Here is a 126,174-nt window from a genome sequence, read left to right as displayed (position 1 = left end):
CGTGCACATTTTGGGTAGGCTGCACTAAATTTTCCAATCGAACAAAAATTTTTATTTTATGGGTGTATCGAAATGCAAGAATAACAAGAAAAAGCAGTATAAGATTTTCGATATTATTAAAAGAATCGTAAATTTGTTAAAACTCAAATTTAAAATAGACTTGTGTGTTAAAGGTATCCTTACTTCAATCAATACCAAAATCGTTAGTGTTAGTCTTTGGAACCAGGCACCCATTTTTTCAGTGTATAGATAAACTAACATTTATATTTGCATGCAAGAAATGCAAGAATAACAAGAAAAAGCAATAGAAGATTTTCGATATTATTAAAAGAATCGTAAATTCGAATTATGCAAAATAAATTTCCGGGATCATATAAAATAACTTTGGCAATTTTATGGGTCTATAAATTCGAAAGCAAGTTTTGCAACATTCTACGAATATATTGCATGAATATTTACTTAATAATTTTGATCAAAAACATATTTCAGATCGTATCAAACTTCTTGGCAATCCTTTAAAATGAAAGATTTCGAAAGTAATCTTCTAACATTTAGAAGTACAAGAAACTCACTTGCTTTTTAACCCACACAATTATTTGATTTTTAGTTTAGTTTGATATACGAGCACCTCTCCAGCTGAGTTATCGAAAATATAAATAACACAATTTAATGATCACTATTTGCAAATTAATATGCTCATTCTTGTTATAATAATGAAAGCATTTGTTTATTTTAATCTCCAATAATATTCAAATCATAAATTTTTTATGCACATATTTTACGAGTTGACAAAATAACTTAGACTATATCTGACATGTGATCAGAAAATTTGTGACTTTTGTTTCAAATAATTCCATGAGGAAATTTGTTTTTATGTTTGAGTTTGAGCATCGTTACGAATTTTGTATACTGGCAAAATATTATACACCGAAAGAAAAAGCTTTCGTCACCTTGACGATTGAGTTTCATCAATGCGTTTTCGTCTATGCGATGAAAAGTTTCGTCCATGGGAGTATTTCGGTAGTCCACGTGACGAAATCAATCATCAAAGTCAATTTTTGTTCTTTTCATAGTTCGTCACATTGATGATCTAGTTTCGTCTATGAGACGAAATTATTTTCTTTCCGATTCAGCGAAAGTTAACCAAAATTAACATTTGATTTAAATTAATTTCGTTTATATGAAGTCCCAATATATGAATTACACATATTAATAGAAGTTGGACAAAAGTATTAAGTGTTTTATTTTCATGATGTATCAAGGATGCTGGTTTTCGTCAATGCGATGAAAGAATCTTCAAATTGATGAAACACACTTTTCTCTGAAATGTGTATCAAAAAATCTCAATGCTAACTAAAACATAAAACGATATACGGTGTATATAGTATATAGATGTTTGTAATTTACATTTTTCCATTAGTACTAATCTGACATACCTAAAAGTCGAATCAATAGTCAATGTGATGATAAAATTCATACGTTCTGTAGATGTGTGTTTATTTCTCTACCTAAAAAAACACACACACAACCAAATACGCTTGCTACATTTTGTTTACATCACATCTTTTATTAATGAGAGCTAAGTTATTTTTGTTGGGTATTTCATGGTCTCTCCACATTTAACTTAACTCAAACAAGTATTTGAGCAAACAATTGTTCACATGTTTGTTTTTAAATTGGCTTACAAGACATATGAGAACAATAAAAGTCGTCAAATTGACAAAAATAGTAATCAAATAGACGAAAAGTTTCATCTACTCCGTTGACATGTATTCAAATACTAATGTAATAACACATCCATACGTAGTTGTGTGCTAGAAATATTGTTTGTTTTTTTTCTGTGCGGTAAGAACATTTCAAATGGTTCCTCTCAGTTGTTGAGTTTAGTCCAAAGTGTAAAGGTGGTCGCGCGTGCCGAAAATAAAGAGCTAATGCTTAAAGATGTGAAAGTGAAAATAAAAACAAAATTGTGAGTAAAATAAAAAAAATATGAAGTGTTATATATGAAAAAAAAAAAATTTAACCAAAATGACGATTTTTTTTTATTTTTTGGTCAATTTATTTTTTTTTTAACATTTATATGTTTATGGAAGTATTTCTAAATTTACAGATAAATGAATACGGATAAAGAAATTAAAGAATAAAGATGAATTGGATGAGCAAACAATTCAAAACGAAAAGGAACAGTTGGGAACAAAAGGGAGAGTTAAATTTTGTTCTAAAAAGATCGAATATATTTTACAATAATTTAAAATTTCAATTTTTAAATTCTTCTTTATAATTTTTTTACTCCACAGGATGAACCCATAAAACTTTTCATCCTTGGTGATCTAAACACTAATTAAGGTAACAGAATGTTTGTGTGTCTAGATGGTCAATTTATCAAAATCAACAGCTTTGGTAGATGTGTATGAAAAATTTTGTTTACGTTTTTACTTTGTTAGTTGTACATATTTCAAATAAATAAAATTTAAATTTAATTAAAATAAAAAACAATATGGTTCTTTATTAAAAGTGTCGTAGAAAATATTTCTAATAATCAATTTATCAATTTGATGTTTACATCGTATTGATGAATCGATTACATCAAATTGATGAATCTATTTATCATATTGATGAATGGATTACGTCAAATTTAGGGAAAGAGTTCATCGCTATGACGAAGGCGTTTGTAGCGATGACGAGCGAGAATCGTACTTTTGAAGAATTGCATCATCGCATGGATGAAAGAGAATAATCGCAGATACGAAAAATATCATCACATAGATGAAATACATTCAGCGTTACCGTTGTGCCACTTTAGTGGCAAATTTGCCACTTTTCTTGGGCGGTGCCACTTTTGCGCCACTTTTTGTTTGTGCCACTAAATGTGATACTTTTTACGATTTTGTGCCACTTTTCCAATAATTCGTGCCACTTTTTCAAAAGTTTAAATATTATGGGTAGTTATCACCATAGATGTGTTATTAAGAAAATTTAATATTGTGCACCAACAGCCTTCGCTCATTAATTCTTATTACGTGAACAGTTAGGTTAGGTTAGGTTATGTGGCAGCCCGATGTATCAGGCTCACTTAGACTATTCAGTCCATTGTGATACCACAGTGGTGAACTTCTCTCTTATCACTGAGTGCTGCCCGATTCCATGTTAAGCTCAATGACAAGGGACCTCCTTTTTATAGCCGAGTCCGAACGGCGTTCCACATTGGAGTGAAACCACTTAGAGAAGCTTTGAAACCCTCAGAAATGTCACCAGCATTACTGAGGTGGGATAATCCACCGCTGAAAAACTTTTTGGTGTTCGGTCGCAGCAGGAATCGAACCCACGACCTTGTGTATGCAAGGCGGGCATGCTAACCATTGCACCACGGTGGCTCCCATACGTGAACAGTTACGATTCAACTTATTTGGTAAACCGTACTTTGAATATGCCAAATTTATTGTGGCATGAAATATCAGGATAAATATGAAAATGTTTAAGGTTTGTATTACGACCGCAGGAAATAATTGATGATGGATCCCATAAGGACCCAGTTAGAAAAAATTGCAATCGCCCTTTGAGACAGATTGTTCCAATTCTACTATATTCCTCAAAATGAATGCTGGAACAGTGGACAGTATTGAAGCATTACCTCATTAGAGAAAAATTGGAAGAAAAGTGTCCTAAGAAATTAGAGAAAGTATATGTTAAAGATCCAAAATGCACTTTCAAATACCACAGATTTATCTTACATTTTTAGTTTATATTATCAAAAGTATGAATACCGTTAACAAAATATTCCAAAGCGAATTCTCCTAAACGTGAGTACTATGTTCGGTTTTCGAGTTGAAAATCACTTTATTTTCGCGATTACTTTTCCTGAAATAATCAAAATTATAAATGATTGAGTTATTGAGTTAATTTATCTGCTTTATATTGAACTGTTTTAGTAAAGTAACCGCGAAAATTTCAACTCGAAAATCGAACATAGTGCTTACCTTAAATTGTTTATTAATTATATTTAACAAAAATATTCTATTACAAATATACATAAATTTTGTAAGAAAGTTTGTAAAAACGTGATTTAGCAGATATCGACTATAAAAATTCTTTGTATATTAAAAACATTAAAACAATATAGATAGGTCACAAAACGACATCACAATCCGAAAGTCGTGGACAAATTTTACCATGAATTGACATAAATGACAAAAAACTGAAGAAAAGGGGGTTCCGCATTACTTAAAAACCAATGATGATATAAATTATTTTGATATCGTAAATAAATTTAAAGATATAATTGAAAGGCCTGATTATTTTATAGACGCTTAAAAAATAATTTTAAATAGGATTTGTTCACCATTTTGTATGAATTCGCAAAATATATTTTAACTTGACCTCATAGCAGTATTTATTTCTTAAGTTTTTTTTGTATAAATTAATAAAAAGAATGTGCCACTTTTTGTGCCACTTTTCAAAAATAATTGTGCCCCTTTTTTCGACGTTTGCCACTTTTTGTGCCACTTTTTGAAAATTCCCAACGGTAACGCTGAATACATTCATCATCTGGACGTAACATAGTCGTATATGGGATGTAAATAAGTTCATCACAGGGATGAATTCAATTCATCGCTATGACGAAAAAATCATCAATGGGATAAAATGTTACGTTAGCTCATTTTTGACGAAAAATTCGTCACCGTGATGTAAAAATTCATCCTCATGACGTACTTTTTCCTTTCAGTGTACACTCTTCCAAAAATTGTATCTTTATATTAATTATATTTATTATTGATATTTAGGTTTTTCGTACTTCCGATAGTGGGAGAAAATTTTTATTTTTTTTCATTTTTTTATAATGTAACATAATGAAACTATTTCATTAAGACTATGAAACATTTTGTTATTTAATAAAAAAAATTATTATGATAATGAAGAGTTAAGTTTTGTTTATGAAATTGTTGCATTGGCTAAATCTATATGATAAATTTCCTAATTATTGCGAAGTTTTGATGCCAATATAGGTCAATTTTTTAGTATATACACTAGATAGGGTCACGAAAAAAAAATTGATGCGGTCACCCCCCAGTTTTGTAGCATATTCGAAGACAATTTCAGAACACCAAAAACTTTTTTTTTCGTGCACCCTACGACCCCCCGAAATACAATTTATTGTGATGTGTCGTCATTTGAAGTCCGATCGAAAAGAAACGCATATCGTTGTTCGTGGTTGATCAGGGGCATTGGTCATTTTTGACTCCGACGTCAAATTTGATTTTAAATTTTTATACCCACCACCATAAAATGGTGACGTGGATATAATAAGTTTGTCATTCCGTGTGTAACACATCGAAATATCGATTTCCGACTATATAATAAACTGTATTTATTACATGATTTTAAGATCACAAATATGTGAGTAGCAAATGGTGCCTATCGGTCCATGTTTTGGTATAGCCCTCATATACACCGATCTCGCGGTTTTATTTCTTGGGCTTCTAGAATCCGTAGTTTTTATCCGATTTGCTGGAAATTAGTAATCTATAATACAATTTTAGACAAACGAAATTTCTTTTTCTTATAAAGTGTTTTCGTTTATTCAACGATTGTCTCTAAAATTTTTGTCAAAAGAAAACTTTGCTTGGCTAAAATTACGTTTCTCAAAAAAGAAAACACTTCTTTCAGGGTATAGCAGGCGCACTGATCATGAAAATTGCTTCAAACTGAAAGTAAAAGTTCCAAATTTTACTCATCGTATTTAAATAAATGCGGAAAAATCTACAGATTTAAGATTTTAAATCAAAGCGTAATTTCAACATATACACGATATGTTTATATTTACTCTAAAACTCAAACAAAATTGGTTTTCATAAATCCAGAATCTTATCTGGTCTTCATAGGTAGAATCTTTAAAGTTTGTCTTCGGGAGCTGGCTCGTTTGGGAGAAGATTTGTCATCAAACCCCCTACACTTCTATATATTATCATGTAACCCACTACGACGAAGAGTTTTCATAGTAAACTATTATACTTGATTCATGGTGGTGGGTATTTAAAATTCGGCCCGGCCGAATTTACTGCTGTATATACTTGTTTTATTTCGCTTCGTATACCCCTATTGCGCCCATTTCTGATAACCATTATAAATATTTTAACAAAATATGAAACTTTTGCTTTTGAAGTATTTCCTTATATTCATAAACAAAAAAGTTACAGAGATTTTAAAAAGTCAATAGGTTTGGCTTGCAGAGCCTCTTGGAGGAGCAAAATTCATCCGATCTTGTTGAAATGTGGTACATGGTCTCTCGCAACCATGCAACAATTGGTCCAAATCGGTCCATAATTATATATAGCCAAATATAAACCGATCCCCAGATTTGGCTTGCGGAGCCTCTAAGTGAAACAAATTTTATCCGATACGGCTGAAATTTGGTACATAGTGCTAGTATTTTGTATTTAACAAACATGCAAAAATTGGTCCACATCGGTCCATAATTATATATAGTCCCCATATAAACCGATCCCCATATTTGGCTTGCGGAGCCTCTAAGAGAAGCAAATTTCATCCGATCCGGCTGAAATTTGGTACACGGTGTAGGTATATGGTATCTAGCAAACATGCGAAATTTGGTCCACAGCGGTCCATAATTATATATAGGCCCCATATAAACCGATCCCCAGATTTGTCCTCCGGAGCCTTTTGGAGGAGCAAAATTCATCCGATCCCGTTAAATTTTGGAACGTGGTGTAAGTATATGGCCTCTAATAACCATGCCAAAATTGGTCCATTTCGGTCTATAGTTATATATAGCCGATCCCCAATCACACAAAAACTGGTCCATATCGGTTCATAATCATGGTTGCCACTCGAGCTAAAAAAAATCTACCAAAATTTTATTTCTATAGAAAATTTTGTCAAAATTAAATTGCTATAGAAAATTTTGTCAAAATTTAATTCCTATAGAACATTTTTTGTCAAAATTTTATTTCTGTGAAAATTTTTTTAAAAATTTTATTTTATAGAAAATTTTGTCAAAATTAAATTTCTATAGAAAATTTTGCCAAATTTAATTTCTATAGAAAGTTTTGTCAAAATTTAATTTCTATAAAAAATTTTGTCAAAATTTTATTTCTATAGAATATTTTGTCAAAATTTTATTTCTATAGAATATTTTGTCAAAATTTAATTTCAATAGACAATTTTGTCAAAATTAAATTCCTATAGAAAGTTTTGTCAAAATTTTATTTCTGTGATTTTTTTTTTTTTCAAAATTGTATTTTTATAGAATATTTTGTCAAAATTTTATTTCTATAGAAAATTTTGTCAAAATTTTATTTCTATAGAAAATTTTGTCAAAATTTTATTTCTATAGAAAATTTTGTCAAAATTTTATTTCTATAGAAAATTTTATCAAAATTTTATTTCTATAGAAAAATTTGTCAAAATTTTATTTCTATAGAAAAATTTGTCAAAATTTTCTTTCTAGAGAAAATTTGTGAAGTTTGGGAGGAATATTTTGCAAAATCTACAAAAACACAAAGAATTCTACCAATCAACCAAACATTTTTGGGGTAGAATTCTATCAAATGTGGCAATCGTGGTTGCCACTCGTGGTTCTCCAGCCAAATATAAAGTAATTATATTATCAAGCTTGAATTCCATCACAAACTATATTTCTGAATACAAGAGATCAAAATATTTTTGCAAACTTGTAACAATAAAATAAACTGTCGCTGGAATAAATCTGACAGCTGTCAGGCGAGCGGTTTAGGTTTGTTAGAAAAATTCTGAAAAATTATCGTGACCATGTAACATGTTTGCCACTAAAATGTTAGTTTCTCGTCAAATATAACCTGCTTGCCGAAATCAGATACATGATTTCCGAGAAAATAACATGGTTGCGAAAACCATGTTACATGGTCACCACCCAAAAATAACATTTTGCTCGTAAAACATGTTTGAGGTGATCATATTCCTTCTCTGGGTGTATATACAGATTAATTTTGAAATAAAACACTCAATTTGTTTAGATCTTCCCAAATATTATTTTTATTTTTTTTTTTTTGTAACTTTTTTTTTGTTTCTTTTATTTCATATTGTTAATGACTTAATTAATCTAAAAATGGAGCTTGAGTTTTCTTTTTTGTTTCGTTTCCTGTTTAATAATATACACATAGACAAGATTAAAAGTATTTTATACATACAATAATGTTTGTTTCGATCATTAAGATTAGATTCGTTTTCTATTTGTTCATTGGAAAAAAACTCTATTTTTTATAAAGATTACATACATATAAATTTATTTATTTGTTGTTTGTTTTTTTTTTTATTTCATTATAAACATACCGATAATACATTTAGATATTGAGAAAATACATATTTCATTGTTATTATTTATGAAAGTTACATATTACATTTATTTTAATATTTAATACCGATGATACTATATATTTTCGTTAGTATTAGTGTTGTTCAGGAAAAGGAGTTTATTTGGGGGGGGTGAACGTGTTTGTTTTTGTTTTAATTTACAACAATACTACATTCTAAAATTAAAAACATAAATATAAAAACATTTATGAATTTGAGTAACATGTTCATATTAAAATCAAGCCAATTAGATTTTATATTAAGAGTTGATGTATTGGACAAACCAAATTTGATTTTGTTAAAAAAAAAAGAAAATCTTGCAACAAGTGATTCAAACTATTTGATTATTACTTGATTATTACAGTATTGATTTATGTTAGGTAAGGTTAAGTATGAGGGCAGTTTCTCATCCTCATTATCGGGAGGATAAACCACCAGTTATTAAAATTTTTCCATGAGGTCAGGTGATATTAAAGACCGTGTGAAAATGAACCCTAACTAATGGGAAAGTATGAAGTTTTGAAGCGAACATATGACCCACTTAAAAATGAAGCATAATCCCAAAAAGGAATGTGAGGTTAATTTTCATTTCAGACATAAGGTTAGGTTAGGTATTACGGCAGCTCGTTATTTCAGTCTCAATTAGACTTCAGTCCATTGTGGTATCACAATGCTACACCCAGAGAAGGAATGTTGTCACCTCAAAGATGTTTCAAGAGCAATATGTTATTTTTGGATGATGACCATGTTCCCCGCAACCATGTTATTTTCTCAGAAATTATGTATATGTTTTCGGAAAGCATATTATGTTTGCCGAGAAAATAACATTTTTGCGACAAACGTGTTACATGGTCACCATCCAAAAATAACATTTTGCTCTTGAAACATGTTTGAGTTGATCATATTCCTTCTCTGGCTGTATATTGCCCGATTCTATGTTTAGCTCAATCACAAGGGACCTTCCTTTTTATAGCCAAATCCGAAGGGCGTTTGACATTACATTGAAACCAATTAGAGAAGCTTTGAAACATTCAGAAATGTCACCAACATTACTGAGAGGAGATAATCCATCGCTGAAAACTTTTTCTCATTGAAACTGGGATTGTACCCACGACCACTTGTATGCATGGCGGGCATGCTAACCATTTGGTATTATTATTTTTCCATATAATTGTTTGAAGCCTAACCGAAAGGTTAGGTTTTGGGGCTAATTTTCATGGGGCCCATATTCATAGTAAAGGGTGGTTAAATTGTAAGGGCCGATGTTGAATGCGAACCACACCTAAACGCCAAGTTTTTTCCGAATTTTATTTGACATTTCTCTGTTTCAGACTTACTCAATTTGAACCATGGACGTGGTGAATGGGCAGAATGGTTCCATGAAATGGCAACAGTGGATGATCAATTTTCGAAGAAAATCATCTTCAGTGATGAGGCACATTTTCACCTCAGTGGATTCGTCAATAAACAGAATTGCCGCATTTGGGCGAATGAGAATCCAAGAGTGATTGTCGAAAACCAATGCACCCACAAAGAGGTACTGTTTGGTGCGGTTTATGGGCTGGCGGCATCATCGGGCCGTATTTTTTCCAAAATGAGGCCGGTCAGGCAGTTACTGTGAATGGTGTTCGCTATCGTGCGATGATAACGAACTTTTTATGGCCCGAATTGGAAGATATGGATGAGGACGATATGTGGTTTCAGCAGGACGGTGCCACTTGCCACACAGCTAACGAAACAATGGCTCTTTTGCGCAACAAATTCAATGGCCGTGTTATCTCACGTAATGGCGATGTCAATTGGCCGCCAAGATCATGTGATTTGACACCGTTGGACTTTTTTCTTTGGGGTTATTTGAAGGAAAAGGTGTACGTCGATAAGCCAGCAACAATTCAAGAGCTAAAGGATGAGATAATTCGGCACATTAACGGTATAGAACCTCCATTTGCCTCAGCGTCATCGAAAATTTGGACCATCGGATGAAGGTGTGCCACCGAGGTCGCGGCGCCCTGTTGGCCGATATTTTGTTCCATACATAATTGAGTAATACCAATATATCATAATAAAATAAAATTACAATAATTTCCTAAATATTTTGTGTTTTATTCAAAATCAACATCGGCCCTTGAAATTTTAACCACCCTTTAAATCATTTTCATAGCCTACTTTTAGGAGTTACTACAGTCAATTTATTTTTCCGATTTTTTTATGAATTTAAGTGTTTTTGTCACCCTAGTATAGTTAAACTATTCGTTTCGGATATGAGAAATTTGGCTGTTAGATATTACACTGAAACCACTTAGAGAAGCTTTGAAACACTCAGAAATGTCACCCACATTACTGAGAGGGGATAATCCATCGCTGAAAACTTTTTCTCATTGAAACTGGGATTTTACCCAAAACCATTTATATGCAAGGTGGGCATGCTAACCATTTCACAACGGTGGCATAAAATTTTTGGTATTATTATTTTTCCATATAATTTTTGGGGCTTGGTTCGGTTAGGTTTTGGGGCTAATTTTCATGGGGCCCATATTCATAGTGCCGGAAAAAAGTAAATCATTTTCGTAGCCTACTTTTAGGAGTTACTATAGTCAATTTATTTTTCCGATTTTTTTTTTATGAATTTAGGTGTTTTTGTCACCCTAATAGAGCTAAACTATTCGTTTCGGATATGAGAAATTTGGCTGTTAGATAAATAATCATTTAATCGACTCAATGAAATATTAATTAGGATTTAATTAAAATCTTCTCTTAATATACCACTAACAATGTTAATTTGATTTTAATATGAACATATAACCCTTATTCCATTGTATCATTTAAAATTTTTTTAATTCCTTATTTTTTCGTTATTTTATTGTTACATTTTGTTTATTTATTGATAAACTGTACATTTCACTATCACAGTCATCCAGTTTAAGATAAAATTCCATTTAATTTAAACTGTCCAAATAAATGGGGAGGATATCAAACTCAAGCCATATCTGGGAGGGGCTACATCATTTGAACACGCAGAGAAAAAATATGATCACCTCAAAAATGTTTCTAGAACATTTTGTTAACATTTTGAGCGGAAAATATGTCACATTTTTATGACAACCATGTTATTTTCTCGGATTATATATATATAAATTCGGCAAACATGTTTATGTTTGGCGAGAAAACAATATTCAAAAATAACATTATGCTCTTGGAACATTTTTGAGATGGTCATATTCCTTCTATGTATGTTTGTTTGAATAATACCAAAAACCTATGAAATGATTTGAATTCGATAAATGTCTCCATCATGAGTAAATAGTCTTAAATATTAAACAAAAGAGATTTTTTGTTATTTAAATTTAGTTTTGTTTTTCTTTTTTTAAAATTATTGCTACAAATACACGTTGCATATGAGAAAGTCATCTACATGTAGTATATATATCTAATATAATATTCATATCAATCATATGTCCTTTCCTATTTACAAAAGATGAATTAAATTTTACAAAAACAAAGAGAGAAAGGTTATGTTTATTTCTTAATAATTTCTATATATTAATTAGAGCTATAAATAGATTTAGTTATTTTAATAATTTTTTGTTTAGTTTAATCAGTTAAAAACAACATTTATGACTAGAAAAGAGCTTTGGTAAGAGCTGAAGAGAGGATAATTGTGATTTTTTTTCTCTCTCTCTCTTGCTCTTCCTCTCTAAATATACTCTGTGGTTTATAATTACTTATATAGAGAGAATATTTATTCTCACCATGTTATGCTCTCACCTCTCTCAAATACTTATCCATAACAACATTTAAAAATTCGTTAGTATTCTTGTAAACTTGGATGGGTAAGGAGTTTTTGATGTTGTGATGGGTTATTGGGAGAAAAGGATCTTTTATTTTCTTTGTGGTTTTAGGTTATTTCTTTGTTTTTGTTGTAAGGGGTATGGAGGGGGGATTGTACTTGTACACATGAAGTGATTTAGTGGCTTAAAATGTTAATCCTTGGGATTTTGTTTTCTTTCTTGGGGTTATTTGTTTTTTTTTTTTTAATAATTTGTATTGGATTTGCATTTATTTGGTGGTTTTATGTTTGTTTTTGTTGTTGTTGTTGTTCAATACAGCTGCTCACCTTTTATATGCCGATAAAATGTTGCCGTCTCCGGAAATGGTGGACTATATGTGGGTGTAGGTGTTAAAGGCTCCATTGCATTGATAACAGCGGCCGCTGCAGCTGCCGTTGCTGATGGCCGACTATCGTTGGCAGCTTGAGTCGTTGAACTTCCCAATGTTAGACCGTAGTCAGCCATATGTTATCATTTGAGTATAGTTGTAAGGCCGGAATTCATGAGACGATTACCAACAACCAAAGAATTCAGATTACCCCCACCCACTCCGACACCCAGACCAAAACCACTGCCCGCTCCCACACCCATGCCATGCGAGTGTGAAGCAGCTGTTAATGAGGCTGTTGCTAAATTCAGATGGTTGCCATTTATGAGACCATTACTGCCACCGCTGTTGCTGTTGTTACTAAGACTGAGGCTATTGTGGTTGAGACTGCTGCCCGTTTGAAGGCCGCTATTTAAGCCGCCGCTGGAATTGTTGGTCAAACCGCTTGACATATTTGTGCTGGAGCTAACAGCCGACTGGAGATTATGAAGTGTTGCTACATTAATGGCTGCTGCCGCCGCACTAGATGTTGTGCCTGCCGTTGAACCGACGCCACTCGTATGCATTGAATGTGCCCCACTGCTGCCAGCGATGGCGTTACTCTCATATTAGAAGCCACCACCGGACGATGATGGTCATGCGTAATGGGGATAGGAGCTCAAATGGGGCGCAACATGAGAGGGTGTTACATGACCCATCGAGTGGGGTTGATACAAATTCGAGTGATTACCCCAGTTACCCCATGATGCCGCCGATGGGAAGATGGAAGCTAAAATGACAATAGATAGAGACAACGGTAAGTAAATAACAAAATACACGAATAGAAAATTAAGAATTTTTTATACACCTAAGGGTAAAGATAAATAAAAAGAAAAATAAAAATAAACAAAGCTTCAATGTGGCATTGCAACTGGAACTTATTAGCATAGTCTTCGTTTTTTGTAAATAGAAATTTTGGAAGTCGAAAGCCAATAAATTTTTCAGTGAAGGTCATGCGCCAAACATAAACATGATTGCCGAATACGGATTCCAAATTTCCGAGGTAATAACATGGTGGCGACAAACATGTTACATGTTGTCCTTCCTAAAATAACCCAGCAAAAAAAAGCGTCGCCAAAAAAGTAGTGAAAATGTTCTTTTTGGAATCTGGAAGTGGTGCCAAAGTGGCGCAGAAGCAATGAATTTAACACGGGCTTAACACGGATGTCCAACATTTCAACAGCAGCTGCACTGAATTTGCATCACTTCTTAAGATGATTTTTAATGCATTATAATGCTTGTCTGGAACGTTTGTCATCAAATATTTTCAAAATATCGCAATTTTTCTAGAAAGGATTTAACATTTTTTTCGGCTAAATTTAAATAATTTGTACCATTTTATTAACTCCTAATATGTTTGGAACCTATTTGAAATAAATAAATATAAATTTCCCATTAAAAATATGAAAAAATCGAGTTATAAAAAATTGACTCAAATGAACTTCCTGTGCAGTTAAAACAAAGAACATCTTTGGGAGAGCATTTCTGGAAGTTCTTTTAAAGCTGTGCCTTGAGAAGAACTTCCAAATTTTTTTGCTGGGAACATTATGCTCTTGAAACATGTTTGAGATAATCATATTCCTTCTCTGCGTGTAATCTCCAAACAAGTTTCAATTCAGTTCGTCTATTCATATAACAATTGGATCTTAAAAATAACTCATGTTTATAATTGGATCAATTTCTGTAAAATTTACATTTTAAAATAAAATAATACAGATTACATGTTCGTTTATTGTTTTCCTAAAACAAAAAAGAAATACAAAAAGAAAAAAATTATAAAATATTCCCCTTATAAAGACATCTGCCGGAAGCTTAGATCTTAAGCTAAATCCTATTCTTGAAATAAGCATACAAATTTCAATCATCCAATCAATTCAATTCATTCACACAATGGCTAAGTCTTATCAACCTCACCCACCACAATTATAAACTAAAACTTAAAAATTTACGCATATTTTCAAAATACGGATTTTTATTAGTGAATACATTTATTAGTTTCTTTTAAATGTTAGTTGATCAGCATGTCTGTGCTAAACAATTCCGAAAATAAGAAAAGAAATTAAAATAAAACAAAAACACCGAATAAATGAAAACCTAATAAATTGATCAATAAATTATAACCAGTTCAGAGGTAATTTTAATAGCGCGTTATAAAATCGTAAAAACAATGGTAGCAGACATAAATCTGAATACATTTTAGACGGTCATAAAATTTGGACATCACCTATCCATCCGTCCATCTAAAATCAGCCCAGCCAGTTAGGCATCACGAAAAATTTGACGTCATCTTGATCATTAGCAGAGTATCAATGCTAACAAAGATCTAATTAAACTGATGTCAATCAATGCCTACAACATAGAAACCAAATAAAAGAAATTAATACAAAAATTGTATTTTTTCAAAAATTCAAAATTCATACATCCAAAGAATTTTGCTAAAGGCGGGATATTAGTTTCTAAATTGGTGTTGTGGACAGACAGCTATTTATTAATAATAATCTAAACCATACAATTAAATAACTTGTTTAATTGGATTGAGGGTTTATTTTGTGGGGATTAAGTATTCTAATTCAAATAAGATAGAGTACTCAATAATATTAGTCATTAAATTTATTGAAGTATACTTTTAGGCATAGAATGAAAGTCGTGAGGAACCTAGAATAATGACGTGGAAGAAACAACACAGAAAACAATTTTCCAACATTTGCTCAATTAAAATCTTAATTGAATTAAAAAAAAAATATTGATTTAAAAATTTAAAATCAATAAAATCGATTAATTTTTTAATTGAAACAATTAATTTTTATTGGCGTCGGTGATTGATGTCGTTGTGGTAATAGCGCTAGGATGCGTCCGGAGTGATCATGTGGTGAGCCGAGTAGGTTTGACTGGTCAAGCGAAACCCTTGGCCCTTTGTTGCAGTTGGGTCACACATCAGCTACGCTGCTTTCAATCACTTAAAAGTAGAAATTGAAACGGCTGCATTCATCTGATCTTAGTTTGAGTAAAACCGCTTCGACTACAATATCCTCGTGTAGCCTGTTCAGATATTCCTGGTACACTGCCTGATCTAGAGGATCCTATTTGTAACGCTGGACCTCGGGCTCTAAAAGATGAATATCAATCTTTACATTCCTGTGTTGTGGTTGCCTACACACAAAAAATTTTTTTTCAGATTCAATCACGAAATTCACTGATCCAATTAATTTTTAATTGAAATGTCTTCAATCACAGAAATGATAGTATCAATTAAAAATTAATTGAAGGTCAATTAAAAAGTTAATTGATCCAATTAAAAAATTAATTAAAATCAATCACAAAAAATTATTTTTGTTTCAATTAAAAAATTTGTTGAATCAATTAAATTTTTAATTGAATATTTTTTAAAAGTCAATTAAAATTTTAATTAGAAAAATGTTCGTGAAATTTTTTTGTCTGTATACACAAGGTGGTGATTTGGATTGTTACTGCGAAAACAAACCATGAGATACTGCTTTGACAACTTGTAATTGTGTCTACAGGCGCAGAGAGAGACATCCTGTTGCAGTTCTAAAGGCAGTATTATGATCGGTTTATATGTTATTCTGATGCGTGTCATCTGTCTGATGTGTCCAAACTGGCGTTGCGTAGTTTACCACTGACCGAGCAATTGTCTAGTATGTACACCCAGAGAAGGAATATGATCACCTCAAACATATTCCAAGAGCAAAATGTTATTTTTGGATGGTGAACATATAACATTTTTGTCGCAACCATGTTATTTTCTCGAAAATTATTTATCTGTTTTCGAAAACCATTTTATGTTTGGCGAGAACACAACATTTTTGCGATAAACATGTTACGTGGTCACCATCCAAAAATAACATTTTGCTCTCGAAACATGGTTGAGGTGATCATATTCCTTCTCTGCGTGTAGTCAATAGAGTTTCTTTGTCCGTATCCCAAGTGACTTGAGGAACTTGTTTTACCGCGTAGCTTATTACAAATTGAAGTGGCACGGGCAAACAAAACTTTCGAATACCACCCCTAGAATTTTGGGCTAGTTTCTAGTCGGTATTACAACGCCATGAACATTGAACTCCTTGTAAACTTCTGCTCTTTATGTTGTGTGAATGAGGATTTGGTGGCGGATATCCTCAAGTTTCTAGTAGTAAGTAACTGGTAATATCAGCATGGTAAATCGATCGTAGTGTTGGGCATTATAGTTCAGTGTAGTGATCGCTCACTTCAGCTCTTTTCCGATCAACGAACTAGTTCGGTCCGTTAGTTCATTAGTTCATTTACGGTCAGTGACCGGTTTATTTCAACGTATGTTGTTGCTTTCTTCCAGTTCATCATAAATGAAACCTATTAGCCTTGCGTTGATTTATTCATCCCAAAAACCACATGCGAAAATAATCCCGACCAACCTAAGTGCAAAAACGATCGATATTAGCGTAAAGGCAGAAAATTGTCCAATTATTACGAAAGCGAAAATAACTGAGCGATCAAACTGATAAAATGGTGAACTGAAAAGAACAATAGATGTGAACTAGTTCAGCTCGCTCATTTCAGTGAACCGTTCAATTGACCTAGTTCGTTCGCGAACTACCCAACTCTAATCGCAGATGTCACTAAGGTAGGTCCGGATGTCATGATTGTACAGTCGTCCGCATATGATACTATCTCAACGCCGCCAGGAGAGAGTAGAGGATAAGTGGCCGCTGAACAGTGCCGGATATATCAGCCCGCCTTAGGCAACTCCCGAGGTCTTGACTTTTTGTACCTGAATTCCACGTACTACTGGGCATCATATATTTAACCTTGGGAAGCTTCCTGTTTCACTCTATGAGGTCTGGACTTTCTGTGCCTAAATTCCACGTACGACTGAGCGCCATATATTTAAGAACTCAACGTTTGATTCCTGCCTGTAAGGACATATTTTCGATGTCCTCAAACCCTTGACCGTATCGAAAGGCTTCGATGGGCCAAGGACCACGAGGACAGTCCTGTTACATGGCTAGTGTTGTTTTTGAATGTTGTAATGTCTTGTAAATCTGTTGTCATACCATGAACTTTTCCCATGATTATCAGATGGAAAATTCTCCACAATGCTGGGGAGGAGTAGTGCCTCAATTATCTTGGCTACTGCATAAGCATAGTAAGGCTTCTGGAGGGACGGCTTAACCTCCTCCAGAAAAAACTTAGCCCCTCCCCTTAGAATGTGAAAATCTATATATGATTTTCCATTATATACTGTTACTGCCATATAGATAGGGGGGCTATAGCCCCCCCTGGTTAAAAATGTCTAGATACGGCAATGGGCTACCGGCAAGAGAGGGGAAATCGATCTGTATGATTCTCCCTTGCTCGAGCCTTTGCCTGGCTTTAGTGATAGGATCACCCTACGAGTTTTCTGGACATCGGCTGAGTTAGGTTAGGTTAGGTGGCAGCCCAATGTATCAGGCTCACTTAGACTATTCAGTCCATTGTGATACCACATTGGTGAACTTCTCTCTTATCACTGAGTGCTGCCCGATTCCATGTTAAGCTCAATGACAAGGGACCTCCTTTTTATAGCCGAGTCCGAACGGCGTTTCACCTTGCAGTGAAACCACTTAGAGAAGCTTTGAAACCCTCAGAAATGTCTCCACCATTACTGAGGTGGGATAATCCACCGTTGGAAAACTTTTTTGCTGTTCGGTCGAAGCAGGAATCGAACCCACGACCTTGTGTACGCAAGGCGGGCATGCTAACCATTGCACCACGGTGGCTCCCGACATCGGATGAGTGTTTCCAATGATAAATTCAGTAATCTGGTCATATACTAAACTCCGTTAAAATTCCTTCGGGGCCCTCGCTTTGGATGGTTTTCCCAGTCGGTAACTTCGTCTGAGATATATTATGGTGTGTGTCTGGCTCAGAGGCCACGAATGCCTCACATGGCTTTCGAATTTAAAATATTTCCAATTAAAAACTTCAAGCATATCTTCGAATCTGAGATCCCATCATTCCTTGCAGTGGTGTTCGAGAGGGCTTTTGCCATAGGTATGATTCTCTCTTGCACGAATCTTTCACTAACTTCAGAGAAGAAATCACCCTACCAATCTTCCGGACTTCTGGTATAATGAGTGACCCCAAGGACAAATTGAGTAGTGTGGTTAAGAACACAACTCCGTTGAAAATCCGTCGAGCTCTGGCGCTTTGAACGGTTTTCGCCATTGTTCCCAGCAAAAAATATTTCAGCAGTAAAATTTAGTTGCGCTTTTTGGTATACAATAAAGTAGGCAGTGCATCAACACTGCATGTATCGGCGGCAATAACGTAAACGACTAATCAAACTAGTTTATGATCATTCGTTTACGTTATTGCAACCAATTCATGCAGTATAGATGCGCGAAAGGTAGTGCTGTTTTCCTTCATACCAATAACAATATTGCTCACATCTGAGCAATATTGTTATTGAAATGAGCAATTATATCAGCGCAATGTTAAAGCTGCTATAAATCGGGATATCGCCCACAAAAATCAGCGCTGATTCGGTTGTTTTGTAAGCAGTTCGTACTGCCTCTCTCCCTTACAATCCTGCTGAAATAGTGCTCCATTTTTTGTTGGGTTCACATCGATAACTACGGTGTATCGCTGGTTCGGATTTGGTTCGTTTTATGAGAATGATAAATTGCGAATTTAAAATTCACGAGCTTCTCTTCGGATCTGTTGTGGGGTTCGAGAGGATTCTTACTGTAGGCCACAAGTTACCTGTCCTTTGCTTAAGTTACAATGGGCTCATAGGTCCGTTTGTCGTCTCCATATCTTTCCTCCACGTGTTATCAGTCTAATGTTCTTCTGAACACGCTTGTTTACCAAAGTGGCATCCTGCTCACTAAAAAAAGAACTAGTTGTCTAATGTTACGCAAAGAATCTTGCGAATTTAGGTCGTGGGAATTGTCTGATCAAGAATATGTATGGCGTGCGTCAGATTCCCATGGGTAACTGTTACGGACATGGGAATTACCTGATCACGAATGTGTACGCCGTGCTTATTAAGTCATCGATAAAGAAGTAACTAAGAGCCTACAGATAATCATTAATCCTTCCTGAAAGTCCTTCACATAATACACAACATAAAAAACATACCCGAATAACTATGAAACAAAATTTCTTTAAACTGATAGAGAAAAAATGTAAAAAGAGGCAGATAAAATCTAATCATTTAAATTACTCTTTTATTAGTTGCGAATGATCTTTAAAACGCCCGACATATCCAAAACAAGAAACTCAATAGAGGCATTTTTATTTTCCGAAATACACCACTAAAATTGTATTGTAAAATGAAATTTTCTTATTAACACCTACCTGATGACGATGTCATGCCATGATGCGGACTCATAAATGAGCTTAATTTGGCGCTATGATGATATGGTGTCATGAATAAATCACTTTGATACTTGTAGGTGGGATCACTGGCAGCCGGCTGGGTGGCAGCAGCTAGTCCTTGAAAATCGAATTTGTAAGCATAACGTTTACCATGGACCTTGGTCATTATATTCTTGTCGTAATAATATCTGCAAAAACAAAAAACAAGACAAGGGAAACCAATGAAAGAAGATATAAAGAAAATGTGTAAATAATTAAAAATCTCAACACATTACACTGACAGGCTATAATATAGCCCATTCCAAGGAACCATCCCCCCAATATAACACTCTCCTTGATTGTTTGTATTTCCCACACACCATACAGCACCATCATCACTACTGAGGATGATGATGATGTTGCTACTATTTTACTTTTAGGGCACTTTTCTTTATGTGCTTCTCCTTCCGAGTTTTAGACCCTTTGCACCATAGGATCTTTGGCGATTGTTTGCAGACAAATATAACACCCTCCCAACTAAAGAGAATGTCTATGACTTTTAATGAAAGGCAAGTCCACTATGATTTTGTGCAAATTTTTTTCAACTCTAGACTGACCAACAAAATTCTTTCTCCCTGCTTTCTACCTCCTCCTGAAATTCATCTTTAGTTATAGGCATTTGGGGGGTAATGCAATTAAAAGTGGTCATAAATCTTAAATAAATATACAGCCACACTGAATTTGGTGTGCCCTTTGTTGGTCGAAACCGTTGAAAAATGAGCATAACCTTTGAGTAAATTAGGGGGATGTTTTTATCCTCTTTCGTTTTGATTTCATTTCATTATCCCCCAAAAAAAAAAAAAAAAAAAAAAAAAATAACAAAACCAAATCAAAGACGAAACTAGGATATGCCATAAACCATGGCACAAATTAAAACTCATTTATGGCTTTGCGCTTATCAAAACGATAATTAGCGTTGGCTTATAATTATGGTTCAGACAAAAGTCAGAATAGAATATCATACCACCCTCCCATTTGAGACGGTCATTAAAACTTTGAATATTATTAAGCAGTATATTTGAATATATATATAAGCAAAAAAAAAAAAAACAAGTATGTACGGCTGTAAGTTCGGCCAGGCCGAATCTTATGTGCCCTCCACCATGGATTGTGTAGAAACTTCTACGAAAGACTGTCATCCACAAATTTCAACTCAATCGGATGAAATTTGCTCCTACAAGAGGCTACAAAACCAAATCTCGGGATCGGTTTATATGGGGGCTATAAATGATTATGGACTGATATGGACCACTTTTGGCATGGATGTTAAATATCATATACTACCACCACGTACCAAATTTCCACCAGATCGGATGAATTTTGCTTCTCCAAAAGGAACCGGAGGTCAAATCTGGCGATCGGTTTATATGGGAGCTATATATAATTATGGACTGATAGGAACCAATTCCTGCATGGTTGTTGAATACCATATACTAACATCACGTACCAAATTTCAACCGAATGGGAAGAATTTTGATCTTCCAAGGTGCTCCGGAGGTCAAATCTGGGGATCGGTTTATATGGGGCCTATATATAATTATGGACCGATATGGATCAATTTTTGCATGGGTGTTTGAGGCCATGTATTAACATCACGTACCAAATTTCAACTGAATCAGATGAATTTTGGTCTTCCAAGAGGCTCCGGAGGTCAAATCTGGTGATCGGTTTATATGGGGCCTATATATAATTATGGACCCATATGGACCAATTTTTGCATGGGTATTTGAGGCCATATATTAACATCACGTACCAAATTTCAACTGAATCAGATGAATTTTGGTCTTCCAAGAGGCTCCGGAGGTCAAATCTGGTGATCGGTTTATATGGGGGCTATATATAATTATGGACCGATATGGACCATTTTTGCATTAGAGACCATATACTAACATCATGTACCAAATTTCAGCCGGATCTGATAAAATATGTTTCTCTTAGAGGCTCTGGAAGCCAAATCGGGGGATAGGTTTATATGGCGGCTATATATAATTATGGACCTATGTGGACCAATTTTTGCATGGTTGTTAGAGACTATACACTAACACCATGTACCAAATTTCAACCGGATCGGATGAAATTTGCTTCTCTTAGAGGCCTCGCAAGCCAAATCGGGGGATCCGTTTATATGGGGGCTATATATAATTATGGACCGATGTGAACCAATTTTGGCATGGTTGTTAGAGACCATATACTAACACCATGTATCAAATTTCAGACGGATCGGATGAAATTTGCTTCTCTTAGAGGCTCCGAAAGCCAAATCGGGGAATCGGTTTATATGGGGGTTATATATAATTATGGACCGATGTGGACCAATTTTTGCATGATTGTTAGAGACTATATACTAACACCATTTATCAAATTTCAGCCGGATCTGATAAAATTTGTTTCTCTTAGAGGCTCTGCAAGCCAAATCGGGGGATCGGTTTATATGGGGGCTATACGGAAAAGTGGACCGATATGGCCCATGTGCAATACCATCCGACCTATATCAATAACAACTACTTGTGCCCAGCTTCAAGTCGATAGTTTGTTTCGTTCGGAAGTTAGCGTGATTTCAACAGACGGACGGACGGACGGACATGCTCAGATCGACTCAGAATTTCACCACGACCCAGAATATATATACTTTATGGGGTCTTAGAGCAGTATTTCGATGTGTTACAAACGGAATGATAAAGTTAATATACCCCCCCATCCTATGGTGGAGGGTATAAAAAATTTTAATCCAAAGATACAACATCCTCAAAATAATTCTTAGATATATTTGAAGCGTTTTTATCTTAAATCTTATGATTCAATATTTCAGTTAATTTAAGAATGATTTCTTTAAATCAAAACTGCGTTTCTTTACTTTACGGAAAAGTTGGCTTAGTTCAAAGACATAAGACTTTAACGGAGAGACGCAAATTTCCAAAATTTGTGTCCTAAATTTAATGCAAAAAATTTTTGAAGCAAATTTTACAAACTTTTTTTTATTTTTTTGGGAGTCACCGTGGTGCAATGGTTAGCATGCCGCCTTGCATACACAAGGTCGTGGGTTCGATTCCTGCTTCGACATTTGGTGACATTTCTGAGGGTTTCAAAGCTTCTCTAAGTGGTTTCACTGCAATGTGGAACGCTGTTCGGACTCGGCTATAAAAAGGAGGTCCCTTGTCATAGAGCTTAACACGGAATCGGGCAGCACTCAGTGATAAGAGAGAAGTTGGGAGCCACCATGGTGCAATGGTTAGCATGCCCGCCTTGCATACACAAGGTCGTGGGTTCGATTCCTGCTTCGACCGAACACCAACAAAATTTTCGGCGGTGATTATCCCACCTCAGTAATGCTGGTGACATTTCTGAGGGTTTCAAAGCTTCTGTAAGTGGTTTCACGGCAATGTGGAACGCCGTTCGGACTCGGCTATAAAAAGGAGGTCCCTTGTCATTGAGCCTAACATGGAATCGGGCAGCACTCAGTGATAAGAGAGAAGTTCACCAATGTGGTATCACAATGGACTGAATAGTCTAAGTGAGCCTGATACATCGGGCTGCCATCCAACCTACCCTACCTACCTAAAAGAGAAAAGTTCACCAATGTGGTATCACAATGGACTGAATAGTCTAAGCGAGTCTGTTACATCGGCCTGCCACCTAACCTATCCTATCCTATTTAGAATTTGTTTATTTTAAAGACATTTACCCTTAATATTGTGTAAATTGCGTATTCTAAAATTAAGGTTGCGTAATCTTTAATATAACGAAAATATATTTTTTCAGTATAGTGAAATAGAGGAATCACTTGTTTTTGAGTGTAACAAAACTATTCATGTTTAACCAAAGGTCAGTTCAAAAATCAAATTCATAATAGACAATGCAAAGTAAAAAATGTTCTCTTAATTCAAAAAAAAAAAAAAAAAAAAAAACTTTAAATCAAATATACAAAATCCTCTAAATAAGTCTTAGCTTATATTTGAAGTATTTTTATCTGAACTCTTGAGATTCAATATTTCAGTTAATTTAAAAATGATTTCTTTAATCAAAATTTACAAAATTTTCTCCTAATTTTAATAAAAAATGAATTTTAATTAATTTTTTGAAGCAAAGATTTTAAACATTCTTTTAATTAAAATTTCATTATTTTAAAGAAATTTGTCCTCTATATTGTGTAAATTACACATCTCCAAAATTTAGATTGTGTTATCTTTAATGCCACGTTAATAGTTTTTTTTTTTTTAGTGTATATAGAACAGTGTATATAGTTCTATTCAAAAAATAATATTTATTAAATTCAATTAAGGCGAAATCCTAACCTCTCTCTCCGAGGTGCAAATAAGCTAGGTGTATCGTCTACAACCGTGCATCGAGCCAAAAAACGAGCCGGACTATCGACTTACAAGAAGGAAGTGACTCCAAATCGCGATGATAAACAAAATACGACGGCCAAAGCGCGATCCCGGAGGCTGTACACGACAATGCTGACGAAGTTTGACTGCGTGGTAATGGACGACGAAACCTACTTCAAAGCCGACTACAAGCAGCTTCCGGGACAGGAGTTTTATACGACAAAAGGAAGGGGAAAGGTAGCAGATATTTTCAAGCTCATAAAACTGTCAAAGTTCGCAAAGAAATATCTGGTTTGGCAAGCCATCTGTACCTGTGGCTTGAAAAGCAGCATTTTCATAGCTTCCGGGACTGTCAACCAAGAAATTTACGTGAAAGAGTGTTTGAATAAACGTCTGCTGCCTTTCCTGAAGAAACACGGTTGTTCCGTACTGTTTTGGCCGGATTTGGCATCTTGCCATTACGGTAAAAAGACCATGGAGTGGTACGCCGCCAACAACGTGCAGGTGATTCCCAAGGACAAGAACCCTCCCAACACGCCAGAGCTCCGCCCAATTGAGAAATACTGGGCTATTGTCAAGCGGAACCTAAAGAAGACCAAAAAAAAAACTGCTAAGGACGAGCAGCAGTTCAAGGCAAACTGGCTTTCTGCGGCGAAGAAGGTGGACAAGGTGGCTGTACAAAATCTGATGGCAGGTGTCAAGCGTGAGGCAATTCGAATTTGGAAAAGCGAAAGCCTAACTGAATATTTTTCCTGAATTTTATACTAATTGAACTATAAAAATAAATTTAATTTGATTTTTTTAAATAAACGATTTCACCGATTTTCCCTTGACCAAATTTTGACCGTATCACCCTTTAATATTCGACTTTAACCCTTTATCATTTCTATGTTTTATTCATATTTATATTTCTCTGTTGACAAAAACTTCAATAATTTCTTATTGTCCTTGACCCCAGATCATAATCTCCAATAACTACAGTTCAATGTAATCCAAGACAGTAATGATAAGTCCTTTCGATAGCCTTTAGCTATCGTACAGATTTGTAAACATTTCATTCTCTTGTCCAGTGTATTTGATATCTTATGCATATTTACTCTAAACTAAGATATTGACCCAATCAATCATTGACAGAAATTCGTAAATAAAAACCCTTTTTTCTCTTCAAATTTAATCCCAATGCAAATCAAAACAACAAACAAACGATGAACTACTGATGATGGGTCGTTCAATAGAATTCCTACATTCATCCATCCATCCATTCAATCATGTACTGAAGGCAATCAGTGAGTATGGAAAAGACTTTAAATGGTGTACAATTGGCATTTATCGAAATTGAAGAGAGAAAGAAAGCCCTCAAAATGTGACGAAAAAAAAAAAACGCAGCAGCCAATCTTCATCAAAGGAAAGCTACACAAAACACCAAAAAGGATTAAAACAGAGGCATTTATGTGACACATACAAGTGTCCATCATCATCAACACCCAAGAAGAGCAACACACATATGTCTCTTTTTTTCTTGTACATAAATGTGGTGAGATATGTGTGATGTTTACCAATACCAAAGAAATGCCAAAAGCAACAAGGATAATAAAAACAAATGAAGCATTAAAGGACTTACGATGGTGTTAATGGCACAGACAATGAAGATGGTGATGACAGTGACAATTGGGCATAGCAATGTTTACGGTTGTGTTAGCCTCTTCAAAAAAAGAGCAACTCTTTCCTTTTATGTGGATTCAATAAAAGCTTTTCGGCCCCATCACCATTGTCATCTTCAACATCATCACGAAATAATTTCATTTCTTTATTTTTTTCTCTTTGATCCTTTATCCTTGAGTGAACTACATTAAGCTTGTAATTTTACAAGTGTTGTGAAAATGTTTACCCACTGCTAATGTTTCGGCAAAAATGAAACGAGGACATCAAAATCGGGTGAATTGGTTCTTTTGAATTTTCTTAACATTCTGTTTTCGTCATAGCACCAATTTACACGCTTGATTGGGAGTTTTGTATTCTGCTGCTGAGATGTTTTTCTATATTTCACCCAAGGATAAATGCAAATATGAGGAGATACAAGGATAAAGCCTTGTTATCTCTTGTATGATGTTGTTGGTTTTTTTTTTTTTTTGAATTTGGCTTATTTGTATATTGACAATGATGTTGTCAATTTGAGAGATGTTTGTATTTTGTATTTTTCGCTTTCTGCTAGAATTTCTCAAGACGAGTGGAAATGACAGATGTTAAAGGAATATAAGTGCTAATACGTGAGAAGAATTTACAAAGGCAAGAAAAGGGGTTACATGCGAGGAGAAAGTAAAACCGAAGATATGGGGAATAAATGATGTTGTCTTCATACCCCCAGCAAAAAAAGAGCTTCCAAAAAAGTAGTTTGGATCCCCAATCTGTGATCCGGAAGTAGTGCAAACTTGGATCATCTCCAATGAATTTTACATGTGCCCTGGAAGTTAATTTGAATGGAGAAATTTAAAAAGCGAAAAAAACAAATTTTTTTCAACCAATTTCATTTTTTTTTTAATCCATATGTTTTATTACACAATTATTTTCCTATTATCTAATTTTTACAATTTGAAAAACTTTTTCGTCCGACCAGGGGTTGAACCTGGGTTTGCTGGCACCATAACAGAACGCCTTAGCACACTCAGCCACAAGCGCCATTGAACATAAAGCGTCGAAAGGTCAATTCAAATGTTTGTGATATGATCGTAATACGCACCAAGGAATAACATTCTAATTGCTTCTCGATATGTTCATTATTAGTATGAACGAAAAAATAAGAAACGCAGGTTCAAATCTCACCAGCGGCAATTTTTTATCAAATATTTTTCTAAAAAATTATTTTTTATGCCAAGCATCGTTTTTATTTTTTATTTTCGGCATATATTTTCGTATAAATATATTTTTTCCATTAAAAATCAACAAAAAAATTAAAAATTCTCGTAATTTGCAAAACCTTCTCAAAAGAACTTCCATGGAAGCGAAAAAGTCAAACGGGACAGGTTCAAATCCCAGCGGGGATAACATTTTTTTTTTTTTAATTATTTTTTTACTTTTTTATTAATTTTCTATTTTTTTAGTTTTTTTATTAGTTTTCTATTTTTTGTAAAATTTAATTGTCCAAAATTTGCACTTAAAATAGCCTGATTGCGTTTTTTGTAATACTTGTCCACAAGGACTGCATCGGAAGTAGAACAAAATCATTGGGGGATCCCAAGATGCGCTTTAGAAGAAATGTTTGTGCACTTGTCTAAAAGGACTGCATCGGAAGTAGAAAAAAATCATTGGGGGATCCCACTATGCGCTTTAGAAGAAATGTTTGTGGACTTGTCCAAAAGAACTGCATCGGAAGTTGAAAAAACTCGATGGGGGATTCTGGGATGGGCTTTACAAGAAATGTTTGTGGAACAACTTCCAATTTTTTTTGCTGGGCCCTCAATAGTAATACAACCAAAATTTCTCCAGCCAATGTTTCTTTACTTCCAGAAAATTAGTCCATTTTAGTTTATTTAGTATTAGTATATCCTCAACCATAAGATAGAGGTATATTAACTTTGCCATTCCGTTTGTAACACATCGAAGAATTGCTCTAAGACCCCATAAAGTATATATTCTGGGTCGTGGTGAAATTCTGAGTCGATCTGAGCATGTCCGTCCGTCCGTCTGTCACGCTAACTTCCGAACGAAACAAGTTATCGACTTGAAACTTGGCACAAGTAGTTGAAATTGGTCCATATCGCTCCATAATTATATATAGCCCCCATATAAACCGATCCCCAGATTTGACCTCCGGAGCCTTTTGGAAGGGCAAATATCGTCCGATTCGGTTAAAATTTTCTAACTACCATGCAAAAATTGGTCCATATCGGTCCATAATTATATATAGCGCCCATATAAATCGATCCCCCGATTTGGCTTTCGGAGCCTCTTGGAGGAGCAAAATTTCATCCGATTCGGTTGAAATTTTCTATGTTGCGTAAGTATATGATCTCTAACAACCATACAAAAATTTATCCATATCGGTCCATAAATATATATAGCCCCCATATAAACCAATCCCCAGATTAGACCTCTGGAGCCTCTTGGAGGAGCAAATTTCGTCCTATTCGGTTAAAATTTTGTACATGATATAAGTATATGATCTCTATCAACCGTGCAAAAATTGGTTCATATCGGTTTATAATTATATATAGCTCCATATAAACCGATCCCCAGATTTAACCTTGGGAGCCTTTTGGAAGGACAAATTTCTTAGAGGCGCAAATTTCATCCGATTCGGCTGAAATTTGGTACGTTGTGTTTTTAATCTGCCTTTTTTTACCGTATGGATAAACTTCCAATTTAGAAGACGATGTTAACGAGTTTTAAGATACCTTTCCATCGGCAAGTATTACTATGTTATAACCCAAGTAATTCGATTGTGGATGACAGTCTTTAATAGAAGTTTCTACGCAATCCATGGTGGAGGCACATAAGATTCGGCGGACCATAGAATATGGAAGTTGTATGCACACACAGAAAAAAATTTCAGAAAAAATTTTCCAATTAAAATCTTGATTGAGTTTTAAAAAATATTCAATTAAAAATTTAATTGAGTCAACAAATTTTTAATTGAAACAAAATACAATCATAAAAATTAAGAGTATCAATTAATTTTTTAATTGACTTAAAATTTTTTAATTGACTTAATACTATCATTTCTGTGATTGAAGACATTTCAATTAAAAAAATTAATTGGATCAATTAATTTCGTGATTGAATCAGAAAAAAATTGTGTGCAAGGAACGCATACAGTCAAGCATTTCTATGTATAGATTGTGATGGTACACTAGCTTAAAAAAATGCAACAATTTTTTATGAAAGAGAAATACGAATTAAAAACAAAATTTATATGTTTCTTCTTCGTTGATTTTTTTTTTAAATTAGATCTAAATAAACCCAAGTACAATTGTGTGCCTATTTAAACGAAAAACTTTCCTTGAAATCAACAGTTCAAGTGAGAACCAAGTTTACCTACTACAGAAAATTTTCTTTGCATAATTTCAGGCGTCACAATTGTCCGCTTGATAACACTATAGTTTGAAGTGGAAAAATTGCTCAAAATTATAATATTGGCCACACTAGATCCTACAACACCGGCAAAATCCGCCCTCGTTGCAGTCGGGTCTACGGCCCGGGGCGGACACAGGACTGCAAACCCCCATTTGGAGTATGCTTATTTCCCGAAAAACTCGAAAATACCAACTCCAAAGGGCTACAACAACAACACCGACAAAATCGCGGCTTCAAAGGGATTCGGGATAAAAAAAATAAAAATATATTCCACTAGAAAAAAATTAATTAAAAAGTGACATGGCATACAAATACGAGTATTTGGCCAAAAAAAAGTGACACAAAAGGAACAACGCTTAAAAAAGTGGCAAATTTGAGAGAGTTACTTACATTCGTTTCGATTTTAGAAGAAACCTTTCAACAGTGTGGGAGCCATCGTGGTGCTATGGTTAGCATATCCGATTTCCAAAAAGTTTTTCATTGGTGTTTTATTCCCTCTCAGTAATGCTAGCGACATGTTTGAGAGTCTCAAAGCATCTCTAAGTGATTTCACTGCAATGTGAAACGTCGCTCGGACTCGGCTCTAAAAATTAGGTCCCTTTTAATTGTAATATGAAATCCGACAGCAGCCAGTGATAAGAGAGAAGTTCACCACTGTGGTACTTCACATTTCTCAACCCGGCAATTCCAGAGGACTTTAAAAAAGTGATCCTCAAATTTTTCCAACCCGCAGACCTAACAATGGCATTGCATTAAATAGTAGACAGCATATAGCGAAAAAAAATTGAGCACTTAAAGATACCCTAAAATGTCACCAGAGAATCTCGTAAAAATTTCTTTAAGGGAAATACAATTAAGTGTTTATGTACAATAACCCTACGTTTTTATTTCGCTATGAAAAAAATAACATATATTTAAAAACTTTCGAAAGTGCCTATCTCTCTCTCACTGTAGTCCATTGGCCTGTGTCAATGGTAATTAGCAATAATTTGTTGCTGTAAATGGTGACGATGCTGTGCTGTTGCATCAGCTATTATTGTCGCCAACGTTGTCCATCGTCGACAATGAAACAATACAAAACTTTTTTTTATCGAAATTAAACTCATTTTTTTTGCTTTTCTGATGGCTTTTTGTAAAAATAAAAATACAATAATTGTTCACCATGAATGTGATGTCAAATGAAATTCGGGCCAATTTCAGGGAACATCATTATTATGCAGTTGCATTGCCAATTGCCAGTCGTCATTCAAAAACTATGCAAGTAGGGACCAAATAAGATGGTGACAAAAAAAACAATGTTGCAAGACTATCAAACAAGAAAGGTTGCATAGCTCGGGAAAAACTGAAGTCCAGGAGGCCTTTCAAAATCATTTAACATGTAAGAGCAAGTTTTCCAAATATGAAATATTTTACTATTTTTATGTTAGCCTGATATCAACGCAGGCTGGTTTTTCGTCCAAATCAATTACTTTACATATTATTACAATTTTAATGCGAGCTAATTGGACACGAAAATTAAGGAATTGGTAATATTGAGCTATTGAAAAGGAAATTCCAGATACCCACCTTTCAGTGTCGACCAATCGACATTTCCATAGTCTCTAGTGAGATCTGGCTGGGTGAGATGATTCAATTTGGGTCTTATAACAGGCGTTATTGGAGCTTTTGAAGGTCGAAATCGCGGTAAAACGGCCCCATATGAAGAAGAAAAAGTGTTGTTCCTCCAAGACAACGCACCGTGCCACAAGTTAATTGGGCTTCGAATTGCTTCCCCACCCACCGTATTCACCAAATCTGGCCCCCAGCAACTTTTTCTTGTTCTCAGACCTCAAAAGGATGCTCGCAGGGAAAAAAAATTTGCGAGGTGATCGCCGAAACTGAGGCCTATTTTGAGGCAAAACCGAAGTAGTCCTACCAAAATGGTATCAAAAAATTGGAAGGTCGTTATAATCGTTGTATCGCTCTTACGGCGAACTATGTTGAATAATAAAACCGAATTTTGACAAAAAAATGTGTTTTTCCTTGTTAGACCGGGGACTTATCAGCCAACCTGTTATGTTAATTTTCCTATGAAAATTACATACGAGAATTATTTCTCCCAAGTTGAATTTTAACCACCACTTTGCAGAATTTAGAATTTTTTTGCAATGTGGTGCCACTTTCTATACCCACCACCATAGAATGGTGAGGGGGGTATAATTAGTTTGTCACTCCGTTTCTAACACATCGAAATATCGATTTCCGACTGTACGAGTATAAAGTATATATTCTTGATCAGGGAGAAATTCTAAGACGATATAACCATGTCCGTCTGCTGTCTGTTGTAATCACGCTACAGCCTTCAATAATGGTGCTATCGCCCTGAAATGTGGCAGAGATTCGTTTTTTGTTTGCTGGCAGGTCAAATTCGTAGATGGGCTATATCGATCCAGGTTTTGATATAGTCCCCATATGAACCGACCTGCCGATTTTGGGTCTTGAGCTGATAGAAGCCGTAGCTTTTTATCCGATTTGACTGAAATTCTATCGAATTTAATTTTTATCTGTCCATATAGATCGATTTCACTTCTTGAGGGTATCCGCCTATTGACTTATCATGAAACTTGCTTTAAACTGAAAGTAAAATTTCCAGATTTTACTTCCCGTAATCATTTAAATAATGGCGGTAAAAATTTACAGATTTTACATTTCAAATCAAGGCGTTATTTAATAATTTTCTTGCACACTCAAACAAAGTTGGTTCTTATGAATCCAGAATCTGATCTGGTCTTCATAGGTAGAGTCTTTAAGTTTTTCTTCGGGAAGCGTACTAACTAAGCTAATGTGCTTGGGATAATTGCTGTCATCAAATCCCCCTTAAATTCTATATATTATCAAGTAACCCGCTACCACGAAGAGTTTTCAACGGAAAATATTATATTTGATTCATGGTTGTGGTTATTTAAGATTCGGCCCGGCTGAACTTACTGCTGTATATACTTGATTATATTAAAAACAAACTAGAAGGAAGTAGGGCCATTTAACATGAAAACAAAAACAAGTATATACGGCCGTAAGTTCGGCCAGGCCGAAGCTTATGTACCCTCCACCATGGATTGCGTAGAAACTTCTACTGAAGCCGATGGCAAGGTATCTTAAAACTTCCTAACACCGTAATATATACCACATAGTCCATACGTGATATATATTAAACTAAAAAAGGCCGATTAAATACGTATATAATTAAGTTTAAAGTTTCTATAGAAATAAAATTTTGACAAAATAAAATTTTGACAACATTTTCTATAGAAGTAAAATTTTGTCAAAATTTTCTATAGAAATAAAATTTGGAAAAAATTTTCTATAGAAATAAAATTTTGGCAAAATTTTCTATAGAAATAAAATTTGGAAAAAAATTTCTGTAGAAATAACATTTTGACAATGTTTTCTATAAAAATAAAAATAAAATTTTTGTAGTTTGTTTTTGGCTTGAGTGGCAACCATGATTATGAACCGATATGGACCAATTTTTGTGTGATTGGGGATTGGCTATATATAACTATAGACCGATATGGACCAATTTTGGCATGGTTATTAGCGGCCTTATACTAACAGCACGTTGCAAATTTCAACCGGATCGGATGAATTTTGCTCCTCCAAGTGGCTCCGGAGATCAAATCTGGGGAAAGGTTTATATGGGGGCTATATATAATTATGGACCCATATAGACCAATTCTTTCGTGTTTGTTAGAGACCACATTCTAACACCATGTTCCAAATTTCAACCGGATCGGATAAATTTTACTCCTCCAAGAGGCTCCGGAGGACAAATCTGGGGATCGCTTTATATGGGGGCTATATATAATTATGGACCGTTATGGACCAATTCTTGCGTGGTTGTTAGAGACCATATACTAACACCACGTACCAAGTTTCAACCGGATCGGATGAATTTTGCTTCTCCAAGAGGCTCCGGAGGACAAATCTGGGGATCGATTTATATGGGGGCTATATATAATTATGGACCGATATGGACCAATTCTTGCGTGGTTGTTAGAGACCATATACTAACATCACGTACCAAATTTCAACCGGATCGGATGAATTTTGCTCTTCTAAGAGGCTCCGGAGGACAAATCTGGATATCGATTTATATGGGGGCTATATATAATTATGGACCGATATGGACCAATTCTTGCGTGGTTGTTAGAGACCATATACTAACACCACGTACCAAGTTTCAACCGGATCGGATGAAGTTTGCTCCTCCAAGAGGCTCCGGAGGACAAATCTGGGGATCGATTTATATTGGGGCTATATATAATTATGGACCGATATGGACCAATTCTTCGGGGTTGTTAGAGACCACATTCTAACAACATGTTCCAAATTTCAACCGGATCAGATTAATTTTACTCCTCCAAGAGGCTCCGGAGGACAAATCTGGGGATTGATTTATATTGGGGCTATATATAATTATGGACCGATATGGACCAATTCTTGCGTGGTTGTTAGAGACCATATATTAACACCACGTACCAAATTTCAACCGGATCGGATGAATTTTGCTCCTCTAAGAGGCTCCGGAGGTCAAATCTTTGGATCGGCTTATATGGGGGCTATATATAATTATTGACCGATGTAGACCTATTTTTGCATGGTTGTTAGAGACCATATACTAACACCATGTGCCAAATTTCAGCCGGATCGGATGCAATTTGCTTCTCTTAGAGCAATCGCAAGCCAAATTTGGGGGTCCGTTTATATGGGGGCTATACGTAAAAGTGGACCGATATGAACCAATTTTTGCATGGTTTTTAGAGACCATATACTTACACCATGTACCAAATTTCAACCGGATCGGATGAAATTTGCTTCTCTTAGAGCAATCGCAAGCCAAATTTGGGGGTCCGTTTATATGGGGGCTGTACGTAATAGTGGACCGATGTGGGCCATTTGCAATACCATCCGACCTACATCAATAACAACTACTTGTGCCAAGTTTCAAGTCGATAGCTTGTTTCGTTCGGAAGTTAGCGTGATTTCAACAGACGGACGGACGGACATGCTCAGATCGACTCAGAGTTTCGCCACGACCCAGAATATATATATATACTTTATGGGGTCTTAGATCAATATTTCGATGTGTTACAAACGGAAGGACAAAGTTAATATACCCCCATCCTATGGTGGAGGGTATAAAATAGCTTTACAGTTGAAATCTTAATTTGAATTTGGAAATATATTAAAAAAAAAACTTTTTTTTTTTCAATCAATTCATTCATTAATGAAATCAAGAATAAAAATAAAAATTTTTGATTGGATCAATTAATTATTTTAATTTTTGTCGGTTATCGATATTATAATTTTCATAATAGAAGCGACAAAATATTTGCTCTGACTTGGAATAGTAACATTTCGTGTCAGCTAACTTATGTTAACAACTACTGGCAAATCATTTTTGATGCCTTCTTTCTCGTGGCCCCAATGAGTTCATGCCTACTTTTTTCCATGATTACTACAGCTAGACTCTGCGAATGAATTGAATTGCATTCAGTCATTCATTCATTTGGACCGGAAGTGACCGCCAACAACTGAAACAATTTACTCATTCACGTACACCAAATCTTTCATCTCTGATTGTTCGATGATGTCGATGAGTTTTGTGTTTGTATTTTTTCACTCCTTGCCATTGGTATTGTTTCATCGAACAACACCAGGAGTACAAAAACGTTGACAAAAGAAAGTGGCGTTGTTGCTGCTGATGCAGCAGGGCAATTTTTGATTAAGTGAAATATTGAATTTTATGGAATTTAATAAAATACAATAAGAAAGCATTTTTGTTTTTTTTTTATTTATTCTACAAAATGCTTTAATACCATTTAAATATTAATTGGAAATGATGTGAACTCTGAACTCAATGGGACATAAATTGCACATTAAATGCTCGACAATGTTTAGGCAATGAAATCCAAAATCCATAAACAAACCCATGACCTGTAACCCTATATGGCTCAGTCATTCTATATTCGCTACCATTCCCTGTAACAAACGGGCGCAAACAGTTGTCATTTATGGTCACATTATTATTATTTAGTTTGTTTTGGGCAAATTTCATTAGATTTCCAATTTTATTGCAATGTGTAATCACAGCAGTGGGCTTAATTTGATTTTTATACAAACAGACATGAATGGAAACCACCACGTTTCATGGCTAGGGCTAGGGCTCGGCAACAGACAGAGACACAGCCATTTCAATCATTCATTCCAGGCTAAGGTATATAACATATAGACATAAATCCCAAACACGTAGTAAAAGAAAACATAGATTTATTATCATTAAGACAGTCAAGGATATTCTCAACTAAACTCCCTTTGCCCAACCAAGACACATGAGAAGGTTGGCAAAATTTGATTTTTCCATCTCTCCATCCTTCCTCCCACTGACCTTTGATGAAATCGCTTAGATTCTGTTTCTTAAAGTTACAAGCAATCAGGCTATTTTATTTTATTGATAAACGTTTGATTTTTTTGGGTAATTTTCTATGATTTTTTGTAGCAAAAATATTAGGGCATTTTCTCGTCCTTTATTTTTTGCTTTTTTGAGATAATAATCAATCAGTGGAACATCCACAATAAATTCATTCAATTGCATTGACCATGTGTTAGTATTTTTATCGATTTTCGTTTTTTGTTTGTTGCTCTATTATTTCATTTGACCTCCTGGTCTAATGAATTGTCTTACAAAGGGGGCGTTTAGGAGGGTTTGTTTGTGAGAAAAGGAAGGCGAAACTTTTCTAAGGATGCACTTGTTATGCCAATCACAAATATGCCGCAGTTTCTTTAGATGACTAATATGCGAACTAATGGCTAATGAATTATTCCTTGTGGTATACTAATTGTTATTGTTCTCGTTGTTCTTCTATTTTTTTTGGGGAGGATGTAATGTAAGTTATCAACCCTTATAGTTGATGTTATTATTTGAAATTTAATGATGAGCCATGGCCAATCGAATTATTCAAAAATATTTGTTTCATATTACGAAATTTCTTTAGACACTCAAACACTCAAAAAACTTGGAACCAAAAATGTTGACCTATCCTTAAGGATTTTGGTATTGATTACCAGCCAAAGATGTGGCTCCTTTAAAATAACTAAATTTTTTAGGGTCCTATGTAGCTGTAAATCTAAATAAATCAATAAAATCAAAATTAATATATAGATCTCATTCATGGAATATTTATTATCTTTTTACGATATATTCATAGCTTCACGTAGAAACAAATTCCAGAATAACAATCCAAATTATAACAGATACTTCAAAGTAAAAATGGGGTTTTTAATTTCGAAAAAAACGAAATTTGTATCTGTCGTTTGGATATTCCATATTTAAAGCGTTTTTATTTGAAATCTAAATCTAAAGCACGTTTTCCTTTAAATTAAATATTTTTTTTCTTTACTTTAAGGAAAATTTGCCTTAATTGTAAGACATAACAGGTTGGCTGATAAGTCCCCGGTCTAACAAAGAAAAACACATTTTTTGTGAAAATTCGTTTTTATTATTCAACATAGTTCCCTTCAAGAGCGATGCAACGATTATAACGACCTTCAAATTTTTTGATATCATTTTGGTAGAACTCCTTCCGTTTTGCCTCAAAATGGCCTCAGTTTTGGCGATCACCTCTTCATTGTAGCCAAATTTTTTCCCTGCGAGCATCCTTTTGAGGTCTGAGAACAAGAAAAAGTCCCTGGGCGCCAGATCTGGTGAATACGGTGGGTGGGGAAGCAATTCGAAGCCCAATTCATGAATTTTTGCCATCGTTCTCAATAACTTGTGGTACGGTGCGTGGTCTTGGTGGAACAACACTTTTTTCTTCTTCATATGGGACCGTTTTGCCGATATTTCAACCTTCGAACGCTCCAATAACGCCATATAATAGTCACTGTTGATGGTTTTCCATCTCAAGATAATCGTGATTGCTTTATATATTTCTGGAAAACCCCAAATGGATATTGCTAAAGTCCTCCAGCATTTAAATGTGAATAAATCTTTGTATCGCGTCCAAAAAGTGTACGATAACAATACCCGAAACGATCCGAAAAGTGAAGACCAGTTTTGATCAAAATGCAAAACTTGTTCGTGAGCTGAACATATCGCGAGGACGGATGAAAAATGAGCTTGGACCAAAGCCATTGAAGTTGCAAAAAGTGCAATAACTCAACAATGCACAAAAAGTGTTAAGATGGCAAGAGCCACCTTCGCTTGTACGAAAGTGGCCAGTTAGCGAATTTGGTTTCTTCCGATGAGAAGCAATTCCAATTTGAGCACTTTTTTACCACACCAAATGATTGGATTCAATTGCCAAAGAGATTAGCTAAAAATGTATACCTTCGATGTCCAATATTATCGGGAAAATGTACTAAACACCCCAGCGAAAAATATTGGAAGTTCTTCAAAAGGCACAACTTTTAAAGCACTTCCAAAAATGTCCTATTAATTCAATTGTTTATAACTCGCCTTTTTTATATTTTAATAAGCAATTTGATTTTTGTTTGTTGTTGTTGTTATTTTTAAATGTTTAGAAACAGGATAAGAATTAGTAACACGGTACAAATTATTAAACTTTTATCGAATAAAAAATGCTAAATTCATTCTGGAAAAAAATGCGAATTTATGAAAATATATAGGAGGTCAAACGTTTCAGACAAGCGAATGCATTAAAAATCATAAAAAAAAATTATATATATTATTTATTTGGCACAATATCACACATTTTTGTAATTCACAAGCAAAACACTGATTTGGGATCACACCTTAAGAAGTGATGCAAATTCAGTACAACGGCTGTTGAAATAATGGACATCTGTCCTATGACAATTCCATGTTAAATTCATCGCTTCTGCCGGATCCAAAAAGAACATTTTCAGTACGTTTTTGGGCGATACTTTTTTTGCTGAGATAGTATGGAAACCCTGGGCAGACAAACATTTCGGAAGCAACAGGACACCTCCAACCTCAATATATTTGCACCTGCGACATTTTGGACAGTACACATAGAGAAAAAATATGATCACCCCAAACATGTTTTAAGAGCAAAATATCATTTTTGAACGGTGTGCAGGAACATTTTTGTCTAAAATTTCGTTCCGCAACAAAGTATTTTTATACCCTAAACCACATAGTGGTCAGGGTATAATAAGTTTGATCTGCCAAAAAATGTGCCTACCAGAAGTATTGATTTTAGACCCCATAAAATATATACCGATCGACTCAGAATCACCTGCTGAGTCGATCTAGCGCTTGGTGTCAGTCCGTCTATCCATGTATTTGTTGTTCACAGGATTCCGGTCGCAATTATTAAACGATTTTGATGAAATTTGGTACAGGGAGTTTTTTGGTCACAAGGACAAACGCTATTGAATTTGGAAGAAATCGGATCAAATTTAGATATAGCTCCCATATATATGTATCGCCCGATTTCGACAAATGGGGTCACGTTGTGCATTTTTTCAAACGGATCGTCACCAAATTTGGCAAAAGGTAATCTTTTTCATCGTCCTTCAAGTCTGCAAAATCTCATCCAAATCGGTTCAGATTTAGATATAGCTCTTATACATATGTATCGCCCGATTTTCCCAATTTTGACCACAAAACCCTTATTTATCAACCGATCTTACTCAAAGTTGGCTAAATGTAATCTTCTATAGCACTAACTATATGTGCACAAAAATCATGGAAATCGGTTCAGATTTAGCTATAGCTCCCATATATATCTACCGCCCGATTTTTCTAAATTTTGCTATAAAACCCTTTATCAACCGATAGTAGTCAAAGTTGGCCAAATGTAATCTTCTATAGCACTAACTGTATGTGCAAAATTTCATAGAAATCGGTTCAGATTGAGATATAGCTCCCATATATATATGTATTAAATTTTCCCAAATTTGATTTTCCCAACTTTGGCCATAGAACCCTTATATATTAACCGATCTTACTCAAAGTTGGCTAGATCCAGTCCTATATAGTACTAGCAGTATGTGCAAAATTGAATCGAAATCGGTTCAGATGTAGATATAGATATATATGTATCGCCCGATTTTGAAAAATTTGCCGCTAACAACCTTATGTTTGACCATAGAGGCCTCATTTCTTAACTGATCTTACTCAAATTGTGCATCGCTCGATTTTCCCAAATTGTGCCATAACACTTTTATTTATTAACCAATGTTACCTAAATTTCAAATTTTGATGTACTAGCCGATCGTATTTATACGTCCTTGTAGGTCTTACATAAAAATATTGCTCAATTTTTACAAATTTGGATGTATTACTCACACTGATTGAGCGATTTGCTCTTTTTTAATAATGGGCTCAATATTAGTGGCATACTAACCCCGTAGGTGCAATATCAACTACAGCCAGTGTTGCTAGAAGTAGGGGAAATTCCCTATATGAACGTTTTTTCTAATATTTAGGACGTAGGGCCCAATGTAGATACATTTTCACTCAACACAATTTGTAATAATTTTTACATTTTGGTGGCTCTAGAGGAGGAAATTAGAAGCCGGCAAGGCTTGATTTTTAACAATGTGTGGTAACGACAGTTACCACTCGTGCCAAAAAAAAAATCTAACAAAATTTGAAGATTATCACAAATTACCACAAATCTACCAAACAAATATTTCTATAGAAATTTTTGTTAAAACTTTATTGCTGTAGAAAATTTTGTCAACATTTTATTTCTACAGAATTTATTTAAAAAATTTCTGTCAATAGAAAAATTTCTCAAAAAAATTGTTTATAGAAACTTTTTCCAAAATGTTATTTCTATAGAGATTTAACAAAAAAAAAAATACTATTTTTGGTAGAATTCTACCAACTGTGACAACCGTGGTGGTAATACAAATTTATTTTCTAGGTTATATACGTTGCATTTTCATGTTTTAAGATAATAAAGTACTTGGAACCATTTTTGTTTTGTAAAAATTGTTTAAATTTAACGAAAAATATTGTAGGGAAAATTGTTTGGGAATTTATGGGAAATTAAGGAACTTTGTTTGTCCTTATAGGGTAAACCGAACAACACTGACTATGAGCTACAGTCAGATTAAGACAAAGCACCCATAAACATGTACCCCTTAATTTTCTTAAATATGCAACTGCGGTTTATCTCCCAGACCTATATCAATGTTACCCCATAAATGCTTATGATTACTAATTCAGTAAGGGTGGTTTAGGGTATGATATAGGCGGCCCCGCCCGACTTTCAATTTTACTTACTTGTTTCCTTTAATATAGCTTCCTATTAACAGATCTCTCAATTCGTTTTATTGATAACTTTTAAGAAACATCAATTGAACTTACCTCAAAGCACGACTTAATTTATCATAATTCATATTTGGTTTTGATTTCCTTTCTCCCCAACGACGTGCAACCTCATCGGGATCGGTCAATTTGAATTCACCATTTGTACCTTCCCATGTTATACAACCGGCATTGCCGGAATCCGAGAGTAGTTCTAATAAAAACTGCCATAGTTGAATTTGACCAGAACCTGAAAAAAAAGTAAAAGTAAAGATTTTAAATAATAATTAAGTAAATAATACAAAAAAAATCATATAAAAATTAAGACATATTTTGGACTCCATCCCTGTAAAATTTTTTTTTTTCGAGAAATCTCTTTAACCTAAAACATAGGCACTAGTGTCTGCCTTTATAATAATTCTAGAAATCACATTCTCCTTGCGAATAGACAGCGTAGAGACATTCCATTGGTAATGATCTTTAATTGCTTAGTTATAACCCTCCTCACACACGCAAAAAAATAATTCTTTCCTCCCAAACGAAATTTTAGACAAACAAAGTTCGTTTCTCATTTGCTTTTCGTTGAAAGGAAGTGTATTTGGAAGAAAAGTATATACTTTTTGTGATAAACGTTTATTCTTTTCCAGGATGTAACAACAATTTCATAAAGACTAACTCAAAACAATTTTTTTTCTGGCTAATTGCATTTTCCCTCCCATCTTTCTCACTTCCAGGGTTTTTTTTAGTTCTTAGCACCTTTTTCTGTACTACAAACAATGTAGAAGAAATTATACAATTTTATAAATTTTTAAAATTTTTTTTACCTTTCGCCTGGACGGAGAATCGAACCGCGGACCATGCAATTTGTAAGCCAACACACTATCCACTGAGCTATGTAGCCGTTATTGTCATCAATAGATAATTACCCATATAAGTTATATTTATATAGCATAGCTTGCGGCGCCCACGAGCCGATTAAACAAAGTTTATTTCACAGAAAAATACATTTAGTTGGGCACCATGGAGCAGTGGTTGCTACGTCTGACTTGCATGCCAAGGGTCGTGGGTTCGATCCCTGCTTCGACCAAAGTTTTTTTTTTGTTTTTACATATATTCCAGATATGTTCGGAAGATTCCGAAAAAATGTTCAACATTACATTGTAGTATATTAAATTTTGAACTGTAAAATGTGTCTTATTAAAGACCTAAAGTCAGAAAAGAACAGTGTTTAATATAAACGAAATGGACTGTGTTGTTGATTCAAAAATAACTTTTTTTATTAAAAAAATTAAGATTTTGTAACAAACAATTTTTTTTTTGTGATAAAAGTGTATTCTTTTCGAAGCAATTCAAAAAACTCTAACAAAAGAAAAACGTTTTCGGTACACGTTTTCCAAACGTTTTTTTTTTCTTTGCGTGCAAATAGGCCATATGTTAAAAAGACAATATTTTGTCAGCAAGTGTCATGATTTTTCCCCAGAGACCACCTGTGGTTAGATTTACGTTCTTTTTCATTTAGATTTACACAAATCGAAAGTTGCTGCCAAGGACCAATATAGACCATCGTCATAGTCAGTGGATGTATCTTTTAGGGGAGAGAAAAAAAAAACAAAAATCCAAACAAAAAAATCTGACTATGTAAAATAAATCCTTTTTATGGCCTTTAAGAAATTAAAGACAACCGCAAATAATTCTCAACAACTTGATGAGGCCATTATTCGATTCGTTACGCACTTCATTTCAATCACTGATGAACATCATAAATCGCTTAATCATTTGGTAATTAGGTATTGTGCTATCTTTTTTAGGGTGAGGGGTGAAATGTGATGATTTGAAAAGCAGTCCTTTTATCGAATATCCTTAAAAATGCATTTAAGGGTTGTTTTTGTTTGTTCAGACCTTCGGTTACAAAACAGAGTAAAGTGAATAGACAGCCACATTCAAACACACACACACAAAGAGAACAAAAGGGGTGTTAGATACCATTCACACTTGTTGGTGAGAATGTGTGTGTGTATATGGGAGAGACAATCTTGAATGAAATGTTGTAAAGATGTTCATATACAGGAATGAATGATTCCCTGAAAATAGGGATTTCGAAATGGATTTTAGGAAATAAAAAAAAGTATATACGACCGTGAGTTCGGCCAGGCCGAATCTTATGTACACTCCACCATGGATTGCGTAGAAACTTCTACGAAAGACTGTCATCCACAATCGAATTAATTGGGTTGTGGTATTTTAAAACTTCTTAACATCGTTTTCTAAATTGTGAGTTAGTCCATACGTGGTATATATTAGACCAAAAAGGTATGTATAGGTAAGTCTACAAATAATTACGAATCGATATGGACTTTTGCACGGTACGTAGAGAGCGAGAATTGAAATATGGGGGTACAATTATGAACTTGATATAGACCAATTTTTGTGTGATTGGGGATTGAGGGCTATATATAACTATAGACCCATATGGACCTAGTTAGACATGGTTGTTAACGGCCATATACTAGAACAATGTACCAAATTTCAACTGACTCGGATGAAATTTGCTCCTCCAAGTGGCTCCAAAACCAAATCTCGGGATCGGTTTATATGGTGCTATATATGGACTGATATCGACCACTTTTGGCATGGTTGTTAAATATCATGTACTAACATCACGTACCAAATTTCAACCGAATCGGATGAATTTTGCTCTTCCACGAGGCTCCGGAGGTCAAATCTGGGGATCGGTTTATATGGGGGCTATATATAATTATGGACCGATGGGGACCAATTTTTGCATGGTTGTTAGAGACCATATACTAACACCATGTACCAAATTCCAGCCGGATCGGATGAAATTTGCTTCTCTTAGAGGCTCCGCAAGCCAAATCTGTGGATCGATTTATATGGGGGCTATATATAATTATGGACCGTTGTGGACCAATATTTGCATGGTTGTTAGAGACCATATACCAACACCATGTATCAAATTTCAGCCGGATCGGATGAAATTTGCTTCTCTTAGAGGATCGGCAAGCCAAATTTGGGGGTCCATTTATATAGGGGCTATACGTAAAAATGGACCGATATGACCCATTTGCAATACCATCCGACCCACATCAATAACAACTACTTGTGCCAAGTTTCAAGTCGATAGCTTGTTTAGTTCGGTAGTTAGCGTGATTTCAACAGACGGACGGACGGACGGACATGCTCAGATCGACTCAGAATTTCACCAGGACCCAGTATATATATATACTTTATGGGGTCTTAGAGCAATATTTCGATGTGTTACAAACGGAATGACAAAGTTAATATACCCCCATCCTATGGTGGATGGTATAAAAAAGAAGAATCTTAAGCTAATACAAATGAGCTAATGAGCTTGGCTTAAAGCCATTGAAGTTTCAAAAAGTGAAAGTGGCATTTTGGAGATTAAGATTGGCACTAACCAACAAAACAGTCTCTATAATCTCAAGACGTCGCTTTGGGCCAGGGAATACGCCAAAATCCCGCAGAACTACTTTCCATGACGCTTAATAAATAATAATATCAAAATAAATGCTATTTTGATATTCTGAGAATTTCCAAATTCATGAAATGCCATCCCTACCAGCAAATCTATCTATGAAAATCAAATGAATGTAAATGACTGAATTGTGTTAATTGCAAATCATCATCAACAATCAAGCTAAAGTGTGAAATACCTCGCAGCCTTAGAGCCAGGAATTTTGAAGATTATTTTGTGAAGAGTAAAAGGCACCATAGTCACCACACGTGTTATCCTAATGGATGTTAATGTTGCATCCAGCAATAGCAATTTTCCATGCCATTTGATAAATATTTAAGGAATCCATATATATATATACCCACCACCCTAACCCCCAAAGCAATTTTCATGGTTGGCTTTACCAAACTATTAAGTGTTTCGCTGTAATCCTTAGGATAATATGCCTTAATTGTTTTAGCCATTTTCTGGGGCCCATTGATGTTGCCGCCGCCGCCGCCGCCACCGTCACCACTTTTCCATATATTTTAGTAAGCCCCATTTAAATATTTCGCCAACACTTGTACTAATTTTGATTTCCGTCTTTTTCCATTTCGTTGTGTTTTTTTTTTTTTTTTGGTAGAGAAAAACTTTCTGTTTGTGCCATTTCGCTCAAATGAACGGAAAGTAATTTTAAGTTAACAAAAACGCATGTTGGTAATATTTTAATTACCAACATGCAAAAATGGCACAACTCTTTCTCTCTCTCTCTACATATTATTGTCATCAAACAGTACCGACAACGCTGTCGCCATTTTTGTATCCTGTATAAGGATGTATCAAGTCTTTAGAAAAAAGCTATTTTGATGAAAAATATACAGTGAGACAGCAGTGGGGCCAACATATGTTGGTGACTTTCTTCCATGCAGATGAGATGCTATATGAGTTTCTATAAATGAAAAATTTACCTAAAAACAGAATTATGAACGCGCATTCATCGAACGAAGAACGTATGTTACTCGATTTTTCGTGAACACCCTTCACCATAGGAAGGGGGAAATAATACATTTTTGCTTACATTTTGTAGTCCATTCATTTTGGTAGTACTCCTTCGGTTTTGCCTCAAAATAGGCCTCAGTTTCGGCGATCACCTCATCATTGCAGCAAAATTTTTTCCCTGCGAGCATCTTTTTGAGGTCTGAGAACAAGAAAAAGTCGCTGGGGGCCAGATCTGGAGAATACGGTGGGTGGGGAAGCAATTCGAAGCCCAATTCATGAATTTTTGCCATCGTTCTCAATGACTTGTGGCACGGTGCGTTGTCTTGGTGGAACGACACTTTTTTCTTCTTCATTTAGGGGCCGCGATTGCCGCGATTTCGACCTCCAAATGCTACAATAATGCCATGTAATAGTCACTGTTGATGGTTTTTCCCTTCTCACGATAATCGATAAAAATTATTCCATGCGCATCCCAAAAAACAGAGGCCATTACTTTGCCAGCGGACTTTTGAGTCTTTACACGCTTCGGAGACGGTTCACCGGTCGCTGTCCACTCAGCCGACTGTCGATTGGACTCAGGAGTGTAGTAATGGAGCCATGTTTCATGCATTGTCACATATCGATGGAAAAACTCGGGTGTATTACGAGTTAACAGCTGCAAACACCGCTCAGAATCATCAACACGTTGTTGTTTTTGGTCAAATGTGAGCTCGCGTGGCACCCATTTTGCACAGAGCTTCCGCATATCCAAATATTGATGAATGATATGAATGACCAACACGTTCCTTTGATATCTTTAAGGCCTCCGCTATCTCGATCAACTTCATTTTACGGTCATTCAAAATCATTTTGTGGATTTTTTTATGTTTTCGTCGGTAACCACCTGTTTCGGGCGTCCACTGCGTTCACCGTCCTCCGTGCTCATTTTACCACGCTTGAATTTTGCATACCAATCAATTATTGTTGATTTCCCTGGGGCAGAGTCCGGAAACTCATTATCAAGCCAAGTTTTTGCTTACCCCGTATTTTTTCCATTTTTTCACAATAACAAAAAGCTTCACAAAAGACGCTCTCTCACAAACTAATTGACTTACAGACGTCAAATTTTGACACGAATCATTTGAAGGTTGGTACTATATAAAAATAATATGCATTTAATACTAGCAACGCCATCTATGTGTCAGACCGGGGACTTATCAACCAACCTGTTATATGTAATAGGTAGTTTTAGTTAATGTGGTATCACAATGGACTGAATAGTCCAAGTGAGCCTGTTAATATTTGGTTTTCCAATTCAACTTAACCCAATGATGTAGGCTGCCTTTATGGCCGATGGTCACTCCCCATCATCGGCCGTGTGGTCAAGATATATTCGGCAAAATATCTTAATTATAGTGCGATGTAATGCCCTGGGCAGTATCGCACTCAAAATGATTACACCCTGTACTCCCCTAATTTAGTATACTTCCATATACTGCTATAAATTTTTCATTTTTCATTTTCCAAAATTCCATGTTCCATGTTTCACTGTAGCTCGGGCTCTTCCATCCATGTATCTGTAACCACATCAAAATGCTTGCCTGTAAAATAGGCGCTCACGGAAGTCTTTGTGACGTTCTTTCCTCTACCATCACCACCATTGTCGTCCGTAAGTGAAAAATGTTAATTTAATTTTAGCAGTAGTTTGCGGAAATAATTACTTGTTGTAATCTGGTAATTTCCATACCATATGCAATTTAATGGGACCGGGTGGAAAAGGGGAAGGAGGTATCTCAAACTTTATGAAAATGTCAAAAAGTTATGCATCTTCGTTGGAAAAATTATAAGTAAACAATTTTAACTAAATCTCAAATATTCCACAAGAATCTATTTAACATTCTGCTAAGGTATAGAACAATTCTAGATTGCTTGATTTCGCCTTCTTCCCCAGTGTTAAAATTTGTGGTTTGTGTTGCTTAATTTCTTTATTTCAAGCCCCAAAAGAAATTTCTCTTCCTATTTATGCCTTGAGTTGCAGTTAGGCGGGTCTGATAGTTTGGCTGGTTTCCTTTTCGGTTGTGCTTATGATTTTTTTCTTCTTTGTTTTTCACTTTCTGATTTTCTTTTGGGATGGCTATAATTTGTTTATGTCCTGGTGCATGTTGGTCTCATCGTCTACTTGGTGGCTGAACACACCAGTCAGCCAACCAACCAACCAAAAGTCCCAAAGTTGCATGTTAAGACCATTTAAATTTTCACTGAATCTTTAGAATGTTCGTATTATTATTATTGTTGTCGTCGTAGTTGTTGTTAGCCATCGCTTCTGCTACTGCACCGGACTTGGGGTAACAAAGCGGTTCCGTGTTTAGAGGAAGCTATAATTAATCAAAACAGCATTTTTGCCACCATCATGAAAACCAAACTGAAATGCTTGGATAGATGGACTACAAATTTACATCATCATACTTTCCATATAGGCTATGTGAATCAGTGCGCACGCCATAACCTAAAGGATCATGGTGGAGAAGGTAGCCATTTTTACTTGGAGTTAGAAAAAGGGAAAATTTGCGTGTGTATCTAAGTAGATGACCTCCCACTGGGCAATGGGGCTCATGCTGGAGGTATTTGTACAAAAATCATAAGGAATATGGTATACCAATGAGATTTTGCATTCACTTTTAAAATGTGATCACATTTTCTTTGGTGGTGGCGGTTATATCCTTTTTGGGGAAACATGGTCAAGTGATGAAATCAGTCGGTCTCAATAATTGTACATTAACTTAACTTTTCATCGAGATGTAGTAAAAATAAACTACAAAAGTCCAATCCGCCATATTCAACATTTTGGATCTCTAGAAATTCGGGAAAAAATCACCTTTCATTCCAAAATGAAAACAAACGATTACAAAGAACAAATGGCACCAACATTACACACAAAAACAGTCTGATTCAATCACAAAATTAATTGTTTCAACTAATTTTTTAATTGAAATGTCTTCAATCATGAAAATGATAGTATCAATCACACTTTTAATTGTGCATAAAAAAATATTTGGTTAAAAAATTAATTGATTTCATTTGAAAAGTTCAATTAATTTTTTAATTGATTCAATTAAAATTTAATTGATGTTGATTGCAAAACTCAATTAATTTCTTGAATTAAAAAGTAATTATTTTCAATTACTTTCTTATCTGACTTTGTGTTTTTAATTTGATTAAAAAATTGATTGTTTGAAACAAAGTTTTATTTAAAAATTAAGCAAAAAAAAACTTTTTTAACAGACTTAGTCTTCGGTGCCTGATTAAAATGTTAATTGTATCTGTTTAAGTTCAAATGATGTTTTTAGATATATTCGTAATAAGGGGATTTAATTCAAAGTTTATTGATATTCCCCTCTCATTAGAAAATGTGCACTAAGCTCTGAATGCAGCCCTGTGCTCTCAGCACAATTCGTTACATTTCTAACGAGTGTTGACATTTACCGCCTTTCGGCATTCTAGCTGTGTTCGTTATTGGATTACGTCCTTGTAAGAATGAGTTGTAAAAGGTAAATATTGTCTCCGAAAATTCAATAAATATACGTTTTATTGATTGCTTGAAGAAAAAACTAAATCCGTGTTTTTATACCCTCCACCATAGGATGGGGGTATATTAACTTTGTCATTCCGTTTGAAACACACCGAAATATTGCTCTAAGACCCCATAAAGTATATATATTCTGGGTCGTGGTGAAATTCTGAGTCGATCTGAGCATGTCCGTCCGTCCGTCTGTTGAAATTACGCTAACTTCCGAATGAAACAAGCTTTCGACTTGAAACTTGGCACAAGTAGTTGTTGATGTAGGTCGGATGGTATTGCAAATGGGCCATATCGGTCCACTTTTACGTATAGCCCCCATATAAACGGACCCCCAAATTTGGCTTGCGATTGCTCTAAGAGAAGCAAATTTCATCCGATCCGGCTGAAATTTGATACATGGTGTTAGTATATGGTCTCTAACAACCATGCAAAAATTGGTCCATATCGATCCACTTTTACGTATAGCCCCCATATAAACGGACCCCCGATTTGGCTTTGCGGAGCCTCTAAGAGGAGCAAATTTCATCCGATCCGGCTGAAATTTGGTACATGGTGTTAGTATATGGTCTCTAACAACCATGCAAAAATTGGTCCACATCGTTCCATAATTATAAATAGCCCCCATATAAATCAATTCCCAGATTTGTCCTCCGGAGCCTCTTGGAGGAGCAAAATTCATCCGATCCGGCTTAAATTTGGTACATGACGTTAGTATATGGTCTCTAACCACCATGCAAAAATTGGTCCACATCGTTCCATAATTATATATAGCCCCCCATATAAACCGATCCCCCGATTTGTCTTGCATCCGATCCGGCTGAAATTTGGTACATGGTGTTGGTATATGTTCTCTAATGACCATGCAAAAATTGGTCCATATCGGTCCATAATTATATATAGCCCCCATATAAACCGATTCCCATATTTGTCCTCCGGAGCCTCTTGGAGGAGCAAAATTCATCCGATCCGGCTGAAATTTGGTACATGGTGTTGGTATATGTTCTCTAATGACCATGCAAAAATTGGTCCATGTCGGTCCATAATTATATATAGCCCCCATATAAATCTATCCCCAGATTTGTCCTCCGGAGCCTCTTGGAGGAGCAAAATTCATTCGGTCCGGTTGAAATTTGCAACGTGGTGTTAGTATAAGGCCGCTAATATACATGCCAAAATTGGTCCATATCGGTCTGTAGTTATATATAGCCGAACCCCAATCACACAGAAATTGGTCCATATCGGTTCATATTCATGGTTGCCACTCGAACCAAAAATAATCTACCAAAATTTTATTTCCATAGAAAACATTGTCAAAATTTTATGTCTATACAAAATGTTGTCAAAATTTTATTTCTATAGAAAAATTTGTCAAAATTTTATTTCTATACAAAATTTTGTCAAAATTTTATTTTTATAGAAAATATTGCCAAAATTTTATTTCCATAGAAAATTTGGTCAACATTTTATTTCTATAGAAAATGTTGTCAAAAATTTATTTCTATAGAAAATTTTGTCAAAATTTTATTTCTATTGAAAATTTTGTAAAAATTTTATTTCTATAGAAAATTCTGTCAACATTTTATTTCTATAGAAAATTCTGTCAACATTTTATTTCTATAGAAAATTTTGTCAAAATTTTATTTCTATAGAAAATTTTGTCAAAATTTTATTTCTATTGAAAATTTTGTAAAAATTTTATTTCTATAGAAAATTCTGTCAACATTTTATTTCTATAGAAAATTTTGTCAAAATTTTATTTCTATAGACAATTTTTCCCACATTTTATTTCTATAGAATTTTTTTTCCAATTTTTACTTCTACAGAAAATATTGTCAAAATTTTATTTTGTCAAAATTTTATTTCTATAGAAATTTTAAACTTAATTATATACGTCTTTAATCAGCCTTTTTTAGTTTAATATATACTACGTATGGACTACCTTGTAATTTAGAAGACGGTGTTAGGAAGTTTAAGATACCTTGCCATCGGCAAGTGTTACCGCAACCCAAGTAATTCGATTGTGGATGACAGTCTTCAGTAGAAGTTTCTACGCAATCCATGGTGGAGGGTACATAAGCTTCGGCCTGGCCGAACTTGCGGCCGTATATACTTGTTATTTATTTATTTTTCAATTAATTTGTTTCTTAAATCTTTGTTATAAAGTTAATTGTATCACTATCAATTCAATTTTTAATTCAATCAATTAAAAAATTAACCGAAATTTGCTAATGATATAAATTAATTTTTTCAATCAAGTATTTTTTTAATGTCCAATTAAAATTGTGATTGATACTATCATTTTCGTGATTGAATCAGAAAAAAAAATATTTGTGTGTATATTTGGGCTATATTTAACGCTCACGAACTCAATCTATATATATCGATATGCCCAATAAAGAGACTGTCTCAAGTCAGGCATATGGATGGACATGGCATGGTCGAAACAGACTTCCACCATTTTTTACGGGGTCTCAGAAAAATATTTCTATGCGTTAGAAAGAGAATTACAATCCTTGGATGTTGGGTATTAAAATTGAACTAATTATTCTAAAGAATTTTCCAATAAGAGGTGTTACTGTGGTATTCAAAGACAAAATTTATTTTTTTGAGATTAATGATAGAATATGTATTTCGTTTTAAAAAGGAAGGTGTGTCATTGATATTGAAAAGGAATATAAGCAGAATAGAAACTTTAATCCGTTGTTTGTGAAAAATCAAAATCAAATAATCGGGGCTAATTTTTTATATAAATCAAGTCTGGAATAAGGTGAAGAAAATTTATACTTGGTGTACTATATTCCTACTGTGTACATATTTTCTTTCCCATTCTTCCATATACGAGTACATCTCACTAAGTTTATTCGTTCAGTGTACTTTCTCTCTTGTACTTGAAATATTTTTATGGGGGCGAAACAAACCATTTAAAACGTCGCGCCACCTAATGGTGGGTGATTGGGACTCTTTTTTTATGCAAATTCTATTGAATTAATGTGGGGTAGACAAGGACAAGAGAATGGTTGTTTAGCTGTTAGCTAAGGTGGAGACAAACACATACATACAACCATAGTTCTGCTTAGTTGATACAGGTTAAACGGTATAAAAAGCCATTGTCCAAGTTTGCCATTGTCCCTGTTAATTTCTTTAAGGTTTTCCATTCGATTTTCTTACTTTGTTTTTATTGAAAGCCCGGTAGGTGGTTGATTTTTTTTTTTTGCTTATTTCTATTTTATTTTTATGTTTTGTTTTCGTTTTGAATTAGGGTCATTCATTTCGTGTGCTATTGTATATCCCCATTTAAAGTAGATATATGTGGTATGTAGTAGGAGGATTAGTGGAAAAATAGTTTGTTTAAAGCTGCTATAAATCATTGTCGTCTTTTAGTAGTTTTTGGATTTTAGGTAGGATTTTGGCTAACTTGATTATTTTTTGTTGTTTTTTTTTTATTTCTACTTTACTTTGTAGAAAAAATTCAAATAAAATTTAATGTAATTGCCATTTTTAGATGTTATACCATTTTGGTTAGACTTTATAGATATGTGATATTATAAAAAGAAATGGTGGCTTGCAGTTTTTTTAAAGGAAAGGAGCATTTAAGGAAAGAGAATTAAATGAAATTCTGTGAATAATTTTTTAACAATTTAATTTTAATTGTATTAGTGAATATTATCATGGTTTAGTAAAAATTACCCCTATATAAGAATGTTTCTTTCACATTAATAATTTTGCTTCACAGTGTGGCTGATATGTATTGCAGCCAAGTTTTGGATGCTGTTGTTTCTAAAACGCTCGTCTGACAGCTCACATTGGCATTTTATTACTTACACTAATAGAAACAATTATATACGACCGTAAGTTCGGCCAGGCCGAATCTTATGTACCCTCCACCATGGATTGCATAGAAACTTGTACTAAAGACTGTCATCCACAATCGAATTACTTGGGTAACACTTGCCGGTGGCAAGGTACCTTAATAACAGGTTGGCTGATAAGTCCCCGGTCTGACACATAGATGGCGTCGTTAGTATTATTTTCATATAGTACCAATATTCAAATTATTCGTGTCAAAATTTGACGTCTGTAAGTCAATTAGTTTGTGAGATAGAGCGTCTTTTGTGAAGCAACTTTTGTTATTGTGAAAAAAGGAATTTCGTGTTTTGATAAAATACTGTTTTCTGAAGGGAAAAAATACGGTGGAAGCAAAAACTTAGCTTGATAATGAGTTTTCGGACTCTGTCCCTGGGAAATCAACAATAATTGATTGGTATGCAAATTTCAAACGTGGTGAAATGAGCACGGAGGACGGTGAACGCAGTGGACGCCCGAAACAGGTGGTTACCGACGAAAACATCAAAAAAATCCACAAAACGATTTTGAATGACTGTAAAATGAAGTTGATCGAGATAGCAGAGGCCTTAAAGATATCAAAGGAATGTGTTGGTCATATCATTCATCAATATTTGGATATGCGGAAGCTCTGTGCAAAATGGGTGTCGCGCGAGCTCACATTTGACCAAAAACAACAACGTCTTGATGATTCTGAGCGTAATACACCCGAGTTTTTCCGTCGATATGTGACAATGGATGAAACATGGCTCCATCACTACACTCCTGAGTCCAATCGACAGTCGACAGAGTGGACAGCGACCGGTGAACCGTCTCCGAAGCGTGAAAGACTCAAAAGTCCGCTGGCAAAGTAATGGCCTCTGTTTTTGGGATGCGCATGGAATAATTTTTATCGATTATCTTGAGAAGGGAAAAACAAACAAAAGTGACTATTACATGGCGTTATTGGAGAGTTTGAAGGTCGAAATCGCGGCAACACGGCCCCACATGAAGAAGAAACAAGTATATACGGCCGTAAGTTCGGCCAGGCCGAAGCTTATGTACCGTCCACCATGGATTGCGTAGAAACTTATACTGAAGACTGTCATCCACAATCGAATTACTTGGGTTGCGGTAACACTTGCCGATGGCAAGGTATCTTAAAACTTCCACAATGGCAAGGTATCTTAAAACTTCCACACCGTAATATATACCACATAGTCAATACGTGGTATATATTAAACTAAAAAAAAGGCCGATTAAATACGTATATAATTAAGTTTAAAGTTTCTATAGAAATAAAATTTGGAAAAAATTTTCTATAGAAATAAAATTTGGTAAAAAATTTCTATAGAAATAAAATTTTGACAAAATTTTCTATTGCAATAAAATTTTGACAAAATTTTCCATAGAAATAAAATTTTGACAAAATTTTCTATAGAAATAAAATTTTGACAAAATTTTCTATAGAAATAAAATTTTGCTAAAATTTTCTATAGAAATAAAATTTTGACAAAATTTTCTATAGAAATAACATTTTGACAATGTTTTCTATAAAAATAAAATGTTGGTAGATTATTTTTGGCTCGAGTGGCAACCATGATTATGAACCGATATGAACCAATTTTTGTGTGATTGGGGATCGGCTATATATAAATATAGACCGATATGGACCAATTTTGGCATGGTTATTAGCGGCCTTATACTAAGATTTCAACCGGATCGGATGAATTTTGCTCCTCCAAGAGGCTCCGGAGATCAAATCTGGGGAACGCTTTATATGGGGGCTATATATAATTATGGGCCGATGTGAACCAATTTTTGCACGGTCATTAGAGAACATATACTAACACCATGTACCAAATTTCAGCCAGATCGGATGAAATTTGGTTCTCTTAGAGGCTGCGCAAGCCAAATCGGGGGATTGGTTTATATGGGGGCTATATGTAATTATCGACCGATATGGACCAATTTTTGCATGGTTGTTAGAGACCATATACTAACACCATGTACCAAATTTCAGCCAGATCGGATGAAATTTGGTTCTCTTATAGGCTGCGCAAGCCAAATCGGGGGATCGGTTTATATGGGGGCTATATGTAATTATGGACCGATATGGACCAATTTTTGCATGGTTGTTAGAGACCATATACAAATACCATGTACCAAATTTCAGCCGGATCGGTTGAAATTTGCTTCTCTTAGAGGCTCCGCAAGCCAAATCGGGGGATCGGTTTATATGGGGGCTATGTATAATTATGGACCGATGTGGACCAATTTTTGTATGGTTGTTAGAGACCATATACTAACACCATGTACCAAATTTCAGCCAGATCGGATGAAATTTGCTTCTCTTAGAGGCTCCGCAAGCCAAATCGGGCGATCGGTTTATATGGGGGCTATGTATAATTATTGACCGATAAGAACCAATTTTTGTATGGTTATTAGAGACCATATACTAACACTATGTACCAAATTTCAGCCGGATCGGATGAAATTTGCTTCTCTTAGAGCAATCGCAATACAAATTTGGAGGTCCGTTTATATGGGGGCTATACGTAAAAGTGGACCGATATAGCCCATTTGCAATACCATCCGACCTACATCAATAACAACTACTTTTGCCAAGTTTCAAGTCGATAGCTTGTTTCGTTCGGAAGTTAGCGTGATTTCAACAGACGGACGGACATGCTTAGATCGACTCAGAATTTCACCACGACCCAGAATAAATATACTTTATGGGGTCTTAGAGCAATATTTCGATGTGTTACAAACGGAATGACAAAGTTAATATACCCCCATCCTATGGTGGAGGGTATAAAAAGTGTTGTTCCACCAAGACAACGCACCGTGCCACAAGTCATTGAGAACGATGGCAAAAATTCATGAAAAATTCTCCAGATCTGGCCCCAGCGACTTTTTCTTGTTCTCAGACCTCAAAAGGTTGCTCGCAGGGAAAAAATTTGCCTGCAATGAAGAGGTGATCGCCGAAACTGAGGCCTATTTTGAGGCAAAACCGAAGGAGTACTACCAAAATGGTATCAAAAAATTGGAAGGTCGTTATAATCGTTGTATCGCTCTTGAAGGGAACTATGTTGAATAATAAAAACGAATTTTGACAAAAAAAATGTGTTTTTCTTTGTTAGACCGGGGACTTATCAGCCAAATAAAAATCGGATTCTTACATTGGGTATTACCTCATAATACCCAATGTGAGAAAGCTTCTATCACATTAATAATTCCACTTTAGTGATATGAACTATAAAAACTAGAAGAAAAAAATTATTTACAATTTTTTTGCGGGATATTTAAATATTTAATAGATTTAATTAAAGATCTCGTTGAATTAGATTCATTAAAAGCATTCAATGTAATATACTTTATATTATTTATACTATACGGAATATACAATACACACATTACAACATTAGCCATTTAAAAGTCAGAAGGATTAACCCATTCCCATAGAGAAATTTCGTATATGATTTATGATGGCATTTGCCATGGATAAAATCACGCCTTTTATGGGTGGATACCGCTAAAAGACAGACAAAAAAACAAGAAAGATACATATTAAGCATGTAACCCTTTTTTCCATTAAATATGCGTTATGAATTTTAAAAATATTCCCAACGAACCAAACAGAAAAATGAAAACAGAAAAATAATCATTAACACCCATGAATAGCGGGTAACCCTTTAGACGAAATGATCCTTGGACAATGATCGTCACGTGCCGCCAAGCAAATGGCACACCTTGGGTGGTTATGCACACAACCATGAATAAGGATTTTTTTTTGGAATTTAATGAACTTAACACACAACACAGAGAAAAAAACACCCTCTTTAACACTCCTGGAAAGAAACACCTTTTCAGTATAACTTAAACAATCAAAAAGTGGTGTAAAAAGATAATTTAATTTGTTAATAATGAATGAAAGGGGTCCATGAAATAAAAGTCACCTACTCAGGGTAAGGATAATTTGAATGTTTCATTTAAAATAAAACAAAAAAAACTGTTTTAATAAATCTCCACTTGGTAAACTAGATTTCGTTTTTAAAGGTCCTTTTGTTATGGAATTGCATGTAAACCAACGCTTGTCCTTTGAATTATGCTAATAAGTTTTAGTATGAATTACCACCATGTGGAGAAACTTTTTTTCAATGATATGCACAAGTCCTGGTTTTTTTTTTTCATCATATGTTCAGACGGTGTCAGGATATTATTGCTGAAACACGTGTTCACCCTACTTAAGTTTTTTGGGGGGGTCTGGTTCTATTCAGCCACTTGTCGGGTGGCAATAGGTAATCTAAACACCTGCATCTTTATGCTCTTGTGCTTTTTGAAGTTTTATTACAAACAAAACCAACTCCACGAAAATGTTAGCCCTCCTCAAAGTCAAAGAGTCTTCTATCAGGTGAATTAGTTCAAAATACTTACCAGAACTTGCTAAACGACTACTGGTCGCTCCAAACATTTGATATGGATCTGCAATAAAAGGAAATAACAGAGTAACCATTAAAATTAATTGTGAAAGTGTAGGAAGTTAAACTTAGACAAAGATTAATTGAATCTTGGTTTGCATAAGTGGTAGGAGAATGATCGGGTGAGTCATAGTTAATAAAAAAACAAAATATTTCTTAGAATGGTAGACAAGATTTCTTGATTGTCCTAAACTTAAACTAAGCTATTGAACTACTTCTTGCGAAAATTGAAAAACAAATCGTGCTAAATTTATTTTTTACTTTATTTTTCCATAATGCTTTCGTTATTAAAATTTACATTTTAACAGCCATTTACTAAATTCTTATTTCCCAGCAAGAAGCTGGGAAATACAAAAAGCTGTGTTCTTGTAAAACGCACAAAAACCCATAGGAACGAAGAACAGTCAGTTGTGAAATTTCATTTTGTTTGCATTGGGCAAGGGATTTTTTTATTTTATAAAAATAATAAATTTATAAAAATAATAAAAACAAACTATTTTTTTTTTTTGTAATGTTAGGTTAGGTTAGGTTATGTGGCAGCCCGATGTATCAGGCTCACTTAGACTATTCAGTCCATTGTGATACCACAGTGGTGAACTTTTTGAAATTTTTTTTGTAATAAAAATAAATTCATTAACGATGGAACCTCTTTGCCGGTATAAAGTTTGTTATTATTATAATAATAAAAAAAAATAGTAAGGCAAGGGAAGGCGAACCAATTTTTGATGATTAGCTGCAATCTGGGGATTTATTGAGTTTTCTTATTATTATTATTTTTTTTCTGAAAATTTCCAAAGCCAATAATATAATTTCCCAAAATTATAAATTTCCATCGCTTAAATTTGACAATTAAAAAAAATACAAAAGATAATGAGCCATTTATATTAGATTTTCATAGAAGTCTTTCGATGCTAAATTAACCTAACAATGACTTTTGTCCAATATGTTATATCAAAAATCACTCCATGAAGTTAATAGTAGGTACACTGGATAAGGCCGTTTTCTTTCTTACATATCATTTAGATATTTACATACTTCCAGGCGTCACACATTAGAAGAGGAAATGTTTCACATATACAGCATTGGTCACGTTCGATTATCTGTTGGGCTACCATACGACCAGGCCGAATCTTATGTACCCCCATGGATTGTATTACAACGTTCTACTAACGATTGTGATCAATGACATGGAATTATTTATGATCACCGTTGTCACTCGAGCCAAAAATAATCTAGCAAAATTTTAAGCAAATTCTACAAAAAAACAAAACTACCAAACCAAAAGATCTTTTTTTGTCAATTCATTTTAATTCTATGAAAATTTTGTCAAAATTTCATTTCTATAGAAAATTTTGTCAAAATTTAATTTCTATAGAAAATTTTGTCAAAATTTAATTTCTATAGAAAAGTAAGTATTTTTATTTTTTATATTTATATATATTCATCTTTATTTACCATTTGTTCAGACAATATTTAATAGAAAAGTAAGTCAACATTTTATTTCTATAGAAATTTTTGTCAAAATTTAATTTCTATAGAAATTTTTGCCAAAATTTAGTTTTTATAGAAAATGTTGTCAAAATCTAATTTCTATAGAAAATGTTGTCAAAATTTTATTTCTGTGAATTTTTTTTTTCAAAATTATATTTCTATAGAATATTTTGTCAAATTTTAATTTCTATAGAAATGTTAGTCAAAATTTCATTTCTATAGAAAATTTTGTCAAAATTAAATTGCTATAGAAAATTTTGTCAAAATTTAATTCCTATAGAACTTTTTTTGTCAAAATTTTATTTCTGTGAAAAGTTTTTTAAAAATTTCATTTTATAGAAAATTTTGTCAAATTAAATTTCTGTAGAAAATTTAGCCAAATTTAATTTCTATAGAAAATTTTGTCAAAATTTTATTCTTTTTATTATTTTATTTAATTTTACTATTTTATTTAATTTTGTCAAAATTTAATTTCTATAGAAAATTTTGTCATTCCTATAGAATTTTTTTTTTCAAAATTTTATATCTGTAAATTTTTTTTCAAAATTTTATTTTATAGAAAATTTTATCAAAATTAAATGTCTATAGAAAATTTTGCCATATTTAATTTCTATAGAAAATTTTGCCAAAATTTAATTTCTATAGAAAATTTTGTCAAAATTTTATTTCTGTGAATTTTTTTTTTCAAAATTTTGTTTCTATAGAAAATTTTGCCAAAATTTTATTTCTATAGAATGTTTTGTCAAAATTTTATTTCTATAGAATATTTTGTCAAAATTTTATTTCTATAGAAAATTTTGTCAAAATTTTACTTCTATAGCAAATGTTGTCAAAATTGTATTTCTATAGAAAATTTTGTCAAAATTCTATTTCTGTGAACTTTTTTTTTCAAAATTTTATTTCTTTAGAATATTTGGTCAAAATTTTATTTCTATAGAATGTTTTATAAATATTTTATTTCTATAGAATATTTTGTCAAAATTGTATTTCTATAGAAAATTTTGTCAAATTTTTTTGTCAACATTTCACTTCTATAGAAAATTTTGTCTAAATTTAATTTCTATAGAAAATTTTTTAAAAACTTTATTTCTATAGAAAATTTTGTCAAAATTTAATTTCTATAGAAAAGTTAGTCAAAATTTCATTTCTATAGAAAATTTTGTCAAAATTTTATTTCTGCGAAAATTTTTTTCAAAATTTTATTTCTATAGCATATTTTGTCAAAATTTTTTTTTCTATAGAATATTTTGTCAAAATTAACTTTCTATAGAAAATATTGTCAAAATTTTATTTCTATAGAATATTTTGTCAAAATTTTGTTTCTATAGAATATTTTGGCAAAATTTTACTAAGAAAATGTTGTCAATATTTTATTTCTATAGAAAATTTTGTTAAAATTTTATTTCTAAAAATTTAGGAACTTCTGTAAAAATGTTATTTCTATCGAAAATTTTTCAAAATTTGATATCTATAGAAAATTTTGTCAACATTTTATTTTATAGAAAATTTTGTCAAAATTAAATTTCTATAGAAAATTTTGTCAAAATTTAATTTCTATAGAAAATTTTGTCGAAATTGTATTTATATAGAAAATTTTGTCAAAATTGTATTTATATAGACAATTTTGTCAAAATTTTATTTCTGTGAAAATTTTTTTCAAAATTTTATTTCTATAGAATATTTTGTCAAAATTTTATTTCTATAGAATGTTTTGTCAAAATTTTGTTTCTATAGAATATTTTGTCAAATTTTTTTCAAATTTGATATCTATAGAAGATTTTGTCAAAATTAAATTCCTATAGAAAATTTTGTCAAAATTTACTTTCTATAGAAAGTTTTGTGAAAATTTAATTCATATAGAAAATTTTGTCAAAATTTTATTTCTGTGAATTTTTGTTTCAAAATTTTATTTCTATAGAATAATTTGTCAAAATTTTATTTCTATAGAAAATTTTGTCAAAATTTTATTTCTATAGAAAATTTTGTCAAAATTTTATTTCAGTAGAAAATTTTTTTCAAAATTTTATTTCTATAAAAAAATTTGTCAAAATTTCATTTCTATAGAAAATTTTTTCAAAATTTTATTTCTATAGAAAATTTTGTCAACATTTTATTTCTACAGAATATTTTGTCAAAATTGTATTTCTATAGAAAATTTTGTCAAAATTTTATTTCTATAGAATATTTTGTCAAAATTTTATTTCTATAGAAAATTTTGTCAAAATTTTATTTCAGTAGAAAATTTTTTTCAAAATTTTATTTCTATAAAAAAATTTGTCAAAATTTCATTTCTATAGAGAATTTTTTCAAAATTTTATTTCTATAGAAAATTTTGTCAACATTTTATTTCTACAGAATATTTTGTCAAAATTTTATTTCTATAGAAAATTTTGTCAACATTTTATTTCTATAGAAAATTTTGTCAATATTTTATTTCTATAGAAAATTTTGTCAAAATTTTATTTCTATAGAAAATTTTGTCAATATTTTATTTCTATAGAAAATTTTGTTTTTCAAAATTTAATATCTATAGAAAATTGTGTCAACATTTTATTTTATAGAAAATTTTGTCGAAAATTTATTTCTATAAAAAATTTAGTCAAAATTTTATGGCTATGAAAAATGTTGTCAAAATTTTATTTCTAAAGAATTTTTAGCCAAACCTTTTTGTGGTGTTTATAAAATATTTTGGCAAAATTTATCAAAACATCAAGAATTCTACCAATCTACAAAACTTTAAAAAAATCTACCACTTTTGGTAGGATTCTGCCAACTGTGGTAACCGTGACAGCTGGGCGATTTTATGTTTAGCTTAATGACAAAGGTTGTCATTTTTACTGCCGAGTGAGTACGGAATTTCACATTGCGGTGAAACTACTTAGAGAAGCTTAGAAATAGTCAGAAATGTGACCAGGATAATCCACAGCTGAAAACCTTTTTTTATTTGGTTAAAACTGGCATTGAACCCATGACCCATTGTACGTAAGGCGAGTATGGTATCCATTGCACTATGGTGGCTCAGTAATAGTTTGGGGAGTTATTTTATTGTTTTAGTGTGTATTTGCATTATAATACATCCGTTTGGGACTTTATTTCATTTTTCATGTTGGCACTTATTTCATAGGGGTGTGTCCTCATTGCGAAAATATTTCTAACTATACTACTAAACTATAAAACTTAAGAACGAATTGAGCCATTTTCATAAAAGACATTTCACAGGCGGTTTTTATTTTAGAAGCGAAATTTTAGTTCACAAAAAAATTAAAACTAAGTACCCTTCATGATCATAAACTGTTTGCCAACATTATTTCTCTCTCAGCTAAGTCCTAGAGATTTCCGAAAAAAACCAAATACTAAAACACTTGAATACATCGTGGAAATTTGCTTTTAGTTGGAATTTTAAGCAAATGTCCATCGGCCACATATGTATAAAAGCAATAGGGGAAACAATGCGTAGGAGTACATACTTCGATAAAAGCACTTTTTCCCCTAAATGTATGGCATCAAAGCACAGGAAAAAAGAAGCAAATGCAAAACCAAGTTGTTTCCAAACTAAAGAGCAAATGCAAATCCAAAATGTGTCCATTTGCAACAGCCAGCATTCACTGACAAGTGGTCAAAGGCACGTGAGTAAATATCCTTTAGAGGCTATAGCACAAGCCTCCTAAAAGCTCAAACCCCGTTTTTTTTGATTTTACTCAACAAAACAAAAAAAACTCTATTTATAATGGATTGTGTTGATGGTTTTATTTGAAGAATGGCAAATGCACAAATACACAGAACTAAATACCAAAAATATTTTATTTCAAATAATTTCGCACATTTTGTTAAGAGTACTTGAGGGCGTGGCACTCATGTTATCCTGACAAGCTGTCGGCTGGCTATATAGTCCTTGTGGTTACAAAACCTTCTGTAAGTGTTCGCTCATTGCTTTCTGCCTGTGTTTGTGTGTCGTCGGTGGCTTAATGTTACGTTAGTTTCATTTCTGGTACCTTGAGAGGCATGTTCAAGTGTCCATTAAGCAATAATGAACAACCATAACAACAACAGAGCTTTAACAGAACATCGCCTCCAGCCGGCCGAGTTAGCGAGCCAACCATTGAGGCAAACGGAATTACAATATTTTATTGTACTTTATTAAGCACTTTATATCCTTAGACATATTCACAGAGACTAGAAAAATACTGCTAAACATTATAATAAATCAAGATTTTTTAGTGTATTAGGATGGAATGGCGATATTGTTCTCATGGGACGACTTTCAACTTTTGTGATTTTTGGCATTGACGAGTTGTCGGCTTAAATAGACCTAAATGGACCTGGGTCTGGCAAACTTTTCAATTACTTCGTTAAAGGAGCCACCGTGGTGCACCCAGAGGAGGAATATGATCACCTCAAACATGTTTTAAGAGCAAAATGTTATTTTTGGGTGGTGACCATGTAACATGGTTTTCGCAACCATCTTATTTTCTCGGAAATCATGTATCTGATTTCGGCAAGCAGGTTATATTTGACGAGAAAATAACATTTTGGTGACGAACATGTTACATTGTCACCATACAAAAATAACATTTTGCTCTTGCAACATGTTTGAGGTGATCATATTCCTTCTCTACGTGTGCAATGGTTAGCATGCCCGCCTTGCATCCACAAGGTCATGGGTTCGATTCCTGCTACGACCGAACACCAAAAAGTTTTTCAGCGGTGGATTATCCCACCTCAGTAATGCTGGTGACATTTCTGAGGGTTTCAAAGCTTCTGTAAGTGGTTTCATTGCAATTTGGAACGCCGTTCCGACTCGGCTATAAAAAGGAGGTCCCTTGTCATTGAGTTTAACATGGAATCGGGCAGCACGCAGTGATAAGAGAGAAGTTCACCAATGTGGTATCACAATGGACAGAATAGTCTAAGTGAGCCGATACATCGGGCTGCCACCTAACCTATCCTAAAGTCTATTACTCCAATTTAGTTAATATCAAAATTTCATTATCGGTGTGATCCACATCGATTGCTGGAAGATCGGTTTAAGGGCAGTATTATACCCAATTGTTGGGTATATGCACGCAGAGAACCTCATCTGTTTTACGATTAAAATGTTTTTTTTTTTTTTTTAAAAACCCTACGATGTTGTATTTAAGTCACATCCCCTACACGCAAAAAAATAATTCTTTCCTCCCAAACGAAATTTTAGACAAACAAAGTTCGTTTCTCATTTGCTTTTCGCTGTAAGGGAGTTTATTTAGAAGAAAAGTATATTATTTTTGTGATCAACGTTTATTCTTTTCCAGGATGTAAAAACAATTTCATAAAGACTAACTCAAAAAAAAAAAACAATCTTTTCATCTTCATCACTTCCACGAGGTTTTCTAAGTTCTAAGCACCTTTTTCTGTAATACAAAAAATGTATAAGAAATTATTCGATATTATAATTTTTTAAATTTTACCTTTCGCCTGGGCGGAGAATCGAACCGCGAACCATGCAATTTGTAAGCCAACACACTATCCACTGAGCTATGTTGCTGTTATTGCCATCAATAGACAATTATCCATATAAGTTATATTTATATAGCATAGCTTGAGGCGCCCACGAGCCTATTGAACAAACTTTTTTTTAACAGAAATATACATTTAGTTGGCACCGTGGAGCAGTGGTAGCTACGTCCGCTATGCATGCTAAGGGTGGTGTTGCTCCTCCAAGAGGCTCCGGAGGTCAAATCTGGAGAACGGTTTATATAGGGGCTATATATAATTATGGACCGATATGGACCAATTCTGGCACGGTTGTTAGAGACCATAAACCAACACCATGTACCAAATTTCAGCCGGATCGGATGAAATTTGCCTCTCTTAGAGCAATCGCAAGCCAAATTTGGGGGTCCGTTTATATGGGGGCTATATGTAAAAGTGGACCGATATGGCCCATTTGCAATACCATCCGACCTACATCAATAACAACTACTTGTGCCAAGTTTCAAGTCGATAGCTTGTTTCGTTCGGAAGTTAGCGTGATTTCAACAGACGGACGGACGGACATGCTCAGATCGACTCAGAATTTCACCACGACACAGAATATATATACTTTATGGGGTCTTAGAGCAATATTTCGATGTGTTACAAACGGAATGACAAAGTTAATATACCCCCCATCCTATGGTGGAGGGTATAAAAAATTGGGTTGCTGAATTTAAACTTGGTCGTACAAGCATTGAAGATAAACCACGTAGTGGACGTCCAAAAACAGCAACAACAACAGAATTGTAGCCAAAGTGCATGATATGGTATTAAATGATCGACGAATAAAAGTGCATGAAATTGCTAATATCATGGGCATCTCAAATGATCGAATCCATTTAATTTTGCATGAAGAACTACAGATGAAAAAGCTTTCTGCAGGATGGGTGCCGCATTTGTTAACAGTCGATCAAAAACGCATAAGAATGAACATTTCTCAAGCTTGTTTGGATCGTTTTAAGTGAAATAAAATGGATTTTAAGCGTCGTTCCATAACTGTTGATGCGACATAGATCCACCACTATACTCCAGAGACAAAAGAACAATCCAAACAATGGACTGAAGCTGGAGGAAGTGCCCCAAAGAAGGCAAAAACAATTCACAAGCACAAGAGTGCGCACAAGAGTGTTTTAACAATGGCTAAAATCAACGAATTAAAGTACGAGTTGCTTGACCATCTACCTTATTCTGCTGATTTAGCTCCCAGTGATTTTTACTTGTTCCCAAATCTAAAAAAATTCCTTGCTGGCAAGCGTTTTAACTCAAATGAAGATGCAATTACTGTTGTAAACAACTATTTTGAAGAGCTTGAGGAAAACTATTTTAATCAAGGAATAGAATTGCTAGAAAAGCGTTGGACTAAGTGTATTGACATTTCAGGAGATTTCAATTAGTTTCCGAACCGCTCTCGTATGTTTAGAAATGTCAGAGAGAGCGAGAGAGAATTTAAAAAACTGATCAGAAAAGAAATCATAATTATTTTCCATTTCTTCGTATATAATTCTTTAAAAAGCATTTTCAGTGATTACATTAGTCCACAATGACTGACAATTGCAAGATGTACGTATTAACGGCAGGTTTAATTACAACAAATAAAAGTGTAGGTTGCTGAAACGTTTAGAAACTGATATTAACTATTTGGGGCCTTAAAAAGTGATATGCTTAAGATGAAAAATTGCATGCTTGTACAGTACAAACCATTTTTTTAACAAATTCTGAAAATATATATGCTTGAATATGTTTGAGAGAATATGAAGGTGTAGATAAAGAAAACGTATGTCCAATTCTCCGTGTATATAAATATCTACCATAAATAAATTCCCCACCCTAATATTTTCATATTGGTATCTGGTGATTATACAATGTCTGTTTATTTGCAAAGAGCATATTCAAATGTTCTCTAACATTATCGGGGCGGGGGAAAGGTAGAAAAAGTCGACAATATAAAGAAAACAGTTGAGAAGCAACACAGTCTATATAACACTCTTCACATAAGGATAAGTATTTATGCAAGATAGACCTCTTAGGTTCACCAAAAAGGTTACATGTTGAAAATGCAACCAACACACCAACAAATCCACAAATGTAATAACATTGCAAAAGAGGTCATATAAACCATTCTCCCAATCCCCCTCTCTCTCTCTCTCTCTCTCTCAGACACGCAAACAAAATCTCACACTTAATTGGAGTCTTGGCTTCTGTGTGTGGTTAATAAAATACAAAGTCGTATTCATGATTTCATTGTTTTCTAAAGGTCGTGTGGCCATCCATCGTCAGTCAAAAAGTTGACAAACATTGACATTATTTGTAAAAAGGAAACATTTTTTTTTTTTTGTTTTTGCTCAACGCGTGTATCAAAAAAAAAACAGAGAATAAATCCTTGTAGACATCGAATAACAAAACATTAGCAACCTTACTTAAGCCACGCGTTTCGATTCGCTTTTTTCCAGAAGAATTCTCAAATATTCATTCATTTTATGAACTCTGTCCAACCATTACAGCATTTATACATGAATTCATTTCAATCAAAACGACGAGTTATTGTTTTTATTTCAAGCAAAACTAGATCCTAACTCTGGCTATTGTGAAAATATCAGCCATGCATGCATGAGTCTTAATAATTTCATATCGATTATTTGTTGTTAACTGTTTGGCATAGTCCTTATGAGTGAGAAAAAACAAGTCGACATAGTAGAATGCTAGTAGCAAAAGTTGCTCGTGACCGTCAACTTTTGACAGGTCGACATCACATTAAATCACGATTATACCATACATCATACACTGTGAAAAATTATAGAAAAATTGGATTTGATGGTGAAATCGAACAACTGATTTCTTTTTTGGGAAACGAAATGTGAGATACATTATTTTTCTATCGTCCTTAAAGTTGTTTCTTTCAGCCCACGGGAGCCACCGTGGTGCAATGGTAAGCATGCCTGCCTTGCATACACAAGGTCGTGGGTTCGATTCCTGCTTCGACCGAACACCAAAAAAAAGTTTTTCAGCGGTGGATTATCCCACCTCAGTAATGCTGGTGACATTTCTGCGGGTTTCAAAGCTTCTCTAAGTGGTTTCACTGCAATGTGGAACGCCGTTCGGACTCGGCTATAAAAAGGAGGTCCCTTGTCATTGAGCTTAACATGTAATCGGGCAGCACTCAGTGATAAGATAGAAGTTCACCAATGTGGTATCACAATGGACTGAATAGTCTAAGTGAGCCTGATACATCGGGCGGCCACCTAACCTAACCTCAGCCCAACTATGATTGCTGCCACTTTAACCTAACCTAACCATCACAATGGACTGAATAGTCTAAGTGAGCCTGAAATTTAATCGGGCTGCCACTTTAACCTATGATTATGTTTGGGGCAAACGTATATAATTTTATTTTGTAATTTTGTTCCAAACAAACTTTTTTACAGCCTAAATAAACTATGTTTGTTTGTCAACACTTAAGGAAAATCTTGGTCGAATATATCGCAGTGTGACTTATACGTATTGTAATCAATTCATGGTGCTATCATTTCTAAACATCTCTTCTGACCATGATAGTTCATTTTATTGTATAAAAACTTATAAACACATTTTGATCTATTGCATACAGAAATAAAATTATTCACGATGGAATTCAAGTGTTTTAGTGCGATTGCTTTATATTTGGCTGCAAATCCCCAAGTGGTTATCATTAGAAACCTCTAGCATTTAAATGTGAATAAAACTTTTGTTTCTCGTAATATTACTCGCTGCCGTGATACTGGCAATGTTACATGACGTCCGAAAAGTGGAGGAAAAAACGATAGTATCACCAGAAGTGATCAGAAAATAGAAGGCCAGATTTCACTAAAATGAAATAGGGCATCTTGTGAACATGCAATATTATCGGGTTTACATGCCAAAGGGTCAGCTGAAAATGTACACCTTCGATTGGCGATCAGAACCAAGCGCCGCCAATGGTAACGGTTTGGACCACCGTAACACCCAAAGGGGCGACCGCACCCGAATATTATCGAGAAAATGTAAAGGGTGGTTAAATTGTAAGGGCCGATGTTGAATGTGAACCCCACCTAAACGCCAAGTTTTTTTTCCGAATTTTATTTGACATTTCTCTATTTCAGACTTTATAACTTTGAACCATGGAGGGATACACAATCCAACAACGTGTTAAATGGTTCCAAGAAATGGCAACAGTGGATGATCAATTTTCGAAGAAAATCATCTTCAGTGATGAGGCACATTTTCACCTCAGTGGATTCGTCAATAAACTTGCCGCATTTGGGCGAATGAGATTCCAAGAGTGATTGTCGAAAAACCAATGCACCCACAAAGAGTGACTGTTTGGTGCGGTTTATGGGCTGGCGGCATCATCGGGTCGTATTTTTTCCAAAATGAGGCCGGTCAGGCAGTTACTGTGAATGGTTTTCGCTATCGTGAGATGATAACGAACTTTTTATGGCCCGAATTGGAAGATATGGATGTGGACGATATGTGGTTTCATAATTATGTTTCAATGGACATTTTTATTAACATCATGTTCATTTTGTATTCCCAAACTATAAAATTTCCTAATATTTATTGATTCCCTTGGCTGTATTTATTTTCAGTGTATTTTTACCAAAACATTCGCTCTCACAATAGATCCTTTGTTTGTATTTCTTTTGTTTTGTTTTTTTGCTAGTTTAGTTTCTTTGCGTTTTTTTTTATTGTTACAATTCTGTTCTTAGTTCATATAAGTGTGTATGTGAACTACATTTGTAGTACTCTAATTGTGGATTACGATTTGTTCGTTTGTTTGTTACACACAAAAAAACCCATATCAACATGCCAGAATTATAACACCAACGTCATCAGCCCTTCTTCTCACTTTTTACCATAGTATGAGTACAATAGTAATGTCCTAATACAGCAGCAGCCCGCCAGCCAAGCCCTTTCCATAGTTTCAATTGCCATTTCATTACAATTCAATACGCATTCAAGCTTCACTGACTGACTGACTGAATGCTTGGCTGGCTGGCTGGCTGGTTGCCTTCCTGTTTGAAGCCTGGCTGGCAGTTTGCAAGGACATTCAGCAGGCATAGGCAAACTCATTGCGTTTACGAATGGTCGTTTTGATTTCTATGTCTGTACCCGCTCCCCCTTCGTTTTAAGGCATTTAGGTTTATTTGTCTGTGTGTTTGTTTTTTTTTTCATCTCCTTCCCATGGCGAATAAAATTGAAACTCCTCTTTGGTTTTTGGGTTTAATGTGTCATTGCCGCAAATGCGTTTCAAGTGTTTTTGGAATGGTCGTCATTCTTTCCTCTACGTCCTCGTAGTCTCAAAAAAGCAACAAAAAAGGGTATTTAAAGTACTCGTATTTGTTTCATTTCAAGTGACACTTGAGCACGGCTGTTTGCAATTGCTATCCCGTGGGAAGGGGAATTCAATTTAAAATGCGTTGGTGTGAGAAATATTTTTGGGGAAAATATTTAAGGCAACAATTCGATTGCTTAATTCTCAAAAATCATTAAAGAAAAAAATAAAATCGTACTGCTTCCTTTGAGGTTAATAGATTCCTTTATATTTGCAATACATACCAGGTTGTCTGAGATGTGAATGTGGATCCAGCGATGATTTACCAACACTAACTCCAACACTGCTAAGGGCATTTGAACTGTATCCTGGAAAAACAAGATAAAGAAAAAGGGAAATAAATATTCAAATCAATACCAATATCAATACAAGTATATACGGCCGTAAGTTCGGCCAGGCCGAATCTTATGTACCCTCCACAATGGATTGCGTAGAAACTTCTACGAAAGACTGTCATCCACAATCGAATTACTTGGGTTGTGGTATCTTAAAACTTCTTAACATCGTTTTCTAAATTGTGAGTTAGTTCATACGTGGTATGTATTAGACAATACGTAGAGAGCCAGAATTGAAATATGGGGGTCGCTTATATGGGGGCTATAGACAATTATGAACTTGATATGGGCCAATTTTTGTGTGATTGGGGATCGATTTATCTGATGGCTATATATAACTATAGACCGATATGGACCTAGTTAGGCATGATTGTTAACGGCCATATACTAGCACAATGTACTAAATTTCAACTGACTCGTATGAAATTTGCTCCTCCAAAACCAAATCTAGGGATCGGTTTATATGGGGGCTATATATGATTATGGACACATATGAACCACTTTTAGCATAGTTGTTAAATATCATATACTACCACCACGTATCAAATTCCAACCAGATCGGATGAGTTTTGCTTCTCCAAAAGGCACCGGAGGTAAAATCTGGGGATCGGTTTATATGGGGGCTATATATAATTATGGACTGATATGAACCAATTCCTACATTGTTGTTGGATACCATATACTAACTTCAGGTACCAAATTTAAACCGAATCGGATGAATTTTGCTCTTCCAAGAGGCTCCGGAGGTCAAATCTGGGGATCGGTTTATATAGGGCCTATATATAATTATGGACCGATTTCGACCAATTTTTGCAAGGATGTTTGAGGCCATATATTAACACCACGTACCATATTTCAACTGAATCAGATGCATTTTGGTCTTCCAAGAGGCTCCGGAGGTCAAATCTGGTGATCGGTTTATATGGGGGCTATATATAATTATGGACCGATGTGGACCTATTTTTGCATGGTCATTAGAGACCATGTTAACCAAATTTCAGCCGGATCAGATGAAATTTGCTTCTCTTAGAGGCTCCGCAAGCCAAATTGGGGGATCGGTTTATATGGGGGCTATATATAATTATGTACCGATGTGGACCAATTTTTGCATGATTATACTAACAGCATCTACCAAATTTCAGCCGGATCGGATGATATTTGCTTCTCTTAGAGGATTCGCAAGCCAAATTTGGGGGGTCCGTTTATATGGGGGCTATACGTAAAAGTGGACCGATGTGGACCAATTTTTGCATGATTGTTAGAGACCCTATACTAACACCATGTACCAAATTTCAGCCGGATCGGATGATATTTGCTTCTCTTAGAGGATTCGCAAGCCAAATTTGGGGGTCCGTTTATATGGGGGCTATACGTAAAAGTGGACCGATATGGCCCATTTGCAATACCATCCGACCTACATCAATAGCAACTACTTGTGCCAAGTTTCAAGTCGATAGCTTGTTTCGTTCGGAAGTTAGCGTGATTTCAACAGACGGACGGACATGCTCAGATCGACTCAGAATTCCACCACGACCCAGAATATATACTTTATGGGGTCTTAGAGCAATATTTCGATGTGTTACAAACGGAATGAGGGTATAAAAATTAAGTATGTGTTACTGATTACCAATCTTTTAGAATTGCGTTAGCTCGCTTTGGTCTCTGTCCACAGGAGATGGTCTTAAACCACGGCGGAAAGCCATACAGAAACCACCAGACTCGGTTTATACAATGCTATTCAAACATTAAAAGTTTATATGTGGCAACCATGCCTTTGTCAAACCCCACACCCAGAGAAGGAATATGATCACCTCAAACATGTTTTAAGAGCAAAATGTTATTTTTGGGTGGTGACCATATAATATGGTTTTCGCAACCATGTTATTTTCTCGGAAATCATGTATCCGATTTCGGCAAGCAGGTTATATTTGACGAGAAAATAACATTTTAGTGACAAACATGTTACATGGTCACCATACAAAAATAACATTTTGCTCTTGAAACATGTTTGAGGTGAACATATTCCTTCTCTGCGTGCAGTATGCGAAAATAGACCCTATTTGAAAAGAAGCCCAATCCTAAACAGGAAATTTGTGGTTTATTTTAATTTGATATATTAGGGTTTATTTTTATAATGCAAACGGGCACCAAAATAAAATAAAGTTACACCCCAAACAACAAATTTTTATTGTTGTTTTATATAATAATTAGGGGTCCTACTTCATTTAGGCTTTTGGGGCAAATTTTCATGGGGCGTAAATTACAAGCATAAGATGAGAAAGCTATGACATTCCCTCAGAAGATATACGAAAAATTGATGTAGAAATTTCTTTATATAATATAAGAAAATACCACAAAACATATCAAACAAAAATCCATAAAACCTTACAAAGTTCATAATTATCCCATATATATTCATTGTGTTAAGCTCTATTTAACGAATAATCATATCTGAAATACCACCCTTAATTATTCAAAAACTTCTCTAATCTACAAAGTTTTGCTTCGTATATTAGAGAAGAACATTTTGAGATTTTTTTTTCCTTTTTTGATTTTTAATGAATTGTGATTACAAAGAAATCAAAACAAAGCCACGGGCTATTTATTCAATTTTGAAATTATACCCCATGGCATCATAACATAGACAGACACAAAGGGCAAGCATGTGGTGCGGCCAATATTGGGATGAGATGGCAGGCGTTTTGTTGAATGTACTACCTTCAAAAAAAAAAAGCACATTCAAAATTGCGCCACAAAGATGGCGCTACATTTCAAAATTACAGCCTAAGGGCTTTATGGTGTGAAATCAGTTGAATTTGATGCCAGCATAGAGGAGGTTTTTGTTTTGATTTTGTCACACTAAAATGTGTGAGCGTGTGTGTGTGTGTGTGTTTGTGTGTGATTGCCCGAAGAGGACTAACAAACAAAAGCGTCAACAGCAACACCACAATCCTCTTTAGAAAACCATGGACCAACCACTATAACAAGGACCTAAAGATGTGATATGGTGATAATGGTGTTGATGATGTTCACATCACCATCATTATAATCATCATCACTGTCCTCATCATCTCCAGTCTCTTGCCTCTTGATTCTGTGCGAATTTTTTTGTTTTTTATTTCAATTTTCTCTTTGTATGCCACACTCAAAACTCAAAGACTCAACTGAGCGTGTAAAACATGAACAATGAATAGAAAGCCTCCGTTGTTTGTTATCTTTTGCCATGACTATCTCTTTATTTGTGTGTGTGTAAAGTTTTGTTTATTTTTTTATCTCCTAACACGACAACTCTGTCTGTCTCATAAGCATTCGTTTGCCCGTTGTTTCAATATGAATCTCTGAGAGTAGTAGTATGTGTGTGTTCGTGTTTATGACAGAATTCTCCTTTTCTCTATGCCCTGAAGCCAGAGTAAGCATACGCAACGAAGCAGAAATTTTGTTTTAAATTTAAACTTTGATTGAGGCGACAAAAGGCTAGTGTCAAAGGACACACTTAGCTTTAACAAATCACGTTAGTGCAAGCAAGCATTTCAAATGTTGCATATCATAAACAAATGCTTGTGATGAGATTGCCTAAGGATAACTCACATCTCAATTGCTTGGTTTGGATGAGTGGAGAGATGGATATATGCTCGAATGAATGGTTATGAAATTTGGATAATTTTAAAAACTAATCGAACCATAACATCAAAGGGAATTTTTTTATCCTAAATTGGTTCGTTACCACAAACTCAATCAAATGAAATTATTGATAAAGAGGACATTTAAGAGGTATATAACATACACTCGCAAAACGTTAGCAGTATAGATATTTTAGATTTAACAATAAATGGTATTGATTTCTTGCAAAAGACATGGATTGTTAAGCTAAAGCTAACAGTGATAGCATAGTGATATTAATAACCAAAGTGGGAAGACTAATTCCTGCCCCAAGGGAGTCTCTATTCAGCTCAAGTACCAAGAAGAAGATGACTGTTGACTGGTTTAAGGTATCATCATATTATGCCAACGTACCTCAGTTATTCATAAGGTATACTGGCGCCCGATCTTCAACGTTCACTTTGATGCGTTCAGTCCAGTGTGATACCACACGAAACCATCCGTTTCTCTGGCTAGGACTGGCATCACAAATTTACGAGAAGACCATGTACAATATAGTGAATCATGTAAAGGCGTTAAAAAATACTAGAGATGTTTCGCTTTAAGAATAACAGTTAGAATGTCCTTAACATTCGAGGTGTTTCAGAGGAAACCTTCTTATATTGAATCTAAACCAAATTTTTTTCTACCAAGGATATGGAGTTCTTCATATAAATACAGAGCGGTATTTTTCAAGATGAACTTGCGAGGAGACAAACAACTAAGGAAAGAATAACGAATTGAAGCCATGAGAGAAGCGTACAGCAGGGAACTGAAACCGGTGGCTTTTTTCCGTATTGCAATCTTACCCACAAAATGTCGGTGGCAGTGAGTAAGACACCAATTACCATGCGATCTTTTACATTGATACAAATGCGAGAATAAAAACACCAATAGTATATAACAATGTTCGTATGCAGTGTCTTGCTTTTGGCCCTAATTAAGTGTACCGATTATGGTGTGTCTCGGTCCATGTTTCGGAATAACACCCAAATATGTGAATACCAGAAAATGATGGCTATCTATGTTATCACCGATGGCTATCTTCGACTGCTATCCAGTGCTTCATGTTTTGCGGTATGTATGTAGTGAATCCACGTTTCATTGTTATTTGGAGTAATGAAAGGTGGTAACCACCACTATCGCCTAGTCATATGCATAAGCGTAGGAAGGCCTCTGGGGAGGGGGCTTAGACCCCTCCAGAAAAATTTTAGACCCCCCCCCCAGAATTTGAAACCCTATTTAGGATTTTCCATTTTTCAATAAATGTCAATAGTTTTTTTTTAATTTTTATAAAAATTAAACAACTATATACAATCGCACAAAGTTCCGCTAAAGACTTTCATGAACAATCGAATTACTTGGGATGTGGTAGCAGTTGCCGAAGGCAATGCTTGAAGTCTGATATTTATGAAAAAAGCTGTGGTTGAACTTATGATTGGTTTAGTTTAATCAAATTAATTAAAGAAATAGTAATTGATATTAAAACTATTCTTTCATAAATTAATATCCTAATAATCATGCAATAAAGCTTCGCTAAAAAAGAAGTGAAAATGTTCTTTTTGGGTCCGGAAGTGGTGCAAAATTGGCGGAGAAGCAACGAATGTAATATAAGCATGTCATAGGACGAATGTCCGCCGTTTCAACAGCCGTTACAATGAATTTGCATCACTTCTTAAGGTGAGATCCGAATTCAGTGTTTTGAATATGAATTTAAAAAGTTTGTCATATTTTCCCAAATAAATAATTTTTTATATTGTTTTTTATGATTTTTAATGCATTCTGACGCTTGTTTAAAACGTTTTTCCTTGAATATTTTCCAAAATTTTCGATTTTTCTATAATGGATTTGCAGTTTTGTGGCAAAGTTTAAATAATTTGTACCAATTTATTTATTCTTACTCTTTTTTAAACTATTTGAATAAAAAGGAAAAAAATTACACTTTAACATATAAAAAAATGAAGTAAAAAAAACTTTCTGTGTAGTTGAAATAATTGAGGACATTTTTTTGCTGGGAAAATTGTGGAACTACTTTTAGTTGCTTTATTATAAATTAATTGTCAAGTTATTTTGATGTCTAATTTTTTATTCAATTTTATGAAAGAAAACATTAATTGAACCTATAAGTTCCGTCTATAGATTTTTAGCTAGGGGGGCTATAGCCCCCCCCCCCTAGGAAAATTGTCTAGCTACGCTAATGGTCATATGGCGTCAAAAACAAAAACAAACGATCAGCTGCATGAACTAAAAAATACAAAAAGATTTTACTAAAATCGAATTTCTCACAGAGACTTCAAAATTTCCTAAAATGTATAATGTCCATCTTGAACTCTGTATGGCTCTGAGGACTTCATTAGAAATTTGAACTTCAATTTTTTTATTCAAAATACGACATTTTTTGAAACAATCAAAAATAATTATGTCTAACAAAAATAAGTAAAACAAGTAAGGAAAGCCTAAGTCGGGCGGGGCCGACTATATTATACCCTGCACCACTTTGTAGATCTAAATTTTCGATACCATATCACATCAGTCAAATGTGTTGGGGGCTATATATAAAGGTTTTTCCCAAATACCAACATTTAAATATCACTCGATCTGGACAGAATTTTATAGACTTCTACAAAATCTATAGACTCAAAATTTAAGTTGGTTAATGCACTAGGATGGAACACAATTTTAGTAAAAAATATGGGAAACATTTAAATCTGAAGCAATTTTAAGGAAAGTTTATTTATGATTTATCGCTCGATATATATGTATTAGAAGTTTAGGAAAATTAGACTCATTTTTACAACTTTTCGACTCAGCAGTGGCGATTTTACAAGGAATATGTTGGTATTTTGACCATTTTTGTCAAAATCAGAAAAACATATATATGGGAGTTATATATAAATCTGAACCGATTTCAACCAAATTTGGCACGGATAGCTACAATGCTAATTCTACTCCCTATGAAACATTTTAACTAAATCGGAGTTAAAAATTGGCCTCTGTGGTCATATGAGTGTAAATCGGGCGAAAGCTATAAATGAGAGCTATATATAAATCTGAACCGATTTCAATCAAATTTGGCACGCATAGCTACAATGCTAAATCTACTCCTTGTGCAAAATTTCAACCAAATTGGGACAAAACTCTGACTTTTAGGACCATATTAGTCCATATCGGGCGAAAGATATATATGGGAGCTATATCTAAATCTGAACCGATTTCAACCAAATTTTGCACACTTGACTATGCGACTAAGTGTTATGTTTGTACAAAATTTCAAGCAAATCGGTATAAAACTCTGGCTGCTGGGTCCATATTAGTGCATATCGGGCGAAAGATAGATATGGGAGCTATATCTAAATCTGAACCGATTTCTTCCAAAATTAATAGGGTTCTATTCTGACCCAAATATGGAACATGTGCCAAATTTGAAGGCGATTGGACTTAAATTGCGACCTAGACTTTGATCACAAAAATGTGTTCACAGACAGACGGACGGACGGATGGACGGACGGACATGGTTATATCGACTCAGGGACCCACCCTGAGCATTATTGCCAAAGACACCATGTGTCTATCTCGTCTCCTTCTGGGTGTTACAAACATATGCACTAACTTATAATACCCTGTTCCACAGTGTGGCGCAGGGTATAAAAATATCCACCTTGAATTTTCTATGACCATTTTCTTTTTGTTTTTGTTTTTTTGCAAAATACGAAGATTTCTTAAACAAGGAAAAAAATATTAATGTCTATTAACGCATTGTTATTCATATAGGAGTTTTGAATATAGTTCTTAAAAAAATTTCTAAGCCCACCTAGATTTTTCTTCTTCTTTCTTTCTTAGTTCACTCAAAAAATGGAAAAAAATTAAACCCTTGCATTGAAAAAGATGAATAAAATTAACCCTCAATTAAAGACCCAAATATACAATTTTAAACATGTAAACAGTATGATAATAAGCAATTTGTTGCATTGTATTCGTTAGTTATGGCTGTTGCTTGGAGAAGCCAATACACCGAACAAAATCCATCCACATTTACAAATTAACTTGTTATCGATTGATTGTGTCGATTATTGTTGAGTCAATACACGCTTCATAGGGCATATGTTAAAACATCTACCACACACACACACACCCACAATAAAAGCAAACCATTATACACTCCCTTTCTTAAACCCTTAGTTTTGCTCTGTCTATTAACCTCTAACTTCGGAACAGTCAGACACACGTCGTTGTCGTCGTTATTTTTGTTGTCGTCATAGTCATCATCGTCATCATACATGTGTTTGTTTTTGTGGGTGTTGCAACAACACCTTTATACTCACATTCAATAGCCACCCCTCCCCCACACCCATATCCACAACACACATTCATATTTCAATATCCATTCTAGTAAAACTGACTCCTGCCAAAAAGGCCAATCAAATACATTTTGACACCTTTTCAGTTCATTTTCAGAATATGTATGAGGGACATAGAATTGCGTTTTTTTATTCACTTAACTTTGCATTGCATTGATACGAACAAATCGTATGATGTATGAATTTTCTCTTTTTTTGTGTGTTTATTTACCGGAAATGAAGACATTTTTGTGGGAGCGGATTTTTTTTTTAAATCAAAGTCTATTTCGTGAAAATATAATCTGGGAGTGTTATGACTTTAGTGTATACATGTATATTTTTTGAATCTTTTGAGTGTTACTTAGTCTATTGATATTGAGAATTTCAATTGCAAAACTTTTTGCAAATGATTTCGTCTTACCTTGTGATTGTGTTGAGCCGTGGGATCCCCACGAGGATTTGTATGATGAATCTGAAAAAGAGAAAACAAACACAGAAAATTTAAGTAACATTTATACAGAAATGCAAGGATTGATACTGTAAAAAAATGTTACAACAACCACTTTGGATTAGTGGTAATCAAATGATTTTACACTGAAAAAATATTGAATGTCGTTTTTGTGTAGTACAAAAGATGAATTTCTCTGATATAAAGATCTGTTTACTTAACAAAAAGTTAATTAACTTTTCATTAGTAGTGTAATGGTTAACAACCGAACGGTTTCGACCTGTCTTCACACTAATGATTTCGGTATTGATTCCGAGCCAAAAAAGTTAAGAATTGAAGTAAGTATGCATTTAAGACACAATTCTCTGTAAGTTTGAGTTTTGCATACACAGAAAAAAATATCACCAAAATATTTCCAATTAAAAAGTTGATTGAAGTTGAAAAAGTTTTCAAATAATAAATTAATTGAAACAATTAACTTTTTAATCAAGATAGAAACATTAAGTTAATTAAGTAAATGATTGAAAATTTTAATTAAAAAATGAATTGATACAATTTAACTTTTTTATCAAATTTGGAAGATTAACACCCATTTTCATAAAGCTCCGTTAGTGTTCCGTTAACTAACCAACTTTTAAACCGTATTATGGACGAAGCTGTCATCTTACATATATATTCCATATGCCAATTAGGAATTTAACTGACGAAAATTTTTCAGTTAAAGTTAACTGGAGAGAAGATATTTGCAATTTACATTCTGTTAACTAGCAGTTAAAGCCTAACGGAGCTACATGAAAATGGCCGTAAGTCAGTTAAAAAAGTGATAAACATTTTCTTATTTGATAATTAAGAATGTATATCAAAAAATCAATTGTTATTCCAAATAAAAACTATAAGCCAATTCAGAAAGTAATTGAAAATATTTACCTTTTTTTAATTAAAAAATTATTGAGTTTTGCAATCAACATCAATTAAATTTTTAATTGAACCAATTGAAAAATTAATTGAAATTCGCTTATGAAATCAATTATTTTTTTAATCAAGAATTTTTTCTATGCCCAATTAAAACTGTGATTGATACTATCATTTTCCTGATTGAAGACATTTCAATTAAAAAATTAATTGGATCAATTAATTTCGTGATTGAATCAGAAAATTTTTTTTTGTGTGTACATGATTCTAGGAACCAAATGTTATTTTTTTCGTTTTTCCAGCATTTTTCATCAAGTATAGCACAAAGTCCTTTAAAAAGGTGTTAACGACAACTTCAATTTCCAAACTTAGACTTGACTTCAAGTAGTAATTAAGCTAGTAAAAAAGTATTTAAACTAAAGTAAAAAAGTATTTAAACTAAATTGTTGAAAAAATGGGCTGTTTTTTAATTTTTTTTTTTTTTTTGCTTTGTAGCCAAAATACAAAAAGTCAACAAAATTTTAAGACGAATTCATTAGGTTATTCACATTAGAGGTGTGCACGTGAGTAATAGTTTACTCACGCACACTCACGACTGAAAAATCATACTCAGGACTCACGCACACTCACGAAAAGAAAATTTGTACTCACGCACACTCACGCACGAAAACGTCGTGACTCACGAAAAAAACCGTGACTCACGAAAAATATCGTGACTCACGAATAATTTTATGCTTAATTTACCTTACCAAAGTGTCTGAAAACATGAGCATTATTAAAATCGAGAGTGGTATTAAACTCTTAACATCCCAGGTGTCACTAAAATTGTAATTGAATTTAACTTTTAAGCGTTTTATTTTGGTGAGCAGGAATATTTTCGTGAGTGTAATTAGTTACTCACGCACACTCACGAATATATTATTTTCGTGATTCGCGCTCTTTCACGACATGGAATCGGGCAGCACTCAGTGATAAGAGAGAAGTTCACCAATGTGGTATCACAATGAACTGAATAGTCTAAGTGAGCCTGATACATCGGGCTGCCTCCTAACCTAACCTACTGACTTTCTTTGCTATTTCAGTATCATTTATGAATTTCTTCCTTCTCATAAAAGCGAAAATGAACTAAAACAAAAAAATCGTTGGCGCCAAATCAGCACCACGTTGTAGTTCATTATGCGAAAATGTTCTACTGCTTTAGTTTGCATTGAACTTATTTATACGGTCATTGATTTTTATACCCACGATTAGTTCATTAAATTTTTTAGGCATATATAGGATAACGAAAACTTAAAAACTTTCCCTACCCCACACTTCAAAAATCTTGCCCGGTTCCAAAGACTTGGTCTTCTCAATAATGATTTCAGTATTGATTCCGAGAATTGAAGTAAATATATTTTTAGTCACAACTCTCCTTTAAATTTGTGTTGGAAAACAAGTATATTTATACGGCCGTAAGTTCGGCCAGGCCGAAGCTTATGCACCCTCCACCATGGATTTCGTAGAAACTTCTACTGAAGACTGACATCCACAATCGAATTACTTGGGTTGCGGTATCACTTGCCGATGGCAAGGTATCTTAAAACTTCCTAACACCGTCTTCTAAATCGCAAGGTAGTCCATATGTGGTACACGCAAAAAAATAATTCTTTCCTCCCAAACGAAATATTAGACAAACAAAGTTCGTTTCTCATTTGCTTTTCGCTGTAAGGAAGTGTATTTGGAAGAAAAGTATATACTTTTTGTGATAAATGTTTATTCTTTTCCAGGATGTAAAAACAATTTCATAAAGACTAACTCAAAAAAAAAAAAACATTGTTTTCTTGCTAATTGCATTTGTCCTCACATCTATCTCACATCCACGAGGTTTTTTAGTTCTTAACACCATTTCCTGTAATACCAACAATGTAGAAGAAATTATACGATTTTATAAATTTTTAAAATTTTTTTTACCTTTCGCTTGGACGGAGAATCGAACCGCGGACCATGCACTTTGTAAGCCAACACACTAACCACTGAGCTATGTACCTGTTATGGTCATCAATAGATAAATATCCATATAAGTTATATTTATATAGCATAGCTTGCGGCGCCCACGAACTGAATAAACAAAGTTTATTTAACAGAAACAAACATTTAGTTTGGCACCGTGGAGCAGTGGTTGCTACGTCCGACTTCCATGCCAAGGGTCGTGGGTTCGATCCCTGCTTCGACCAAAGTTTTTTTTTTTGTTTTTTTTTTTTACATATATTCCAGATATGTTCGGAAGATTCCGAAAAATGTTCAACATTACATTGTAGTATATTAAATTTTTAACTGTAAAATGTGTCTTATTAAAGATCTAAAGTAAGAAAAAAACAGTGTTCGACATAAACGAAATGGACTGTGTTGTTGTTTCAAAAATAACTTTTTTTATTGAAAAAATAAAAATTTTGTAACAAACGAATTTTTTTCGTGATAAAAGTTTAAATTTTTCGAAGCAATTCAAAAAACTCTAACAAAAGAAAAACGTTTTCGGTACACGTTTTCCAAACGTTTTTTTTCTTTGCGTGTATATATTAAACTAAAAAAGGCCGATTAAATACGTATATAATTAAGTTTGACAAAATTTTCTATAGAAATAAAATTTTGATAAAAGTTTCTATAGAAATACAATTTTGACAACATAAAATTTTGACAACATTTTCTATAGAAGTAAAATTTGTACAAAATTTTCTATAGAAATAAAATTTTAACAAAATTTTCTAAAGAAATAAAATTTTGTCAAAATTTTCTATAGAAATAAAATTTCACAAAATTTTCAATAGGAATAAAATTTTGCAAAACTTTTCTATAGAAATAAAATTTGACAAAATTTTTATAGAAATAAATTTTTGACAAAATTTTCCATAAACATAAAATTTTTACAAAATTTTCTATAGAAATAACATTTTGACAAAATTTTGAATAGAAATAAAATTTTGGTAGATTATGTTTGGCTCGAGTGGCAACCATGATTATGAACCAATATGGACCATTTTTTGTGTGAATGGGGATCGGCTATATATAACTATAGACCTATATGGACCAATTTTGGCATGGTTATTAGCGGCCATATACTAACACCACGTTCCACATTTGAACCGGAACGGATAAATTTTGCTCCTGCAAGAGGCTCCGGAGGTCAAATCTGGGGACCGGTTTATATGAGGGTTATATATAATTATAAACCGATATGGACCAATTTTTGCATGGTTCTTAGAGACCATATACTAATACCTTGTACCAAATTTCAGCCGGATGGGATGAAATTTGCTGCTCTTAGAGGATCCGCAAACCAAATCTGGGGATCGGTTTATATGGGGGCTATATATAATTATGGACCGATATGGACCAATTTTTGCATGGTTGTAAGAGACCATATACTAATGCCACATACCAAATTTCAACCGGATCGGATAAATTTTGCTCCTCTAAGAGGCTCCGGACTTCAAATCTGGGGATCGGTTTATATGGGGGCTATATATAATTATAGACCGATGTGGAAAAATTTTTGCATGGTTGTAAGAGACCATATACTTACACCATGTACCAAATTTCAATCAGATCGGATGAAACATGCTACTCTTATAGGATCCGCAAGCCAAATCTGGGGGTCCGTTTATATGGGGGCTATACGTAAAAGTGGACCGATATGGCCCATTTGCAATACCATCCGACCTACATCAATAACAACTACTTGTGCCAAGTTTCAAGTCAATAGCTTGTTTCGTTCGGAAGTTAGCGTGATTTCAACAGACGGACGGACGGACATTCTCAGATCGACTCCGAATTTCACCACGACCCAGAATATATATACTTTATGGGGTCTTAGAGCAATATTTCGATGTGTTACAAACGGAATGCCACATCATTCCTATGGTGGAGGGTATAAAAAAAACGTTTGGAAAACGTGTACCGAAAACGTTTTTCGTTTGTCAGAGTCTTTTGAATTCCTTCGAAAATTTTAAACTTTTATCACCAAAAAATTCGTTTTTTACAAAATTTTTATTTTTTTAATAAAAAAATTACTTTTGAACAAACAAGACAGTCCATTTCGTTTTTATCAAGCACTGTTCTTTTCTGACTTTAAGACTTTAATACGACACATTTTACAGTTCATATTAAAAATTTAACATAGTAGTATGTAATGTTGAACTTTTTTTTGGGAATCTTCCGAACCTATCTGGAATATATGTAAAAAAAAAAAAAACAAAAAAACTTTTTGGTGTTCGGTCGAAGCAGGGATCGAACCCACGACCCTTGGCTTGCAAGGCGGACGTAGCTACCACTGCTCCACGGTGCCCAACTATATGTATGTTTCTGTTAAATAAAGTTTGTGTAATCGGCTCGTGGGCGCCGTAAGCTATGCTATATAAATATAACTTTTAAGGATAATTGTCTATGGATGACAATAACAGCTGCATAGATCAATGGATAGTATGTTGGCTTACAAATTGCATGGTCCGCGGTTCGATTCTCCGTCCAGGCGAAAGGTATTATTTAAAAGAAGAAACAAATTATAAAATCGAATAATTTCTTCTACATAGTTTGTATTACAGAAAAATATACTAAGAACTAAAAAACCTCGTGGAGGTGAGAAAGATGTGAGGGAAAATGCAATTAGCCAGAAAAGATTGTTTTGTTTGAGTTAGGTTTTATGAAATTGTTTTTACATCCTGGAAAAGAATAAACGTTTATGACAAAAATTATATATTTTTCTTCAAAATAAACTTCCTTAAAGCAAAAAGCAAATGAGAAACTAACTTTGTTTGTCTAAAATTTCGTTTGGGAGGAAAGAATTATTTTTTTTTTTGCGAGTAGGACACAAATTCGAATTTATAATTTCTACTGGAGGTCGAGTCTTAATATGAAAAATAAAGTTGTCGTTACCTCGTTTTTAAAGGACTTTGATAGCATATGAAGAAAAAAAGCTAAAAGTTGCAAGAGCACAAAACCCAAATTTAAAAGAGAATTGTGTCTTAAAAGTATCCTTACTTGTATGCTCCGCTTTTATGGCTCGGAATCAATACCAAAATTTTTAAAGTAAAGGCGTATTCGATGTTAGCGTTTGTAAAGAGGAATTGTAAGGAGTTTTTGGATCCATATAACAGAAAGCCTCTGTAAGAGGCCTATGTTAGGTCTAGGCTGGAATATGCTGCCATTGTGTGGGATCCTATATAATATACATTGTGAACGGATTGAAAAATTACAGAGAAGATTCATTAAATTTGCTTTAGTATCTGTACCTTTTACTGAGCCTATGTCCTCATATCAAGCTTGGAGTCTCTTGAGAACCGTAGATTAAAATTTACTATTTTGTTTGTTTTTAAGTTAATTAATGGATTTATAAATGGTCCCCTTCTTCTAGAGATTATTGATTTTAATGTACCAATACGAAATCTTAGACGTCATGACTGTTTTAATATTCCTTTTCATAGGAGTAGTTATGCTTCATGCGAGCCCATTTTGAGTGCTTTAAAAATGGGATTTTTCAATTCCTCTAAATAAATTTATTAATACTCTAGATTTAATTTATTTTTAAAATTGCTACTCTGTAAGGATTGTAATCCATAGACTTAAATAAATAAATAAATATTTATTTAATATTATTAATCTAGACATAATTTACTTCAGATTCAGTAAGTCGCAACATTTCTCTCTCAAAAACCCAAATTGTATCATTCCCCAAAACCAACTCAAAATTTCTTACGCATTCAAAAATCCCAAAAAAAAAAAACATTCTGCCAAAGAAAACAATTTTTACAGCACCCCTTAAGATAGGCAACATTTTCTTCTTTTCTTAGTTTTCAACCTTAACACTTCTTCGGATATTAAATAAATATATCCGATGTTCTAACATTAAAAAATCGAAAATTCTGGCAAACAAATCCATTTTTACAGCACCCCTTAAGATATGCAACACTTTCTTCTTTTCTTAGTTTTCAAGCTTAACACTTCTTCGGATATTAAAAGTTCTGGCAAATAAAAAAAATTACAGCACCCCTTAAGATATGCAACATTTTTTTCTTTTCTTAGTTTTCAAGCTTAACACTTCTTCGGATATTAAATAAATATATCCGATGTTCCGACATAAAAAGTTCTGCATAATTTGTCTCCGACGGAAAACAGTTTGTGTTTAACTTTGGTTTATGATTGATATCTCGCTCGTAAATGTTATGCGTTTCATATTAAATTCACTGTTAAATATTATATTAAGTATTATTTTAAATTCATTTTTTTGATTTTTGATTTACAAAATAATTTGAAATAAAATATCTCACCTGCAAACAACATTGAAAAGTTGCTAAAGCTTCCTGTCGAACGGGACAAATAATCAGCGGATGGTTTGATATCAAGCATCGTGGTACAGAAGGACAATAGGTATAATACGGATGGAGGCCGCTTGGTTAAAAGCCGCCGCTTTAGTTATTACAAATAGTTAACTCAACACTTATTCGCATAACACCAAAAATATTTCAAAATATTTGCAAAAACCACAAAAAATATATTTTCTCACAAACTTGTCAATGCAATGGCAAATTAATAGCAATTAATTTGTTTTTTGTTTCATGCACATACAACATACAACAGTAATCGTTTATACAGACACATATATTTATGGCTCTCAAATGATGGTTTTTTTTTTCTTCTATTTTATTTAAAAAGGCTTCAAAGTTTTGGTGTCTGACTGGCTGCGTGGATTTTTATTTCACTTCTGCTTTCCTACTCAATGTTCAATGTCAAAAACGGAACAGGAAAAGGAACGGGAAAAGTAACGATCGGAACCGGTTACCGTTACCGGACACCTCGACTTCCGGACAGCTTTTGTAGGCGATGTATATATATGTACGTGTGTATGAGTATGCCTGCGTTCGAATATCAAGAATGTAAAAGAATGCGCGCAACTTAACGTATTCTGTATGTTTTTCAATGATGTACAAAAAATTTCCTCGAAATTTCCAATATTTCCGTTAATATATTGACCAATTGATTTATTTATAAAATAAATAACAAACAATTTCTATTCACTGCTAAGGTCTTTTAATTTTTATTTAATTTATTTTTTTCGAAGTCTAAGCTCAATTGTTTTTGCTGTTAGTTTTACTACTGGTGTGGTTTGATTGAATGGTTGTGTGACACCGGATTGCGACTGATCTGTGGCACGGTAACGTAACAATTGATTTCATTCCGTCGTCAAATCGCACATATCCTGCCAGCTACCGGCGCGTAGTAGTGATTTCATATTTGCAACCCCCCGTCCAAAAGATACGTGTGACACTGTGTGTTTGTATGTGAGTTCATATTTTCCCTCCTCCCAAATGAAAGTTTTCGGCATTAAAACACAGAGCCTGCTAACACACAACATTCATACACACCCACAGATGTCTACGAATCTATGTGCGAGTGTGTGTGTGCGATTGTCTTAGCTTGGGAGTGTGTATAGTCATCAATCTCTGAACTTGTTGTCTCTGCTTATAATGATGAGGGTGAGTTGCATTGTTTCTCACCAAGGGTGGAATAAGCTCGCATTGTGGTTGGATGGTAAATGAGTGAGTGAGTGGGTGGATGGTGAGTTTAACTATGGGTGTGTGTGTTGTTAAGCAAATGCTTTGTATGTGACTGTGTGTGACTTCCCTTCTCCTTATATTTATATTTTCCAATGTCGAATGAGAGAAAGAGAATAAGAGCAGTGCCGTTAGCGCAGAGTATACATAAAGCACCGGCAGTACTTACACTTATAATCCGTAAACGAACACCCGTTTTCCGTTTACCAATACACCAATCAGGGCTAAGGCAAGGTGTGGCTTGCTGAATTTCCAGTCCATTATCCATTGCCCGTATGTGTGTGTGTGTGTGGAGCTTAACAGATATCTAACCCCTCTCTAGATTTATACTCTCTTTCATTCTCATAGAATAACTCAAGAACATTATCACCAGCCCCCCACCCCCCACACAACAATGCCGTACCATTGTAATTAAAAGCTCTTCTATTAAAAACAAAAAAAAATACAACGCTTCAACGAATTCATTAATACACTCGAAATATGCCAAAACAACCAAGCACACTCATATTGGAAAAACTGATACACAGCCAGCTACAATTGCGAAATTCAAAAACCACTAAAAAATACAACAAAAATAATAAACAAACTTGGAAAATAAAACAAATGTTCATTCAGCTGAAAGAACAGCCAGCGGATACTTTTTGTCAAATTGCTACCTCTAAGGAAGAGAAAGGATTGCATAGCCATCAACAACATAACACTGAAATGCAATGTAAAAATCATAACAACAAAGCTTAAACAAGCACACACATTTTCTATGTATGCATATAGTTTGTAAGGAAAAACTTTTTTATTTTTTTGAAGAAGTTAATTTTGTCATTGCTGTATGTCTTGACTTTGAGAATGAGAATGGGAAACATCTTTATATATTCGTGGTCAAGATAATGAAAGGCTTTAGTAGAAAAAGAAAAGTTTACTTATTTCTATGGCTAGTAAAAAACAATGTGGGCACATATCAAACGCTAAGAGGGAATTTATTATTGCCTCAATGAAAATGGCTAATAATTATTCATTAAATTTATTTAAATGAATTCGATTTATTTGAAGCTAATTAAATTAGTTTAATTTGGTTAATTAATTATTTAAATTTAATTACAGTTTATTTTAATTGAAATTTTATAAATTAGTTGAATTTATTTTAATCTAATAAAATTAATCTGTTTAATTTATTTAGATTAAAATAATTTGAATTCATTTATAACAAGTATATACGGCCGTAAGTTCGGCCGAATCTTATGTACCCTCCAACATGGATTGCGTACACTCAAAAAAAAGTGAACTCACTATTTTACTAAAGCCAATTTAACTATATTTTAGTTCATGAACTTATTATATTTGGTGAAAGTTTCATTTACTCTAATAATTTTTTGCGTACGTTAGTTAAATGAACTAAGAGACGGGAAAAAATTATACTCAAGTTAAGGATAGAGATTTACTAAATTCGTATTTGTCATAAAATAGTTCATTATTTCTTCAAATTTGTACATTTTACTACAAAATCGTCCATCATGAACTTCGTATGTCACTAAAGACATTCTTGCAATTTTGAACTCCAATTTTTTCCTTCAAACTACAAAATTTTCTTTAAAAAGGGGAAAAAATTATCTATGTCTCACAAATTTTCTTAAATTTGTCGAAAAATATTTACTTATTTTTTTGATATTGGCGCGATGCGAGCGCTTGTAATACAGTTTAGTTAAAAATTTCTTAAAATATTCAAAATTTTCTAAAATTAATCAAAAGTTTTCTTCCTGGTGGGTTCACTGTTTTTTCAGTGTAGAAACTTCTACGAAAGACTGTAATCAACAATCGAATTAATTGGGTTGTGGTATCTTAAAACTTCTTAACATCGTTTTCTAAGTTAGTCCATACGTGGTATATATGAGACAAAAATGGTATGTATACACTCAAAAAAAAGTGAACTCTCTATTTCAATAAAACCAATTTAACGTTATTTTAGTTCATGGAATTATTATGTTTGGAGAAAGTTTCCTTTATTCTAATAATTTTTTGTGTTCGTTAGTAAAATTAACAAAATCCGAGGAAAAAAATATACTCAAATGAAGCATAAAGATTAACTAAATTCATGTCTTCGACAAAATAGTTCAGAATTTCTTTAAATTTGTAAATTTTACCAAAAATGCGTCCATCATGAACTTCGTATGTCACTAAAGACATTCTTGCAATTTTGAAATCCAAGTTTTTCCTTCCAACTACAAAATTTTCTTTAACAAGTGAAAAAACTTAGTTATGGCTAATACATTTTCTTAAATTTGTCGAAAAATATTTTCTTATTTTTATGACATCGGCGTGATGCCAACGTTTGTAATACTGTTTAGTTAAAATTTTCTACAAATATTAAAAATTTTCTAAAATTAACCGAAAGTTTTCTTCCTGGTGGGTTCACTGTTTTTTCAGTGTAGGTAAGTCTACAAATAATTACGAATCGATATGGACTTTTGCACGGTACATACACACAGAAAACAGATAGGTTGAAAATCGATTATTGCACTGACAAAAAAGCATACTCGGTTGATTGAGCCACCGTGGTGCAATGGTTAGCATGCCCGCCTTGCATACACAAGGTCGTGGGTTCGATTCCTGCTTCGACCCAAGAAGTTTTTCAGCGGTGGATTATCCCACCTCAGTAATGCTGGTGACATTTCTGAGGGTTTCAAAGCTTCTCTAAGTGGTTTCACTGCAATGTGGAACGCCGTTCGGACTCGGCTATAAAAAGGAGGTCCCTTGTCATTGAGCTTAAAATGGAATCGGGCAGCATTCAGTGATAAGAGAGAAGTTCACCAATGTGGTATCACAATGGACTGAATAGTCTAAGTGAGCCTGATACATCGGGCTGCCACCTAACCTAACCTAACCTATACTCGGTTCCAAAGATTTTGTCTTTAGTTTAAAAAAATTTGGTATTGATTCCGAGCCAAAGAAGCGGAGAATACAAGTAAGGATACTTTTAAGACACACTTCTCTTTTAAATTTAGGTTTTGTGTACTTGCTTCTAGGAAGCAAATTTTAATTTTTCGCTTTCTCAGCTTTTTTTTCTTCAAAGTCCTTTAAAAACGAGTTAACGGCAACTTTATTTTCCACATTAGGACTCGACTTCAAGTAGAAATTATGCTATGTTTGAAGTAAAAAACTTCTTTAAAATAAAATTTTGAAAAACATGTCCTATATTTGAACGATTTTTTGCTTTGTAGTCAAGATGCAAAAAGACAACAAATTTAAAGACAATTTCATTAAATTTAAAGAATTTTTCTGAATTATTAAAGTCAAGTTGACCTTAGCCTATAAATTTTTTCTTTCATGTTAAGATACCCATTTTGAAGTAAAATCACTTAATTATAAGGACAATATGACTTCATTGAAAAGTTTATCGACTTTTGGACAAGGAAAATAACTTTATTTTAGAGAAATGCGTCTTCTATGCTAAGCAAAATTTGTATTCGTATTTTAATGACATGAAATCTTTGACCTCACGACAATATTTTTTTCAGTGTGTAACGAAAATTCTACATTTACAATCAAATCATAGTTGTGTCATTCATTTTAATTTATTTACAATCGTTATTTCGTTCCTTCTACCATTTGTTGTATGTAATACAAGACAACTAGTTGTCTAAACTAAAGGCCTCTCTTTTGAAAAATTTTGATGGAATTCGATAGGCACAACCAACCTTATAAAGCCTTTGTAACTGATATTTAGTAGTCAGTACTTTCATTTGGTACTCACAGCCGAATTCCTTTGAACATATTTTTGAAATGTCAATAAAATTATTACCATCAACGTTGAAGTATAGTGTGTTTTTATACCCTCCACCATAGGATGGGGGGTATATTAACTTTGTCATTCCGTTTGTAACACATCGAAATATTGCTCTAAGACCCCATAAAGTTATATATATATATATATATATATATATATATATATATATATATATATATATATATATATATATATATATATGTATATATATATATATATATATATATATATATATATATATATATATATATATATATATATATATATATATATATATATATATATATTCTGGGTCGTGGTGAAATTCTGAGTCGATCTGAGCATGTCCGTCCGTCCGTCCTTCTGTTGAAATCACGCTAACTTCCGAATAGAGGTGTGCACGTGAGTAATATATTGCTCACGCTCACGCACACTCACGATGGAGAAATCTTATTCACGCACACTCACGCACGATATTTTTTGGTAGGACTCACGCTCACGCACGCTCACGAAAAGAAAATTTGTACTCACGCACGAAAATCTTTTAATTGTCGTGACTCACGAAAAATGTCGTGACTCACGAAAAACCTCGTGACTCACGAATAATTTTATGAGTGATTCACTTTTAGAACCTGACTGAAAACATGAGTATGGTTAAAATCGTTTGCGTTATAAAAATCTTACCACCTAGGATGTCACTAAAATTATAAATGAATTCAAGTCGTAAGAATTTTATGTTCGTCAGCGGGATTATTTTCGTGAGCGTGTTTTTCCGAAATTCGTACTCACGCACACTCACGAAGATATTATTTTCGTGGCTCACGCACGACATTTGGTTGGTTAATCACGCTCACGCACACTCACGCCGTTGCCGACAGCGTGACTCACGACTCACGCGTGAGTCACGAAAATTTTCGTGAGTCACGACAATTTCGTGTCACGTGCACATCTCTACTTCCGAACGAAACAAGCTATCGACTTGAAACTTGGCACAAGTAGTTGTTATTGATGTAGGTCAGCTGGTATTGCAAATGGGCCATATCGGACCACTTTTACGTATAGCCCCCGTGGTGCAATGGTTAGCATGCCCGCCTTGCATACACAAGGTCGTGGGATCGATTCCTGCTACGACCGAACACCAAAAAGTTTTTCAGCGGTGGATTATCCCACCTCAGTAATGCTGGTGACATTTCTGAGGGTTTCAAAGCTTCTCTAAGTGGTTTCACTGCAATGTGGAACGCCGTTCGGACTCGGCTATAAAAAGGAGGTCCCTTATCATTGAGCTTAACATGGAATCGGGCAGCACTCAGTGATAAGAGAGAAGTTCACCAATGTGGTATCACAATGGACTGAATAGTCTAAGTGAGCCTGATACATCGGGCTGCCACATAACCTAACCTAACCTAACCTACGTATAGCCCCCATATAAACGGACCTCCAAATTTGGTTTGCGAGGCCTCTAAGAGAAGCAAATTTCATCCGATCCGGCTGAAATTTGGTACATGGTGTTACTATATGGTATCTAACAACCATGCAAAAATTGGTCCACATCGGTTCATAATTATATATAGCCCCCATATAAACCGATCCCCCGATTTGGCTTGCGAGGCATCTAAGAGAAGAAAATTTCATCCGATCCGGCTGAAATTTTGTACATGATCTTAGTATATGGTATCTAATGACCATGCAAAAATTGGTCAATATCGGTCCATAATTATATATAGCCCCCATATAAACCGATCACCATATTTGACCTCCGGAGCCTCTTGGAAGACCAAAAGTCATCTGATTTAGTTGAAATTTTGTACGTGATGTTAATATATGGCCTCAAACACCCATGCAGAAATTGGTCGATATCGGTCCATAATTATATATAGCCCCCATATAAACCGATCCCCAGATTTGGCTTGCGGAGTCTCTAAGAGAAGCAAATTTCATCCGATCCGGTGTAAGTATATGGTCTCTAATGACCGTGCAAAAATTGGTCCACATCGGTCCATAACTATATATAGCCCCCATATAAACCAATCCCCAGATTTGACCTCCGGAGCCCCTTGAAAGAGCAAAATTCGTCCGATTCGGTTAAAATGTGGTACGTGGTGGTAGTATATGATATTTAACAACCATGCCAAAAGCGCCCCCATATAAACCGATCCCAAGATTTGGTTTTGGAGTCAGTTGAAATTTGGTTCATTGTGCTATATGGCCGTTAACAACCATGCCTAACTAGGTCCATGTCGGTCTATAGTTATATATAGCCCTCAGATAAATCGATCCCCAATCACACAAAAATTGGTCCATATTATGTTCACAATTGTATATAGCCCACATATAAGCGACCCCCATATTACAATTCTGGCTCTCTACGTACCGTGTAAAAAGTCCATATCGATTCGTAATTATTTGTAGACTTAACTATACATAACTTTTTTGTCTAATATATACCACGTATGGACTAACTCACAATTTAGAAAACGATGTTAAGAAGTTTTAAGATACCACAACCCAAGTATTTCGATTGTGGATGACTGTCTTTCGTAGAAGTTTCTACGCAATCCATGGTGGAGGGTACATAAGATTCGGCCTGGCCGAACTAACGGCCGTATATACTTGTTAAGCAATTTGGCTTAAAAATGGGTGTCATAGCATGAAGAAAAAAATGTTTTTGGGGTAAGGTCAACTTGACTTCATTAATTCAGGAAAAATCTTTAAAATTATTGAAATTGTCTTGTTTGTTGCCTCTTTGCCTCCTTACTACAAAGCAAAAAATCGTTCAAAAATAGGACAATTTTTTTCAACACTGTATTTTAAAAACGTTTTTTACTTGAAATATAGCATAATTTCTACTGAAAGTCGAGACTGAATTTGGAAAATAAAGTTGTCGTTAACTCGTTTTTAAAGGATTTTGATAGCATATGAAAGAGAGGGTATAATTCACCGTTGCAACACCTTTTGGGGTTTGGTCGAAACTGGGATTGAACCCATGAATCTTTGTATGCAAGGCGGACATGATAGCCATTGCCCGCATGTGGCTCCCTTCGTGAGGACTGTGCTAAACATACTCCTTACCCTTCATTTTAGTTTCATCTGAACATATATCGAGTTTCCATTCTTCCACGCTCCAATATTTTGCTCCTTGTAGAATTTTAGACAAGCCATCACACTTTTTATAGAGCTGTTTTATTTATTGTATCAGACCAATCTGTTTATACGCTTTGCATACTGTCGGGTTTGTTTGGGTAGTTTTAACTGATTTGTGGTCAACATTTAATGGTCCCTGCTTGGAGCATTTCTTTCAGTCAGTAAATTTGGTTGAAATTTGTTGACTACTTTTGGGGTAATATTTTTGTTGTTTTGTACTTCAAGCTCTGTTTTGTGGTAAACTCCGAGTGTCCTAGTAATACTTAGTGCTGAATTTTTGTTTTTCATTATTTCAACGTTTTGCCTTTTCTCATTTTTTTCTGAGCCTATCCGCATTACTTATTATTGATGACGTCACAACTTCGCGATTTTTTTTTTGTTTTGATGCTGTTAAAAAACGGGGTGACATAATGGAAAAAATGTCTGATATGTGCTCATTTCTAGTGATGCTAGACAAAAAAAAAAATAATAATAGTGGATACATCGAATTTCTTCACATAAACATATCGATTATGTACTCGATACTTAAATTTGCATCCTAATTAATAGTTCAGACTGAAAACAATGTAGCTTTAATACATATTATATCTTCTTAATCGGTTTAAAATAAAAACCATCTATAAAAAATTTGAATTTATTTCATTTAAATCAGTCTATCGACAGATGTATTTTACTTTATAATAAAATTCCCATTGAAACCACTGTTGTCACATAGATTTGAATCGATGAAAATATACGCCACTGTTCTGCAATAAATTTCCTACAGGGATTAAATAAAAGCTTCCTAATGGAAATCAAGCAAACATCTACTTATCTTTTTCTTTCAATATTGTTTTCTCTTTCATGTCATGAGAATAAAGAGCTTTCACGACCGTATGTGTATCTAAGTGTATGTGTATGAGTGTATATTCATTCCAACCAACGAGTATGGAGGATGTAACAGTTCTAGCCTGTGTATTCTAACAACATAACATGAATTGGGTGAGAAGTTAAAACATCATCTCTCTCTTACACACACACACACTTAGCCATATATAAAAGAATAACATTTGAGTATTTATTTGAATATTTCTCTTATTCTCTTAGAGAATATTATGAATTTGGTTAGCTTTTAATTTTTCCTTTATACACACACACACTCACACACATCCAGTCATTTATACCTTCACATTATAGTATGCGATACACACACACACAATGGGACATTACGATAGACTCAGAGCCACCAGAAGTCTTGTTTAGTGGGTGACACGAAGCAACAAGGACGGATGTATTATCCACTTCCTTTTTCCTTCCACCAAACACAAGGATATTACCGTTTCGTCGTTTTATGAACACAACAACAGTAGCTGGGCAAGCAGTGGCATCAGCAGCAGCAGCGGCGGAGACACCATTTATGGTAGTTGGAGTTGCCATTGTAGCCCCACCTGCCGTCTGTCTGAGCCTATACGAAATAACAGGCTCCTTGCCCTTCAATCTCCTGTTGCTAGCAGAAGAGTATTATGTTAAAAGTACTCGAATAAAATAACCGACTATGTATGAATAGACCAAAAGTCCAAATGACTAGTACCGAAAATGAAAAATGGGTAGGGAAGTGTGGAGAGCTTGTAGGCAGAGGATGATGAGATGAAGTTCGGGAAAGTGAATATACGTCATTGTATATGCTTGAATGTTTATATGGGTTCTGGCTAAATGACAGCCAGTTGTTGATAACATACACACACACCTACATACATACTATTTATGATGGTTGTTATTACCACAGATACTTGCCGCTAGAATAGTCCTAGGTAGAGAATCGGTAGATGGGGGAGTTTGGGGACACTAAAATATCCCCCCATCCCTCATTACCCAAATATTCGACTGAAGGATACTCTGCCTTGTTAATGGCTGATGACAGAGGAAGGAACGAACGCTTAAGTGTTGCACACTCTTGCCACCAATTCCTGTCTGTTTTCCTACTATGTGGGTGTGGAGAAGTGGGGCTGGTAAGCTTTGTGTGCGCTCTTCAATGTTAGCAACGCCTGTTAAATTATGAGACGCACATATGCCTACATTGCATTCATACCCATCATATCCGTCCGTCATTATCCTTTGGTGTCGAAAGGCAGAATGACACATTATCGTACATACCTACATATAAGGATATACACATACTAACAAAGTATCAGATAATATCTTGGTTTCCAAGTATAGTAGATGAACATGTATTTTAATAGGCTCTTCAACACACACACGCAGCAGCTCTTGTTCCTCTCTATCCAAGGCTTAATTAATTTTTGATATCACCGACTACAAAAGTGACAAAATGTTTACCATCTGAAAGTTCTAATTTGTAGATGTATATGTATGTGTTTATGACAAAGAAGAAAATTATTTGCATGAAGGTTTTCTAACCGCAAGCGATGAATAGCAAATTTTATATTCAACATTTCGCTTTAAGGACACAAAAGAATTGACGTGGTCCAATGTTGGGTATTATCGAATTTTCAAGATACCTTACAGTAATTGACAAGTACACCTAAAGAAATCATATTTATTTGGTTTTAAATTAAAATATTTGGCATCAAATCAAAAATCTTGGTTGGTCTAAAATTTCGTTTTTCAGAAAAGAAAACTCTTTTTTCAGTGTAAATGTGGCCGAAAGATCGGCGGGACTCAACAGTATGTGTAGTCGTTCCGAATCGCTACATCTAATCATAGACCAATATTGGTAGTGGATTAGTGCCAGCAGAGAAAATTCCATCCGCAGGAAGCTTAATAATTAAAATCATCCGTATACAATGAAACCTCTCCGAAGTATGTATACACTAATGGCCGCCTAAACATTGTCCACGTCCGGGAGGGGTTCACTTATCAGAGGTTCATTATAATGTGATAACATTGCAAACGGCTTTTGAAAATTGTACACATTTGAGAGGTATAGTATACACCGTTGGCAAGTTCTATTCTACCAAAATGGTAATTTTTTTGGTACAATTCTTGATGTTTTGGTAGATTTGGCAAAATTTACTATAGAAATAAAATTTTGGTGAAATTTTCTATAGAAATAAAATTTTGACAAACTTTTATATAGAAATAAAATTATGACAAAATTTTCTATAGAAATAAAATGTTGACAAAATTTTCTAAAGAAATAAAATTTTGACAAAATTTTCTATAGAAATAAAATTTTAGTAAAATTTTCTATAGAAATAAAATGTTGGCAAAATTTTCTATAGAAATAAAATTTTGACAAAATTTTCTATAGAAATAAAATGTTGACAAAATTTTCTAGTAAAATAAAATGTTGACAACATTCTCTATAGAAATATAATTTTGAGAACATTTTCTATAGAAATATAATTTTGAGAACATTTTCTATAGAAATCGAATTTTGAGAACATTTTCTATAGAAATAAAATGTTGACAAAATTTTCTATAGAAATAAAATTTTGACAAATTTTTTTTTATTATAAAATTTTGACAAAATTTTCTATAGAAACAAAATTTTGACAAAATTTCTATAGAAATAAAATGTTGACAAAATCTTCTATAGAAATAAAATTTTGACAAAATTTTCTATACAAATAAAATTTTGAGAACATTTTCTATAGAAATAAAATTTTGACAAAATTTTCTACGGAAATAAAATTTTGACAAAATTTTCTATAGAAATAAGATTTTGACAAAATTTTCTATAGAAATAAAATTTTGACAGAATTTTCTATAGAAATAAAATTTTGACAAAATTTTCTATAGAAATAAAATTTTGACAAAATTTCTATAGAAATAAAATGTTGACAAAATTTTCTATAGAAATAAAATTTTGACAACATTTTCTATAGAAATAAAATTTTGACAACATTTTCGATAGAAATATAACTATGACAACATTTTTTATAGAAATAAAATTTTGACAACATTTTCGATAGAAATATAACCATGACAACATTTTTTATAGAAATATAACTATGACAACATTTTTTATAGAAATATAATTTTGACAAAATCTTCTATAGAAATAACATTTTGACAAAATTTTCTATAGAAATAAAATTTTGACAGAATTTTTTACAGAAATAAGATTTTGACAAAATTTTCTATCGAAATAAAATTTTGACAGAATTTTCTATAGAAATAAAATTTTGACAAAATTTTCTATAGAAATAAAATTTTGACAAAATTTCTATAGAAATAAAATGTTGACAAAATTTTCTATAGAAATAAAATTTTGACAACATTTTCTATAGAAATAAAATTTTGAAAACATTTTCGATAGAAATATAACTATGACAACATTTTTTATAGAAATAAAATTTTGACAACATTTTCGATAGAATTATAACCATGACAACATTTTTTATAGAAATATAACTATGACAACATTTTTTATAGAAATATAATTTTGACAAAATCTTCTATAGAAATAACATTTTGACAAAATTTTCTATAGAAATAAAATTTTGACAGAATTTTTTACAGAAATAAGATTTTGACAAAATTTTCTATAGAAATAAAATTTTGACAAAATCTTCTATAGAAATAAAATTTTGAGAACATTTTCTATACAAATAAAATTTTGACAAAATTTTCTATAGAAATAAAATTTTGACAAAATTTTCTACAGAAATAAAATTTTGACAAAATTTTCTATAGAAATAAGATTTTGACAAAATTTTCTATAGAAATAAAATTTTGACAGAATTTTCTACAGAAATAAAATTTTGACAAAATTTTCTATAGAAATAAAATTTTGACAAAATTTCTATAGAAATAAAATGTTGACAAAATTTTCTATAGAAATAAAATTTTGCCAAAATTTTCTATAGAAATAAAATTTTGACAAAATTTTCTATAGAAATAAAATTTTGACAACATTTTCTATAGAAATAAAAATTTGACAACATTTTCGATAGAAATATAACTATGACAACATTTTTTATAGAAATATAATTTTGACAACATTTTCTATAGAAATAAAATTTTGACAAAATTTTCTATAGAAATAACATTTTGACAAAATTTTCTATAGAAATAAAATTTTGACAGAATTTTTTACAGAAATAAGATTTTGACAAAATTTTCTATAGAAATAAAATTTTGACAAAATCTTCTATAGAAATAAAATTTTTAGAACATTTTCTATACAAATAAAATTTTGACAAAATTTTCTATAGAAATAAAATTTTGACAAAATTTTCTACAGAAATAAAATTTTGACAAAATTTTCTATAGAAATAAGATTTTGACAAAATTTTCTATAGAAATAAAATTTTGACAGAATTTTCTACAGAAATAAAATTTTGACAAAATTTTCTATAGAAATAAAATTTTGACAAAATTTCTATAGAAATAAAATGTTGACAAAATTTTCTATAGAAATAAAATTTTGACAAAATTTTCTATAGAAATAAAATTTTGACAAAATTTTCTATAGAAATAAAATTTTGACAACATTTTCTATAGAAATAAAAATTTGACAACATTTTCGATAGAAATATAACTATGACAACATTTTTTATAGAAATATAATTTTGACAACATTTTCTATAGAAATAAAATTTTGACAGAATTTTTTACAGAAATAAGATTTTGACAAAATTTTCTATAGAAATAAAATTTTGACAAAATTTTCAATAGAAATAAATTTTTGACAGAATTTTCTATAGAAATAAAATTTTGACAACATTTTCTATAGAAATAAAATTTTGACAACATTTTCGTTAGAAATATAACTTTGACGTCGTTTTTTATAGAAATATAATTTTGACAACATTTTCTATAGAAATAAAATTTTGGCAAAATTTTCTACAGAAATAAAATTTTGACAACATCTTCTATAGAAATATAATTTTGAGAACATTTTCTATAGAAATAACATTTTGACAACATTTTCTATAGAAATAAAATTTTGACAAAATTTTCTATTAAAATAAAATTTTGACAAAATTTTCTATTAAAATAAAATTTTGACAAAATTTTCTATACAAATAAAATTTTGAGAACATTTTCTATAGAAATAAAATTTTTACAAAATTTTCTATAGGAATAAAATTTTGACAACATTTTCTATAGAAACAAAATTTTGACAATATTCCTATAGAAATAAAATGTTGACAAAATTTTGTATAGAAATAAAGTGTTAACAAAATCTTCTATAGAAATAAAATTTTTACAAAATTTTCTATTAAAATAAATTTTTGACAAAATTTTCTATAGCAATAAAATTTTGACAAAATTTTCTATAGAAATAAAATTTTGACAACATTCTCTATAGAAATATAATTTTGAGAACATTTTCTATAGAAATAAAATTTTGACAAAATTTCTATAGAAATAAAATGTTGACAAAATTTTCTATAGAAATAAAATTTTGACAACATCTTCTATAGAAATAAAACTTTGACAACATTTTCGATAGAAATATAACTATGACAACATTTTTTATAGAAATACAATTTTGACAACATTTTCGATAGAAATATAACCATGACAACATTTTTTATAGAAATATAACTATGACAACATTTTTTATAGAAATATAATTTTGACAAAATCTTCTATAGAAATAACATTTTGACAAAATTTTCTATAGAAATAAAATTTTGACAGAATTTTTTACAGAAATAAGATTTTGACAAAATTTTCTATAGAAATAAAATTTTGACAAAATCTTCAATAGAAATAAAATTTTGAGAACATTTTCTATAGAAATAAAATTTTGACAAAATTTTCTATAGAAATAAAATTTTGACAAAATTTTCTATAGAAATAAAAATTTGACAACATTTTCGATAGAAATATAACCATGACAACATTTTTTATAGAAATATAACTATGACAACATTTTTTATAGAAATATAATTTTGACAAAATCTTCTATAGAAATAACATTTTGACAAAATTTTCTATAGAAATAAAATTTTGACAGAATTTTTTACAGAAATAAGATTTTGACAAAATTTTCTATAGAAATAAAATTTTGACAAAATCTTCTATAGAAATAAAATTTTGAGAACATTTTCTATACAAATAAAATTTTGACAAAATTTTCTATAGAAATAAAATTTTGACAAAATTTTCTACAGAAATAAAATTTTGACAAAATTTTCTATAGAAATAAGATTTTGACAAAATTTTCTATAGAAATAAAATTTTGACAGAATTTTCTACAGAAATAAAATTTTGACAAAATTTTCTATAGAAATAAAATTTTGACAAAATTTCTATAGAAATAAAATGTTGACAAAATTTTCTATAGAAATAAAATTTTGACAAAATTTTCTATAGAAATAAAATTTTGACAACATTCTCTATAGAAATAAAATTTTGACAACATTTTCTATAGAAATAAAAATTTGACAACATTTTCGATAGAAATATAACTATGACAACATTTTTTATAGAAATATAATTTTGACAACATTTTCTATAGAAATAAAATTTTGACAAAATTTTCTATAGAAATAACATTTTGACAAAATTTTCTATAGAAATAAAATTTTGACAGAATTTTTTACAGAAATAAGATTTTGACAAAATTTTCTATAGAAATAAAATTTTGACAAAATTTTCAATAGAAATAAATTTTTGACAGAATTTTCTATAGAAATAAAATTTTGACAACATTTTCTATAGAAATAAAATTTTGACAACATTTTCGTTAGAAATATAACTTTGACGTCGTTTTTTATAGAAATATAATTTTGACAACATTTTCTATAGAAATAAAATTTTGGCAAAATTTTCTACAGAAATAAAATTTTGACAACATCTTCTATAGAAATATAATTTTGAGAACATTTTCTATAGAAATAACATTTTGACAACATTTTCTATAGAAATAAAATTTTGACAAAATTTTCTATTAAAATAAAATTTTGACAAAATTTTCTATACAAATAAAATTTTGAGAACATTTTCTATAGAAATAAAATTTTTACAAAATTTTCTATAGGAATAAAATTTTGACAACATTTTCTATAGAAACAAAATTTTGACAACATTCTCTATAGAAATATAATTTTGAGAACATTTTCTATAGAAATAAAATTTTGACAAAATTTCTATAGAAATAAAATGTTGACAAAATTTTCTATAGAAATAAAATTTTGACAACATTTTCTATAGAAATAAAATTTTGACAACATTTTCGATAGAAATATAACTATGACAACATTTTTTATAGAAATACAATTTTGACAACATTTTCGATAGAAATATAACCATGACAACATTTTTTATAGAAATATAACTATGACAACATTTTTTATAGAAATATAATTTTGACATAATCTTCTATAGAAATAACATTTTGACAAAATTTTCTATAGAAATAAAATTTTGACAGAATTTTTTACAGAAATAAGATTTTGACAAAATTTTCTATAGAAATAAAATTTTGACAAAATCTTCTATAGAAATAAAATTTTGAGAACATTTTCTATACAAATAAAATTTTGACAAAATTTTCTATAGAAATAAAATTTTGACAAAATTTTCTACAGAAATAAAATTTTGACAAAATTTTCTATAGAAATAAGATTTTGACAAAATTTTCTATAGAAATAAAATTTTGACAGAATTTTCTACAGAAATAAAATTTTGACAAAATTTTCTATAGAAATAAAATTTTGACAAAATTTCTATAGAAATAAAATGTTGACAAAATTTTCTATAGAAATAAAATTTTGACAAAATTTTCTATAGAAATAAAATTTTGACAAAATTTTCTATAGAAATAAAATTTTGACAACATTTTCTATAGAAATAAAAATTTGACAACATTTTCGATAGAAATATAACTATGACAACATTTTTTATAGAAATATAATTTTGACAACATTTTCTATAGAAATAAAATTTTGACAAAATTTTCTATAGAAATAACATTTTGACAAAATTTTCTATAGAAATAAAATTTTGACAGAATTTTTTACAGAAATAAGATTTTGACAAAATTTTCTATAGAAATAACATTTTGACAAAATTTTCAATAGAAATAAATTTTTGACAGAATTTTCTATAGAAATAAAATTTTGACAACATTTTCTATAGAAATAAAATTTTGACAACATTTTCGTTAGAAATATAACTTTGACGTCGTTTTTTATAGAAATATAATTTTGAAAACATTTTCTATAGAAATAAAATTTTGGCAAAATTTTCTACAGAAATAAAATTTTGACAACATCTTCTATAGAAATATAATTTTGAGAACATTTTCTATAGAAATAACATTTTGACAACATTTTCTATAGAAATAAAATTTTGACAAAATTTTCTATTAAAATAAAATTTTGACAAAATTTTCTATACAAATAAAATTTTGAGAACATTTTCTATAGAAATAAAATTTTTACAAAATTTTCTATAGGAATAAAATTTTGACAACATTTTCTATAGAAACAAAATTTTGACAAAATTCCTATAGAAATAAAATGTTGACAAAATTTTCTATAGAAATAAAATGTTAACAAAATCTTCTATAGAAATAAAATTTTTACAAAATTTTCTATTAAAATAAATTTTTGACAAAATTTTCTATAGCAATAAAATTTTGACAAAATTTTCTATAGAAATAAAATTTTGACAACATTTTCTATAGAAATAAAATTTTGACAACATTTTCGTTAGAAATATAACTTTGACGTCGTTTTTTATAGAAATATAATTTTGACAACATTTTCTATAGAAATAAAATTTTGGCAAAATTTTCTACAGAAATAAAATTTTGACAACATCTTCTATAGAAATATAATTTTGAGAACATTTTCTATAGAAATAAAATTTTGACAAAATTTTCTATAGAAATAAAATTTTGACAACATTTTTGTTAGAAATATAACTTTGACATCAGTTTTTATAGAAATATAATTTTGACAACATTTTCTATAGAAATAAAATTTTGACAAAATTGTCTATAGAAATAAAATTTGGACAGAATTTTCTACAGAAATAAGATTTTGACAAAATTTTCTATAGAAATAAAATTTTGACAAAATTTTCTATAGAAATAAAATTTTGACAAAATTTTCTATTGAAATAAAATTTTGACAACATTTTCGATAGAAATATAATTTTGACAACATTTTTTATAGAAAAATAATTTTGACAGCATTTTCTATAGAAATAAAATTTTGACAAAATTGTCTATAGAAATACAATTTTGACAAAATTATCTATAGAAATAAAAATTTAATAAATTTTTTTTATAGAAATAAAATTTTGACAAAATTTTCTAAAGAAATAAAATTTTGGGAAAAAATTTCTATTAAAATAAAATTTTGAAAAAAAAATTTTCTATTAAAATAACATTTTGACAAACTTTTCTATAAAAATAAAATTTTGACAAAATTTTCAATAGAAATAAAATTTTGACGAAATTTTCTATAGAAATAAAATTTTGACAAAATTGTCTATAGAAACAAAATTTTAAGAAAATTTTCTAAAAAAGATAATAGTGCAAAAAAAGCATTTTTAAAGCAAGGTGTCAAAGAATTTTCGTTTTTCAGAAAAATAAAACCGATAAAAAACTTTCAATTCCCAATACACATGCAAAGAAAAATTTCATCAAAATTCAATGAATTTTGGTCACAAATTTATTTTATTCATGTATATACATGTAGGTATATACATATGTTCAAGAACAAATTTGCTGAAATGAAAAGAACAGAAATTGTTAGTTTGTAAAGCTACTTAGCGCTGCTGGTTGTTGTCTCGTCCACTGCCAAAAACAGAGAGAGTGAATTGAAGCAAACAATGTTGGATGAAACCATGTTGCAAAAATTTAAATTGAGTCAAAACTCTGCGAACCGCTATAAAAATATTGGAATATGAAAAAAATATTGAAACATTAATCTACAAAGCAACAACAATTTAAGCGCAAGTCCATTCAATGCATGCAAACATTGTTCGTATACAAGAATGCACTGAGAGCAACAATGTTCGATCAAACCGTTTGATCGAACCTGGCAGCAACTGAGCAAACATTGTAGCTTTCAAACAAAACAATTGCATTTGTTCCAGCAAACATATGTATATATATTAATCAGTATGTTAATATGTCATTCAAATTTTACATATATATAAATATATTAATAAGTGTGTTAATATGTAATTCAAGTTGGATATATATATTAATCTGTATGTTAATGAAATAGTGAAGAAATGTAAATGTACTTTTTTATGAATTAAAAGAAATGGAAAATAACAAAAATATATTGATTTTTAACTTAAATAAAATAAAAAATATAAATAAATGTAAAATATAAGATGCGTTGGTGGTTTCACTGTATTTCCACCAACATTCTCCCCCCTAAAGAACGGATGTTCTTAAGTCTGATGAATATAGTCCAGATTGGCCTACCGTTGGGAGTACTTTAGTCGAGCTTGGCTCCGCTGTGCTCCGACTCACAGCGCTATGGTGTAGGCTCCATTCGTGGACATATGGCAAAGTGGAATACTGATGAAATTTGAAAATGTTTGTTGATGATGAAGATGAAATCATGTATTTGCAGTTGATGTGATGATGATATAATTGATGCTGGCGGTATGACACGAAATGATTTTGTGATTATCAGTTGATATGATTGTTAGCTGGAAGAAAAGATATTTTAGAAATAGGTCTTTTTAAGATTTTGTTTTTAGTAGAAACTGATACAACCCTTGTTCTACCATCTCCTCCAGGATGGATTTCTTTAATTCGGCCAAGTAGCCACTGTCCCGGTCCAATACGTTCATCAGCAACCAATACTAAGTCTCCGACTTTAGCATTTTCACTTTGCTTTAGCCATTTGGGACGCGATTGGAGACGGTTGAGGTACTCACTATGCCAGCGTTTCCAAAAATGTTGCTTGATTTTTTCAATGCATTTCCATCTAGTCAGCCGGTTTATATTGACGTCAAGCAAAGTCTCATCTTGAATGCAATTTGTGGGCTCGCCAATCAGAAAATGAGCTGGGGTAAGTGCATCGAAGTCAGCTGGGTCCGGTGATAGTGGACATAGTGGCCTGGAGTTCAGGATACTTTCTATTTGACACAACAATGTGGACAATTCTTCAAAACTAAGAAGTCTGTCACGTACCACTCGTTTTAAATGATATTTGACAGACTTTACGCCAGCTTCCCATAATCCTCCAAAATTAGGAGAAGCTGGCGGAATAAAATGCCAAGTCGTACCATCATTACTTAGCGCATGTCGTAGCTCTTCTGGTAAAGATTTCTGTGACCTATTGTGGAGCACCTGTAGTTCCTTTGATGCTCCTACGAAGTTGGTACCACAGTCCGAGTATATATCGGTGCAGCCACCTCGACGTGACACAAATCTTTTAAACGCAGCTAGAAAAGCGCTAGTGCTCAAATCTGAAACTGCTTCCAAATGAAGGGCTTTCGTAACCATGCAAACAAACAGGCAAATATATCCTTTTGTAACAACAGCAGATCTGATAGTGGAAATTTTTAACATAATGGGGCCTGCAAAGTCCACCCCACTGTGTTTGAAAGGTCTAGTGGCGTTCAAACGAACAGAAGGCAAATTACCCATTATTTGTTGAGCCGTTTTCGCAGATTGTCGGAAGCACCTCATACATTTGTGGATAATTGACTTTGCCAACTGGTTACCAGATAAGATCCAGTACCTGCGGTTAACATATGACATTGTCAATGTAATTCCACCATGTAGAGTTTTTTCGTGCGAATCCGTTATTATTAGTCTAGACAGGGGGTTATTTTTCGACAAAATAATGGGGTGCTTAATATCATAGTCAAAACTAGAGTTTTGCAGCCTGCCACCTACCCGTATTAGACCATATGTATCGAGAAAGGGCATGAGTTTCAGTAGTGAACTACTCCTAATGGGACGATTTTTTAAAAGCTGCTCAATTTCTATAGGAAAATCAACTTTTTGAGCAACTTTCAAAATTCTGTAAAGTGTATCATTTATCTCAGTGGACGTTAAAACTCCTGTGCGCCTCGCATCAGGCTTTCTACAATTATATATGAATCGATAGCATAATGAGAAGCTACGAATCAAATTGTTAAATTTCGAGTATCTCAAAAAAATCTCAGGATAGGTTTTTTCGTTCAAAGCATGAGTCGAAATTTTCGTTCTCTGCTCCTCCGTAGTATTAAATTGAGGTAAATTACGAGGCCACGAATCCGTGGATTCCCTCAAAAATCTTGGGCCAAACCACCAAGTGTCATTATTCAAAAGTTCCGTGCCAGAAATTCCCCGTGACGCACAGTCAGCGGGATTAAGCGACGTCGGTACATACCTCCATTGAAAAGGGTCGCTAAGTCTTTGAATGTCCGCCACTCTATTCGCCACATAAACTGTCCAATGGGACGGAGACTTTCTGATCCAGCTCAAAACTGTTGAGCTATCACTCCAAAAGTAAGTGGTCTCTATAGGTAAATTTTTTAGTGACTCTTTAACATTTTGAACCAATAATGCTAAAAGCTTAGCAGCACATAGTTCGAGACGTGGTATCGAAACTGTCTTAACTGGTGCAACTTTCGATTTTGCCTGCAAAATAGAAACTCGAATACCACCTGGAGTCAAAATTCGTGCATAAACTACTGCCGCATATGCCACAGAGGAAGCATCACAAAAACAATGGAGCTCCACGACAGAATTTGGAGACCAGCCAATCCACCTTGGGACTTTGAGGCTTGATAAATCCTTTAGTGAAGATCGATGATTTATCCAATCCCTCTCAATATCATTTGGAATCTTAGAATCCCAATCAATGCTATCCTCCCAGAGCCTCTTGAATATAGTCTTCGAGACAACTGTAGACGGAGTCAATAGCCCCAGAGGGTCGTAAATTCTTGCCGACTCTGAAAGGATAGATCTTTTCGAGAAAGATTCTCGCTCATCAAAGTTAACCCTGATCGAAAATGTGTCATCGCTTGTATTCCATTGAATACCTAGCGTTTTGACAACATTGTTGTTTCGATCGAAATCAATGGAAATCGATGGGTCTCTGCAATCAAAGGGTATTGCAGCAAGAAGCTCTTGCGAATTCGTAACCCATTTCCGTAAATTGCAGCCACCCTTATTTAAAAGGGCACACAAATCCTTTTGTAATTTACTTGCATCTGAGAGATTATCAGACCCGGAAATAATGTCATCAACATATGACTCTGACATTAAAACCTCAGCAGCGCTTGGAAAATGGGATCTGTAATCCTCAGCAAGTTTTTGTAAAACACGAATAGCCAAATATGGTGCACTGGTGGTACCATAAGTGACTGTATTCAACTCGAAAATTGAAATATCTTCAAAAGGATTTGCCCGCCATAATATCTGCTGATATTTTCGATGTTCTGGATGAACATCGATTTGGCGGAACATCTTTTCTATGTCTGCTCCAAAGGCAATCCTATGTCTCCGCCATTTTGTTAAAATGGATGAGATATCATTCTGAAGAGCAGGTCCAGCGGCAAGTTCCTCATTGAGTGACTTGTGGCCTTGGCTATGACTACTGCCATCAAACACCACGCGGAGTTTGGTAGTAGTACTCTGCTCCTTGAAAATACCATGATGCGGTAAAAAATATGAGTCCCGACGGACATGATCAGGATAATGACCAATTCTAGTCATATGACCTAATGACTCGTATTCACTCATAAAGTTTTTATAACTTTGAGCGAATTCTGGTCTTCTGGAAAATGAAATTTCCAACTGACGCAATCGTCTAAATGCATTCAAAATATTGTTTTGAATTTCTGGACTTGAACCATCAGATAGAATGGATTTAAATGGCAATTTCACCATATATCGTCCAGTTTCAGTCTGATTTGTGGTGTCAACAAAATAAGATTCACAAGCCAATTCCTCATTTGACATGTCTCTATCGGAGCATATTTCCTCCTGTTCCCAGAAAGAACGTAATATGGCGTCCAAATTGACGTGATGTATATGAAGCCTATGGGTAGATAAGCTTCTATCCGATCCAGAAAATACCCAACCGAAGTGAGTATTTTGGAAAAACATACCATTATGTATGAAAGACTGGGACGGAATTTTCACCTCGAAACACACATCTGAACCTAGAATCAAATCAATGGGATCAGAATCATAAAAACGCGGATCCGCCAAATCATCCTCACTGATGTCAGGCATAGAAATGCTCTTTGCACAGGCATCAGGCGTATACGATGATAACTTGGTAAGGACTAGCGCAGTACATGAAAGTACTGATATGTTTCTCCTCGAAAACAATTCAATGTCCACCATAAATTTAGAGACGCTCCCACTACCATCACCTATGCCCACAACAGTGCAGTGAGATTTGGTCCTCTTAAGGCCCATCAGCTGTACCGCCGATTCGGAAATCAAACATCCCTGAGAGCCGGGATCTAAAAGGGCCCTTAAAGGAAATGTGCCACGATTCGTGCAAACATGCAATCGTATCGTGTACAACAACACTGATCGAATTACATTCGCGTTATGTGTCGTAAATCGATTGGAAGGATTGGTGTCAGAATTCGAAGTAGATGAAACCAACGGTTCCGCTGAAAAAACCTGTCCCGATAAACCATCAGCATGTAAAACAGAATGGTGCTTTTGTTTGCAAATAACGCAACGAAAGGGTGAACCACAATTGTTTTGGTCATGTCCAACCGAAAGACAATTGCGGCAAATTGATTTATCGGACAGAAATTCATTTCTGCCATGCACAGATAATGCTAAAAATTTATAGCATTTTGAAATAGAATGGGACTTTCCGCAATAAATACACTCAGTCGGAGTCTGTCTCGAAATTTTTCCAGTGTGACAAGAAGTCTTTTTGAACGAGTTAGAATTCTTTGTGGATTTCGAAAATTTCGAGTGAGACTTCGAAGCTGATGAGGAGGAAAACTCATTTCCCAATGACTCCAAAGTACGGAATGTTCTATCAAGAAATGTAAATAATTCACTACGTGAAGGCAAATTGGTACTCGATTTCAAAGAATTTTCCCATTCTTTCCTTGTCTGCAAATCAAGTTTTTGCACCAACAAATGAACAAGAATGGGATCCCAATTGGAAGTGTCTATGTCTAAATTCCCCAAAGAGGAAAGACATTCCCTGGCGAAATCTAGCAAAACCCTAATTGACTGGCAACCCCCATCGGATTTCGGTATATTAAAAAGTTTGGAAACTAGATTCCCAACAAGCATTCTCCTGTTATGGTATCTAGATTCCAAAACTTCCCATGCCGAGTCATAATTAGCTTCAGTGACCGGGATGGTCTTAATAAGGCTAGCGGCTTCGCCCGAAAGTGTTCCCTTCAAATAATAAAATTTCTGAACCCTATTTAGCGATCCATTGTTGTGGACCAAGGAACAATACATGTCGCGAAATGGTACCCATTCAACGTATTCTCCAGAAAACTTCGGTAAATTAATTTTTGGCAAACGTGAATCAGAAATAATAGCGGCATCAGTACGATTACTAGGGGCAACAAAAGTGCTCGCCAATGGAGAATTAGTTATCGAATTTTCCGGTAAAGCGTCAATAATTCGACCTTTAAATTCCAAATATTTTTCCGTAAAATCGAAATAAACATCTTCCTTCATATAAGGAACATCGTCCACGTCTAGCGACGTATCGCGAATTACACTCACAATTTTATCATGTTGGTCCTCAAATTTATTGAAAATTTCGTCAACTCGTTGTGCTAAAGTGTTCAAATAACCATGAGTTTTCTCGCTTTTTGCTTTCTTTTCAAATCGTTTTGCATATTTCACAAGCAATTGCAATGTGTCCCTTTGATTAATTATTAAAACTTCGAGCGAACTCATAATTATTTATTTAACGTGCACAAATTTTCCAATAAATTCACTTGGTCACACAACAAATTTTCACCAAATAAGCCTACACGTGTTGGAATCCTAGCCAATGATTTATCAAATAGAAAAAATGGAACGAGATTCCCGGGTTTCGGCACCAAATAATTATGTCAAAGAATTTTCGTTTTTCAGAAAAATAAAACCGATAAAAAACTTTCAATTCCCAATACACATGCAAAGAAAAATTTCATCAAAATTCAATGAATTTTGGTCACAAATTTATTTTATTCATGTATATACATGTAGGTATATACATATGTTCAAGAACAAATTTGCTGAAATGAAAAGAACAGAAATTGTTAGTTTGTAAAGCTACTTAGCGCTGCTGGTTGTTGTCTCGTCCACTGCCAAAAACAGAGAGAGTGAATTGAAGCAAACAATGTTGGATGAAACCATGTTGCAAAAATTTAAATTGAGTCAAAACTCTGCGAACCGCTATAAAAATATTGGAATATGAAAAAAATATTGAAACATTAATCTACAAAGCAACAACAATTTAAGCGCAAGTCCATTCAATGCATGCAAACATTGTTCGTATACAAGAATGCACTGAGAGCAACAATGTTCGATCAAACCGTTTGATCGAACCTGGCAGCAACTGAGCAAACATTGTAGCTTTCAAACAAAACAATTGCATTTGTTCCAGCAAACATATGTATATATATTAATCAGTATGTTAATATGTCATTCAAATTTTACATATATATAAATATATTAATAAGTGTGTTAATATGTAATTCAAGTTGGATATATATATTAATCTGTATGTTAATGAAATAGTGAAGAAATGTAAATGTACTTTTTTATGAATTAAAAGAAATGGAAAATAACAAAAATATATTGATTTTTAACTTAAATAAAATAAAAAATATAAATAAATGTAAAATATAAGATGCGTTGGTGGTTTCACTGTATTTCCACCAACACAAGGATTATACAATTTTTTTATCAAAATTTTTTTGTTTTGAAGAAATTTGTCTTAAATATTGTAACAATTCCGCTTCGTAACATATAGATTCCAAAGACAATATTTTTTTCTATGTATGTGAACCTCGAGTTTCGTGTATATGGCTCCGCTTTAGGCCAAGTCAATGTAATATTTAATGATGAAAAACATCTTTCATATGAGCTTCTTATTTAGTACTCTGAAAAACATAGTTATGTGGTATTAAAGATTACGCAACTTAGATTTTAGGATGTGCAATTTACACAATACTAAGGAAAAATTTCATTAAAATAATGAAATATTAATTAAAAGAAAGTTTATAGCCTTTATTTCAAAATTTTTTCTTATTAAATTTAGGACACAAATTTTGGAAGTTAAATTCGTATGTCTTTGAACAAAGGCAAATTTTCCTCAAAGTAAAGAAAAATATTTTTGATATAAAAAATTCGTCCTTAAATTAGCTCAACTATTGAATCTTTAGATTTCAGATAAACGCTTCAAATGAAGGCAAAGACTTATTTTGAGAAGTTTGCATCTTTGATTTGAAGTTATTTTGGAATTAAGGAAACCCTTTATACTTTGGAGAATCTGTTATAATTTGGATATTTAAACTGGCATTTGTTTGTATGTTAATAGTTTTATTAATATATCGCAAAAATAAAATGAAAATTCCATAAATGAGATCTGTATCCAAATTTTAATTTTATTGATCCTAGATTTAAAGCTACAGAGTTCCCAAAAAATATCTTTATTTTAAAGAAGCCGCATATTTGCCCAGTCAAAAAAAAAAAAAAAAAAAAACGGAAAATCATTGTAAACGGTAGATACACAGTGGGAAAAAGCATTGTTACAACCCCAAAATGATAACATCATTCTACGGTGTATCGATCGTATTTAATAACGTTTTCAAACAATATTTTATACGCTTTTTCGATTGTTTAACGAACGCTTTGACAACCCCAAAATGATAACATCGTTATATGGCCAAATGCGCAAAAAAAAACATTTTTGTAATTTTGAACTCCAATTTATTTTGTCTAAAAAATTTCTTGAATTTGTCGAAAAATATCTGTGGACTTATGACAAAACCCCATAAGACGAGTTAGAACAATTTTATGTTGTGTGTGGTTTTTGAAGGCGCCTCTTTCTGTGTTTACATATACAGATGCAATATCTGCCCTAGATCGGGAGATATACAATAGTGTCTCGAATTTTTAAGTTCAATTTTACCAAAACAAAAAAAAGAACAAACTGAATATCGAATGTAAATCTTTACTTTTTCAGTCACTCATTCAAAGTAATTTGAACTATTTGGTACTTTTATATGGTTGTAGACGAAATCAAGACTTAAAATCATTGCAAACACTCCAGAATAGAGCTCTGGAAATAATTTACAATTTACCACACATATACTCCACACTTTCTCTTTATAAAGATGTTGGCAAGAATATTTTACCAGTCTATGGTATGCACAAGATGCAATTATTAGTATACATGTATAAAGTTTTACACAATATTGGGCACCATAATATTAGATTTTGTACTCTCCAACACCGTTTCAGTACAAGAAATAGTACAAATTTGGAAGTTGCGAGATGTCGATTGGAGATGACGAAACAACGTATTCAATATATGGGTAGTACAGAATATAACAATATGCCACAACACTTAAAGGAAATCCGATCTATATCAATTTTCAAGCCAAAGTTAAAAGAGTATCTTTGTCAAAAAAAAAAAAAAAACATCATATCATATCTCATCATATGTTGTTTGACAAAACAACATAAGTCCACATAAGGTTTGTGTAATTGACAATTTTGTTTTTTACAAAACAACATATTTCGAGTCACGGTGTTTTGTCAAACAAAAAAACAAATAAAAACAAGTAAGAAAAGTCTAAAGTCGGGCGGGGCCGACTATATTATACCCTGCACCACTTTGTAGATCTAAACGTTCGATACCATATCACATCCGTCAAATGTTTTGGGGGCTATATATAAAGGTTTGTCCCAAATACATACATTTAAATATCACTCGATCTGGACAGAATTTGATAGACTTTTACAAACTCTATAGACTCGAAATTTAAGTCGGCACTAGGGTGGAACACAATGTTAGTAAAAAAATATGGAAAACATTTAAATCTGAAGCAATTTTAAGGAAACTTCGCAAAACTTTATTTATGATATATCGCTCGATATATATGTATTAGAATTTTAGGAAAATTAGAGTCATTTTTACAACTTTTCGACTAAGCAGTGGCGATTTTACGAGGAAAATGTTGGTATTTTGACCATTTTTGTCGAAATCAGAAAAACATATATATGGGAGCTATATCTAAATCTGAACCGATTTCAACCAAATTTGGCACGCATAGCTACAATGCTAATTCTACTCCCTGTGCAAAATTTCAACTAAATCGAAGCAAAAAATTGGCCTCTGTGGTCATATGAGTGTAAATCGGGCGAAAGCTATATATGGGAGCTATATCTAAATCTGAATCGATTTCAACCAAATTTGGCACGCATAGCTACAATGCTAAATTTACTCCCTGTGCAAAATTTCAACCAAATTGGGCCAAAACTCTGGCATTTAGGACCATATTATTCCATATCGGGCGATATATATATATGGGAGCTATATCTAAATCTGAACCGATTTCAATCAAATTTTGCACACTTGACTATACTACTAATTGTACCCCTAGTGCAAAATTTCAAACAAATTCGGCCAAAAATCTGGCTTCTGGGGCCATATAAGTCCATATCGGGCGAAATATATATATGGGAGCTATATCAAAATCTGAACCGATTTCAATCAAATTTTGCACACTTGACTATACGACTAAGTGTTATGTTTGTACAAAATTTCAAGCAAATCGGTATAAAACTCTGGCTGCTGGGTCCATATTAGTACATATCGGGCGAAAGATATATATGGGAGCTATATCTAAATCTGAACCGATTTCTTCCAAAATCAATAGGGTTCTATTCTGACCCAAATATGGAACATGTGCCAAATTTGAAGGCGATTGGACTTAAATTGCGATCTAGACTTTGATCACAAAAATGTGTTCACAGACAGACGGACGGACGGACAGACGGACAGACGGACATGGTTATATCGACTCAGGGACCCACCCTGAGCATTATTGCCAAAGACACCATGTGTCTATCTCGTCTCCTTCTGGGTGTTACAAACATATGCACTAACTTATAATACCCCGTTCCACAGTGTGGCGCAGGGTATAATAAACGCATATTTAACTTCAATTGTGTTGTTTTTTTTAGTCACAATATGATCGACCTTAAGTATTGATGGAAAATACATTTTCAACTATAAGTTTGTGGAAAATATACTTTTTAAAAGCTATCAATTATTTTGTTTAGCAAGCGTTGTTTCAATGTTAGCTTCCCACGTTGTTACAATGCTCAATATTTATAACCATCAGAAATTTCTGACTGAGTGGTTCGTAATCAATACCAAAATCTTTGGATCGAAGTAAACTTTGTTTTTGAGTGTAGGGTTGTGTTAGGGTACATTACAGTCGGTGCCACACGACTTTAGTTCTTTTTCGTTTAGCTTATTTGACCTCTCATTCTCTAACTAATGACATTTAAAACTCATCTCATCTCAAAAACAACGCCACCTAAAGTTCATTTGACTGGTGTTGATTTGGGAATCTTTTGAACTATACCCTTGTTTTCATTGTTACCATTACCTTTATACCCCTTGATTGTCAACTTAAAGTTATTTCAATGTCTTCAAACAAAAAAAAATGTATTCTCGTTTTTCTATAGCATTTCTGGGACATACAATTAAATATAAAGTCCTTGGGTGGTAATCAAAAGGTTTGAGGCGTTATTCCAACACTTTGTTGGGTATTGTCAACATTCACACGTATAACATACACCCACACTCGTATTCTGGCATTTACTTTTGCTCCCGTTGTTGTCACAGTCGAAGAAACTAAAGAAAGGAACTTTTAAAAGTTCATTTATTCGCTTTTACTAATGGCATCAGAAAGCAATTTGATGTTCCTGACATTCCTTTCGTATGCTTTAGCGCGTAACGAAAGAAAATACAAACCGGGTGAAGTGCCCAAGCTTTGTTGATGTTGCGCTTTAATCACAACAGGTCCTTTGTTTTTGGTTTTGTTTTTTTTTTTTTTGGTGTTGGGAGTTAATGGCGTTGCTTGTTTTGGAGGAGATTGAGAGCGTGCGTTTTAATTGCAACATTTTTGAGTTATTTGGTGAAGTCATCAATTACTTGGTTCGATATTTAATTTTTTGGTAAATATGTTATATCCTTACTTCAATTCTCCGCTTCTTTGCTCGGAATCAATATCAAAATTATAAGTCTAAAGACAATATCTTTGGAACCGATAATATATACATTTTTTTTTTTTCAGTGTAAGCTCATTGACAGAGGAACTCCCTCTTATAGCTGAGTCCGAACGGCGTATCACATTACCAAAATCGTTCAAGTAACTTTTAAACGTATCGATCACAAACAAACACGTAAATTTTATATATACAGCGATAGGGATTTAAAGATTATTTATTTAAATCAAAAATATGTACTTTTTGTTTTAATGAAAATTTGTCATACTTCAATGATATACGACCCAAATTCGAAAATTAATAATTACAAGCATTTTTTTTGTTTAAAATTTTTTTGTTGTAGAGAAATTTGTCCTTAATATTGCGTAAAATGCTTTTCCTAAAATTAAGATTGCCTAAACTTTAATATTAGGTCAATATTTTTTTACCCAAATCCTCTGAAGGTGAGTGAAAAAATGGAATTTCTCATTAACTGCCAGATATTGAAAAAATGTATTGCAAACAGAGTATGTTAAGGTTATAATCAAATCTTTAAGATAAATTGTAATGTAGCAATAGCCTCGTAGCACCCAAAGTGAGGCAAGATTAATAAGCACAACTTTTTCACAGAAAAACCATATCATTCTGCTCAGAATCTCATAGCCCTACATGATTATTTACTAAAGGTATAAGTTCACATGTGCATGAGATGCTACACGCAAAAAAATAATTCTTTCCTCCCAAACGAAATTTTATACAAACAAAGTTCGTTTCTCATTTGCTTTTCGCTGTAAGGAAGTGCATTTGGAAGAAAAGTATATACTTTTTGTGATAAACGTTTATTCTTTTCCAGGATGTACAAACAATTTCATAAAGACAAACTCAAACAAGTATATAAGGCCGCAAGTTCGGCCAGGCCGAATCTTATGTACCCACCACCATGGATTGCGTAGAAACTTCTACGAAAGACTATCATCCACAATCGAATTACTTGGGTTGTGGTATCTTAAAACTTCTTAACATCGTTTTCTAAATTGTGATTTAGTCCATACATAGTATATATTAGACAAAAAAGTTATGTATAATTAAGTCTACAAATAATTACGAATCGATATAGACTTTTTGTACGTAGAGAGCCAGAATTGAAATATGGGGGTCGCTTATATGGGGGCTATATACAATTATGAACTTGATATGGACCAATTTTTGTGTGATTGGGGATCGATTTATCTGAGGGCCATATATAACTATAGACCAATATGGACCTAGTTAGGCATGGTTGTTAACGACCATATACTAGCACAATGTACCAAATTTCAACTCACTCGGATGAAATTTGCTCCTCCAAGAGGTTCCAAAACCAAATCTCGGGATCGGTTTATATGGGGCTATGCACGATTATGGACTGATATGGACCACTTTTGGTATGGTTGTTAAATATCATATACTACCACCACGTACCAAATTTCAAGCAGATCGGGTGAATTTTGCTTCTCCAAAAGGCACCGGAGGTCAAATCTGGGGATCGGTTTATATGGGAGCTATATATAATTATGGACTGATAGGAACGAATTCCTGCATGGTTGTTGGATACCATATACTACCATCACGTACCAAATTCCAACAGAATGGGAAGAATTTTGCTCTTCCAAGGGGCTCTGGAGGTCAAATCTGGGGATCGGTTTATATGGGGCCTATATATAATTATGGACCGATATCGACCAATTTTTACATGGGAGTTTAAGGCCATATATTAACACCACGTACCAAATTTCAACTGAATCAGATGAATTTTGGTCTTCCAAGAGGTTCCGGAGGTCAAATCTGGTGATCGGTTTATATGGGGGCTATATAATTATGAACCGATATGGACCAATTTTTGCATGGTTGTTAGAGACCATATACTAACATCACGTACCAAATTTCAGCCGGATCGGATGAAATTTGCTTCTCTTAGAGGCCTCGCAAGCCAAATCGGGGGATCGGTTTATATGGGGGCTATATATAATTATGGACCGATGTGGACCAATTTTTGCATGGTTGTTAGAGACCATATACTGACACCATGTACCAAATTTCAGCCGGATCGGATGAAATTTGCTTCTCTTAGAGGCCTCGCAAGCCAAATCGGGGGATCGGTTTATATGGGGGCTATATATAATTATGGACCGATGTGGACCAATTTTTGCATGGTTGTTAGAGACCATATACTTACACCATGTACCAAAATTCAGCCGGATCGGATGAAATTTGCTTCTCTTAGAGGCCTCGCAAGCCAAATTTTGGGGTCCGTTTATATGGGGGCTATACGTAAAAGTGGACCGATATGGCCCATTTGCAATACCATCCGACCTACATCAATAACAACTACTTGTGCCAAGTTTCAAGTCGATAGCTTGTTTCGTTCGGAAGTTAGCGTGATTTCAACAGACGGACGGACGGACATGCTCAGATCGACTCAGAATTTCACCACGACCCAGAATATATATACTTTATGGGGTCTTAGAGCAATATTTCGATGTGTTACAAACGGAATGACAAAGTTAATATACCCCCCATCCTATGGTGGTGGGTATAAAAAAAAACATTGTTTCCTTGCTAATTGCATTTTCCCTCACATCTTTCTCACATCCACGAGGGTTTTTAGTTCTTAACACCTTTTCCTGTAATACCAACAATGTAGAAGAAATTATACGATTTTATAAATTTTTAAAATTTGTTTACCTTTCGCCTGGACGGAGAATCGAACCGCGGACCATGCACTTTGTAAGCCAACACACTAACCACTGAGCTATGTACCTGTTATGGTCATCAATAGATAAATATCCATATAAGTTATATTTATATAGCATAGCTTGCGGCGCCCACGAACCGAATAAACAAAGTTTATTTAACAGAAACAAACATTTAGTTTGGCACCGTGGAGCAGTGGTTGCTACGTCCGACTTGCATGCCAAGGGTCGTGGGTTCGATCTCTGCTTCGACCAAAGTTTTTTTTTTGTTTTTTTTTTACCTATATTCCAGATATGTTTGGAAGATTTCGAAAGAATGTTCAATATTACATTGTAGTATATTAAATTTGGAACTGTAAAATGTGTCTTATTAAAGACCTAAATTCAGAAAAGAACAGTGTTTGATATAAACGAAATGGACTGTGATGTTGTTTCAAAAATAACTTTTTTTATTGAAAAAATAAAAATTTTGTAACAAACGAATTTTTTTGGTGATAAAAGTTTACATTTTTCGAAGCAATTCAAAAAACTCAAACAAAAGAAAAACGTTTTCGGTACACGTTTTCCAAACGTTTTTTTTCTTTGCGTGTACAAGGATATCAATCAGTATAGCCAGTATTTTACCCAAATTGGGGATATTTTTTATGGGGATATTTACTTGGGGATTTGATGGAGAATTTCCATAAATTTGGGGATTTTTTTCCGAGAAATCGGTTTAATATTTTTTAACAAAATGTTTTTTCTATAAAAAATTTTGTCAAAATTCCATTTCTATGGACGATTTTGCCAATTTTTTTCCCTATAGAAAATTTTTTCAAAATTTTATTTCTATAGAAAATTTTGTCAAAATTTTATTTCTATAGGAAATTTTGTCAAAATTTTATTTCTATAGAAAATTTTGTCAAAATTTTATTTCCATAGAAAATGTTGTCAAAATTTTATTTCCATAGAAAATTTTGTCAATATTTTATTTCTATAGAAAATTTTGTCAACATTTTATTTTATGGAAATGTTTGTCGAACATTTTGTCAAAATTTTATTTCTTTAGAAAATTTTGTCAAAATTTTATTTCTATAGAAAATTTTGTCAAAATTGTATTTCTATAGAAAATTTTGTCAAAATTTTATTTTATAGAAAATTTTGTCAAAATTTTATTTCTATAGAAAATTTTGTCAAAATTTTATTTCTATAGAAAAGTTTGTCAAATTTTATTTCTATAGAAAATTTTGTCAAAATTGTATTTCTATAGAAAATGTTGTCAAAATTTTTTTTATCGAAAATTTTGTTAAAATTTTAGTTCTGTAGAAAATTTTGTCAAAATGTTATTTCTATAGGAAATTTTGTCAAAATTTTATTTCTATAGGAAATTTTGTCAAAATTTTATTTCTATAGAAAATTTTGTCAAAATTTTATTTCTATAGAAATAGAAGAAAATTTGGTAATTTTTTTCTGTAGAAAATTTTGTCAAAATTGTATTTTATAGAAAATTTTGTCAAAATTTTATTTCTATAGAAAATTTTGTCAAAATTTTTTTTCAATAGAAAATTTTGTCAAAATTTTGTTTCTATAGAAAATTTTGTCAAAATTTTATTTCTATAGAAAATTTTTTTGTCAAAATTTTATTTCATTTGTTTTGTTATTGTTGGTTTTGTTCTTTAAGCATTGTTGTTGTTTTTTATTTCAGCTTAAAACCATACATTGACTAAACTACAAGAGTAGCTTAACCAACAGAGGAAAAGAATGTTTGTCAAATTTATTTGGGCAAAGCCCTATAGACTGCAAGATGGTTGGATGGACGCACGTTTCGGAATTACCACATTCCTCATCAGCATCCTCTACTTGCAGCAAAACTATCAACCAATTATCAGAATAAATTCAGGCAGTTTATTAAACCCAACAAAAACCACACTTGAACCCTCCGAAAAAAGGTTTTACATTGATAGCCGGCTTATGCCGAAATAAATTCGAAACAAACATATCTCTTTTCCTATGCCACTGTCAAATCATCGATTTGAATTCACATGGCTGGGTTTATTTTGAGCGTGCCTCCTCTTCTTTTTCCATTTGTTTTGTTTTGTTATTGTTGGTTTTGTTCTTTAAGCATTGTTGTTGTTTTTTATTTCAGCTTTTAAGCTGAAATAAAAAACAACAACAAAATTTTATTTCTATAGAAATTTTTTTTTGTCAAAATATTATTTCTATAGAAATTTTGTCAAAATTTTATTTTTAAATTTTATTTCTATAGAAAATTTTGTCAAAATTTTATTTCAATAGAAAATTTTGTCAAAATTTTATTTCTATAGAAAATTTTTTTGTCAAAATTTTATTTCTATAGCAATTTTTTTTGTCAAAATTTCATTTCTATAGAAAATTTTGTCAAAATTTTATTTTTATTTTGTCAAAATTTTATTTCTATAGAAAATTTTGTCAAAATTTTATTTCTATATTTTGTGAAATTTAATTTCTATAGAAAACTTTGCCAAAATGTTATTTCTGTAGAAAGTTTCGTCAAAATATTATTTCTATAGAAAATTGTGTCAAAATTTTATTTCTATAGAAAATTTAATCAAAATTTTATTTCTATAGAAAATTTTTTCAAAATTTTATTTCTATAGAAATAAAAGAAAATTTTGTATTTTTTTTTTTTTTTTGTAGAAAATTTTGTCAAAATTTTATTTCTATAGAAAATTTTGTCAAAAATTTTTTCTATCGAAATTTTTTTTTTTTTCTGTAGAAAATTTTGTAAATTTTATTTCTGTAGAAAGTTTTGTCAAAATTTTATTTTTATAGAAAATGTTGTCAAAATTTCATTTCTATATAGAAAATTTTGTCAAAAACATTTTATTATATAGGCAATTTCTCAAATGTTGTTTTCTATATTCATATATAAATGCAAGGAACTCCTTCGAAATCTTGATCTTATTGCAGCTTGCTGGATTATTATTACTGATTTTCTACAGTAGATCCTGTTGCTTTATTTTTGTTTTCAAAAAAATTGGCAAAAATGTATTGGGGAGTTTTGTGAGGAATTTAAATTTAAATTGGGGATTTTTGGGGACGAAAACATCATAATTTGGAGACAAGAGCCAGAAAAAAATACTGGCAACACTGATATCAATGTAACTTAACACCCGATATAAAGACGAATAAACAGAACCCCTCAATCAAAAGAATCCAAATCTAACTGATAACGACGAAAAAAAAATAAACCAAATCAATTCAAGTTGACATTTCTGTGAAATGATTTTCTTTAGCGGTGAAAGAACACACCAACACAGCGATAGGATATGTTATGTTCGCAATCAAGCATCGATTTGTTTTCACAAAAAAACACAATAACTACCAAACACTAATACATTCATACAACACGCAACTCACTGGGATTTCGTAACATGGCTAATATTCCCATTATGTTGCCTGGTTTTCCATGTTCAATGTGACCTTAAAAATGCCAAGCCAAAAAATAAGAACTAAACTAAGACATTGACTATTGCGAGATTTGATATTGGCTGAGTGGCTTGCCGGCAAGCTGACTCACTTTTCGGGTTTTTACTGGTAACTGGCGTAGGCTTGTAAATATTTATGTGTTATTGTTGTTGTCGTTGTTGTTTTTCTTATACACGTGCCCCTTAATGACGTATGAATGACGTAACACGCGAATGACACGTGTCGTCATAGTGCGTTTTTGATTTTGATTTCTTTAATTTTTGCTTAGAAGTTTACTTAGCCACCAATCGTGATTGTCTTTTTTTGTGGGATATATGAAAAATATATAAAAATAAAATTATGAACTATTATATAGGGCAGAAATTAACTACCCCGGGACAATGTTAACTTTATATTATTTAACTTTTTAATTTATCTCTGGTTTAAGGATAAGGTTTGTACCCGTGGGTCCGAAAGTGCTAACACTTAAAATATCCTAGAGGGAAGTTTGTATTGAGGCCCTCGCAGTTTTTTAGAGCTTTAAGAGACTTTATCATTACAGTGGTGACTAAATTTATTCCAGTGACAGTTCATTTTATAGTTTACAAGCTTACAAAATCATATTGATATATTGCATGGGAACCACCGTAATGATTAGCTTGTCAGTCTTACATATAAAGGGACAAGGATTCAATCCCAATTTCGACCAAACACCAAAAAGTTTTTCCACATAGGATTATTCCCTCTCAGTAATGCTGGTGACATTTTAGAGCATTTCGAAGTTTCTCGAGGTGGTTTCATCGCAATGTGGAACGCCGTTGAGACTCGGCTATAAAAAGGAGGTCGGGCAGCATTCGATGATAAAAGTGAAGTTCATCAAGTATCACAATGAACTGAATAGTCTAGTAGGTTATGTATAGTGGCAGCCCCATATTTCAGGCTCATTTAGACTATTCAGTCCATTGTGATACCACAGTGGTGAACTTCTCGCTTATCACTAAGTGCTGGCCGATTCTATGTCAGAACTGCCACTAACTAAACTAGCCTACCTATTGTATTCAGTAATGAAGATATTCGTGAAGGCCTGGCCAAAGCCACCGTGGTAAAATGGTTAGCATGCCTTGCACACACAGTGTCACTGTGTTTCAAACCCAGTTTCGACCAAACACCAAAAAGTTTTCAGCGGTGGATTATCCGACCTCAGTAATGCTGGTGACGTTTCTGAGTGTTTCAAAGCTTCTCTAAGCGGTTTCACTGCAATGTGGAACGCCGTTCGGACTCGTCTATAAAATGGAGGTTCCTCGTCATTGAGCTTAACATAGAATCGGGCAGCACTCAGTGATAAGAAAGAAGTTGACCACTGTGGTATCACAATGAACTAGTCTAATATAGGGCTGCCAATATACCTAACCTAACCTATGGACTTTAAATAAATGTCAAATATTATCGGAAAAATTTGTAGAAATCCTGGGCAGGCAAACATTTTGGCCCCCGACCATGGATATTCCAACAAGACTAGGCACGCTTCAACCTAGAATGGCGTAATAAAGAGGTTCCTTGCTTCATTTTTAATGCACAATGACCACCAAAACCTTAGGATCTCAATCCGTTCGACAGCTAGGGCAGAGTAAGTTTAAACCAAAAAAATACCAAAGTGTTGATTATTTTAAGACGGAGCTTCAACGGAAATAGGCCAAAATACCGCGGAGACACTTTTGTACAGCGTCTTATGGCTTTGTTGGCCGTTGGAAGGTCATAATTCATGCCATGGGTAGCCAATTTGAATAATTCTACACTGATGCTAAAATTTTTTGCTTTTGAACAATAAAACTAAAAAAAACAAGTAAGGAAAGTCTAAAGTCGGGCGGTGCCGACTATATTATACCCTGCATCACTTTGTAGATCTAAATTTTCGATACCATATCACATCCGTCAAATGTGTCCCAAATACATACATTTAAATATCACTCGATCTTGAAGAATTTGATAGATTTCTACAAAATCTATAGACTCAAAATTTAAGTCGGCTAATGCACTAGGGTGGAACACAATGTTAGTAAAAAAATATGGGAAACGTTTAAATCTGAAGCAATTTTAATAAAACTTCGAAAAAGTTAATTTATGATTTATCGCTCGATATATATGTATTAGAAGTTTAGGAAAATTAGAGTCATTTTTACAACTTTTCGACTAAGCAGTGGCGATTTTACAAGGAAAATGTCGGTATTTTGACCATTTTTGTCGAAATCAGAAACACATATATATGGGAGCTATATCTAAATCTGAACTACAATGCTAATACTATCGCTAATACTAATAATAAATCGAAGCAAAAAATTGGCCTCTGTGGGCAAATGAGTGTAAATCGGGCGAAAGCTATATATGGGAGCTATATCAAAATCTCAACCGATTTCAACCAAATTTGGCACGCATAGCTACAATGCTAATTCTACTCCCTGTGCAAAATTTCAACTAAATCGGAGCAAAAAATTAGCCTCTGTGGTCATATGAGTGTAAATCGGGCGAAAGCTATATATGGGAGATATATCTAAATCTGAATCGATTTCAACCAAATTTGGCACGCATAGCTACAATGCTAATTCTACTCCCTGTGCAAAATTTCAACTAAATCGAAGCAAAAAATGTGGGCAAATGAGTGTAAATCGGGCGAAAGCTATATATGGGAGCTATATCTAAATCTGAACCGATTTGGATGATATTTTGCAAGTTTTTCGAGACTCATAAAATATTGGGACGTACGGAATTTGAGGAAGATCGGTTGATATACACGCCAACTATGACCAGATCGGTGAAAAATATATATCGCAGCTATATCTAAATCTGAACCGATTTTTTCCAAAATCAATAGGGATCGTCTTTGGGCCGAAACAGGACCCTATACCAAATTTTAGGACAATCGGATTAAAACTGCGAGCTGTACTTTGCACACAAAAATACATCAACAGGCAGACGGACATCGCTAAATCGACTCAGAATTTAATTCTAAGACGATCGGTATACATAAATAAAATGGGTCTCAGACTTTTCCTTCTTGGCGTTACATACAAATGCACAAACTTATTATACCCTGTACCACAGTAGTGGTGAAGGTTATAAAAACTCGAAAAGTCATCTACATACACGCAGAGAAGGAATATGGTCACCTCAAACATGTTTTAAGAGCAAAATGCTATTTTTATATGGTGACCATGTAACATGTTTGTCACTAAAATGTTATTTTCTCGTCAAATATAACCTGTTTGCCGAAATCAGCTACATGATTTCCGATAAAATAACATGGCTGCGAAAACCATGTTACATGGTCACCACCCAAAAATAACATTTTGCTCTTAAAACATGTTTGAGGTGATCATATTCCTTCTCTGGGTGTATACATAATTGAAAATTAGCTGAAAAATTAAAAAATATCAAATATTTTCAAAAAATCGAAATTTTTCTACATTATTTTTCTCGGCTAAATTTAAATAATTTGTACCATTTTATTAATTCTTAATCTCTTTTTAACCTATTTGAAAGACAAAAAAATTAATTATCCATTAAAAATATGAAAAAAGCAAGTTATAAAGAAATTGACTCAAATGAACTTCCTGTGCAGTTAAAATAAAGAACATCTTTGGTAGAGCATTGTTGGAAGTTCTTTTAAAGTTGTGCCTTGAGAAGTACTTCCAATTTTTGTTTTTGCTGGGCAGATGCTGCATTGCTAATGTGTCAAATCAAATCCCTTTATGACATCTTCCAATACACAATAGCATTGTTAACCAGTCTACCATAAAGACAAAAGGGATATGCTTTAGTGAGCCATCAAAACATCACGAATCACATTGAAAGTGTGTCACCTTTTGGTTATGATAAACATTTGCTCCTCCTCTTTAATGGATGCTGTCTTTATTTTAAATCACAAATGCCTACATCTGACTACATGGCGTATGACCCATGGTGCCTTATGTTTCGAACAATTTTGATTTCATTATCATCGTTCTGTTGTGCCATAATCGTTTGTGCATGAAATGAAATTTCAAATTTTATACAAAGGCAGATAATTTATATAAAACAGTGGAAGCAAATTTATAGAAATGTTCTTTTTTTTTAAATTCTATAATAAAAAAATCCAAAGAATTTTCTATCGAAATTAAAATTTCTACCAAAATTTTTCGTATGCAGTTCTTTTTTATACCTTCCACCATAGGATTAACTTTGTCATATATTAACTTTGTCATTCTGTTTCTAGCACATCGAAATAATGCTCTAAGACCTCATAAAGTATATATATTCTGGGTCATGCTGAAATTCTGAGTCGATCTAAGCATGTCCGTCCGTCCGTCTGTTGAAATCATACTAGCTTCCGAACGAAACAAGCTATCGACTTGAAACTTGGCATAAGTAGCTGTTATTGATGTAGGTCGGATGGTACTGTAAATGGGCCATATCGGATCACTTTTACGTATAGCCCCCAT

General features: G+C 33.1%; 2 protein-coding genes across 2 annotated transcripts; both read right to left on the bottom strand.

Annotated features, from left to right (window-relative positions):
* Window positions 1-13,136: 13,136 nt before the first annotated feature.
* On the bottom strand, window positions 13,137-86,141 carry LOC142234666 (DNA-binding protein D-ETS-3-like). Its single transcript, XM_075305836.1, has 7 exons — window positions 85,273-86,141; window positions 78,032-78,082; window positions 69,524-69,607; window positions 56,907-56,954; window positions 40,675-40,864; window positions 19,876-20,084; window positions 13,137-13,270 (listed from the first exon to the last, which is right to left on the bottom strand). Exons 1-7 carry the CDS (start codon window positions 85,349-85,351, stop codon window positions 13,137-13,139), a joined length of 795 nt encoding a protein of 264 aa, XP_075161951.1. The 5' UTR covers window positions 85,352-86,141.
* An 18,800-nt stretch (window positions 86,142-104,941) lies between these two features.
* Window positions 104,942-110,225, bottom strand: LOC142235960 (uncharacterized). Its single transcript, XM_075307210.1, has 2 exons — window positions 105,102-110,225; window positions 104,942-105,034 (listed from the first exon to the last, which is right to left on the bottom strand). The coding sequence occupies exons 1-2, from the start codon at window positions 110,223-110,225 to the stop codon at window positions 104,942-104,944; spliced, it is 5,217 nt and encodes a 1,738-aa protein (XP_075163325.1).
* Between the last annotated feature and the right edge of the window lie 15,949 nt (window positions 110,226-126,174).

Source organism: Haematobia irritans, chromosome 4 (assembly GCF_050003625.1).
Source record: "Haematobia irritans isolate KBUSLIRL chromosome 4, ASM5000362v1, whole genome shotgun sequence".
Lineage (NCBI taxonomy): Eukaryota > Metazoa > Arthropoda > Insecta > Diptera > Muscidae > Haematobia > Haematobia irritans.
This window is presented reverse-complemented; position numbering and strand designations above follow the sequence as displayed.

Excerpts from the sequence above, each read along its gene's own strand:
- LOC142234666 (XM_075305836.1), bottom strand. The coding sequence starts at position 85,351 with ATGCTTGATATCAAACCATCCGCTGATTATTTGTCCCGTTCGACAGGA. Across the intron at positions 56,955-69,523 it reads TTCACATCTCAGACAACCTG|ATCCATATCAAATGTTTGGA; the intron begins GTATGTATTGCA and ends CTTTTATTGCAG. Across the intron at positions 40,865-56,906 it reads TAGTCGTTTAGCAAGTTCTG|GTTCTGGTCAAATTCAACTA; the intron begins GTAAGTATTTTG and ends CTTTTTTTTCAG.
- LOC142235960 (XM_075307210.1), bottom strand. The coding sequence starts at position 110,225 with ATGAGTTCGCTCGAAGTTTTAATAATTAATCAAAGGGACACATTGCAA. Across the intron at positions 105,035-105,101 it reads GAGGAGATGGTAGAACAAGG|CTAACAATCATATCAACTGA; the intron begins GTTGTATCAGTT and ends CTTTTCTTCCAG.